Below are 112,080 nucleotides of genomic sequence, written 5' to 3'. Positions count from 1 at the left end.
TCTTCTTTCACAACATGAGCGATATGGAAATATGTTTTACATGATTGCACATGTATAACCTTTTTAAAAGTCTTCCCTTTTTTAGGAAGGGGGGAGGGAAGGGAAGGAGGGAGACAATTTGAAACTCAAAATTTTTTTAAAAAATGAATGTTAAAAACTGTCTTTACGTGTAATTGGAAAAAATACTATTTTTTTTAAAGGGGGGAGCAAGTGTTGCTAAAGCTTGTGAAGCCTTGGGCAAGAACATGAAGCCCTTAGTTTCACAGGTGGGTTTTTCATCACTGCTGCCCATCCAAGGCAAGGATTTCAGAAGTGTGAACTTTCCTCCAAAGGGAGGAGTAATGCAGGGTGAGTTAAGTGAATTGGGTGCAAATCTTAGCCCAACTACTTGCTGTGTGACCTTGGGCAAGTTATCATCCCTCTCTGGGCCTCAGTTTCTTATTTGCAAAATGAAGACTAGCCCCCTATGCCAGTGAAATCACAGGTGTGTACCAAAAAACTTCAAATACTCACGTGAGAAAATCCGGAGACCAAATGAGGGAAGAATGATAAAGGGCATTTGAACAAAGATCAATGGAGGCAGAAATAGAAGTGATATTGTCATGAGAGTATGCTATAGACCACCTGGTCAGAAAGATGAAATAGCTCCTAAGCCTGGCATGATATAGTAATAATGGGGTATTTCAATCATGGGGACATTTGCTGGAGTGTGCTTGCTCTCTCTCTCTCTCTCTTTCCCTCAAAGTCAGAGCAGTTGACAATTTCTCGACTTGTCTTAATGACAAGTTCATTCTTTAAAGTGTGGAGGAATAAATGAGGGGACCTGCTACTCTGGATCCAATTATCATGGTCAACAAGAGACAAACTGAGTTCTGGGGGTGGAATCCATGACAGCCTTGGAAAGAAGTGGCACTCGAGTGTAGAATTTGTACTGAGGGAGCTCTTGGGCCCATATGTACTCTGACAAGTAACCTATATTACAGGAACAGATTTCCAAGGCCTCCAAGAAAGGAGAAGTTGAATCCCATGGCCTAAAATTCACCAAGGGAAGTCAGCCTAGGAGGAATGGGAAGTTCTCAGGAAGGAAACTCTGAAGACACAAAGGGAAACAATTCCAAGCAGCAGCTAAAGGGAGCAGAGCGGCCAGCTAGAGACCCAAGTTACTTCCTTTGCCTGCTGGCTAGCGGAAGGAGTGCTTCCTATCTTGCCCTAGAATCCCCCTGCCAGGCCCCAGGAAAATAGAAGTAGCACAGCCCCACAAGGGACACATCCCCACATCTGTCTCTGCTTTGAATCATTAGTGCCATTTGAACTGGCTTCTGTTTCCCAGACAGTAGGATCCCTGGTTCCCCCAGTAACTGGGGGAGTCCTTGGGGAAGGTTCTGGGCAACATTCCATTCCTAGCATAACATCAAGGCTGGAGAAGCCTCCATGCCCAAGTCTAGGCCAACAGTTCTCAATACACATCCCACAGCACACAGGTCACATAGCTGAGCTCCCTCCTAAGGCCCCCTTTACCCTCAGCAGCCTCAGCTCAGGGGGTGGGAAGCTGGGCAGTGAAAGCTTGGCAGACTGGGAAAATTTTGCCCCAGATCAGCAGTTGGGAGAAATCCTGGTCCACATGTTCAGATCAGCAGGGGAAGGAAGTGAGGGGGTAAAGGCTTTTGATTCATGTGATGGTGGAACCCCTGCAAGTGCATTTCTGAGGCTGATCCTGGTTTCTTTCCTGCCACTCACGTAGTAGTTTTGAGAAACGCTTTAGCCCAGCCGGATGTACAGTGATTTTACTTACTGTCGTGAGTTCCAGTATATTCTTACTTAGCCGGTAGAGTTGGAAGTTCCCTTCTCTAGGTCTTTCACCACCCTAGTTATTTTCCTCTGGACCCTCTCCAGGTAATAATAATAATAAATAACAACAACAACAATAATAACATTTATATAGCACCTACTATGTGCCAGGCAGTGTGCTAAGTGCTTTACAAATATTATCTCATTTGATCCTCACAACAACTCTGGGCGGTAAATACTATTATTATCCCCGTTTTGCAGTTAATGAAACTGAGACAGAGGTTAAGTGACTTGCCCAGAGTCACACAGCTAGCAAGCAAGCATCTGAGGCTGGTTTTGAATTCAGGTCTTCCTGCCTCCAGGCCCAGCCACCTCATTGCCTCAACATCCGTCTTACGTGGTGGGGTTCAGAACTGAGTACAATACCTCAGGTGTGGTCTAACCAGGGCAGAGGACAGAGGGCCCATCCTCTCCTTATTCCAGGAATCCGAGTCTCTCTTAATGCAACAGGCAGCCTCATTCCTGACTCTTGACTCCGGCCCTGACCGCCAAGGCCACGCCCCTCTGAATTTCTAACAACTGTCCTTCTGCTAGGCATTTCTGTCTTTTTAAAGATACATTTTTATTGATATCTTTTGCATCTCTTTCCCTCCCCCTCTTCCCTCCCAGAGAGCCATTCCTTAAAACAAAGACTTTAAAAAAAAAAAGGAAGAAGTGAAACAAATTCAACACAATCACCACATTTAAAAGTTGGACATTAGGCACAATGCTCCATGACCATAGACGTGCCCTGCAAAGGAGGGGGCTGAGGGGGCTGCTCTAGTCTCTACTTCGGGGCCACATCTGTTCTCTGTAATTTTGTACCATTCACTTTCCATTGCTTGCTATCGGTGTTTTCAGTGACATTGTTTTATCAGTTCACAGAAATCTTCCCAGGCTTCTATGTACTCATCCCATTTGTAGTTTCTCATAGCACAGTAAAATTCCATGTCCAATATTTACGTACCATCATTTCTTTAGGTATTCCCCAATTGATGGGGATGTGCTTTGTTCCTTCCTTTTTTTAGTTTTTAAATCAATGACCTCGTTGGGGGATGTGCGTAGCAGAAGAATCTCTGGCTCCAAAGGTTTGGACCTTTTAACCACTTTCTTTGCCTAATTGCAAATGGCTTTGCGGAATGGTTATACTAATTTACGGTTCTCCCAACAAATGCCTTAGTACTAGCATTCTTGTCTTGATCAGACTAGAAAAAATGCATACCAATTCTTTCTTCAAATCTTTAAAGACTGACAAGAGACAATCTATAGAACTACAGAAATCTTGGCATGAAATCCAACTAGGCTCAATCATCCAAAAAGCAATTCCTAGATGAAATATGAGGAAGACAACACACACAAAAGGAATAGATCCGGCTGCATTTCTCTGATTTTGACGTCAGTGAAACCTTTCAGTTTGGACCACAAAACCCAAATCACGAACAGACGGAAGCAGTGAATATGGCAGTAGGGAAGAAGAAGTCAGGATGGCCTGTATTGCTGGGTGTTACCCACAAAAGAGGGCAGCTAGGGGGTGCTGCAGCAAAGAGAGTCAGGAAGACTCCAGTTCCAATCTGACCTCAGACCCTTACTAGCCTTGTGACCCTGGACAAGTCACTTCACCCTGTTTGCCTCAGTTTCCTCATTTGTCAAATGAGCTGGAGAAGGACATGGCAAACCACTCCAGTGTCTTTGCCAAGAAAACCCCAAATGGGGTCATGGAGAGTCAGATATGCCTGAAATCACTCAACATCAACACACACACAAGAAACCTATGTTAGCAGAGATGCTATTTTGTCAGCGTGGGAGATGTTTTCGAGATATCTGAAAGGGAGGAAGATACAAAAGGATTGGACCGAAAAAAAATCACAGTATTATTACCCAAAAGGGCACTGCAGATGACATCATTGACCTTTGTACCCTGTGCCTTTTCTCATAGCTCAGAGATCTAAGAATGTTGTACACCCACATAGAGGGCATCTTTGATGCCAGTATGAGAAGGGAACAGGTAGGTTTGGGGAATCATTTTGTACAGCAGCACACAGCTCCCATGGGGGTTAAGGTGAGGCTTCTGACCAGTCTGTCCTCTTGACTCTCAGATGACAATCATCTTTGAGAACAGCTCCTAATCACTGGGGAGCGCTCAGAAGGGAAACCTGGGGGTGTCCTGATTGCATTTGCCACACGAGACACATAGAAAGAAACTTGGGGGGAGAACTAAAAACTGAGAGGGATCTGGAGAGGCCTTGTGGGGGGGGGCACCAGAGGTGAGGAGGGAGGACATCCTTGGCATCATTGGCAGCGCATGGAGAATGGACTGTTCAACAGAGTGGAGAGACAGCAGGCTAAGTTCCAGGAAATACTAGGCTACTTTGGCTGTAATGTAGAGTCTATGAAGGGGAGTGATGTGGACACTCACAGCTGGGCTGAGGCAATGTTTTACCAAGAGGCACTAGGGAGCCACTAAAGCTGCTTGAGCAGGGGAGTGAAACACCTGGGGAACAGCTTGCTTAGCTGGCTGCCGATTTCCCTATCAAATTCCGTGTTGCTGAAGTGGGCATGCCACCTATGGCCCAGTGTGCTGGCCCCACCAGGGGCAGGGGCGCCGGTCTTCTGCCCCTACCTGGGTGCCTTGCCTCAGGAGCTCCCCCCTAGTGGCCACCCAAGTAGGGAAAGCTTAGGCCCCGCCCAGTCCGTCTGCAAAATGGCCGCGGGGGGGAGGTGCGCGCGTGCGCGCACGGGACCTGCGCCGGTTGAGCCTCGCGGGGGCGCGCGCAGGGGGCTCGCGGGGGCGCGCGGGGGGGCGGGAGCCCGCGGTGCGGCGGCGAGCTCGCCTTCCTGGCAGGCCGCGGCTGCGCCTGTCACATGAGGCGGCGGGCGGGCGGCCGGCAGCCCCGGAGCCCGAGGGAGCCGCGTGCCCCCTCCCCCTCCCCTCCCCCTTCTCCCCCCGCCCCCTCCCCTCCCCCTCCCCCTCCCCCTCCCTCCTCCTCCTCCGGGGAGGCCCGGGGTGGATGGAGTGCCGCCGCTGCCGGGGCCGGGGCCCGGGCTTGTCGCCGCCACGGCTCCGGGTCGGGAGGGCGAGCTGAAGCCGCCGCCGCCGCACTCAAGGTAACTCCCGGCGGAGTCCGGCCGTCCGGCCGCTGGCGTTGTCGGCGTCGCCTCCCTCCGAGCGCAGCAGCTGCAGTGGCCGCCCCCGGGGGCGCCGGGCGGGGGGCGGGGCGGGGGCTGCTCTGGTTGCCCGGCCTGGCGGGGTGCGCGGAGCGGGGGGGGGGGTGAGGCCTCCGGCTTCCTCCTCCGGCTCCTTGTGCTCCTGTGCCTCTTGCTCCCCACTTTGCTCCCGGCCGGCCCCCCGCTTCTCCTCCTCCTCTTCTTGGGGGGCCGGCGCGCTCACTGCTTCCCGGCCGGGGGGCGGGCGTCTCTTTGGGACGCTCTTGTAAATTCCCAGGCCGATCCCGTGGAATTAATTCTCCCGGGAGGAGTCCCAGACACAATTCCTGTTAATTTCCTTCCCTGGAAGCTGTGACTAATTAGGGGCAGCCGAGCCGGTGGGGGTGGGGGTGGGGGCGGGGGTGGGGGTGGGGTGAAAAGCCAGCGCTCCGAGTGGACCGACCGCCTAGCCTTCTTAGCGAGTTTCCATGTTTGAATGATTCCAGAAGCATTACATTGCGTTTCCCCACGGGCAAAGCCTGCTTAACTACGGCCTCACTTGGAAAAACCCCACGACACAGAGACACAGAGACTCAGAGAGAGACAGCCAAGAAGTTCTCAGAAATCAGCTCTTAGCTCCGGGTTTGCTTTTGCTCAACCGGGGAAATAGTTCCCTCTGGTCTCCTGTCTCTCTCCCCGTCTTGGTCTTGCTCTCTCTGTCTCTCTGTGTCTCTGTCTCTCTCAGTCTTTCTCTGTTTCTCTCTGTCTTTCTCTGTCTTTGTCTCTTTCTCCTCTTTTCTTCTCTGTCTCTGTCTCCCCCCTCCATCTTTCATTTTTCTTTTAGAAGGTAAATCTCCAAGAAAATTTCAGAATGGCAGTCCTCCCCCAGTTCTCCGAGGCTTAGCCATGCCCTTTGGAGAGAGAGATAACGTCTGAGCTCCAGACATGCCAACCCCAGTTTGGCGCCCAGGCTCCAGAGAGTGAGTTTTCCCTCTATAAAAGGCCGCCTGCGTATCTAGCCAGTTGCCCCACTGGTGCTGGTGGAGGGCAAAGCCCGGCTTGTTCCCTGGTGGCTTGCCCTCACTGTCAGAGAGCCTCGCTGTTAACAACTGGATTCTTGGAATCTTGGCAACCAGACTAAGCAAGCCTTCCTCCTTTTCTCTAGAGAAACATCGCCCTTGGTGCAGTTGGTAAGAGTAGCCTTAGAAGAAGCATTACTAAGTGCGGGAACTCCTGAGCCAGAGACATGAATAAGCCAGGGCCAGATGAGCTGAGCTCTGTACCAGCCAAAGGGAGTGCCCAGCTCCAGAGAAAGTCTACAGAGCAGAACACATTGTCTCAACAAACACGTTGACAGCCTTATTGAACTGGGGGGTTATTTACTTTCTATTCAATCGCTTGCAGGCACTCAGCCACATACAAGGTGAACAGAAATGAAAAAACCGAAGTCAGTTTGCCAGGCACCGTTTCTCTCCCTCATTATCCTTGGTCATGGAGGGCAGGCTGGGAGTCCCCGGCCACCCTCGGGAGCCCCTGAAAAGCAAGACTTGCCTCCCCATTGACTAAAGAGCAAGCAGAGTGACCAGGATTCCAGAGCGAAATCACTGGGACCCCCATCCGCATGCTTCTCGCTTGACTTAAGCAGCGAGATGAAGCTTCAAGTATTTGGGAGAAAAGATAGTTTGAGAGATGATTTGCAAGTGTTGAAAATAGTGTATTTACCTTTTTTTGAGTTTCTTGTTTGGAAGTTTCAGTTTTTCCACATCTGTCTTCCAGAGAAGAGGGACCAGGCAGACAGCTGCTCTCACACCAGCCAGTGCATATATCCAAGCTTTCCCCAAGACTAGAGGTGCATTTTTTTTTTGGAGGGGGAGGGGAGCAAAAGAACTGTAACCCCCAGCCCAGGGAAGGTAGGAGGGAGGATCTGGAGCTGGGGGGAGGGGGAGGGGGAGGGAGGGAGGGGACCGTAAGAGGAGTGACTGCTGACTAGCTCTCCTTCTTCCCCCCCCCCCCAGCCAGTGACAGGCAGCCAGCTGCTTCTTAAACTTAACCCTTTGACCATCTGGCAAGGACAAAGTATATTCCACATAGAGGAGCCTCTTCTAGCCTTGATCTTGTGCTGTTTCACAACAGGAACCCAAATTACACTTGGGGAATGAAATAGGGAAAACGGTTTTCTTGATTTTTTTCTTCTCAAAATCTGTGCGTGTGAAAATGTGAGTAATACTGTATTTTTTCTTTTCCTTTGTTTCGAACCCTTCATCGAAATCTCTAGATAGGAGATGTAAACTCTGAATAGGATTTTTAATTAATTTCAGCTCCTTTCCATCACTTCCCACTTTGGTGATTCTGTGTCGCTCTCTGGTCTTCTCCATTGAACTCTGCTTTGATCACTTGCCCAGAATGCAGAAAGATTTTTCACATTAACTTTTAGCTCATCGCACTCAACTTTGCTAATGCTTGAACTCAACAGAGGAAGGCTACTCTGTATAGCTTTCTGCCCTAGAGTGGGTAGAATGATGTGGTCTGCGTTCTGGTTAACACAGATATCTGACAGACAGGCTGATGGGGCTTACTTAAATACTGAGCTTGGGATCTGGTGGCTTTTCACCTTTTGCCAGTGGGAGAGCTCAGATTCAAACCCTGATTCTGGCGTTTTCAGCTTGGTGTGATTCCTATTCTAGAAATCCTCTGAAGAGGCTGTGCCGGGCATGCCTGGAGGTGGCGGGAAGCAGCTCAGGTGCCACCATTTCCACAGAGCCTTTCCTGATCCCGGCAGTGGTGAAGGCAGTCAGCATCCTCCTCTCCCTCTTCCGATGGTTCTGGGGCTGCTCTGCTGATCCCCAGTAGAACGGGAGCTCACAGGGTTTATGAAGTGGCTGTTCTTTTTTGGGCTTCCCAGCGCCTTGCACAGAGGAGGCACTAAATGTTTCTGACGTTAAATGATGTCCTTTATCTTACTCTTGTCCTATGTGGGGTACTTGGGCAGCAAAAAGAGGTTCTCTGGTTGTTGTATGAAACTCAAGAAGGTGGCTGGTTGAATAAGAAACTTAATTGTAATACTGTTTATTACAATGTGCTTTGACCCATGTGGTGGGAGTTCTTCAGGATGGCTTTTGATAACATTGCTTGAATTGTGAGGCACAAAGGCACCAGGGATTTTAGTTCTCTGTCTAGAATGGCTGCTCTTTGCCCTGTCTTGCTCTGTTTACCCAAGCTTGGCATTCATAGCTGGTGAGTTCTGATTTAAAATTCTCTCAATTTAGAAGCAGAAGGGTACTTCCAAGTCATCTAGCCCATCCCCTTTATCTTACCGACGAGGCGCCTGAGAGCCAGACACATGAAGTGGCTGGCCCCAAAGATGTCCCAGGCTTTTCCCTTCACCCCATGGCCTCTTTCAGTTTGTAGCTTCTAATCTGCTAGAAACTAGATAACCTAGTAACAGAACCTGGGGTAGAACCTGGATCTGGATTTCAAATCCAAGGTTCTTTCCACTGGTTGCAAGTTTAGGGCTAGTCCTTTTGGTGTGTGAGCCTCAGCTATTCCTTTGTGCGCCCATTCGGCTTCAGCACAGTTGTTTGGTGGTCACGTGGGCCACGAGAGCATCCCCCTTACCCTGTCTACCTGCCACCCTGGTCCGGCATCTGTTCCGGGGAAGAACTTTCCATGTAATTGAGGCTTTCCATGTAATTCCCTGCCTTCTTAAACAGAGTCCACACTGGTCACTGACCACCACTGACCCACTGACCCATTTGTGATGATTGCTGGTTATCAGAGCTGAGCGCGGCGCCAGGGCCTCCTTGGGTCAGGCCTCTGGTGGTGCTGCCCTTGCCTCCCACCTCCTGGGCACCTTGGATTCAATGCCTGTGTTTACACTTTCTTTTGCCACATCGTCATCATCATCATCATCAGCCATCTCTTTTGCCCTTGCACTCCGTGTGTGTCCCTGCTGTGTCTCCCCCCCCCCTGCCCTTTCCTGTCCAGCTTCTCTTCTATCAGGGAGTTAGGAAGGGCCGCCCAGCTTGTTCCAGTCGGTCTGTGGCAAGTTCTTTGGGAGGGCCTCTGTCACATCTGTTGGAGGGCCCCAGGGCTTTCTTCACTTTTCTGGACTGCTCAAGGCTCTTTCTCCTTCCCTCCAACTTGGGGCCTGCGTTCCACAGAGCTGAGGTTTCTGTGTTTGACTTCCAGATAAGGAATGTCACTGGACTTGAGATAGTGTTAATCCCTTTTGATTGGACTCACATTCTTCTCCTAGATTTGCTCTTGCAGCCTTCCTGAGAGGTGAAGGCCAAGTTTGTCCTGCCTTTCTGCCTGGACCTTCACTCAGTTCTCAGTCTTTTCTAGACAGACTCTCCCTTCTTTCTTCTTCTCAGGCATGATGTCTGCTCAGAATGATGGGGGATGGGGTGGACTACTTTCTGTGGGTGTCACTTTCTTTGCTGGGGGGGCCAGGAGCAGAAGAGGCCAGGTCATGTTATTATCTCCTGGCCTTAACCTTGAGCGAACTCCTCATTCCTCCTCCTCAAATGCTCCACAGAAGACATCAGAGCTGCTGGAGCCATCAGGCAGCACCCCCCCCCCCGGGGGGGAATAATGGAGTGGGGGGAGATCATACATACATTTCCTTAAAGTGGGAGGTGGGGATCTGTGTGTGTGTGTGTGTGTGTGTAGGGGCAGAAACAAGCCTGGCAGAATTGTAAGGGAACCAGATGTCAGAGAGAAAAATCACCCTGTTACAAGCATCCGACGTCTAGGCATCGAGTGTTTAGAACTGGCAGCTGTTTTTTTCACACATCATGATGCCTGTTGACAAAAGTAATGCTGATCTTGCTGAGCTGGTGGTACAGGAGGAGAGCAGGGACTCCAAGGAAAAGGCACAAAGCAGGCATTTGTGCTGGCGGCCTCGCTCGGGGTGACATCTGTGGGCGGCCAGTGGGTCCCCTCGTGGGCTGCCCTCGAAGAAAGAGAGCGATCTGGGAGCTCTGCCTGTTCGCACTCAGGCCACGTATGTCTGGCGAAACAAGGATTTAGCTAACAGTCTGCCTCCTCCCCCCAAAAAAGTGTGTGTACATATGTACGCGTGTGCATATGCATGTACATATGTGTGTGTGTATATGTGTGTGTATGTGTGTGTACTTGTTTTTCTCAATAGGATTAGATTCCGATGGATGAGAAGCTTCTTGGCAAAGAAATCTTTCATGCGGTTGTTCTTTTAGAAGCAAGTACCCTTTCCCAAGTCCACGTGACGGATTGTATTGGGGTTTGCGGCACTAGCAGAGAAAATAAAATCAGGCATGTTGTTAGCTAGGGGATGAGATCATAGCATTGGATTTGGAAGCTGGAAAGGGTCCTAGACATCTAGTCTAACCCTGTCATGCTGCAGATAAGGAAACTGAGGCCTGGAAGGGAGGGTGCCTCCCTGCATGTGGGGCCTTCCTCCTGTGCCCCATGGCTGCTTCCTTTGGGCTGGTGGCCCCTGACAAGGACCCACTGCAGCCTCTCCGTCGGGGCTGTGTTGCTGTCCCACAAGGGAGGCTCTCATTACTCCCAAAGCAAGCTTTAGCTGTTTTTCTAAAGAAAGTCTCCACTGAGGTTTCTAGGTTCTGTTTTTAACTTGTTACTGAGTATTTTACCATTAAAAAAATAAGCTATGGGATCTCAGGTTTTAACCAGAATTATGATTCAAAACTTCCGGTTTCTATTTTTTCTCCATCAGCAGTGCATGAAAATGTCCCTGTGGGTGGCAGAGCTGTCAGATTTTTCCTTGTTCTTCCTATCATATCTGAACACTCTGAAGTGTGTTAGCGTTGTGGTCATGGGGCAGTAGTTGTTACCGAGGTAAGGACAGGAGTTAACTTCCTTGGAAATCTCACAAGTCCTTGTATCCGTAACCCCACAACCATGGAAATAGCATATAGTGTTTCTCTTTTTACTTCCTTAGAATTTCCCTCCTCACTTCCAAAAGGATTTGAGGCCAGTGATGGGCTGAAATGAGTTGAAGTGGGATAGCTTTACTGAAAGACCTGGTCATTAGCTGTCAGGGAAGAAACGTAAGCTGACAAAGGCCATGAAAAGGGAACTGGCCCCGGGAGTTCCCAGGCACCTGAGATGAGCTGATTGGGTACCCAGTCTGGCCTGAGGTTTCCTGGCCACTGCAAGCCAAAAAGGGAAAGACACTGGATTATATAACGTTAACTTTCTGATCAAAGAAAGCATACATACTTGCTGGCAGACGCTAGCTTTTTCCTGGAACTTAGCTCAAGGAGAAATTCATCATATGGCTGGTTCCTTGTATAACTTGGTGGATAATCGCTTCAGCTGAGGTTTTGCAAAAGACTCAGAAATGTCGTTAGACCAGATTCTTGGATCAAGCCCCTCCAGCGTCAGAGGGTATAACATTAAATCCTAATTTAGTGAAGACATTTTTGTGGGGTCCTGGGGCCATTTGGTCCAGGGATTTTGCTTTCTGATGTTTTCACTTAGTGCATAGTTGGAGAAACTAGAAGAATGGGTGATCGACATGGCCATTAAACAGTCGCTCTTAAATATTAGGTGTTGGAAAGAAGCCGGGGCAAGTCCTGGGTTGCAGTAGAGTACTGACCTGAGTTCTGGGAGTACCTGGGCCTTGGAAAGTCTATTCTGTGATGTTGGGCCAAGTGAAAGCCACAGCTTTAGGTGTTAATCATGAACAGGGCAAGGTCTTGGAAAACCATGAGTGATCCCGGCATGCTCTCCTTGTCGTGGGCCACAGGGATACCTACAGGTGGCGTCCTGGTGGGATCTTTTCCCCCTGCCATGAAAACAAACTCTGGATTTTCTTAAGTGTTTGTATAAGTACTTGGTTGAGACCTCAGAGTTCTGAGCCATACAGTGTGGAAGAGATGACTTTAGCTTGAAAAATGTGTACGTAGGTGTTGCTGGCCTCATCTATAGCAAACTGAACCTCAGTCTGGCCCCACAGAGAGTGTCTGGTTTTCCAAAGTGTTACATGCTGATGGCCCCACCAGGGTGAGTTTGCCACAAAAGACCTTCCCAAAGAGCTGATTGGCTTAACTCTTTGGATTGGATGATTTGAAATGGTCTCTTGAGATACCATTGAGGGGGGCCTAGCATATCCTAGTTGTGTTTGTGGCGGGGATGCTGGGCAGCTTTTTCTTTTTAGCGCTTGCTGCTTTCTTCACAACTCTGCAGGTCAAAGGCTAAGAGCACACCATCAGCAGAAAGGCTCTGTTTGCAGGTTGCTGACCTGTTGTGCCTTTTCATGGCACCAGAATGGCAGTCGTCTGGCTTGTCAGATAGAAAGCTGGCATATGCTTTGGAAGGACTATCTAATAAGCCAACAGGTTTACCCTCCCTTTTCATTGACTGATGTCTGCTTTTCCCCCATAAAAATAAAGTGGAGAAAAACAGATACAAATCTAATGCTACTACTGGAGAATGTGAATGTGTATGTGGATATGTGTATGAATTTCCACATATAAGAACATACTAAATTGATAATCTTAGGACACTGAATCACATGGGAGCAGTGTGTTCTTATTTATAGGCATCAGGTGTCTCAGAGGCTAACGCTCTAACTGCTGACTAAAGTCAGAGTGGGTAGCCCACCCTGGAGTTTATATGGCCACCCAGCAAAGGAACTGTTTTTGGGCTGGTGTTATGGAGAGGGTTGGGGAGGGGGAAGTCTGGAAACCTCAGATATGAGGGAATTAAATATCTAATAACCAAGTCTGTGGTATGAATGGAAAAGCATTTAAGTGCATACTATGTTCCAGACACCATGCTGAGCACTTCAGATACAAAGGTGAAAGCAAAGACAATTCCTGCCTCATGCAGCTCACTTTCTCATCGAGGGGTGACAGTCTCTTTAGCAGGATTCAGCATCAGGGCAGATGGCAAGGCCCAGAGGTCCTTGGGGCTAAGCATCAGGGTGAATGGCAAGGCCAAATAAGAAGGTTAGAAGATTGATTCATTTACCAAGCGTTCATTAATTAAGCATCTTCCATTCCTGGTCCCTGACATGGTGGTTTGCAAAGACAAGACGAAAAGACAGTTTCTGCCCTAAGGGAGCTTATGTTCTATTGGGAAGGGATATGATATTTAACCAATAAATAGAATTTGAGGAGGTAGAAGTCACTAAGACTAAGGCGTTAGGAAAGGCTTCCCGTGGAGCTGCCATTTTATCTCGGTCTTGAAGGAAGCCGAGGCTTTTGAGAGGCAGAGGTGAGGAGGAAGTACGTTTCAGGCTTGGAGGACAGTCCGGGCAAAGGCTCAGACGGAGATGGATGATAGAATGCTGAATTTGAGGAAGACTTAGTTTGGTTGGAATGGAGAATGTGTGAAGGGGAAGAATGAGAAGTAAGTCTGGAAAGGTAGGTTGGAGCAATGCCGTGAAAGGTTGTCAATGCCAGTTTGCATTGGCTTCCCTATTGTGTTGCATTATGGGACAGCCTGGTTAGCCATTAGAAGATATGATTGAGATTTGCCTTGTATGCTTGTGATTACTCGATTCTCCAGTGAGTGGTTGCACCCAAGGCAGTTGAGCCCAGCTCATATTGGCCAGAGTGCAGGATGGCAGTACAATTCCTTGTGGGGGATCTGGGTCAGGGTGAGGGTTGGGCACATTCCATCCAAGAAGGAGTCAACTGGAGCCAAAGATTGCTTCTAGTCCTTGACTAGAGAGACTGAAATGAAAAAAGAACCAACGTCAGGAGCGGAGTACCTAACTGGGTGGGGAATTGCAGAGAGATCAGGATGCCTTGGGTTATTGGATGGCAGAAGGAATGTAGTTAGCTTATAACAGACAGGGCAAAATTGCCAATGGGACGGGTGGTCAGGGAAACATGGGTCAGAAGGACTGGTTGGGTAGAAGCTTTGGCAAGACTACGTTGTAAAGAGGGCCCAGGTAAGACTTGGGCCTTGTACCCCACCATGACCGGGGTTTCTGATAGGCCTCTCACCAGGTTCTTAACTGCCCCTTGAAGCCAGGTTCTTCTCCCTATTCTCTACCTCATTTTGCTCTTCTTTAGCTTAGAAGATTGTGTATGAGCATGTGTGAGTGTGGGTGTGGTTGGGGCTGTAACACTTGTCCTTCACGTGGTAGTTTTGAGGAGCCAGTTACTTTTCCTCATCTTGGATTCCAGGCTCTAGAGGGCTGGCCAGTCAGTGGAAGTCTCTTGGGGTTGCCTCCTTGCCCAAGGAGTGTACTTAGTGGTGGTACCAATGGAAGGGTGAAAGGCTTCTGTGTCCTTAGTGCTAGGAGGCCAGCTGCTGTTTGCAGGGTTTGGCACTGCCCAGGGCAGTACTGTAGCTTCCAGACACCTCAGGGGGAGGTATTGCTCCCCTGGGACCATCTGCTTCTGAGAGGAGGCTGAGGCCTCTTGACTACAAATACTGGCCTGGTGTAGACTCACACCTTGGGGAGAGGGGGGCGGTGTGTCCACCTTGCTTCATTCCTCTGCCCTTGGAGGCCAGGTCTCTATCTGGCCCAAGGCTTCTTCACCTTGTCTGTGCCATGGATCCGTTTGACAGTCTGGGTAAGCTTGGGGATCCCTTGTCAGAATAAAGCATTTAAACGTTTAAAATAAGATGCATTTGGTTACGAAGGAAGTCAGTTCTATTTAAATACTTATAAAAATATTAATATCCCAGCCCCCCCCCCAGGTTTAGGGAGTCACCTACTCAGTGCATTTTGAGGAGTGCCGGGAGACCTGTCTGACCTATGTTCTCCAGCCCAACCCCCTTCCCTTCTTTGGAGCCTGAAATTCTCATCTTTGGTTGTTCCTTTGGGCTAATAGATTGTCTCTGGAAGGCACCAAGTTAACTGTGCTTTTTACCTGGAGGCTCATTAATAGCAGCCTTTGAGCAGGGTGGGAGAGAGTAGATACATGATAGGTCAGTTTGGCTAGCGTAATGGGGAACTTGAGGTGATCAGGAGGGGGTGGTATGAGGCCATGGAGCAGCCCTGTAGGGGGCACAAGAAAGAAAGGGAGGTGAAGGGCCAGCTGCAGACAGCTGGCATTGCTGGGAAAGGCAGAGTTGGTTGTATTTCTTCTGTCTTTGCTTCCCAGATGTTTCTGAGGGCTCGTTGGGCCACAGCAAAAGCCTGACTTGGGGTGCTCACAATTATTAGGACATAAGATCTTGTCTAAATTTTTCATTGAATCGTTGGGGAGCTGAGGTCCTGAGAGGGGAAGTCATTTTCCCAAGGTCACATACTTACCTACTAAAGCTCTATTCCCTTGGTTTTCAAATAGAAATGAAATAATAGCTTAGGGTTGCCACTTGTATCAGCCAGGAAGCATCTATTAAGTGCCTACTGTGTACCAGACACTGTGCTAAGCATTGGGGACACAGAAAAAGGCAAAAGACAGTCCCTGCCCCCAAGGATCTTACAGTCTAATAGGAGAGACAGCATGCAACCAACTGTATACAGACAAGCTAGAGACAAGAGAAACAGGAAATAATCAGAGGGAAGGCACTAGAATTAAGAAAGATTGGAGAAAACTTCCTGTAGAAGATGAGATTTTAGAGGGGAAGTCAGGAGGCACAGAGGAGGAAAAGAGCAGTCCAGGCACGGAGACAAACTGTGAAAATGCCTAGAGTCACTAGATGGTAGTTCATGTCTGTGGCACAACCGGGAGGTCATTGGATAAAAGAGTCCGTGGTGGGGTGGTATATGGTGTAAGAAGACTAGAAGGGGGGGGCTGCCAGAGGATTTTGGAGTTTATTGACTAGAGGAAGGGTGACATAGACCGACACTTTAGGAAGGTCACTTGAGTGGAGGATGAATTGGAGTGAAGAGAGACTTGAGGCAGGCAGCCCCACCATCAGCTATTGCAGTAGTCCGGAGGGGAGGTGATGAAGGCCTGCAGCAGCGGGGTAGCAGTGTTAGAGGAGAGAAGGGGGTGTATTGGAAAGGTGCTGCAGAGGTGAACTGGACAGGCATTGGTGATAGCTTGGGTTTGGGTGGTAAGAGATAGTGAGGAATCCAGGCTGCCTTATAGGTGGGAGCCTGGGGGATGGAGAGGATGGTGTTGGCCTCTACAGTAATGGGGAAGGGAGGAGGGGGGAAGGTTTGGGGGGAAGAGAACAAGCTGTATCACTAACTTGTGTCAGGGGTTCCATTCAGATGTCCTTGGAGAGTCAGAGAAGAAATGATCCTTTAAATCTAGACACCTAACTGGGGGGCCAGGAACCTGTTTTTTTTTTTTAATACAGAAAGGTGATGCAGGCAGAGCTACAGCTCTACTTTTTTTTCCTATATTGATCTTTTTTTTTTAAAAAAAAATTATTTACTTTTAGTCTTCAGCATTCACTTTTATAAGATTTTGAGTTCTAAATTTTTCTCCTCTCCCCCCTCCTCAAGATGGCATGCAATCTCATACAGGCTCTACATGTACAATCATATCAAACATATTTCTACATTAGTCATGTTGTAAAAGAAGAATCAGAACAAAAGGGAAAAACCATGAGAAAGAAAAAACAAAAACAAAAATAAAAACAAGAAAGTAGTATGTTCCGATCTGCATTCATGCTCCATAGTTCTTTCTCTGGATGTGGATGGCATTTTCCTCATGAGTCTTTTGGAATTGTCTTAGATCTTTGCATTGCTGAGAAGAGGTAAGTCTGTCAAAGTTGGTCATCACACAATATGGCTGTTACTGTGTACAGTGTTCTCCTGGTTCTCCTCACTTCACTCAGCATCAGTTCATGTAAATCTTCCAGGTTTTTCTGAAGTCTGCCTGCTCATCATTTCTTACGGAACAATAGTATTCCATTACATTCATATACCACAACTTGTTCAGCCATTCGTCAATTGATGGGCATCCCTACACTTTCCAATTATTTGTCATCACAAGAGGAGCTGCTATAAATATTTTTGTACACATGGGTCTTTTTTTCCTTTTTTATGATCTCTTTGGGATACAGCCCTAGTAGTGGTATTGCTGGTCAAAGGGTATGCACAGTTTTACAGCCCTTTGGGCATAGTTCCAAATGGCTCTCCAGAATGGTTCAATCAGTTCACAGCTCCACCAACAGTGCATTAGTGTTCCATTTTCCCACCTTCTTCAACCTTCTCCATTTTCCTGTTTTGTCAGATTAGCCAATCTGATAGGTGTGATGTGATACCTCAGAGTTGTTTTAATTTGCATTTCTCTAATCAGTAGTGATTTAGAGTATTTTTTCATATGACTATAGATAGCTTTAATTTCTTCATCTGAAAACTGCCTATTCATATCCTTTGACCATTTATCAATTGGGGAATGACTTGCATTCTTATAAATTTGACTCAGTTCTCTAGATATTTTAAGAGATGAGGCCTTTATCAGAGACACTGGCTGGAAAAATCATTTCCCAGCTTTCTTTTTCTAATTTTGCCCTGCATTGGCTTTGTTTGTGTAAAAACTTTTTAATTTAATGTAACCAAAATTATCTGTTTTGCATTTCCTAATGTTCTCTGTCTCTTGTTTGGTCAGAAATTCTTCCCTTCTCCATAGATCTGACAAGTAAACTATTCCTTGCTCTCCTAATTTGCTTATTAAAAAAAAAACCAAACAAATTAAGAGAGCAAGGATCGCTGAATGGGTGCTGCCTCAGTCAAACTGAGACCTGTTGAAGACCTTAACTTGAAAAGGCCAAAGTCCCCCACTTCATTCTGGGCCATGTCCAAGTGCCCTCATCTGTGTCTGGCCATTGGACCCAGATGGCTGCAGAGGCGACAGTAAGGCTGGTGACTTTGCACAGCCCTCCCTCACTTAAATCCAATTCACTTGCGTGCCGTGGCGTCACCTTCCTGATGTTGTGGTCTTTGAGAACAAAGGACAAACAGCAGTTTGTTTACAGTATCAGCCTTCGTGTGTAAAGCATGTGCCCATTTCGACCTTATCTTGGTATATGGTGTGAGATGTTGCTCGATGCCGAATTTCTGCCGTACTCTTTTCCAGTTTTCCCAGCAGTTCTTGTCACATAGTGGGTTCTTCTCCCAGAAGCTGGGGTCTTGGGGTTTAACAAAAAGTAGATTCCTGTAGTCACTGACTGCTGTGTCTTGTGTCCTGACCTCTTCCACTGATCCACCACTGCATTTGGTGGCCAGTACCAAGCAGTTTGGATGATTGCGCAGCCCTGCTTTAAGCCGGGGGCTCTCTGGCTTCCTCTGGCAGTCTCTGAGGGTCTTGTTCTTTTGGTTTTTAGATACGAGTGAAATGATAGCATTCAGTCGGTCACCGAGCCCTGCTGATTTTTCTCTGCAAATCCCTCGTCTCCTTCCTTTCCCTGCCCAGCACCTTCATCCTGCTCCTTGCCTGTGGCCTCAGGTTCCCTGCTGTTTTCAGCCTCAATCCTGTTCCGCTGCCATCTAGCCTTCCCTCCTCTCACCCCTTCCCAAATCTCCCGGACGTGAGGCTTGCTCAGGTCAGCCTGCCAGTGGCTCTGTTCCTGAGCTCATCCTAGTACCCAGCCTTGCTCCCTCTTCCCTCTCCTTTTGGCAGGCTGGCTTTTTCATTGTTGATGCAGTTAAAATAGCATCAGAATCGGAGTCAGCAGGCCTGCGCTCAGTTCCTAGCTCCATACTCAGTAGCTGTGTGCCCGTGGGCAAGTCTCTTAACTATTCTGTGTCTCTCAGTTTCCTTCGCTATCAAATGAGGGATCTTGGCCTTGGAAGAGGAGGCCCTTCCAGCTGGAGATTGAGGTTTCTGCATGCTTTCCTTCCTTCTGTCTCTGCGCCTTCAGGGCCTTCTTCCTGTCCAGACGCTCCCTCCTTCTCTCACTTTCACAGTTCTCTGGCCCTCCTGTTTGCGGGGGTGCTGCCTGGTCAGTGGCAGGCATTGCCTGGTTGGCATTTGGGTGAGCAGGCAGTCACAGCCTCTCTGGGCACTCAGGAGAAACGACAGAGTTCACAAAGATAGTCCCTGCTCATGTGGAGCTTAGCCTAGCAGGAGATGTTATTATACTAATAATGACAAACAGCTAGCCTTTATGTAATGCCCATTGTGTATCAGACCCTGTACTGAGCATCTTACAAACACTACCTCATTTCATCCTCATAACAACCCTGCAAGGTAGGTGCTGCTGCAACTCCCATTTTACGGATGAGGAAACTGAGGCAAACAGGTGAATTGACTTGACCAGGGCCACACAGCTAGTTAGTGTCTGAGGTGAGATTTGAACTTGGGTCTTCCTGTGCAGTGCCCTATCCACTGTGGTGCCATCTATCTGCCCAAATTATGCCCATACCAGCAATGCCAACAGAGGATAGCACAGGTGTACTGCAGAGGGGCACAGAAAGTGCTTTGAGGGGGAGATGGCATACATGGGCTCTCAGGAGCTCTAGTCGTTTGACACACGGGAGGAAAGCAGGCTAGAAAGGCTCATTCAGTCACCAAGCATTTATTAGGCGTCTGCTCAGTGCCGGCTCCTGTGCTAAGTGCTGGGGTTGTACAGGTGGCTCAGAGGTGGGGTTTGAACCCATGTCTTTTTGGGCTCTAACATTCCGATGTTTTCTGCTATGCCCTGGTCTTGGATTGGGGCTTGAAAGGATGTGGAGGAAGTGAGCGGGCTGAGCCAGGGGTGGGCATGATACTCCACTTGGGGGGGAATAATGTGGTCAGTGGCAGGGAGACTGGAAAGTCAAGGGAACAGAGAGTAGGAATCTAGTTTGCCCCGGAGGCAGGGAGGGGGAGTAGCACCAGGTTGGAGAGGGCCTTGAATGACAGGCTCAGAAGCTTGACCTTGGCTCAGAGGCACAAGCAAAGATCTTTAAGTGGAGGAGGGAGGCCTCCAGATTGCTGTGTGTGCAGGGAAGATTGTCTGGGATGACATTCAGAAAGTCCTCTGTCCATGAAGAAGCTGCCCAAGTGTGGCCTTTGCGGGGAAGGGCTGGGCTTGGGGAGATGCTGAGCCTGTCAGTTCCTTTGGGGGCTTCTTCTTGCTTGGTAATGACTGATAGCCTTCATTGAGAAGAAACAGTGAACTGTAGATTTGGAATCCAAGGAGCTGGGTTCAAATTCCCGCACGAGGCTACCTACATGGCCATGGGCGAATCACTTTTCTCTGGACTTCCATTTCCTCATTTAGCCTGGATGTTCCCTGAGGTCCCTTCTAGCTCCACATTTATGATCCAGTCAATGTGACAGGGGCAGCTGGGTGAAGCCAGGATGACCTGAGTTCAGATCTGGCTTCAGACACTTACTGGCTGTGTGACCCAGGGCAAGTCCCTTCTTCACATTTGCCTCAGTTTCCTCATCTGTAAAATGAGCTGGAGAAGGAAAGGGCAGACCACTCCGATATGCCTGCCAAGAAAGCCCCAAACGAGGTCAGGAAGAGTTGGACGTGACTGAAACAACTGAACAATAGTAGGGCTGGTGTGTGCGGGGGATCCTGGGTGGGAAGCTGAGGAAGAGTCTCTGGGGTCACGAGGGCCGACAGCTTCCCTTTTCATTTTCTACCTTCAGCCGTCCTTACCACCTCCACTAGGAAATTGCATATGTTCTCCTGCCACCAATCAAGGCTCTGCAGTGGGCATGTCCATGGAGCCAGAGAGAGCTTAGTGTACTGCGGGGAGGGTCTGACCAGGGAGTCGGTGGTCCCGGTGTGCTGCTCTGACTTCTTGGGTGGCCATCACTCTAATGCCTCCCATTCTGGCCTGGAGTTTCGCTTGCGTGCGGATGGTGGGTTGGGCTGTGATCGCTCAAAGATTCCCTCCTCTGCTCTCCTTTTGAGGGGTCAAGGCATAAAGCCGTGGCTTTTTGCCTGCTTGGGCGTGGGCCATTTCATTTGCTCGCTCACTGTTGAGGGCCCTGTTCTGCTTTTCTCGTGCTACCAAACCTCCAGAATGAGGCCAGAGTTGTGACCACTGCAAGATCTTCCTTGGGACGGGGTTTGGCCTGTTCATCTGTTAATGTGAAAATCACATTTCTGACAAGAGTAGCAAGAGCTCCAGGGGGCCGAGAGCACTGGAGATGGGGTCTGCCCCAGAGCTGGGCCCCTGGCACAGGCAGGACACACTTAAGGATGCTTTTTCCCTTTTCTTTGGGAAAGAGACTTTGGGTGAGGGCCCTATGTGAATGTGCTTTACTGGTGGAAAGCTTTGGCTCGCCCACCGTCCTGTGGAATTTTCAGCTAATTACAACAACTTTTTATTATTAGAAACTTAGCTATCAACAATCAAATAAACATACAAAATAAGGAGTAGAGTCTTGCACTTAAGACGGCCCACCAGACAAATGGCCGCTCCCTTTTGGCAACCTTGCTGGCTGCGCTGGGGCCCAGGCTCTGCACCCTAGTGCTCTTTCCATATTTCTTGGCTTCCGATTTGCTGTCTTTGCACCACTGTAATATTCCATCCCATAACTTATTCAGCCATTCTCCAGTGGTTGCACATGGAGGTTTTCAGGTTTTTGCTCTTACAAATAGCTCTGCTGGGAACATTCTTTTACAGAGAGGTTCTTTTTTCCTTTTTATGATTTTTTAGGATGAAGTCCTAGCAATAGGCTTTCTGGGTCACAGTTTGTCTTTGACCCAGGGTCAGTCTGGCGACACTGCCCATTGTGGGTGATGATGTCCTTTCTCCCCTTTTCTCTCCTCTCTCCTCTTCTCTTTCCCTCCCTCTCCTTCTCCCTTCCTCTCCCTCTCTTTGTCTCTCACCAGTCTACAGTACCACTGACAGTGTAGACAGTACAGAATGCTTCCTTTGTGCCTGTTTCCCTATATCCCTCACCAGTGTTGAAGCCTATCTTCTGTTGCTTTTGGGTTTTTTTGGATGAGGCAATCGGGGTTAAGTGACTTGCTCAGGGTCGCACGGCTAATGAGTGTCATGTGTCAGGTCCTCCTGACTCCAGAGCCGATGCTCTATCCACTGAGCCGCCTAGCTGCCCCTAAAGCCCAGTCTAGTGGGTGCTCGGTGGTGTTCTGAAGATGGCTTCTTTTACAGCGCCGATTATTAGGAAGCAAACGAGATCTTTGGAGGCCTGGCCTGGAGGCATTGAGGAAGTAGACCGTAGATGGTCCCCAGGTGGAGCAGTAGGGGGCGCTAGCTTCTGACCCTTTGATTAGCCTAGGCCAATGAGGGAAGCCCTGACTCTATTCTTTTGTCTCTGGGCCTCGGGCCGTTTCTCTGGTGGGAAGTGTGGTTCCCTGCTCTGCTTGGTGAGATTGTAGACCAGCTACACTTAGGGAATGGATTTGACCCTACAGGAGCATGATGGAAAATGGAGAAGAGACCAGTGTCTGCTCCCAAACAGGCAGGTTTTCATCATGGGGCAATTCCCCTCCCTTTCCCTTCCCTCCCCTTTGGTGCCCAGGCCCCTCCATTACCTCCTGGTATATATAACTTGGTGTGTTGGGGGAAGGGACGATCTTTAGCTACCTGGGGACCCTCAGGGGCCCAAAGAGGTGCAACAGGCCCAGAGACACACTGATGCGCCTGTGCCGATTTTTGCAGCCTCTTTAAGCTAGGCCAGGGAGTTGAGTGGCAATTCTGGCCCAGTTATAGAACAGATGGTTTCCTTAGAGAAAGGCATCATCACTGTGAGCCAGCCCAGGTTCATGACAAGGAAAGTATACCAAGCTAGCTTTGCCCTTTTGGGGCTAGGGATGGGCTGGGTTTGAGTTGGACAGGCTTTCTCAGCAACAACAGCTAGTAACACAGTGGTGAGGCAGGGGTGAAACCATCTGAGAGATCTGACTCAGAGCGATTTGATGAGTGATGGGGAAGGGGCGATTGCCCAGGATAATGAAATTAGGTGGTATACTGGCTAAACCTGAGAGTGACACAGAGGTGCGCTGGCAGAAAGGCCACTGGATCTGGGGTTAGGAGGTGAGGGTTTGAATGCTGACTTGGCCGTTTTCCTGTATAACTTCAGAGAAGTCACTCAGTGCCTCTGATCCTCACTTTCCACTTCTATAAAAGGTCTGAGAATCACATAGAATGATGTACATCGATCACTTTGTAAATTGTAAAGGGCCAGGGCCACGGGAAGCTATTATTGACACATTGGAAGATTGTGACTAATAGGGTGAAAGGGTCTGGGGACAAATTGTGAAGCTATTGTTCTAAATTTGGGATCAGAAAAATTTGGTGTCCAAGTATTGCCCAAGGAGCCAGCCCATCTTTCGAAGAGGACTGGCTGCAAGGTCACTAAGTCACCAGCAGAGTTCATGCAGCCTTAGTCTCCAGGAACAATGATAGTGGATCCAGAATGAGGACAGTGACTGGCCTGCTGTCCTCTGTCCTGGTCAGGCCACATCTGGGGTATTGGGTCAAGTTTTAGACTTTGGACAGGCTGGAGCATGTCTGGAGGAAGGGAACAAGGATTGTGTGGGGCCGATAGAAGGGACCAGGGGATATGGAGACTGAAGCAAACAGGGCCTGGGAGGGGAGGGGGGTCATGATGATAGTCATAAAATATTTGCAAAAGGGATGAGAGTTATGTTGCTTGGCCCCTGGGGCCCATCAGTGGATGGAAGTTAGAGGCAGATTTTGGCTCATTATAAGGAAAATGTTCCTAACAATTAGAGCTGTCTAGCAATGGAATGGGCTGCCTGGGGAGGGAGACTTCCGTCCCTGGAAGTCTTCAAGAGTTGAGATGGCTGGCTGGCGGAGCACTTGTTGGGGCTTCAGGCATGGCTTGGCAGAGGGCCCTGGGTTAGAGGAAGGGTTCTGTAAGCAGGTGTGGGTGAAGTTTTCCTGATCACTGGTGGGTCAGTGAGCAGCAGTAGGGGACAAGCCTAATCTGGCCCATTTTGTCCAGTCCACAGGAACTTGGTGCCAGCTATTGGGGACACACTAGATCGTGTGTGTGTGTGTGTGTGTGTGTGTGAGAGTGAGAGAGAGAGAGAGAGAGAAGAGGCTGATATTCCCAAAGAAGTAGAAGGATCATAAGCAGAGGTAGTAACTTGAGGGGAATTTTTAGCCATGCCTCCACGTTTTTGCCGAGAGAATTAGGGGTGGGGAAGTGAATCTGTTTTAATTTGTTAAATGTTTAAAAAACATCCTTTCTCTTGTAACTAATTGGATTTTTTTCCCTTTCCTCATAGACCTTTGCTTCCATCTCAGTTGGCTCACACTTGCTTTGTATTGGGCCTCCTGATGGAAAATGGTCTTTGTGTGTTTGAGATGCTAGGGAGGAGCAGGCGGGAAAGATGTCTCCAGAAAGTGTCTGCCACAGCTGGGCAGATGGAGCTGAATTGCCAGCGATTTGCTTGTGCTCTATCATCCCTCCTATTTCCTTGGGGATGGTGGGGCTGGGAAGTTGGCTTTTGGGTCACGTTCTCCCAAGCTGTGTTCTGTACAGCCTTCCTGGAGTGCTAGAGAAAAGAGGGAGCTTTGGATGCTAATCCGAATTCCACATTTTATATTTGAGGGGAAAATAGGTATTCTCAAATCCTTCTGAATTACAGCTGTGGAAAGTGGCTTTTTTCTTTTTTGTTCCACAAATTGTCTACCCTTCTCCTCCCCCTTCCTTTATCTTGGGGTGCTTTGTGTATCCCCTAGACCAGGGGTGGGAAACCTGTGGCCTCAAGGCCACATGTGGCCCTCTAGGTCCTCGGGTACGGCCTTTTGACTAAGTCCAAGTTTGACAGAACAGATCTCTTTATTAAGGGATTTCTTCTGTGAAGTTGGGATTCAATCAAAGGGCCACACTTGCGGACCTAGAGGGCCACATGTGGCCTCAAGGCCACAGGTTCCCCACTCCTGCCCTACACCTTTCTAGGCCAGCCAGCTGATGGTTGTCTCAATATGTTACAAGTCTCAAAAGCTTGGGAACCCCTTATTAGGCCAATTCACCCAGATAGCCCATTGCCTAGGAGAAGCCTGTTGTCAGATTTAATAACCGAACTTTGGCTGCAAGAATATATCCTGGTCCCCTTTGACACTGACGTATGCAAGGTATAGCATCTAAAATTTTGTCATGTCGGCTGGGAATCTTAACACATTCTCAAAACAAGTGTTTGCTGAGGGGAGGCTTGGCTGGGCTAGACAGGGCCGGGCCAGGCCAGGCCAGGCCAGCCTCCTGGAAACTTGGTGTACTCAAATGAACTGAGGCTCCAAGGATGGAAAAACCTGTTGGGAGCCCATTCAGATGTGGACATTTCTAGTCCTTCTTGGCAGCCACATTTTCATTAGGAAAATGAGGCAGGCAATTAATAATGGTGATTCATGGCTTTTACTTGGAAATGGGAAAGAAAAACAGGATTCTGTTTTAATCTTTATTGCATATGTTAAGAAGTAGACATTTGCCATAGCTGTCTGTAATCTAGCATTCACCATTGGCCTGGCCTGTCTAGGGAGTGGGCCAGGGCCAGGGCAACAAGGATAAGGCCTCCTCAATTCTCTGACGGTGCCTTTGTCCAAGCAACAGCAAACGGGGGGGCTGTTCCCACCTGAAGAAAGATGGGGTGGTGGTTAGAGAGCTGGAATCCAGGAAGATCTGAGTTGGAGTCTTGCCTCTGACACATACTGACTGCGTCACCCTGGGCAAGTCACTTCACTTTTCTGTGCTCTCAACAGCTCTCTTAACATTGTCATTTGCCAAGGTGGTGCTGACTTGCCTTGGTACAGGGAGTTTCCACACCTGAAATTCCCTCTACCAGTGAACTCCCATATAAACAGAGCTTCTGACTGACATTGGATGCAAGGTTCCCCCCAGGGTGAGGAGTAGGTAGAAGTGATGAATGACTTGGGGCGATGGGGCTGGCAGAAGTCTCAGGGGTCTAATAGGTAGTGCCCCCCATTCCCATTCCTTTGAAGGACGGTGGCTTTCTTACTCTTTTTTGTACCATGATTCCCTTTGCCAGTCAGTCTGGTGAGTCCTCTGGGCCCCTGCTCAAAATCATGTTAAATAATTTAAGTTAGAAGCGAGTGAAAATTCCAATTAGTTCACAGATAGCCTGAAATCTGTCCGCAGACCCCTTAGGGGTCAGTAGACTCCAAGTTAAAAAACAATGTTCTAAAGCCTTGGTCTCCTCTTGGCTTTTGGTGGTGGGAAGGCCTGGCCTTCGGGCTGCAGTTGATTTGAGAGCCATGAGACTGGGCATTAGGTTCTCGTCATGGCTTTGCCCACTCTGTAGGCAAAGATGCCCAGATCCTTGGGTTTCCTTAAGAGAAGTACAGGTATGTGCTCTTGGGACCCTATGCATTGGGACCTAGCTCTGTGAGCCACCTAAGGTAAGGAAGTTGGTAGCTGCACGATGCCTCCCCTAGACAAGATGATGGTTAGGACCAAGCAGGCGTAGGTTTGAACCTCACCTCCACTGGCAAAACACTTCCACCTCCTAGTCTCAGTTTCTTCATCTGTGTAATAGAGATAATAAAACCCATAGCACTCAGAGCTCAGGGTTGTTTTGAAGCTCAAATTAGAGACTGTATGGAAAGTACTTCGCAGAGTCTCCAATGCTGGGCCAATGCCCCTCTCTCATCCTTGTTTGCCATTTCTCCCCTTGTAGCCTCAGCCCCACCTGACCCCTGGTGTATACTGCCTGTTGCTTGCTGGGCATAGTCATCCTCCACAGGTCTTCCCCCCAGCCCCGGTTCCCTCTTCCCGGTATCCCTCTTTCTGCTAAGGCTACCGACATCCTCCCGGTCACCCTGGTGGTTAATGCCAAGTCACCTAGGACTTCCTTCTCTCACACTTGTCTCAGGCTGGTCAGTTGCCAGGGCCATGAGCCCTATCAGGCCCCTTCCCTCCCACGCCTAGGCCTTTGTCCTAGGGGCAGCCTCTCCTGACATCTTGTCCAGATGAAGATGATAGCTCCCTAATTGATCTCCTTCCTTCCTGTTGCTCCCCTCTTTATCTTCCCTGAAGCTGCTAAAATAAGCTAACAAGATAAATAAGGTAGCTGGTGTATAGAATGGGTCAGATGTTGTCCATGGAGTCTGGAAGACCCGGGTTCAAATCCTGCCTCAGACACTGATTAGATTTGGAACCTTGGACGAGTCACTGAGCTGTTCTGTAAGCCATGTTCTTCCTATTCAGGGTTCCTTCCAGCTCAGGTTTCTTGTCCTAGTAGCTTTCCAAGGCACAGGCCTGATCATTGTCCCACAACTTGAACCCTCATGTTTCTTGAATTTCTGTGCACCTTGAGCCTTGCTTGGTTCCCTGCGTGCTCAGATCTGCCTAATCTGCCTTCTAATTATTTGCTCCTTCTGCCACTGAAGCCATATATCCTCGGGCCTATTTCTGCCAGGGCTGAACCTGAGTTCAAATCTTACCTCAGACACTTAATAGCTCTGTGACTCTGGGTAAGTCACTAGACCTCTCTTCCTCATCTCTTATGAGGCTCAAATAAGGCCATCATGTAAATGTTTTGCAAGTTTTGAAACACTTTTGAAATGTGAGCTGATATGTGTGTGTGTGTGTGTGTACATACGTGTGTACACACACACACATGTTAGCTACTCCCACCATTATTGTTGTTATTGTTATTATTGCTATCGTCCTCTAGGCTGTTTGACTGCTCACATGGTTTGGATGAGGTGGGGTCATCAATTCCATTCCTTTGGCCTTACCACCTGCCCCACCTGGCTGTGACCTAAGGCCACACATCCTTAGAACTTCCAGGGCTCGCCATTATCAATGTCTCTTCTTCCTCCACTGGATCATGAGCTCCTTGAAAGGAGGAACAATCTTGGTTTTTCTCTCTGTATCTCTGATGTGGCGCCTAGGAAGGATTTCGTAGATGCATTTTCTTTCATTCATTATTGAGAAAATATTGAGGAAAGGGCTACCTGGTACTTTCACGGTCTGCCTTGGCATCTCATTCTTTCTTGGGCCCCATAAGAGAATGGTGTCAGGCTTCCTGTCGCCCACCTGGCCGGCCTGGCCTGGAGTTCATTGGGTGGTTCTGTAATCCCCAGCTCACTCTCAGCCTATGGAGAAGCCTCCTGATTTCATGGCCAGTCTGGGACTGTTCTGTCCACATTCCTAGCTAATGCCTCGCCAGCTGCCCCCACCTTCTAAACTCCTTGACAAAGGGAAAGACAAGGAGACCCAGTGTTCCCAGTAGCCCTGAGCCCACCCCAGCATACCCCCCAGCTCAGCCTCTCTGTGCCTCTAGGACTGGGCCCCTGATCTTTCTCCCTAGGTCTTGCTATAAGCACACTCATAGTGTTGAAAGCCCTTTTTGTATGCCTTCGAAGGTTTTCCAGGCCTCAGGTCATGTACCTCTCAAGGCTGCCATTTGTTCACGGTCCTTTCCCCCTTTTGGGAGGCTGTGTCCTGTTACAAGCTCAGCTGTCTTCTGGCCTGGGTGGTGGAGGCTGGGGCCTGCTTTGGGTACCTCCCTTTCTTTCTCATTTGGTAATGGGGTGTAATTGTATTCTTAGAGTTTCCTTGGTACAACCTCATATTTTGCTTGGGCCAGCTCTCCCTTTTGGAGTCTCAGCCAGGGAATTGAACTTTGGTATTCAGTACTTGCCCTGTGTTCTAACAAACTTCTTTTCCTAAAGTCTAGAGCTTCTGGCGCAAGTGAGTGGGGTTTGGAGCTAAAGGCCCAGGGTTCAGATCCTGGCTCTGCCAGTTGCTGCCCTGTGACTGTAGGCTTGTTCTTTAACCTCTCAGGACCTTGGTTTCTTCATCTATAAAATGGCGGGGTTGGATGAAATCAGGGGTTCTTTTTTTTTTTTAATTTTTAATTTTTAGGCAATTGGGGTTAAGTGACTTGCCCAGGGTCACACAGCTAGTAAGTGGCAAGTGTTTGGTCTGAGGCCGGATTTGAACTCAGGTCCTCCTGACTTCAGGGCCGGTTCTCTATCCATTGTGCCACCCTGTGATCCTTTGTGCCTAGGTAAAGAGTGGCAGCTCTCCTTGTTGCTTCCTCTGCCTCCCCAGAGTTGAAATTCACACCAAGAGAAGTCAGGAATTTCCCAGGTGCTCAGATTCTAGTGGAATGAGCCCCTAACACACATCTGGATAATCAGAGTTCCCTTGTGCTGCTGTGCCTCACTTCCAGGCCAGTGTTATGTTCTCTTGGGAAGGCAGCATCCAGATCCTTTATTTGGCTGGTCTGTCTGTAGCGTACTCCTGTAACTGTTATTTTGGCTTCTCTTTCCTCTTTGGCATTAACCTAAATGTTCTTCACCATGATTCCACCTACTGGGTCAAGGATTTTTGTGTGGGCACCTACTTTCTTGACAGTATTATGCCTCTGACCCTTTGATTTGGGCCATTTCTTTTGAACAAAGTATGTCCTGTTCTCTTGTATTCTAGTGGTCCAATCTGACCAAGTCTTAGAGACACTGATGTTGTTAGTACGGCGGGGAAGCTGTCATCATGCTTTATTTGCTTGTGCTCTGTGGGTCAGTGCGACATCTGACACCAGAAGGCTGCTTCCTGCCCCTCACCGCTGTTTCTTTTTGCCCGAATGACTGAGTGACCCTTTACTTGGTGCACTTTCTGCCTACGGTATCTCATTTTACAGATTTTTGCAGACATTCTTCTCTCCTCCTCCAATTTCACCTTCAATCCCTCGATTAGTTCAGTCTTCCATCTCCTACCAAATGCACTCTGTGGCTTCTGGCCCTGCCAGGAGACCCCCTTCTCGCCTGTCAGTGATGGGGCAGGATCTGCCTGCAGAGTTAGCTGCTCAGTCCCTGTAGGCTCTTTTTACTTCTTGACCTTGAAGAAGAGAATCCTGTGCTTTCCTCCCCAGGGCTGTAGCCCCTCCCAAGAGCCGTCCTGGTGGTACTTATGATGACACACATGACATGATTCCTGCCCTCAGAGAGCTTACATTCTCTCGGTAAATCAACTTGTAAACATACAAGTAAGTGCACAATATATGCAAAGAAGGATAGGGATGGGACAGAACCTGGGATCTCGTTGGTCCTGGAAACTCCTGGGTGAAAAAACTCCCCTTGCTACCAGAGGTCAGCACTTTGGGGACTTGTCAAGGGTCACCCAAACCAGCATATGTCAGAGGCAGAATCGGAATCCATTATTTCACGTTGCGTGTGGAATGTGCATCCACTCAGCCATGCTAGAGTTCCAGGGAGAGGGAGGCGCTAAGAACTGAGGGGTTCGGGAACGGCCATGTGCAGGAAGGAGTGGTGCTCACTGAACTGTAAGAAGTCTAGAAAGGTAGGTTGGGAGCACATTGTGAAAGGCTTGAAATGCTCTTAAATGCTAAAGGTTTCCTACTGGAAACCACTAGTCTGGAGCGGACTGAGCAGGGGAGTGCCTTAGAGCTGTCACTTCGGTAGCTGGCTAGAGGATGGATTAGAGGTGACCAAAGAGGAGGCTGTTGCCTTAGTCCAGATCAGAGGTGATGTGTGCCTGCACCAAGCTGATGTAGTGGTGGCCATAGGGGTGGAGAGAAGGAAAGGGATGGAAGAGATCCTGCCAAGGTGAATCAGCCAGGCTTGGTAACTGGGTCTGTAGGGGGGCAGGGAGAGGCCGAATGAGGAGTTGTGAGCCTGGGTGACTGGGAGGATGATGGCAACCCTTGACAGGAAGTAGGGTGAGTCTGGGAGGAAAGGTGAGATTTGTTTTGGGCGTATTGACCTTGATATGTCTTACAGAAACATGGCAGTTGGTGATGTGGGGCTTGAGCTTAGGAGAGAGGCTAGGGTTGGATCTGTAGATCTAGGAGCCATCTGTATGGGGGAGATCACTGAATCCATGGGAGCTGAGAAGTTCACCAAGAGAAGAAAGAGAAGAGGGCCTAGGACAGAGCTTTCCATTTCAGTTCAGCTTTCCTGGCTCAGCCTTGAGGGATTAAAGTTGGGACAGTTTAGGGAGCCATAGGTAACGGGGGCCCTAAGCCAGTGCCCAAGCTTCTGTGGCTAAGGAAACCATTCAAGTGTGGTCCTGGCAGTGAAGTGCTAAGGGGTTGCCCTTCTGAGGAAACAGAGTTTTGCCAAAGGCTTTGAAGATAAAGAGGAAGCTGATTTGATTGGTGGGGAAGAATGAGCCAAATGTTCTGGGGAGTCTGGATGCCCATGGGAAAGAAACTGAGGCAGCGTCCTGGGGTGGGAGGAACAATGACTAGCCGGGGCAGACTTGTGCCACCTGCCTGCCTCCCGTGTAGCTTGTAGCCTGGCAGCTAGCTCACGTGGGCATCCTTGTAAACCAGGCCTAAGCAGCCTACCCCAGGAGCAAAAGGATGTTCCTTGGGCATATCTCTGCCCTTGGGGACAGTTAATAAAATCCCTGAAAGCCAGCTCACTTCCCTAAAAGAAGGCACCTGCTGACTCCTGCTTTGGGTGGGGTTGTTACTGAGACTATGAAGCTTAACCCCATATGTGCTGCACCCTTTCTTATCAGATAGTGACTCACCAGGCCCTTGCATCTCAAGTAACCATGTTGTGCTTCTGCGTACAGGGCTGGCTTTTAGTTGGTTTTCCTGCACTTGGCAGTATTTTAGAAGCAAGAACAAGGTGAGGCCCCTCTGGGGTGATAGGGTGATTGCATGGTGTTTGTAGTCTTTATTTGGCTGCTTTTGCCTCCATTTGGCAGCTGGTTTATCTTGGGTCAAATGCGTTGAAGTTGATGAACCGGTTAGGTGGCGCGGAGCTGGCAGAGCTCTTGGATCTGTTTTTTTGCTAGGCTGTGCGGCATGGGCAGGCTTTTCTTTTTTTTCTTTTTTTTTTTTTGTCAGCTCTAACTACTCAAGTCCTCAAAGCCTGAGGATGCCTAGCTTCCTGTTAAGTAGATGGTAAATTATTCCTTAAACTAAATGGGAATTCATTTAAGTAGACCATGCCTGGAGCAAGCAAGACGCTTCTCTTCAAATCAAATTAACTTTCTTTTTCTTTTAAGGCAGCTGACACTGGAGGCCTTATTGGGGAGGCTCACTTCTGACAGTGAAACCTCATTAGTTTCAGATCTGTGCTAGAAGAGGAGCACCTCTCTTTGAAATGGGCCTCTAGGACATGGTGCAGCCCTTTGAGTCCAAACTTGGTCAAAGGGCCTCACTTGAGGACCTTGAGGCCCCAGCTTCCCCACTCCTGCTCTAGAATAACCAGGCTCCCCTCCCTTAGTGCAGAGCTTTGATTGGGAGCGAGGACTAGTATTTGCCTCTTTTTGTTTCCCCAAGACTTAGCACATAGTAGGAGCTTAACAAATACTTAGTAACTGACTGCCCAGCAAAAGGCTTCCCAAGGGGGCGCTGGAGCTGAAAGACAGGAGTTCGGAGAGGCTGGGCTGAGGAGGGGGGGAAGGAAGGAGGGCCTGTCAGGCAACCAAGAGGAAGGTGATGGGTGCAGTGTGCAGAATGGCTACTAGTCCAATTTCAGTTCAGTGTGCCTTTATTAACTGCCCATGATGTGGCTGGAATGGAGAATGTATGAAGGGGAGTGCTGGGACGTGGGTCTGGATTGAGTTGAACTTGAGTGCCCCATGGGACATCCAGGAGAAGATGTTCAGCTGCCAGCTGGTGATAGAGGATTGGAGTTGAGGAGAGACACTAGGGCTGTATAGATAGGTCTGAACCCATGAGAGCTGACAAGTTCCCTAAGAGAGAAAGGAGGGCCCAGGCCAGAGCCATGCTAAGGAGGCAGGCAGGTCACGGATGATGATCAATTCAGCCATCAGCTATCAGCAAACTTGACCTTAGGCAATTAGCCTCTGGACCTCAGTTTCCCTAGATGTAAACTGAGAGCATTGAACTACTTGACCTCTAAGGTCCTGTCTAGCTCTAAAGCTATACTCCTAGGATCTTCTGAAGAAGCATTTAATTAAGCACTTGCTGTGTTCCAGGTGCTGGGGACACAAAAACAAAAAGCTGAGAGGTGATGATGGGAGGTGAAGATCTGGAAGGGCCCCTGAGGTTCTGAGAAGTGGAGGTGAGGAGGGAGGACATGCCAATGCAAAGGCAGGGAGATGGTTGTGCTAAAAGCAGCAGCTTCTTCTCTGAGGATCCGCCACACTCAGACCAGAGAGACTTAGTCCGAGTAGTTCAGCCACCCTGTAATTGTTTGATGTAGAGGCTTCTCAGTCCTGTGCTTCTGTTTCTGCAGCCGTGGTGACTGAGCGCTCTTTGGCTGCTTACGGGTGTTCACTTAACTGCTGGTAGCTTGTCTCATGACCAGTCAGGGAACATACCATGGCAGCAGTGAACCATAGCTATGCAACCTTCTCCAGATCCGTTCGATCCAGGGATGGATGAGGTTGTGACCAGGGAAGGAGGCACGGTTTGCAGGGTTGATGAATGAGCAGAGCGTCATGATGTGTAAGCTTCCTGAGACCCAGGACCGGTTCATTTTTGCCCTTATAGCTCCAGCATCTAGAAAGGGCCTGGCAAATTGTAGGCTCTTAAATGCTTGTTGAGTGTTCAGAGCTGGAAGGACCTTTAGGGGTCATCAAGTCGAACCCTTCATTTTACTGAAGATGAATTGAGGCCAAGAAGGGGAAAGGATTTCTCAAGATTTCAGCGAGATTTGAACTGGGGTGTTCTGCCCCCAAATCTAGTGCTTGTCACTATCACGTAAAGGAATTTTTTGATGAATTAAGGTATTCCAAACAAAGTTAGCGTGCACCTTCCTACTTAGAAACTAACACTTCATGAGCAAGGAGAGAACTGGGGAAACTATTGAAAATGATTGTTTGGGATCCAGAAATGTGAGCCAAGGGCTTAGAGACGGACTCCTTCGAAAACTCACATCTGCACACATCTGGACACATCCGTATGTCATAAATAGTTTCCTCAAGAAGTCTCTTGGTTGGCCCTCAGAGTAGGCGGGCAGGAGTTAGGTCTGGCTGAGAGAAGGTTCCCCCCAGTGTATAGACAGATGTTTGTAAGCTGCTTATGAATCACTTAAGCATAGTCATGTTGGATATTTCTTGGTCTTCAAGAGTAAACCATTATTGTTAGTACTGTTACATTCGGTCTCTTTGTGAGCTTGTGAGGTGATGAAGGCTGCAGGAATCTCTCTACCTCTTTCCACAGTGTACTTCAGTAACACTGGGGCTCAAAGAGCCTTTTGTGGGCTAGCCTGAGAACCTCTCCACAACAATATGGTGTTTGAGAGGAAATGCCTCGTTCCAATTGAACAAGCAATTGACTCACACATGAACTGCCATACATCTCATTGGGGAATTGGGAATTTCCTGTACATTTGAATTCTAACTTTCAAAATCCATTTTCATCATGAGAGTTTAATAATAAATTATCTGGGGCATTTATTTGCAACCTTTCTCCCCCAAATGAGCTGACATTGCATGTGGTGAAGAGTGAACAGCCTCATAAAAACTGAAATGAATTTGCTCTCAAGAGGCAGGAGATGCTGGGTTCTAGACATAGCAAAGAGAACAAGGAGAAGACATGACGTGTGATGATAGCTCCAACTTCCCCTTTGAAAAATGAGGACTGGACAAAAGGAAAAATTCAGAAATATCATGGTTTCCCAGAGAAGCGCCTACCAGTGCACACCAGCCTTCCCAGTGAAGAGGCCCAGAAACTGCCTTGGATCAGAACTAGCCTCCTTGGCTGCCCGCCCCCCCCCCCCAATCCCGACTCTGGCCTTGTGCTGGAGTGAGCCCTTTCCTAGGCCCCTCCTCCCCAGCTGCCGGGGCCTCCCATCTGTGCTGAATGTATCTTGTGTATATGACATCTTCCCACTGTGAGGGCAGAGGCTGCTGCACATCTCTATCCGCGAAAGCTTAGAGCACATGCTGACTTCGTGCTTTTTACAAAGCACAGTTAGTAGCTTAGGGCAGTACCTGTTCAGAGACCCCTTCCATGACGCACTTTCCTGAGGAGGATGGATGGCAGCCAGTCGGGAGGGAGCACTGGGGAGACCCTCAAAGATCCTCCTCTTGACACAGATTAAGATTCTTCTCTCCACCCCCACCCCCCAAATACTTCTGGTCTTTTACGGGAAACTTTATTTTTCTTTATAGCCTGGAGCTGAGAGGGCTTCCTTCAGCCTTCTTACCTCCTCTGGATTAGGCTATCTGTACTTTATGAATGTGTGCGCGTGCGTGCATGTCTGCTCGTGGGCATCTGTGTACGTGTGTGTGGCAGGGTCATAAGTGTAGTCCACTGTCTCTGGGTCATTGCGGAATTCCCCTTCGGCCCGCTCCTCTGGCACTCTTGTGGGGGGCTTTGTTCAACGCCACGTCGGTTTAGTCATCTGGGGCAGGCTTATTCCCTTTCCCTGAGCTCTGTCTGCACTCCGTAATGAACCAGATTCCTGCAGGAGCCTTAATGCATCTCTTGGCTGGGGAGGGTCTCCAGTGGAAATCTATACCCCACCAAACCCCCCCCCCCAGTCCCTGGGTGCGGGAGCTGTCTTCTTTCTGAGCCAATTTCGGATCCCTCCTCCCTCCCCTCTGGCCCTTAGTTAGGGCATGGCCCTAGTCCCTTTTGTGTGCACTAGAGGATACCTAAGCCCTCAGGAGGGTTATTATGAGGGAATCCTTCATGATAAAGACTTCTCCCTGGGAGGGGGAGGCACAGAAAGGTTGGGCTTGGAAGGTTCACATCCATAGGTAGTGTTATGCTTAAAAACTTTTTAAGTTGGAGACTTCAAACATGAATGGAAAAGCCCAGTATTCTTTTGCTGTGGTAACCTAGGTAATTGTAGTAAGCTTCCTGGTGTTGTCCCTTCTTGCTGCTGTGGGGGAGGGATGGGGGAGGAGACTGTTAGCCCCCTGGAAGGGCACTTTGGATTGGGCTATTTGTTGACCTTTGGGGGAGGGGGGGCCAAACATAGCTAAAATAGCTCCCTCTCTAGGTAATCTCTGCTTCTCTGAGAGAGGACGATGTTGATAACTCCTGCTAAGAGGAGAGGGAGGGAGATACCTGGAGGGAAGAGAGCTAATGCCTTGGATTGTTGAAACTCTGGCCCTGGGATGCCCGGATTGCCTTTAGCTTCATTCTAAGGCCCAAACAAATCCCTTGAACAGAGCCCTAAAGGGATGGGGGTTGGGAGTTGGGCTTCAGGTGAAAGGGGCCTCCTGGGGCTGGAGAAGGGGAAAGAGCGAAAGCTAAGCCAGAGCTTTGGTTGCATTCTGTTGAAGGTCTGGCTAGTCGGGGAAGGGACAGGGGATCCAGGACAGACCCCAGAAGGGAAATGGCTCCTGGTCTCCAGTGATCTCCAAGGGCCACTTCTGCTCCCAAAGTCGGTCATTCTGCACCTTTTGAAGGGCTTTGTTTTCCCATACCTCTTTAGAAATGTTGAAAAAAAATGTTGAAAAAAGCCAAGCTGATCTTGGGCCTTTTGACCTCACTGTGCTGCTAGGCCTCAGATCCAGCCAAGCACCTTCTAACAGCCTTCCCCTTCTTTCCAGGAGTTCGGTGTCCTCATGCTACCCACTGATCATTCAGAGACGAGCCAGGACTGCTGACTCCCGAGGTGAGTGGATGGAGAGGCCAGTGAATTGTAGTTTGCAGACTGTGGGTTGGCCAGGGACAACAGGCCTGGTGGGCAGCAAAGCTGGTGGGAGATCATGGGAAATGCTGCTCACCGCCATTGCAATAGTGCTGAGGCCACGGCCCCTGCCCCGTGCTCAGGGGATCCTGACACTGCTGAAGCTTTGGTGTTTTTCATGAGAATTTCGGTATGTAATGGGGACAAGGACTGGCTTTGGGATTTCCTAGGCCTAGGGAACTCCCAGGGGAAGACGCTCCCTTCACCAATCCCTTCACCAACACAAGTGGTCACCTTCATTGCCTGGAGCACTGCTCAGGGTTAATCTCCACACACAGTGGGGTCCTTTACTCTCCCAGTATAATTGGGCACAGCTCATTGTCTGCCCATGCACGTAGAGGCTGATGTCAGGACAAGTCAGCAAACATTTATTAGGTACTTACTGTGTGCCAAAGGAAGGCAGGAGGCGCCTACTCTAAGTTTAAAGGGGGAGACAACAGGCAAACAGCTGAGGACATATAAGCGAGAGACAGGATGTGTTGGGGGAGCCCTCGGAAGGAAAACATTGAAGGAGACTTAGCCAGGCTTCCGATGGAAGGTGTGGGGTTTGGGCTGAGGCCTGGAGAAAGCCTGGGAGTTAGGGGGTGGGACTAGGAGGAGAGCATTCTAGGCATAGGCAATAGCCAGTGAAAAGTTCCTGAGTCATTAGATGAGAAAGATCACCTGGAGGGCAGTGTCCCTGGGTCTCTAAGTACATGGAGGGGAGTAAGGTGTAAGAAGGTGTAGGAAGGGACCAGGTTGTTAAGGGCTTTAGAAGCCAAACAGGGGAGTTTGCATTTGGGCCTGGAGGTGCTAGGGACCCATGGGAGGTTATTGAGTAGAGGAGTGAATGATCTGGTCAACCCTGTGCTTTAAGAAGGTCGATTTGACAGCTGAGTGGGAGAGACTGGAGGCAGACAGACACTCCTCCTCCCGCCATGCAGCAGCTTTTGCAGTAGTCCAGGTGTGAGGTGCTGGGGGGAGGGGGGGCTACACTCAGGTGGTAGCAGTGTCAAAGGAAAGAAGGAGGTGGATTTGGGGGATGTAATTTATGATGATTGGTAGGTTGGGGGGTGTCTGGGCTAGGACAGGGGTGGGGAACCTGCAGCCTTGAGGCCACCTTTGGTCTTCTAGAACCTTAAGTTCAGCCTTCTGACTGAATCCAAATTTTATAGAACAAATCTGCAGCCTTGAGGCCACAGGCTTCCCTACCCCTGGGCTAAGATCTGGTCTGGGAGGTCTTCATTTTTATGTACTTAGGAAGCTGGGAGAAGTCCTTTAAGGAGGGTGGAGGAGATGTTGATTGGATTAGCACTCTGTCCAGGACTCATGAGTGTGACCTCAGTGGTGCCCAATGATGTTTAGGCTTATCAGGTATAAATGGGGGGGGGGAGGGCGGGCGGGCCAGGCCTTGGGGGTGGAATTCCACCTTTGTCTTTTTTTCTTTACTACCTGTCAATAACTCAATAACTTTTGTCTGGGGCTTGGGTTCCTCAACTGGAAAAAGGTCGGGTGGGTTGTGTTAGAACCCCCATTTTTAGCCTGGGGCCTTGTTTGAAAAATTAGATATTCGGCTAACTTCCAATAGGATTTGCTTCCTTTGTAATCTTCTGTATCTTATTTTGTGCATATAAGATGATTCTGAACAGGCTGCCACCGGGTGCCATGGTGACCCCAGAGTGAAGAAGCCCTCCCCTTGAGAGCATTTGGAGTCTGTGGTTGCTTGTTTCATGGATTTCTCATAAGTGAGCCTCAGGGGCAGAGGCCATCTTGCTTTTCTGTCCTCCTTCCACCTCCTCTTGCCTGCACAGAGTAGATGCTTTGTAAAGACTATGTGATTTCCAAAATCATTGCTCATATTCCTCTAACACTTGGGAGGTGTTCGAGCCCTTTGACCGCAGCAGAGCTGGGCTTCCTTGTTCCCTCTTCGCTTCCGGGGACTAGATTATTCAAGAGGCATTGGAGCCAGTGGAGAGAAAATGTGCCTTGTGGTCAATTTAAAAGGCAACGAGTGGAGCCTTTTGGAGGCTTATACTGAGCTCTGAGTGGAGGTGCAGTGGTTACTCTGGCCACTTTCTGGACAGAGAACAGGCCAGGGGACAGACAGCTTCCTGCCCCTTGACCTCTTGGGAGTTCTTCCCTTTGGCTGTTCCTGCCATGTTGGAGCTCTGCCCCGGTCATCTCCTTCCCTGCCTAAATTTCCTTACCTCGTGCTAGCTGATCTGTCCATGATGCAGCTGATCACATCGAGTATACTACCTGTAGCCCATAGAGAGTGGCTTGGTTTTCCCCTTCCTCGGCCACAGTGTTTTTTGAGTCCAGGTATTCCAAAAGCCAGTCTGTAGTCCCAGAATTAAGAAACCCTTTTCTGTTCTTAGTGGCCACAGTAGGAGCTAGGAGCCTTTGAGGAAAGAGGGGGAAATGTGTTGGGTGACATGAAACAAGGACTGCTGAAAACTTTCTCAAGATTTGAATTTGAGTTGACTAAAAAGGGTCTGGGCAAGTCACTTAACCTGTGAACCTCTGAGAGTTCCAGGCAGCTCTCCAAAACTGGAAATTTCCAAAAAGGTGCCCCCTTTGCTTGGAAGAGCGTCTTCTGCCTGTGAAGTCACGGGCCTTGACACCGCCACCCCAGTTGTTATCATTGGAATTCATTTGGCAGTCAGATTGTTGTTCAAAAATCAGCTGGGCTCCTTTGTAACCAAATGAATTCCTTGGGACTCACAGTGTGCCAGCAGAGGCCAACAGTGCTACCTATTACTGTAGGAAGCTGTCTGCCCTCTGAGATGCTGTGGCTCCCTATCCCTGTCAGCATCACACCGTTCACCTGCAGCTTATAAAAGGCTCATATTCCCAAACTATGATTTGAAGAAGGTTGTTTGGGAAGCTTTTGTCTGAATGTCCAGTGTCATTGTATGTGTCATTAGCTGCCCTGGCCACACATCTCCTCAAAGCATCTTTTGTACCCTCCAACAGCCATGGTTGAGAATGGGCACATCCTGTGGCTTTTCCATCTCCCCAAACCTGGACCCTCAATTTTAGAATCCCATTTGCCTACCGTTGCCCAGCAATCTTCCTGAACACATTCTCTGCCCTCATCGTGCCTCCCCCCCCCTCCCCCTAGTGCTATGAACCCCTCTCTTACACCCTGGCTTATCTGCCCTCCACACCTGATTTTGACTACACAAGACGTGACTTCCACCTGTGATGACCCTCAGGACTATTGCTTCTTCCCACCTTTCAGCATTTTGCCAACTGAGCCTTACTCTTGAGTAACTTCTACTAGCAATTTTTTTTGCTTCTGTTCCTAAGCTGCTAAGAATAGATTTTTAAAGTTTTACTGAGGCCTTTTGTTTTGATGCCACCATCATTTGCTCATATTCTCTCTGTTATAACTAACATCCCTTATAACTAAAGGCTGCAATGGCTGAGACTGGCGTGTGCTGAAGCCTTCTTCCGAAAGAGTTAAGAGGACAAGGACCTTTTCATTATCTCATTCTCTAGGCCTGAAGTTAGTCATCACAGAATTCGACTTCCCCTTGTGATTATATTTGGATTCATTATTGTAGTTATTTCAATCAATCAATAAACATGTTTTAGGAATGTATGATGTGCCAGGCACTGTGCTAAGCACTGGGGATACAAAAAGAGGCAGAAGACAGCCCCTACCCTCAAGGAGCTTACAGTCTAATGGAAGGGACAACACACAGACCAATATATACAAAACAAGCTCTAGACTGGAGAAATAGGAAATGATTAACAAAGGGAAGGTACTGGAATGAAGAGGGGCTGGGGAAGGCTTCCTGTAGGAGGTAGGATTTTAGTTGGATCTTAAAGGAAGTCAGAGAGGTCAGTAGTGGAGTGGAGGAGGGAGAACATGCCAGGCCTGGGGGACAGCCAGAGAGAATGCCAGGAGCTGAGATGGGCGTCTTGTTCATTGAATGTCCCTGAGGTCAGTGTCACTGGATCAAAGGGTAGGAGGGGGCGAGGTCATGAAGGGTTTTGAATGCTAAACAGGGAGCAATTTTGTATTTGATCCTGGAGGGAATAGAGAGCCACTAGAGTTTCTTGAGGAAGAGTGGTGACATGAACAGACTTATGCTTTAGTACCAAGGCAAAGCTGGTGCCACCATGAATGGCAGTGGACCAAATTCACTTGGAGAATAAAAGTTCTTCCCTTTATAATTATATTTGGATCCATTACTGTAGTTATGGTAATCAATAAACATTAAACACTTGCCATGTGCCAGGCACAGGTAGGAGCCGGATTGGGGGGAGGGGGTTTGGGGAAATATACTTTGGTACATTTTCTTGGCTCTGCATCAGTTAGTATGAGTCTTCTCATGGTTCTCTGAAAGTTCTCAGTTGTCATTTCTTATAGTGTAAGAGTAACCCATTACATTCAGATTCCACAAATTATTTAGATGCTCCCAAGGTGATGGGCACCCCCATTGTTTCCAGCTACCGTGAAAAGTCCTACTCTGAATTTTGGGGTAGCCCGAGTGGGCTTTTTCTGACTTGGACCCCCTTGTGCTAGCTATTTGTCCAGTAATAGTGAGATCACTGCACCAAACATCATTGGACCAATTCACTGATCCTGCTGCAGTACAGGAAGATTGCTATCTGCTTTACCTTTTGCCAATTCAAGATGAAATCTCAGAGTTGTTAGGATTTGCATTTTACAAGGACTCTTCTTCCGAGCCCTTGGAAGCTTTCTTTCCTATGGTTAATGATAGTTCATTATTACAGACTATTGATTCTTTGATTTACCTGTTGGGGAATGATTCTTGGTCAGATTTGTATCAATTTCCTATCTCTCTGGTATGTCAGGCTTGTATTAAGGGTATTTCATGCAAAGGTTATTTCCCCACCACTGTGTAATTTCCCATTTTATCCTAGCCACATTGATTTTGTTGGGGAAAAGCTTTTTAAAAATTTTTACGTAATCAAAATAGTTTCTTTTGCCTTTGTGATCACCCCTATCCTTGGTTAAAAATTTTCTACCTAAGCCATAGTGGTAAAAGGTACCTCTTTTCAATATCCTCTAATTTTAAAAATTTTCTTTTGGTCATTTGGTGCTTATTTTATGGTATAGAGTATAAGATACTGGTCTAACCCCGTTTTCTGCCAACCTGCTTTGTGACAGTTCTCATTTCGAAGGGAGCCCTTCCCCCATGAGTTTGTGTCATGCTGTTCTGCCTATAGAGATTTCTGGTTTTTAACCAGAATCAAAAAATTTTGCTGATTCTTGCCATATAGGATCATTTGAGTATTGGTGTGGCTAAGCTGCCTTCCTTCCTGCTTCTCTGCTCCCCCATGATTTCCCTTTTAATTTCTAAGATTGTACATTTAGATTTCCAAGCAATGTTAGAGGTTACCTAGCCCAGCCTCCTCATTTTGCAGAGGGACAAACTGAGGGCCAAAGCGAGTAAAATGCCTTGACCCCGGTCACAGTCTGCAGGATTCAAACCAAGGCTCCCTGATTCCAAAGCCACTTGTCTTTCCAGTGCTACAGGTGCTTCTAGACCTTTTGTTTCCCAGGTGAATTTGGCCCACTGCTGTTCATGGTGGCACAGGCTTTGCCTTGGTACTGTAATATTGCTAGACGTAGCCTGTTAAGGAAGCCACTCATTCCTCGCCTTGTTTTTATGATGTGCCAGGGTGTTGCTGGTGAGCTTAAGGTAGGATATATGTTTCACAAGAGAAAACTTTCTCTCTCTCACTTTAATCATTTTAAAGCATACCCAGAACCTCCCTTTAGGGGGTACAACTGGGGAAGTGAGAGTGGAATTGAAGTTCCGGATTCTGTGGTATAGTGGAAAGTACTGGACTCAGGGTCAGGAGATGTGGCCTGGTGCCCTAGGTCTGCTACCTGCTAGCTGTGTGACCCTGCCCAAGGTAGCTCTGTTTCCTTATGTGTACAGTGGTGGCCTTGATGGTTGCATCACTGTTTCCCACAGGGCAAAATGCCATGAAATCATAAGCCACTATTCTGCTCTCATCTTCTGACAGCTCCCCTCGGACCATGCTGCTGGAGCCTGAGCTTGTTTGGGGGCTTATTCTGGGCCCTTGTCATCAGAGGACCTCTTGAGACAGGTTGGGAGAAGCCAGTTGCCGGGATGGCCCACCGGTGTGCTGGGTGGGGTTTTTGGCCACAGTCACCCTGGCCAGAGAAGGGTGGGGATTGCCAACACTGATAAGACTCTGGCTCTTTGTTGGGAATCGCTGACTTGGACCCAGTCCACAAGATGTTCACTCTGGCAATAGGACATTTGCTTGTAGGTGCCTAGGATTCCAATCTAGAGCTGGAAGGGACTTTGGAGGCCATCCAGCTGAACCCCCTCATTGGACAGATGAGGAAACTGAGTGTTTGGTTTCAGTAATGGCTCTTCTTGCAAGGCATGAGTTTGCCAACTGGCTGCCAGCAGTCCCATTTACTCATCCAAACCTGCAAGGCCAGTCCCCATGCTAATCATGCCTTAATGTCATCTAAACACATAGGCAGCACGAGCTGGGGCCCTCTTCTCCTAAGTAACCTCGTTTTCTTTGAGACCTGAAGGATGGTGTGTCACTTGCTGGGGAATTTCCTTGACTTTCTTGCACAACCTCAAGAGTAGTTCCTTGACAATCTGGCATTTGTGGGCATGTGTGCTGGGAAGTGTAAATAATAACCCATTTGCAAAAGAGGTGTTTGAGCGGATGAATTAAGCCTTTGACTTGTCTTGTTTGCTTGAGGGCCCTGCCTTCATCTGCCTGGCAGCAGGAATTCTGAAAACTCTTGAAATCTATAGGGTCTTTCAATTCATTAAAAAAAAAAAAACCAGCCCAACCATCCCAGGCATTTTAGAACTACATTTAGCCATGATTAGCAGTCAAGTTCTGAACCACCTTGGTACAGCTTGCTAATTGTGCTGCCATAGAAGCTGCACAGGGCCGGTTCCCCCCCAACACATTTTTTCCTGCCTCCCAACTTCATCTTGGAAAAATTACAGCCATTTTCCCATCTCCTCACTTTTTCTCCTGTTCCTGTTTTCTTTAAACTTTCAGAAGATGAATTCAGACTGCACATTTTTATATGTGGTCCTGCCCTAGGATTAGGCAAAAACCTCGTAAAATGAGGTTGGGAAACATGCCCATTTTCTTCTTAAAGGCACTGTGTGGTTTGCAAAGTTGGCATTTTTAATCAGTGCTGAAGTAAGTTTCTCAACAGAATCTGTTCTCCAGGTGAGCAGCATTAGGATAATGTCTGAGACCTCGGGGGAAATGCTGAATGAAAAGCTCTTCTAGCCTGTATGGGTCCTGTCCAGTAATAGGGTGGCAGTGGGGCTATGGGCCCCATTGACTCGACCCAAAAGGGATTCTTGACCAAGTGCATCCATCTTTGGTGTCTGTGCCAGTGATTCAGGGACTGGCTGGAAGACCTAACGATCCAGAGAGGTCCTCAGCTGGCTTAGCCTGCAGGACCCTGGTTTCTTTATTTGTAGATTGATTTTTAGCTATTTGCTTGTTTATAAAGTGCTTCATTTCATTTGAGCCTGCCAACAGTCCTGTGAGGAGGTGACTACCAGGCATTATATTGTTGTTCCCATTTTGCAGATAAAAAACTGAGGTAAAAAGAAGTTAAGTGACTTGCCCAAGATCACAGAGCTACTAAGTGTCAGTGGAGGCATTTGAACCAGGTCTTCATGGACTCAAACAGCCTTGATCAGCAGAAACCTGAGTCATTCAGATCATTGCAGAGCATCCCAGGATGTCAGCTAGAAGGGAGGCTATCATTTGACAAGTTTGACATTCATTTTCCAAATGAGGAAACTGAGGCCCTCTCCAAAGGTTGGGCACAGAATCAGACGGTAATTAAGTGGCCCTAAATCCAGCCCTCTTTGCACTGCACCACAGCTACCTGGTCCAACCCCTTTGTCTTACAGATGAGGAAACTGAGGCCCATGCCTAGGTCACAAAGGTAGGCAATAACTGAGCTAGAATTCAAACCCTGTCCCTCTCTCTGAGTCCACATGGAATGCTCTTTCCACTGCATCAAAGCTTTTCTAAAGTCTAAGATGGCAAACAAAGTGATTGTTAATTAAATGTTTAATTCATGCTTATTAGCATAGGCTGTTTAGCTTGAGGCTTAATTGCTTACTGGCAGCCCTGACTTTCAGGCTACATCCTCCACCTAAGTATTAATTCATTGGAACTCTTTCCCCATTTCTTTGGATTGTGCATTTTCTTCATTCCTTACGGCACAGGAATATTCCATTACATTTATATACCATGATTGAGTCAGCTATTCCCCAGACATTGGCCACATGGTTTTCTAGCGCGGGAACATTTTCTATACCTACAAGTATTTTTGTTTATTGATGGTGTCCTGGGAGCTAGGCTTCACTCAGGGCTCACTGGGCCAGAGGGGCCAGCCGTTTTTAGCGTTCTTATTTTCTTGTTGTTTTTATGTAAGTCTTGTCTGTGTGTAACTCTCAGATTGTTGAATATATTTGGTTATTTCATATCAATTTTTTTTTTTGAAAAAAGGAATATATCATCATGCTGATGATTTTTATGGGTTGATAATTGTATCAGGCACCAAAAAATGATTTTAGCCTCCACTTTGCCACTGCCTCTTCCCTTCCCTTTTCCTTCTCCTGAATGTAGAAATGTTGGCCCCGGCAGTCTGTCCCGGAATAATGCCGCTGGTTATGGCATCCTGGCTTCACCCCTGTTTTTATTGGAAAAGCTTCTAATGTTTCTCAATTACAAGTAACATGAGCTCCTGGTTTCAGTTACATTTTTCCTTCACCGAGTGAGAGAGGGTTCTATTTCTTGGCTATAGTGTTTTTAACATAAATGAACATTTGTATTTTATCGGGGGCTTTTTCTGCAACCATTGATACAAGCATGTGTTTTTAATTGCTTTTGTTACTGCTGTGATTTAGTATATTCATTGTTTTCCTGTTAAACTCCCCTTACATGCCTGGTAGAAATTCTGCTTGGCCATAATGAATGCGTTTGGCGGGAAGGGAGGAGGAAGGGCTGTGAGGGAGTGCACGGCTGAAGTCTATTTTCGGGCATTTTGCTTACTATTTTTTGCATCTATATTCCTTACTGATACAGGATTGGAATTTTTTTTCTATGCCTTATTCTTCCCGGGTTTGATCTTGGGGGACTGTATTTGTCTTGTAGAATAAATGAGTAGAAGGCTTTCTTTGCCTGTTTTCCAAAACAGTTTCTATAGCATAGGGATTCTTTGTTCTTTAAATTTTTGATAGAATTCACTTGTGAAATATCTTATTCCGGGGGGTTCATTTGTAGCCTCATGAGTTTCTCTTTCTGAAGTTCCCTATTTCCTGTTGGACTGAGTTGAATATTTTATATTACTGTAGATATTCATCCGTTACACTGACATTTTCAGTTTTGCTGATAACTAAGTGTGCATAATAGTTTTGGATCATTTTCTTTCTTTCCTCTCCCTTGTGATAGCTCCCTTCGAATTTTCCCTTTTGCTAATATGCTTTGCTCTTTGGTGATTCAGTTAGTGAGCTGAAGGGTTAGCAACTTATTCATCGGTCCTGCTCTTTGTTAGTTATATTTTGTTGTTTTCAGTTTTGTTTATTTCGTCTTTTCAATTTTTATTCTTTTTCATCCTTGTTTTGGGTTCATCTGTTTTCAAATTGCCCTCACCACTCAGTAATCTTTGCTTTTTTTCTCTTTGGTTAATATCAACATGAATATAGAGATGCCTTCTGGATTGCTGCTTCTGCTGTGTCCTGTACATTTTGATATGTTATAGCATTCTTTGTGTAGATATACATATGTGTGTATGTATGTCGACATATTCTATAACACATCACATGTCATTGTATCACATTATATATGATGATCTGTAATGTATCCAAACGTCTTTTTTTGGTCGTCACAGTGCTTGTTTCTCTCACGTTATTCAGCAAGTTGTCTTTGGTCTCTTTTGGTCAGTATCTTTTAATCAGCTTTCCCTGATTATCTTCATCACATCGGCATCTAGAAAGCACATGTTTGACATTCCTGCTTCTCTGCATTTATGGCTCTGTTCTTTATGTCCTAGAGCGTCACCAACGTTTGTGACAGTCCTGGGAGCGGTTGAAAAATCAATGTGCTCGGGAACACAGCAGGGCCATGTTTCTCCCTGAATTCACCAAGTCCAGTTCTGTCTGCATCCCCATCCCCTTTAGGTCTCTAACTATTTTATTTATCTTTCTGTTTGACTTGTAAATTTTCTGAGAGTGGAATACTAGTCTCCTCTGGTTGATTTCTTACTGCCTGGCTTTTTTACCCCTCAGGAAAATTTTCCTTTACATATTTATTTGCTAGGTTGTTTGTTGTATACATATTTAATGCTGATTGCATTTTACCAGGGATAGGGTGGGCATGGAAAGCAGACTGCATTTAATGGAGTCTGTGGACTCACTCCTGCTCCAGACCCTGCTGTCACTGAGTGACCCAGGCCTGTCACTTAACCTCTTCAGTCCTCAGTTTCCCTTTTTAGAAAATGCAAATAATACAGATGGAAATAATTTAGAAAATACAGATGCTTCTGCTCCCTATGGCCAATGAACCTGTGGGAAGGAGCACATTAGCCTTCGAGGATATGGAGGCAAAAATGAAAAGACCTTTTTCCTCAAGGAGCTCATGTTTTGTGACAGCAGGAGCCTGTCCCCTTCCCTGGGTCACGGATCCTTCCTTTGGCAGTCTGTCTGCTGAAGTAGCCTGTGGCTAGACCTCTGCTCAAAACCGAGTTTCTAAATGAAGCATGAAAGAAAATAGTCTGGCCATAAACATTTATTAAGCACCTACTGTATGTCAGCACTGTGCTAAACACTGGGAATCCAGAGAAAGGGCACAACATAGTTCTGCTCTCAGGGAGTTCACAGTCTAATGGGACAGACAGAATATAAACAACAGTGGACAAATAAGCTGGAGACAGGCTACACTGGAGATAGTCAACAGAGGGAAGGAAGAGAGACTGGGAAAGGCTTCCTGTAAAAGGTGGCATTTTAGCCGGGACTTGAAGAAAGCCAAGGGGGCCAGGAAACTATATAAGATTACGAAGAAAAAGAATTATATTGAAATAAAGATGTAACTTTTTCCCCATCCCAGTTTACAGACACCTCCCCCCAGAGTCTATCCATAGACCCCAGGTTAAGCTCTCCTGTATTAGGGTAAATTGTGTCTGTGTGTCTCTGTGTGTCTGTGTGTTTATAAAAGATGTGTACAAAATATTCCCATTTAAGGTGGGGAAGTGGTGGGGAGGGGAGGGAGGAGAGACCCTACTGGGCAGTGATCAGGAACAACCTCTCAGAGGACAGACATAGTGCTTAAATTGAGCCTTGAAGGAAGCCAAGGATTCTAAGAGGTAGAGAGGAGGAGGCATTGGCATTGGGAGAGGGTAGGGGGCGAAGGGGGAGGCGAGGTGGGACAGTTGATGCAAAGAGAGATGGGGGATGGGTCTCTCTATGTATAGATAGAGTGGACGAAGGGGAGTGATCTGTGATCAGCCTGGAAAGGGAGGCTGTGGCCAGCTTGTGAAGAGCCTTAATTGTCAAAGAGAGGAGTTCGTATTTGGCCCATATGTCAGGAAGAAGCCCCCGAACTTACTGAGCAGGAGAGTGACGTGGTCAGGTCCGTGCTTACGGCCCATCCCTTTGGCAGCTGTGTGGAAGATGGACTAAAGAGAGAGAGTGGAGACAGGGAGGCGGCAATAGTCCAGGCAAGAGGTGACAAGGGACCGAGCTAGGGGGGTGATAGTATTGTTGTGAGGACAGCATGTCTTAAATGTTCAAATATTATTTGGGGGGAGAGTTCTTATGGAAATTTTTATGGACAGAAAAATGAAACTTTTATATTCAGCCCAATATGGTCACAGGCTTCTTTGGTAATACAAGTCACTGCTTTTGGACTGAAGATGTTGTCACCTTACTGACCAGGAGTCTCATCATATCTGTCATAATAGTTGGTCCTAATGGCTTAATCAGCTTATCCAGGACTCCTTTGTCCTCAGAGTCAAGACTTGTTTGGGACTTTTGGTGAACTAGATGGTCCAGCTTGGGTGTTTTGTCGTCATTCAGTCATGTCCAACTCTCCATGACCCCATTTGTTTAGTCGTGTTGGACTCTCTATGACCCCATTGGGGGTTTTCTTGGCAAAGATCCTGGAGTGGTTTGCCATTGCCTTCTTCAGCTCATTTTACAGAGAAGGAAACTGAGGTAAACAGAGTTAAGGGACTTGCCCAGGGTCACCCAGCTAGTAAGTGTCTGAGGCCAGATTTGAACTTAGGAAGCTGAATCTTCCTGACGCCAGGCCCACCACTCTACCTACTGTGCCATCTGGCTGCCAGCCTGAGTTTACCCTTAGTGATATTTAACTATGAGATGCAATTATTGTTATGGAGTCTTTAAGCTAAGATATAGTTTTCCTGTTTCTCTTAATGTTTTCTACTGTGACTTTAGCTTTGGCTTTGGCTAAAGCAAGGTACATTATGTTCCAGCCTCTTGCTCCAAATTTGTTTGTTTTCTTACATTTGGATGTGTTTTTTATTGGCTATATATTATTGGGGCTTGGTTTTTTAAATATGTACTGAAACTATTTTCCTTTTTTATGGGGAAAGTTTAATCTAGTTAAATTCAGGGTCATAATTAAGTCTAGTTTTTCATCAGTCATGTATCTTGTTATATAGTTTTCTCAGCACGTTACAATCCATTTTAATTCATTCTAAGAGTTTGTAAACTCAAACTCAAACACAAGCACACGTACACCCTCACCCATATCACTAAAAACAGTTCCTGAAATTCTACTTTTACTTATGTAAATTTTCTCACACTTCCCATCCTTCCTCCAATCTCAGATATGAGTATTATTTGGTATCCTCTGCTCTACCCTCTTCAAGATTCCCTGTTTCCCTTCTCTGGATTTTGCCAATCAGGTATTAGTCATTATTTCCTTAATGTTTCTTTGATATCCCATTTTGCCAAGGAAGTAAATACTTTGAGTCATCATTTATTCACTCATCATTTACAGTTGCTTTACCCTACTTCTTCCTTCTGGTAGATTTGAATATCAATGGCCTTGCCTGGGCCTATTTCCTTCAGTAGGAGTGCCTCTAAGGCCTTTGAGTTAAAAACAAAAACACAAAGCTTTTCTTAGAAAAAAGTCTGCTCTGCTTTGCTCAGTAGCTACTTTGGGGATGAAGGTTCACTTTGCTTACTTTTTATTATATTGCATTCCAGTTTCTTCTGTGTTTTCTTATCTGGATAATAAATCTTGTACATTTTGAAATGGTGTTTTGGGGCATATGATTTGTGTCTTTCTGACTATTTGTGATATCTTTCTCTTGCTGAAATTTTGGAGTTTGCTGATATTTCTGAATGACTTGAACTTGGGATTCATTTCCATCAGTGTCTTGTGAATCCTATTGATTTGTACTCTGTCTCTTTTCAGTACCTCTGAGAAGTATTTCTTTCATGTGTAAAATTCTCCAAAGGGGAAACAAAGAGGAACATGTGTGAGGTACGGGAACATATAACTCAGCTGTCCTGTAGACTGTAGAAATATGCTAGTACTGTGGTTTGTCAGAAGTCAGGGATAGAGTGATTGATCTAGAAGCTATATGTGCATTGAGATGATAGTTGGACCCAAGGGAAAAGATGAAGTTTCTGAGGGAGAAAGTATGTAGAGAGAAGACCCAGTGACCAAGGACTGAGTCTTCTGGTACATCCAGAGTTAAAAGTTGGGGAGTGTAGAGAGGAGGAAGAGGTGCAGACAAGGATACAAAGAAGGAATTAGGGGTAGAGAAGTAAGAGGAGTGTCCAGACTGCGTGGTGGCATGGAAACCAAGAAAGGAGAGAGTGTCACAAAATAGGAGGTGGTCAGTAGGTCAGAAAGGATTGGAATTGTTTTCCCAGACTCCATGACCTCTAGAAGCAGTGCATTGGAGCCGTGCTATAACACTACCTACGGATGTTGTATAATGTAATATAGTGCGGAAGCTGTGGAAGTACCCTCTTGTCCATTGGGTAGTACTGAATCATAGTGCAGCAAGGAAGGTGGGTGAGGCTTAGGTGTAACTCTCGCTAAGTATTGCTCCCAGACAGAGCTTATACATGGTGGTGATGCTTCATCTTAGTAACAATCCATCCACCCCAAAGGATCCGTAGGGTTGTGGTTTGGTTTTCTTCCCCTTTTCCACTTCTGTTCACTTGGGCAGCAGCTAAGACGTAAAGATCTTTTTTTCCTTTGCTCTTCATTCCCCTCCTTGCTTTGCTGGTGCTGTGGCAAGCCTTGAATTTACACCCACCATCCCTCACCTCCCTTTTGTTTTTGCCTTCCCTCTAATGCAGGGCTTTGCTGTCAGTCCCCATTAGCCTCCACCAGAGCTAGTCTATCAGACCCTGGTTCGGAAGGAAGGAAGAAGGTGTTGGTGGCATTTGTCATGCTTGGTAGTCGCCGTGGCACCAGACTGAAGGACGAGGCTGCCTCATTCAACACAACACACCCTAAAATGGCTCCCTGAATTATTCAATGGCCCCATTCATGTTTCTTTGCCAAGTAAAGGGGGAGGAGACATTTTTAGTGGTTGTTTTGATTCCCCTTAAAATGACCTTGCCTTATAAAAAGAGAATGAAAATAGTGTACTTTACTTGCAAGCCATTATATGTTCAGCAAATATTTCTTAAGCACCCACTGTGTACTAGGTGCTCTGCCTGATGAACAGACCCCTGAGCAGCTTAGACTAGGGGAGAGAAAAGGCAGGGCCACAAAGAAGTCAAACGTGAGGCAAGGCAGCGGTCTGGGCAGTCGGAGAAAGGGTGATTAGAAGAAATTCAGAATGCAGAGGCTCTGCCTACACTTGGACAAACTAGTCTGTCCCGGGTGAGATGAAGATTTGAGACAGAAACTTGTTCATTCAAAGTGAGGGGGCCTGACTTACGTCCCAAGATGTGGCTTTGGTTCAAGTATTCCTTTTCACTTAAATGTTTGGAGCCAAGGAAAAAATCATTCGTGGCCTGGCTCTGGAGCTTGGGCAGTTGGGAAATTCAGGAAGCTGTTAGAGAGTTTCATGTTTGCCAGTAAAGTTCCCAGGCCTCAGTTTCCTCATCCGTAACAGGAGGTCGTTGGACCAGATTAGTGTTTCCCACACTGCTTTGGAGGACCTCAGTGTGTAATGGGTGGGGGGGGTGAATGGGAGTTCTGTGAGAGTTTAGGGGCTAGCTACATTTTCCCCTTGAAAAATTAAATATAGAATTATGCAAGTATCAAAAATATTTGTCTGGAAATTTTTTGGTATGGAAATAGGCTTGTTTTCTTCCAACGTTTCTCTGAGTGCCTCTCCCTGTTATGCCAGAGAGGTATTCTAGAATGATCCCCAGCTTCTCCTGCCTCTAGCATTTTTACAGACTCCATCCGTATATTTCAGGCTCTGAAATGTTGCCAGGTCAACTTAGTTTGATGATCCCGAAGCTTTGATATTTCGCCTGCCCAGGACAGGGAGGGTCCTTGGAATGGGTACCTTGTCATATGGTGGGTAGCACAGGCATCTCAGGGAGGGCAAAAAAAAAAAATCAGAACTCTCTGGGGGGAAAAACAGAGAAAAGTAGTTTTCATTCTAACATTAAGAAACACCAACTAAAACAAGCACTTCCATACACTCAGGAGGACAGAGAAAGGCAGAATTCTGCATGGCCGTGTGACTCTCCAGGCTCTGCTAGGGACTGCTTGTGGGCCTTTGCAAGCTGATCTGCTTGTCTGGGATTCCTTCTGGCTTTCTTTTCTCTTCGGTACATTTTTTAAAAATGCTTCAACGACCCTCTTTTCTTTTACTTTTTCCCCTTTCCTCTCCTCTCCTTTCTCCTGTTTTTGCAGTCCTAGCCCTAGACCTCCTCTCCCCTTTTAGCTTCCTCTACCCCATTAAAAAAGCAAAAAAGAAAAGAAAAACATGGCCCCCGTAACACTGAGTACACATTGTTCCTGCCCCGGCGCCCCTCACCTTTCACTACATCAAGCAGAGCTCTTGTGTTTCCAGTGGCGATGTTATTGAAATTGCTCTCCTGGTTCTGCTCACTTCACTCATGTTAATTCCTCAAGCTTGCCCCAGCTTCTCGGAAAGCAGCCCTTTCATCATCTTATGTTGCAATAATATTCCATTACATTCATGTGCCAGCTATTCCTCAATTGATGGGCATCCCCCCCCACAAAAAAAGAAGTGCTCTAACTGCCTTTGTACATCTGGGGCCTTTTTCTGTATGTACAGCTTAGTACTTGGATGGCGATCAGAACTGGCCATGGTGTGCCAGGCGTGATCTGGCCAGCAGAGTTCAGGGATTATCATCTTCATTTTCCTGGACACTGTATTCCAATTAATGAAATACTAATGAAGGCTAAAATATTTGTTAGCTGATTATTGCTGAAATTGCGGGATTCCCTGGGCCAGATATTCTGGTGCTTCTTTCCCGTTCACACCACCTCCGTGTAATCGGAAGGATTGCGTACTGCGCAGATTCAATTTAGGTTCGGATCTCAAGATATAATGACACGTACTCAGGATAAGCTTAACCAATAATCACATTTAATTACAATGATTAATAATGATTAAAAACCACATGGGCAATAAAGGTAAGAATAACATTCAATGCAATAAGTAATAATCAACATAAAGGAAAGTAGGAGTAAGAAAAGAAAGGATACGTACTCACTGACCAGGTGAGCTCAAATATCTAATAGACTGGGGAGACTGGAGAATGGCCAAAAGGTCTGGGCAGGGAGGCAATGGGGAGCGTCCTACCCTGAAACACAACGAAAGCCGGGCGTGCCATCCGCTTCCGGCAATGAATCGGTGTCCCTATCTCTGCAACCAAAGTCTCCAAAATCTCCCTTTCCAGTGACCCTTTTTATATCCATGTAAACCAGGGAAAGACAATCTTGATATTTCGTTTTGTGTACATCTCTTGGTGAGTACTCAGATACAGGGTACGTACACATTCTAACAATGGTTGGAGCTCGATCAGAGCTCCAGCCACCTGTTTGTTGTGTGATTGTCCAAGGAGCGATCAATTCCTTGGACAATCACGTGCTTTTCTCAAGAAAAAAAAATGTTCCTTGAGATGGATTGTTTTCCCAGGTAACATTGTTTAGTTGTTATTTAATGTTCCAGTCTCCTTGATCCTGGCCACGCTTTGATGACTCCATTTTACCTTTATGTCAGGATGAGGCAGTCACACCATTAGGTCATAAGATGGTTACACAGGGGGCTGGGGAGGATCTATCCTCCTCAGTTTCCCCTTACACTCTACCACCCTCATTCAGGCCTCTTTCCCTCACAACTGAATTCCCATAATAGCTTCCTAAGGGTCTCTCCTCTCTGTCATCTGTCATCCTTACCATTGCCAGATTAATCCTCCTCACACATTTTCATCTTGCTGCTCCCTTGTTCAGTCAGTCCTCCGTTGGCTTTCCACTGGGCTCCTTGTCCCCAGAGAAGGGCCTCTGCTCATCCCCTTCTGTCTCGCTTCCTGGAATGCCCTTCCCCCCTCCTCTTCCTCTCTGCCACTTCAGGTCTCTTTCAGCTCAGATCTTTCCTCCATAGAGCTTCCCGACCCCCCCTGCTGCCTCCGGAAGCTCAGAGCATACTGCCTGGTGGAGTTCCTCAGAGATCAGGTTGGATTTGTGGACAGCCATGCCTGCTTGTCAGTGGCAGAGTACTTCGATTGCTTGTTTTTGAGGACCGTGCTATTGGATTATTCTTCCTTTTGCTCTTGTAGCTCTCACAAATGAGATCATCATGTGTAAAGCGCTTTCTTTGCAATCATATAGCTCATCAAGCCTCTCACATCTGACTACTCACTGTGCCCACCCCCTGCCTCATTATTATTATGATGATGATTATTTTTGGCAAGGCAATTGGGGTTAAGTGACTTGCCCAGGGTCACACAGCTACCCCTGCCTTAGTGAAGAGACCAGCTAAGTGTAGTCAACCTTCCTTCCCCAAACCTCAAAAGGAGGAGATAGCTTGGTACAGAAACAAGCCACAGTCACCAAAAAATCTCCGCCACGGCTGGTTTCTGACCTTTGCTTGGGGCTGCCCCTTCAACTCTGGGGACAGCTTTCATTGTTAGGAAGCTTTGCCAACCACCAGACCTCTATGTGCACAGCAAGCCAAATCCCCCTACCACATGACAGCTCTTCCTTCCGATACTTGAAGTTGGCCTGAGGCTGAACATCCTCGCTTCCTTCTTGAGATACTCGTATGGTATGATTTTGAGACATTTCAGTTACCTTCTGCTGGCTATTCATTATTGGCCTTCCTAAAAATGTGGTGCCTGGAACGGAATACAGTTCTCCAGATGTGGTCTGGCTGTAGGGCAGAATGCAGATTACAGCCTCCCTAATTTTGGATAACCTGTCTTTTGCTGCAGCCTTACCTTCTTGGATTGCCATGTTACACTGAGCTTGCAGGCCACTAAGACCTCCAGACCTTTTTCACAACTATATTTGCTCCCATTGTATTTGGCCCAGTGTTCTAGCCTGTCAAGACTTTGGCATCCCAACCCGGTCATCCACTGTGTTAACTTCTAATTTTCTGTCTTCTACAAATTTTTAAGAATGTCGTTGATGCCTTTAAACCATTGATTAGAAAAAAAAAACATGTTAGCCCTGGGCAGATCCTGGAGCACTCTACTGACCATTAAGGCTTATTTGTTGGGTCTGCCCATCCCACCGTTCTGAAACTACTTAATTATCCTCTTATTTAGTCCACAGGAACAACATGAGAGATTTTATTCATATTTTGAAATCTAGGTGAATTGTATGTATAGCATTACCCTAACCTACTAGTTTTAATCTCTCTGTCAAAAAAAAAATGAGATTAGTCTGACATGTCCTTTTCTGGAGGAGGCCATGCTGGCTCTTCATGATCAGCACCTCCTTTTCTGGATGCTCACTAGCTGTCCCTCTAATGATGCATTCTAGAACTTTGCCAGAATTCAAAGTCGAACTCACTGTCTTGAGCTTGCAGACTAGATTCTCTTCCATCAAAACAAAATGAAGACATCATTTCCCCCACTTGAATCCTAAAGCGACACTCCTGTTCCCTCTGATCATTTTGTGACCACAGAGAGTGACTCAGCAACCTAAGGCTCCAGTACCTTTAGGCCCCAGGAATGGAGCTTATGTAGGCCTACTGACTTGAACACATTCACAGATAGCTTGTTATCTTAGTCACCTCCTATTAGCTATTTTTGTTCCATCCTTTCCAGTACAAAGGTAATTTTTCCTTAGCAGGGAAAGCAGAAGCAAAACCATTAAGGAGGTTAATTATGATGGTTTAGGCCAGGCAAGTTATGACCATTGGGCTCTATCTCTCCTGTTGACTCTTTTTGTACAGCCTGAGCTAAGAATGGTTCTTACATTTGTGAATATTGTATTTCAAAGTGTAAAAACCGTTCTTAGCTCATAGGCTGTATAGAAACAGGGAGCCGGCCATGATTTGCTGACGCCTGGTCTAGGCAAGTAACGATGTTGGCCTGAACTAAGATTGTGACTACATGAGTGAAGGGGACAGCTGAGAGACACTGTTGTGGAGAAATGAGCCCCAAACCTTGGCAACTGATGTGAAATGGGAGGGGAGGGAGAGGAAGAGCACCAAGTAGGTGACTGAGGTTGTGAATCTGGATGACTGGAGGATGGGGCACCTTTGGCAGAAAGAACGAAGTTCCAAGAAGGCTGGGTTTGGGGGGAAATGTGGGTTCTGCTTTGGACGTGATGAGTGTGAGATATCTGTGGTTCATCCAAGTGGAGAATGTCCAGTAGGCAGTTGTTAATATGAGATGGGGGGAGAATGTAAACAAAAGAGACAGAGTGAGTCTAGAAGTCGACCTTGCTGTAGTGAGCGATGGTGTACACTATTGGTTTAAGCCAGTTCTCCCCCAAACTGTTTTCCACCTTGCCCAGTAGCTCTTGTTGAATAAGAAATCCCTCACTCCATAGTTATGCTCTCAGGTTTCTTGAACCCTGGGTTGCCATGTTCATCAGCTGTTATTCTAATCTTGCTTCTCTGGCCTTTTCTCCTGGTACCAAACAGTTTGGATGACTTTTGCTTTATAATAAGCTTTGAGAGCTGGTGATGCCAGGCCTCCTTCATTCCATTTTTCCAAAGCGTTTTTTCTTCCTTGAAATTCTTGCCTTTTTGTTCCTCTCCATGTAAATGGTTCACTCGATGGATCTTGTGAAGCCTCTACTCAGTGTCAGGCTGCCTTCCCTTTGCCCCCCAGCACGCTAGCTTGAGCTCACCAAATGCAAGCTGACTGCCTAGAATAGAAATAGAGAGGGCGGTCTTGGGTTCCCCCCCCCCCCCCGCCAACCACCTAGTGCATGAGAAGCTCCTTAGCAATGGCTTGGTGCTACCAGATGGGGCAGCTCTATGACATTGCTGGCCCTTTCTGACTCTGGCTGATTTGTTGGGCCTCCATTTCCTGGGCATTGTGCTTGGGGCTTGTAAGTTGCAATCTGACCATGATGTTTTTCAGGAGCAAAAGTTAGACCTTGACCAGAAACAAACCTGGCCCAAATTAGTTTCCCAGATTATTACATGTCAGTTTTGTTTGACTAGAGAAAATGCAGACCTTTGCATGTGTAGAGCTTAGCAGTTCCCCAGAAACCCCATGTGGACCTCGAAGTCCAGAAGGGAGAGCCTGCCTTGCTTCATGCTTCGGCCAGATAGAATTTTGTGGTCAGTTGCCAGTCACACACTTTCTGAGTTGGAAGGGTCCTCCATGGTCATCTAGGAGTGAAAGGTTAACTCCATTTCTTCCTTCTTGGTGGGAGTCATGGGCAGAGGGCCTGACTTCAAACCTGTGTGACTTTGAGTAAGTCACTTGCCCTCTCTGGGCCTCATTTTCCTCTCAGGTTTCCCCCCTTCTCCCCACTCTAGATCCAATGGGAGCAGTCTTTGGGGACTAGACAGAACAAAGATCTTCTGGGCACTCGAGAAGCATCCTGTACATTTTACAAATTCAGATATGAATTTCCTTCCCCACTTCGATCAGGGGAGGGTTCTGCTTCTTTCATCTTAAAGGAACTCTCCCCCTCCCCACCTCCCCCACCCCCAAATATAGAAGTGTCAAGCTTTTTGAAATTAAATATTGCTAGAAGGCAGTCAGGCTGGTCATCTCATTCCAAGCCAAGATATATGTTGGTGAAATCTTCTAAGTAGAAGCAGAATCCATTTGTAATGAGCTTGAAGGGAAATCACGTGTTGTAGCCAAACCTCATTAAGAAGGGAGCTTCTGTGCTCCGCTGTCCAGAGGAAGAACACTGCAGCATTCAGTAATTTACTGCTTTGCCAATTTTTGAGAAGAATTTGGTGACAGTGGATTAGAGAAACATCAGCCCTGAGTTGAAAGAGTTCTCTGGGGATCCCTGTGTAGGGCAACGCACCCATGACCAGAAGTCCCTCCACAGCCACTGCTGGGAGGCTCGTGGCAGTCCTGACCGTTTTGGGGCCCCCTTAATGCACAGGGTGTTTGGGACCCAATCAGCAAACAAAATGGCATCCCTTCCCCCTAGAGCTCATTTGGCAGGCTACCCTAGGGCTTAGAGAGCAACAGCAGCTGCTTTTTTTTTAAAATTTATTTATTTTTAAAAATTTATTTTTATTAAAAAATTTTTTTTTTTGGAGCTGCTTTTTTAGCAGCCTTTTTTTCCCCCTTTCCTTGACATCGCAAAAAATTCATTTGGTTCTTAAATTTGGGGGCTGGCTCAGACATCCAAAGTCACTTTTTCAGGCTCTATGCAAATCACTCAAATGAGGCCGAATATAATGAGGATCCAGGAGTTGCTATCTGGACTCTGCACAGGGAAAGATCGCATCAGCCTAGGAGAAGCCTGGAAGGCTCCATGGAGGAGGTGGCATTGGCGCTGGGCCTTGAAAGATGGCAGGATTACTTTTATTTTTCTTTCTCTTGGGGAAAGGGCGGGGAGTTAGGGTTAGGATTTCTAGTGGTCTGTATGGCTCAGTGTGGGGGTCTGTATAAAATATGCTTCCTGCCATCACAGAGTATATAATTTGTTGAAGATGATAAGACCTAAATAATTGAAAATTATAGTTACCAAGTAATGTAACTTCCTCTTTGGGGAGGTTTGACGTGGGCCACTAGTGATCAGCAATGGAGGCCTTGAGAGTTCAGTCAGTAGAGAGAGGAGGATGGATAGCAGCCTAGGCCTGGAGAATGATGTGAATTAAGGCGTCGAGACAGGAGACAGGAAGCCTGGCTGGCTCAGAGTTCACGGAGCAGCGTAGTGGGACAGAAGGCTAGAAACATGTGCTGGGGATGGGTTTGGAGCGGGGCAGCGAGAGACAATCTCCATAACGGTTTAAGAAAGGTTATGCTAGTCTGGGGGAAGAGAATGAAGGTCACAAAGAGGCAGCTGCACTGGTCTAGGCATGAGCTAATTAGAGTCTGTGCCAAGGAGACTCACGTTCGAACTTGGCTGTTTTCTGGTGCTGAAGCTTTCTAGATATGTGACTTTTTCAGTCTTCATAATTTGACTGTTAAAATTGTGGGGGTTGCAAAGCACCCAGGCAGACAGGGCACTGCTTCTACAAAGGGCCCTTACACCAACATGAATTGGCCTCTGTTGTCTTAATGATCTGGAGGAGAAAATAGGAGCCAAGGCTCCCGCCTGCTTTATTTCGGCCTCCCGAGTTAGGTGTTCAGTGTGTCCAGTGTCCAGTAGGGGGCACAGAAGGGAGGGGGGGGCGAGAGTGTGAGTGCAGCAAGCAAACAGAGCTCTCCATAAAGAATATTATGAACCTTCCCTGAGGATCTGGACGGTCCTCTTACAGGAAATCCTCTCGGCCTCCCTGTGCCCAGACAGTGCTCTTTGCATGATCATCCTAAGGTACTGGATCGATGGGCAGGTTTCAGGCTGGGAGAGACCTTAGAGATCACATGGTCTAACCCTCACATTTGACAGGGGGGAAACTGAGGCTCTGAAAGTGTCTGAGATTGGAACCAGGACCTCAGGGGAAGGTGTTCAGTTAGACTCCCTTTGAAAGTCTGGGGACATTCTGCTGAATTTCTCTATTGGAGACAAGCGACCTTCACAAAAGCTGTTGTGCAGTGTGTGTGTGACCTTCTGATTGTTAGCCAGCAAGCAGCATCAGGAAAAGCTCTACAAACAGGACATGTTCTGGGGCCTGCCCATCCTTTGGCATCCCGCAGGAGGCACAGTGACTGTTGGAAGCTTTGGGGTTTGATTTGGTATTTGAGTGGGTGGGCGCCCTCACCCAGGAGGGACTGGAAACAGTGTCAGGAGCTCAAAAGTAGCCGGGGCCCTTGCTTTGTTGATAGTTTAGATTCAGGCAGAGGGTCTGAGCAGATGTGCTGTGGGGCCTCGTCTGTGCGAGATCGCCTCCCACAAGTGCACTGGCAGACTCCTTGGCTTCAGGGCCATTCATCCTTGAATTCAGCCCTCAAGCCACCCTAGGGCTGAGGGAAATGCCAAGAAACAGCCTTGCCCTCGCAAAGTTTCTGTTCTTTGTGCCTAATGTGGTCATTTCTCCAAAACATCTCTTGAATATACCCCCTTGGTACAGGCCCTCATCTTCTCATGCCTAGACTATTGCAATGACTAGTGGGGGAGGAGGTTTCCCTGCCTCCAGTCTCTCCCCGCTTCAGTCTGTCCTCTATTCAGTCATCAAGGTGGTTTTCCTAAAGTTCCATCAGGTCACCCCACCCCGCTCAGTAAACTCTAGTGGCTCGCTGTGGCTTCCAGGAACAAATGTAAACACTTCTGGTTGGTATTTGCAGCTCATTCGTGCCTCCCTGGTCTTCTGCTTTCCTTGCGTTCACCTACTCTGTGGCCCAGCCATACCAGCCTTCATGCCCTTGCCCTGGCTGCTTGCCGTGCCTGGAGTTCTGCTCTTCCTGCTTACTTTGGTCCCTCTCAATCCCTGGCTTCCTTCAAAGCTCAGCCCCCGTCCCACCATCTGCAGAATCTGTTCTTCAGTCCTCTGGAGAGGTGCTTGTGCCTTCCTCTCTGACCTTCCTGTCTGTCGACTCTGTGTGGATCTTGTGTGGGCAGAATCATTTCCAGCTGGTCTCCCCCATTAGAAGGATCCCCCGTGATCATATGTCGTAGTCAGCCCTTCATTCCATCCTTGCTCCATTGATATCCTTTCTCTTTCCCTAATTTTCAGTCTCTCCCTGTCCATTGGCTCCTTCTATTCCCCCATCCAAAAAAACCAAAGAACCCTTCACTTGATCCTACTGTTCTCTCTGGTTGTCATTCTGTATCTGTCTTCCCTTTCACATCCCAGTTCCTTGGAAAAGTTCTTCAGGCTTCTTACTCCCACTTTTTCAAACACCTGCTCACTTCTCAGCCCCCCCCCCCATCTGGTTTCTACTCAGCTGCCACTAAAATCACTCTCTCCAAGGTCACCAGTGGTCACTTTGTTGCCAAAGCCAATTTTTCTCAGCCCTCATTTTTCTTGGCTTCTGTGAGGCCTTGAATACTGCCTCTATGAAGCCTTGAACACTACCTCCCTGGGATCCCTGAGGTCCCATGTGGACTACTCCCTCTTCCCTGCATTTTCCTGACACTGCTCTCTCCTGGTCCTCCTACCTATTCTTCTCTATCTCTCTTGCAGGATCACTGCCATGTTCTTCTCCACTCCCCAACATGGGGCTTTAGGAGGTGGGAAACAGTGGCCTGGGCCCTCTGCTTGTGCGCGCTCTCTCTCTCTCTCTCTCTCTCTCTCTCTCTCTCTCTCTCTCTCTCTCTCTCTCTCTCTCTCTCTCTCTCTCTCTCTCTCTCTCTCCCTCTCTCTCCCCTTCCCCCTGCCTCTCCCTCCCTCCACCCCTAAGCTCTTGGTGAACTCATCAGCTCCCATGCTAAGTTACTGTCTCTGGATTACAACCATGTCCAGGAGGCATCCCCAGTTTCCTCGTGTTAGAACAGCTCATGAGAAAGAAGTAGCCCTTTTGCAAGTTTGGTTTGCAAGATGAGCCACTTGCTCCTGAAACGGGGAGAAACACTGAAGGCCTTTACAAGCAATGTGGGTGGGCAAATGTGTGCCCTTCTTTAGAGACTGCCCAGAGGATCATGTTCAAACTCCATAACCCTGGTATTTAAGGCAGGAGGAAAGAAAGAGAAGAAAGAAAGAGAGGGAGACAGGGGGACAGAAACAGAGCGAGAGGATGAGAATGCTACTGTTGGCTAACCTGGTTCCTGGGTCCTCCTGAGTCAAGCTTTCACTGCCTACCTTCATCATTTTGTTTGAAGGGAGTTTCTAGACTAGCACAGAGAGCTACCTCACGTATAGCATTAAAGACACATTCCAGAGCCAAATGGCCATGATTTGGGGATTATCAAAGTTTCGACTTTCCCTTGATTCCCACGGATAATATGACCCAGGCTGTCCGGAATGATTCCCTGAAGGGAACACATGGCCAGTGGGTTTCTGGCTTCTTGCACAAAACTGAGATTAAGGCCTTTCCATTTATTTGCCCTTGGAAAAAATCCTCTGTTTTGACCTTGACCGATATCAACAAATAGGAGCATTTCCTTACACAGAGAACAAGGAAAACAGAATTGATTGCTCATAAACCCAGGAATGTCTTTTATGTCCAGCTTGGTTTTTTGAAGTTCTGGGCAGACTGAGCCGGCAGCAGGTCCCAGTGCCACCCTGCCCAGGGCATCATCTTCTGCTCTCTCCTGGGTGCTTGGGCTGCTCTTCTAGCAGGCTGCTGCTACTTTCTGAATTGATCTGTACTGGGCTGTGGCAGCAGACCCTATATTCTCTGAAGGCAAATCTGCACATGCCCAGATAAGTCAGTACAGGAGGAAGGGAGTATTAACAAGTGGGGGCATTCTGTCCTGGAGGAGGTGGCACATGAGGAAGAAGCTGAGGTAAGAGAGGGTACGTTGGAGGAATGAGGAGCAGCATGTGGAAGGGAGGCTGGGGGAATGGGGGGGGGATGGAGCTCTATTGAAGAAGGCCTTAAAAGCAGCTAGAGACCTTTATATTTTATCTTAGAGGCCCTACGGAGTCAGTGGAGATTTTTGAGCATGGAATGAGAGGGGCAAGACGATGATTTTTAGGTGTTTTCTTGATTTTGGTCCAGTCATCAACAAACATTGGTTGAGAGAGAGAGTGAGAGAGTGGGGGGAGGGATGGGGGTGGGGTAACTGGTCACAACCTGCTCAAACCCACCCTCCCTAGTAACAGAAGGCCTGTTCTGCTAGAGAGGCCCTGGCCACCTTCTTCTGGCTCCTCCAGATCCCAGCTGGGCCGTTCAGTGCACTTTCCCCAAAAGCTGATGTTCTACATGTGCTCACTTCCATCCGTAGTCATGGCGCACTCTGGCCAGCTTCTGCTTTCGTACTCAGCTCATCAAAGTCCTCCTTCCCTGCTCTCTGTTCATTGCCTTCATAAGCCACGGCTTGTTCCCTCCTCTCTCCCACTGGTTGATCTGGATGTGAGCAGTGCGAATGGCCTTCCTTCTCTTTTTGGTTGGGAGATAGCATGCTTGTTAAGTGCCCGGCTCCTGCCCAATGTGCTGGGCTGACTTGGGGCTTCTTTGGGGGGCCCAGGTTCTCTTTTCCAGTGTCCCTGATTGTCCCTGGTTCTCTTTGAAAAGTGACTGCTCATTGGCCAGTAGTGTCTGGGTGTTCTTGTGGCAGTCGGTACAGGGTTTGGGGCTTGGCTCTGGAACCTCCAAGCTGGATTAGGATGGGCTGAGGTGTGTTCAGCGTTTTTCATCAGGGCCTTTGGGGGCCTTTCTCTTGCTGCCTATTTGTTCCAACTCTGGGAAGTTTTCTTTTTCTAGTTTATCTGGGATGTCTGAAGGAATCCAGAGATTGTTGGATATAGATCTTTCACTGGAATCTACTTGTTTTCTAGCTAGGGGATGCCACAGCAGAGAGAACACTGGGCCTGAAGTCAGGAGTGGAACTATCATAATGACTAGCTTTGAGAACTTGAGCAAATCACTTTCCCACTGTCTGCCTCAGTTTCCTGAGCTGTAAAATGGGAATCATAATAGTACCAGGTGCTCCCAGGGTTGTTGTGAGGATTAAATGAGATCATATTTGTAAAGTGCTTAGCCCAGTGCCTGGCACATAGTAGGTGCTTAATCAATACTTGTCCCCTCCCTTCCAGTTATTTTGATAACTCCGTGATTGGGGGAAGAGGCATATCGTTTTAGTTCTTGCTATGCACAAATCTGTTTTCTGTTCTGCTTGCTTCTTTGGATTTGTGTGTGTGTGGGGGGGGTTTCAGTTGTCTTTTCTCCTTTATTTCCTTTTGATCTTTTGGTGGCTTCCTGCAGCAGCACAGATTGCACCCCCTGTATGTTTGCCCCATGGGTATACCTCTTCTTATCAATGTCTTCTCTGCCCGGGCCATACGAGCCCACCCCAAGTGTTGGGAGCCTTGCTCTACTCATTTCTCCATTGTGCAGGTACGTTGGGTGTCTGCTGGCTGGCTGTGGGGATCTCTCATTCTTTATAACATGACTGCATGACCAACCCATTGGAGAGGGCCTCGATTTGGCACGTCTTGCAGCCAGCTCCCATCCACCATGTGCCTCTACATTGCCCACTGGGCAGTCTTCACCTACAGTTCTACAGAGACTGGTATAGCCGCAACATTGCCAGAAGAGTATTGGTGTTAAAAAACCAGCCTTTGTTTCCTGGAAAATCTTGGGGTCTTTGAAAAAATTATGTCCTTTTGCCAAGACAGTTTGTTCAACCTCGTCTTCCTCATCCTGTCCAATTCTGAGCCCAGTTCATGGTCATTTTTCCGTGTGCTCAAAGCTGTCTGAGGTGTCCATCCAACTGCCTCGAGCCTGGACAATCGAGGTTCTTCATCCGCGTGAATGGTGAGGCTGAGCTGTGCAGTGTTTGTGGATGTCACTTAGGAAACTCCTAGCTGCCCTGCTCCTGGCACCGTGCCCTCTGTAGCCTGACCTTTGGGTATTCTCGTTTTGAGTCCCTTCCTCCACTTCTCCCCCCATGATTTTTTTACTCCCTTCAGACTCTTCTTTGGTTCGCCATGCTCATTATTGCTCAATTTCTCCTGGTGTGCCAGCCACTTCTCCATTGCCAGTTTTCCCGGACATGTCCCCGCTGTTTTGTTTTCCGTCCCTGTTGTTTGGGAGCATTTTCAGCCTTGCTTCTTCTCAGCCCTATCTGCACCACTCACTCCATCTTGACTCTGCCTTCTGCCTTTGAGGCTGGTCCGTGGCTACCTGGCTTCCCCAACATTTTTAACTGCGGCTTCCTTCCAATCTCTCTCCACACGTTCCTGTGTCATGGCAGTGAGTATTGGCATCTGCAAGGAGCAATGCCGTTTCTAGAGTATGGCCTCGGTGTTTATCTTAGATGAGTGCTTTGCTCTGGTGACGCTGTCTTTCAGCCTCTCCTCATTCGATCCTGCTGTCAGGACTGTCCGCTAAGGCCAGAGTCCACGTAGGGGAAAGTGGTGTGGGGCAGCAGCCAGGCAGTTTTCTCTCAGACCCCATGGTGGTTTTCCAGGAAAGGTGGAGGCATGGGGCTGCCCACTCCTGTTCTTGAGGTCTGTCCATCTACCCGGACTTGTGTTTTTTGTTCTAGGCAGATGTATCATTTGGGGCCATCCATGTGATTTGCCTGCTGGAGGCCCTACCTTGTCCTCATCGTCGTTGTGCTAAGACACTCAGTAGACCCACCAAGAAGGGGGAGGGTGGTACTGGAGGCCCTCCCTATCAGTCATCATCCTGTCTCGTCTCTGCCACCTTTCAGATTCTGAGAGCGACACCATGGACAACCCAGGCTTTCGGAGAGGGAGCTTCCACAGCAGCACCAGTGATGAAGATCTGGTGGAGATCTCGGGGGCCACCTTGGACTTCTCCATGACAGATGATGTCCCTCCACTTGACAGAGACCTGGGAGGTATGCCCAGTTCCAGATCCCTCTTCTTGCTTGTTTGCGTATCTTCCCTTCTCCCCCCCCCCCCCAGTAGACTGGGGACTCCTTGGGAGGACAGCCTTCTGTTGTTTTTTTCCTTTCTTTTTATCTCTGGCACTTAGTATGGTACCTGGCGCATAGTAGGGACTTAATGTTTATTGAGTAGCTACTGGGAACATCAAGGAGCTCCCATTCTGCCAGGACCAGAAGGGGCCTCCTTTGGGAGCAGCACCCTCTTGGAACCGTGAGATGACTCGTTGGAAAATGCCGATTTCCTTTTCTTTCCTGCTCCCAATGCTAGCTGGGCCCTGAGCTCCTTTCCAAATCTGGCTAATCACTTGCTTGACTGCTCCTTCCCATTCCCCAAGTATGCATGTGTCCACCAAGGCTCTGGCCTGAGCCCGCTTTGCTCTTCCTTCTTCTCTAGAGGCAGCTAGGGGGCGCCACAGTGCACAGAGCACTGGGCCTGGAGTCAGGGCAACCTGAGTTCAAATGTGGCCTCAGGCACTTACTGGCTGTGTGGCCCTGGGCAAGTCCCATTCTTTCTGTCTGCCTCCGTTTCCTCATCTGTAAAGTGGGGATAAGAATAGCACCTACCTTCCAGGGTTGTTGTGAGAATCAAACAAGAGAATTTTTCTAAAGTGCTGAGCACACAGTAGGTAGGTGCCTGAGAACTGTTTATTTCCTTGCCCTTCGCCCTTTCTTGACTCCCTGTCTTAGTGATCTCATCTGTTCCCATGGATTCAGTCGTCACTAAACTCTGTGTGACTCCCAGATGCATCTATCCAGGCCTTTTCCTCCAGTACAGTTCCGGCCATCAGTACACCTGCCTGCTGTCTGCTTCCACCTGGAATGAGCATGTTCTCTGACTCCCTCTTGCTCCCCCAAGCTTCCTTGTTTTTGATGAGCACATGCCCACTCACTCAGGCCCAAGGGAATCTCTGAATCCTGCTTGGCTCTTCCTTCTGCACCTCCCCAGCCCCCCACATTTTATCACCTACCAAACCAGTGGCTTCTGCCCTCCTGGTACCTCTGACTTCCATCCGCTTGTCTCCTTTACACAGCCACTGTGCTAGTGCAGGCCTTTCCCCACTTCTCCCTTGGTATGTCGTGTCAGCCTCCTGACTGACTTCCCTGCCTTCATGTTCCTTCCTCTTTACAACCCTTTCTCCATCTAGTTGCTGAAGTCACCTTTCTAAGGCCCAGGGATGGGGCGTTTCCTCCCCTTGGCTCAGATGCCTTCTGGGGCTCCCTAGGGCCCCTGGGGAAAAGCCCAGATTCCTTACCCACTTAACCTTTCCTGCCTTGCTGCACACTGGCCCCCTTCGCAAACTCTCCACCAGCCAAATTGCACTGCTAGCTCTGCTCAGACCTCACGATTCCTGCCTCCGTGCATTCACACAGTCTGTCTCCCTCCCAGGGCTGGCATGCATGCCCTCCCTATTCATCTGTGCTTCTTAGTATCCTCATCTCTCTTAATGGCTCAGCTCAGATGCTGCCTCCTACATGAGGCCTTCCTCGATCTCACCCCTTAGCCTCCCACTCTGTTAACCAGGGTTCTCTTCCTCCTAAGTGGCCTCATCTTTGTACATATTGTAACACCCCCAGTGAAATGTAAAATCCTTCAGCTCAGGGACGATTTGCTTCCTGTCCTTGCGTCCCCAGAACCTTCTATGCAGTAGGTGCTTAATAAAGTGTTTATTGAGGAGACAGTTTGAAAGGTAAAAGACAGAGTCCTATTAGGACATGTCGAGGAGGGCAGAAGAGGCACCATATTGCAAAATGCTGTTCTGCTGGCTGTTAGCAGCGGGGTTGGGAGGCAGGACACTCACTGCTTGGATGATACATCATGCACATGTGGCAGAAGTAAATGATTTGTTCTTGACAGAAACAATAATGTCGACAGTGTTCTATTGGAAGTGGCCGGCCCCAGGGGCCTCCAGATCCATCGGACAACCATTTGGTGGGATCGTTGCCAAAAAGATGATGTTAGAGGCCAGCGGGGCAGATTAGGGGACAGACCTTCTAAGTAGAGGCAGCCTTGGAGTCTCTCGGTTCAGGGGGACCTTGAGAGTCAGGGACAAAGAACAAGAAAAAGGCAAGGTCGGGGTGGGGGTGGTGAGCTCGGCAGGCTTTGGAGGAAGCCAAGATGATATGGTGAAAATGAGAGCAGAGAGGGCAAACTCTGCAGGGTTTGGCCTTCAATGATGCACTCATGTCCTTTTCTTTGCCTGGGACAGTGTCATATTAATATATGGTTTAATAGCTTGAGTGAATCAGTCATAACCATTCACTGTTCCTTGTCAAAGGCATTTATTGAAGCCCCACACCAGCAAGCCTGGAGCCTCTCCTAGTGACTTCTGGCTCGAGGCCACAGGAATTTGACCTGGGTGGGAAGCTGCTACACCTTAGCTGCTCATTTCCAGTAATCTTTTGGAGAAAGATTGGGACAGGTGGGAATTATCCACCTTTCAGTGCCTGGAGGGAGGACCACGTGCACCTAGAGATTGTGTTGTTGCTCGACTTCCTGCTTCTGGCAGGATTTCCTCCCGCTAACAGAGCCCCCAGTCTTTGGACCTGTCGGGACCTCCAGTACCAGACCAGGTAGCAGAGCACATACGGGCAATATGGCCCCACATTACACAGAGCCAGAGGAGCAATAAAGCGTCCCTTGTTTGCTGGCTGGCCCGGCGAGGTTGGCTTACGGAGAAGGAATAAATCTATCACCTAGAACCTGATTGGAAATGCATCGGAGGTGGTAGGATCAGAGTCTCCAGACTGGAAAGAATATAAGCAAAAAGAGCTGGGAAGAGGGGAAAAAAAGTAGGCAAGCAGCCCTGGAACTTAGCTGGGCTGTGTGTGAAGGGAAGCAGGAAGGTGTTTTTCAAAGCAGTTCAATATTTGGTGTCAAACCTGGAGTGTTTTGGTTACCATCCTCAGTCTATCACTTAGGTGTGGAACACCGTTGTTGTAAAAAGATTGCCGGATCCTCTTAGCCTCCAAAACAAGCTGGCTTATTCTTACAGGAACGAGGAAGAGGGGAGAGCTGGTTGGTTCTGCCTGGTTCAGTCTAGTCAGGGCCTAATGAAAGAGAAAATGGAAACTATGCCGGGCGGCCTCTGACGGAGACACCTTGGGACAGGGAGAAAAGGGATGCTGGCCCCTCTTCATCCCTGCTCCTCCCTGAGCTGAGCACTAGAGGGCGCCGCTGCCTCTAGCTACTGTTCCAGCTAGAAAGCCCTGGTAGCCCCGAGACCACTAAAGTTCTCCCAGCTGACAGCTGTCATGGTTTCCCATGAAATCAGGAAAACCATGGGCTTCGAGCCCACCGACAAGAGATCAGAATGGGTCACTGTCCAGTCTGATGTTTCCAGTGGCCATCCTATAAACGTCCCCTTGGCTTTTCAGTTACTGAAACCATTCTTGGGGCCCTTGGCCAGAGGAGAGCAAGATTTGGGTCTCTCAGGCCACGTCCTTGCTTATCTTCCACATCCAGTTCACATTAGAGCGCGGTCCCCTTGAGCGAAGGGACTGTCGTCCTCCATCTCTGCGTCCCTGCCTGGTGCAAGGTCTAGGTGCTTAATGACTGTTAGGCCTCCCAATGGCCCTGGTATGTGCATTGAGAGGAGCCCACATGAGCACTGTACTAGTTTGCCCCTGGGCCATTTCCCAGAGGATGCGCAAGGCAGGGTGGGGGTGTGGAGGAGGAGAGTGCCAGTTTGTCATCCCCTACCCCCACCCCCAACCCTGCTGCCAAAGGATCACCTCTAAGATGAGCCCTTCTTTCACGGAGGGAGGGAGAGCAGATTAGCCTGCTTCTGTCCCCAAACCTTCCAGATTCCTTGGGCTGTAGATCTCCAGGCATGGCTCCATAGCGGAAACCATTTTAGGTGGTAGCTGGCAGAGGGAAGACAGCTGATGCCTTTCAGGTGACAGTGACCCTGCAGCTAACCCAGAGAAGCTCCCAAGCCTAGGGCCTTGCTAGCTGATTGGACGGCTTTGTTGATGCATCATGTCTCACTTGCCTCTTACTCCATTATTTCATTGAAGCCCAGCTCAGAGAATCGCTACTCTTTCAAGTAAAGCCCCTTTAGTTTGAACCTTCTCAGGGAACTGGGCGCTGATGTTTACTGAACTGGACTCCATTGCTAGTGGAATGCTTCCGGGATTTCTTAAGGCAAAGTCCTCTCTGAATGACCGTGCCCCGCCTGGGTACCGCCTGCTTGACACTTGCTGCTCACTGACCTTGGTCACGATGTGGGTATGTTGTTTTTCCAGGACTTTTCCCTAGAATCAAAATCCCCTCGACCCCCCAGCTTGCTCCAATCACTTTGCATAGATGGCAGTGGCGAGTACAGAACTGACCCCATTGGGGTGATAGTTCAGGGGTTCCAAGATATTTCCCAGCTGAGTAATTGAGCTCCCTTGGAATATGGCTGAGAAGAAGCAATAGAAGCTGGCAACGAGGAAGGCCTGGGATGTTGCCTTTTATTTTGTGTTTTTTTGTTTTGTCTTGTTTTGTTTTTGGCTAGGCAGTGGGGTTAAGTGACTTGCCCAGGGTCACACAGCTAGTAAGTGTTATGTGTCTGAGGCTGGATTTGAACTCGGGTCCTCCTGAATTCAGGGCCGGTGCTCTATCCACTGTGCCACCTAGCTGCCCCGATGTTTCCTTTTCTGAAGAACTGAGTGTGATAGTTCTAAGGAATGTACAGCGTACCTCAGAAGCAGAGATGCCTTCTTTGGGAGGCACATGAGTGAAGATGGAAATGAGGGATAGGCAGCATTTCTTTTGTCAGAGTTTGAGAGCTCCTAGCTGTAAGAGCTTGAAGGGGAGGGGAGCAGGATGAAAGGATTGAACAAATCACCCCAGGAATTCATTCACTGACACAACTATGGCTCCCAAGTGGGGGTCTACACGGCTGTCTCCTTTTACAGGAGGGGAAACTGAGATGCTGAGATTTGAAAGGATTTGCTCAAGCTCACGTGCCTTGTGATCTGCCGGCTGGTTTTAGGAGGGACTGTTCCTTTGGGAGGCCAAGGCCAAATGCAGAATCCTGAATGTCCTACCTGAGGCATTGGTCCATCAGACTCTCTGAGACAGGGAGGCTTGCGCTGCAGTTTGCTCATCTGTCAAATGAAGAGATTGGAACAGAGAATCCTGGGGGCCTCTTTCAGGTCTGCATGGCCATGTGGTGCCAAGCCCAACCCCAACACCAGCTCTGCCTCTGCCCAGTTTGTTGCTGTGGGCCCCTTGGGCAGTCTTAGGAAGAAGCCTAGGGACAATACCCTCTGCTCAGAAGAAGCACATTTTTAAGTCATTGAAATAAACGCTAAGTTTCAATTAGAAGTTAGTGAAAATCAAGATGTAAATGTTTTTCCCCATCTAAGTTCATGGACTCTCAGAAATCTACCCGTGGACCCCAGGTTAAAAACCTCAGTTCTGTAGTAAAGCCAGGAAACCTTCCGTATGTCAAGTGAGGAACTTATCAACAGAAATAAGTGTGAGTAGGACCCTGGTAAGGGCAGCTACGTGACACAGTGGATAAAGTACCAGCCATGAAGTCAGGAGGACCTGAGTTCAAACTTGGGCTCAGACACGTCCTAGCTGTGTGACCCTGGGCAAGTCACTTAGCCCTGCTTGCCTCAGTTTCCTCCTCTGTAAAATGAGCTGGAGAAGGCAATGGCAAACCACTCCAGTATCTCTGCCAAGGAAACCCCGAATGGGGTCACAGAGAGTCAGACATGACCGAAAAACAACTTAACTTGGCAGCAGCAAGCCCCCTGATAAATAAGCGTCTTTATTGGTCTGTGCTCGGAATTATAGATGAATTGAGAAGTGCATGGGTGACTCTGGTGACTGGGTGAGAGGGGCTTGGGGTGCTGGATAGCAGCTAAGGAGAGTTATTAGACCTTGAGGCAGTGCAGTACAGTGGCCTGCTTTTGCTCTTTGATCTTTCTGAGCCTCAGTTGTCTCCCCTGTAAAAATGAGGGGCTTGGCAGAGGCAGTCTTTCAGGGCCTTGCCTGTCTGGCATTCAGGGTTCCCAGATCTGCTGGGGTCTAAGCTGAGCCTGGTGCCACTGGGCACAGGAGACCCCCACTTGGTAGCCATAGATGTGTCAGTGAATGAATTCCTGGGGTGATTTGTTCAATCCTTTCATCCTGCTCCCCTCCCCTGTCATCGCTTGTCTTGCAGGCCTCCAGGCTGATCTCCCAGAGTTTGGGCGGGGGGCAGGGTGGGGGACGACTGAGGTGAGCCTTCCCTTCCAGTCTCATGCACCCTTCAGTCTAGTCTGCTGCAAGGATTTGATGTGTTAGCATAATGAGAAATGGGTTAAATGCCTTTACTAGCTTCTGGGCCTTGTCATTTGAGCAGTTAGCTTCTAAAGAGCCATTGTGAAGTCTTTGGACTAGAATGGAACTTTCTGGTCAAGTTGCTCCAATATTGATTTTTCCTGGCCCCTTCACCGTATATTTTTCCTGGACTCAGCAAATGCAAATGAGCCTTTTCTGGTTTTTATTCCATCCTTCAGACCAAGATCCAAAGTTTCTGAAATGAAAGCATCTTTCTCTTAAGAACTTCAAGTCATTTCATATGCAAGCCCATGAAAGCTTTGCAGGTCCCCCCTCCAGGTTCCTTCCCCCTGTCCTACCACAAACACTTTTCCCCTTTTAATGGAGACACAGTGAGGAGCTCCTGCAAGCTTTTACCACAGCAGAGCTGCCTCAGCACTGGTAGGCGGGCAGACCATGTCCCCACTGGGGTCCTTAGCTGGGCTTTGGAGTGCTGAGAGCCAGGAGGAGGAGAGGGGGCTGCGTCCTGCTTTGTGTCTTGCCCCCTTGAGAGCACTGATGTGGCTAAGTCCGGGGAGGGGCACTGTCTTGGCTTTTCAGTGGGTTCCTGCCCTAGGAGAAGCCCAGCCTCCCCCAAGGCCCTTCAGTGAGGGAGGTGGCTGCCCCGCATGCTCCCGGGCGGCCTCTGGGACCACAATGGCAGCTGCTTGTGCCTGAGCTGTGTGTGCTGTGCTCCTCTATTAACTGATGAAAAGAAAACAGAATTCTTGGTTTATTCTTGGCAGAAGGGGTTATATTTTAGACATACATCTCCAAGCATTTACCACATAGCATGGGCTGTAAGCCGGCCCATTTGGGTTTTTTTTTTCCTTCATGAAAATTCTGGCTCTACCCTATATTCCCTGTATGGGCTGCCTGTCTTCCCACAGTTGTTCTCGGCAGCTGCTGATGGGTGGAGGTCAGCCCAGCCTCCTGGGACTGCTTCTCTGCCTCCCCGCGCACCACAGTAGATGCTAGCATCCTGCTTTAATGAGCTCCAGGGGCCCTGGTTGAGCTGGAAGCAGTAAGAAATTAGAGGGGGAGCAAAAAGGAGGAGTCATAGTGCCGAAGGTGTGGGGATTGCATTTGCTAGAAGCATATTTCAGTCTGATAGCAAATATTCTTAAAATTGGACGTTCCTGGTGCTGTGAGGGGGAGGGGCGAGGTGACTTTCGGGTTTGGCTTTGGCCTTGGTTGGTTTTGTGCGTCTGTTTGGGGCACCTCGAGAGGTGGTTGGGACTCCTCTTTCTGGGCCTGATCCTGGTCCAGTTAGGGAGCTGCCCCTGCAGCTGGAGGCTGCCTGCTCAGAGCATACACTCAGGGAGGCAGGCATCAGAGCAGCTGGTGTTGGCACAGAGACTTAGCCCTGTTGATGGCCGTTTGTGAGAGAAGGGGCTAAAAGAGGGCCCAGAAGCACCTGGGCTTTAGAGACAGACGAGTGTCCAGAAGGAACGAGTGATCTGGCCCAGCAGCTGGTAGATGGCCTTCCTTGTGGGCTTGTCCCTGGGCCCCACTCCTCCGAATGCCTCAGGCATCTGCCCGGGCCTCAGAGGGCCACACAACAGCCCTGAACAGCCCAGAGATCTGCTTTCTCCCCCTTGAGTGGTTACCTTTTCTCATCCATCTCTTGGGTGGTCTCATTTTCTCCTCCCTCCTTAGACTCTGTGACCTCCCAGATCCCAGGACACTCTCCGAAATCACACGGCTGTCTTTGCATCCCCAGCATACTGCCTGGCACACAGTAGGTGCTTAAGAAATGTTTGTTGAAAGGGTCTCTTCAGGGGGCAGCTGGGTGGCACAGTGGATAGAGCACCGGCCCTGGATTCAGGAGGACCTGAGTTCAAATCCGGCCTCAGACACATAGCACTTACTAGCTGTGTGACCCTGGGCAGGTCACTTAACCCCATTGCCTAAAATATCAACAACAACAAAAAAAGAAAGGGTCTCTTCTGCCTGACGACATGAATCAAGTTACCCTTCTTAAATGCCCGAGCCCAGTGAGAGCAGTTTCATTTGACTGCTGAGGGTGTCTGTGAAGTAGGGTTCCTGTGGCTGGTCAGCCCACTGTCTGTAGGGGTGGGGGGAACACACTTGTTATCTACACGTGGCTGATGCAGCGATTTCCATTAAGAGGAACATCGGCCTGGAGGATCGGAAGAGCGATTTTAAGGGAGGGTTTCCAGATTGGTGCAGGAGAATACAGACAATATTCTCAAATACTCATCCTGTCCCAGGAAGCCCACTTGGGTCCTGAAGGGATCTAGCTCTGTCCAGGATTGAAACCCAATGACACCAAAGATGAAGTGGCCCCTAGTGCCATGAATCAGCTCGTTAGTGACCTAGATTATCTTACTGAAGGGGCCAGAATTAGGTTAATGCTCATGTGCCAATGTCCCTGCCACATTTAGCTGGTAGATGATCAGACTGGGATGATTTTGGTAAGTTGACATTGATAGTTCTCAGTACACACAGTATTCTTTCTTCTTAAGAGCAAAGCTACGAACTAGCTGGGCAACCTTGACTAAGTCACTTCCCTTTTTGAGCCTCAGTTTCCCCACCTGTAAAATGAAAGGGTTGAATCAGGATCATCTCAGAGGGCCCCAAAGTTCCCTGCATCTGGGAGTGCCAGTTTTGGAATGATAATAAATACATGCACTGTGGTGCCCCCTCACCCCAGCCCCCAACCCTCCCAATGCTTCAGTGAACTGATTTGGGCCAGTGAGGGACAAGGCTCTGTCCTGCTTCCTCCTCACTGTGAGGCAATGAGCCTAAACATTAGAACAAGCTGTGAACAGGTTAATATGTGACTGTGGCTCCTGCTGATGCCGTCAGAGAAGGGGGAGTGGTCTTTGCAGGCCTGACCTTAAGTCATGCAGAACAAGTTGGGACAGATGGGTAACTGGGTCCAGTCACAGGGTATAGAGGGTTCTGCTCTTGCTGGGGTTGATAAAAGGGCCAGGGGGACCCAATCAGCCTGGGTTTTGACTCGTTTGAAATGAAATGGTTTGACAAGGCCCTTCCTTGCCCCTCTCCATCCCCTGCCGTAGACCAGGCTCTATGTCCTTTCACATTGTAGGACTGGTTCTCAGGAACGTTGCCCTTTATGGTGTCAAAGCTTTGGAAAAGCCAGTGAGATTCCCAAGCTCTGTGGGAACAGAACCTTGGCTCTGAGTTTGGGAAGTGGCCACAGGGCACTGAGAGCCAAGGCTGGTGAACAAGGGAGGCAGATATGTGTTCCTAGGAGGTCACCATATTTTGCATAAAAAAAAACGAGGAGTCCATAGTGAAAGCAAGCTGATTGTTTGGGGCTTGGGGATGACCGAGGCAGACCCCAGAGAGTCTGAAGGTGTTGGAGCCATCAAGTTATCATTAAGGGATTCAGAAAACTCTCCCCCAGCCCTCTTACAAAGGCCTCATCCAGAGGTGAGCCTGGATTTGGCTGGCCAAGTCCAGGTCTCCTGGTTCAAAACCATCTCATTACTTTGTAGTCAGATCTCGTATTTGCTCTTTTACACAGACTTGAATTTCCCCCTGGGTTTATACAGAAGGCCACACTCCGTCCCTTCTCCCCTGTGGGCCTCAGTTTCCTCATCTGGACTTGATGACCTTGAAGACCCCCTGGAGTGTGAAATCCTGGAACCTTTGAAATCTAGAGCTCTGTTTTCAGTGGGTGCTTGTGTTTTCATTTTTGCCCTGCTGTGGTAGGAGGGACGGTCCCTAATGCTCTGAAAGTTAATATGTAAACCTGTCCCTTTAGGGGACTTGAGGTCACATTCCAGCTTAAGCCAGTTAGAAGAAAATCTGCTTTGTTGCCTGTCCCTAGTTTTCTCCCATAAATACGGCCTGTGGTTTCACCAATGACATTATCATGTCTGCCTCTCTCCAGGGCTTGGCCCCCAGCCTGGGTGACCACTTAGTCTGCCCATGTGACATTAGCAAACTCTGAGAAGTCCTATGTGACCCAAATCCCCAAAGGGGGCCCTCTGGGGATCAGCTGAGAAGCTGGCCTTTGGTCTTGGGGAAGTGCTTATATTCGTAGGGATGGATGGTCATTCGAGAGAGCCCACTGGTGAGGGCTGCTTGCCTTCAGGAGGCTCTGGTCTCTTTTTCCTCCCCCCTCCAGGGAGTTGATCCTGGCCTCTTTTTTCCCTCTGAGTGCCGGAGGATGATTTTCTGCCCATCCCTTCGGAGGCGCTCACATCTCAGTCCAAAAGTCTCTGAGAGTTGAGGCCTGCTGAGCTGTCCTTTCCCTAAAATGACTTGGTCCGTCTCCATCCCTGGGACTGAGTCTAAGAACGGTCCCTGCACTGCAGCCCCGACCTCTCTGTGGCTTCAGAAAGGGAAGCTGCTTTTTTTTTTATTAAGTTTTTTTTTAAATTTTATTAATTTATTTTGTTTTATCAACAATCACTTCCATACGCTTTTGAGTTGAAAATTTTTCTCCACCTTCCTCCCCCCCACCCTCCCCAAGACGGCACACAATCTGATATAGGCTTTACGTTTACATTCGTATTAAACATATTTTCACATTAGTGAAGTTGTAAGTAAAAATTAAAACCAATAGGAGGAACCATCAGAAAGATGAAACAAAACTCAACAGAAGGTAAAAATAAGTGTTAGCTATTCGACTTCCATGGTTCTTTCTTTGGATATGGGCAGCATTTTCCATCCCGAGGCCTCTGGAGATGTCTTGGATCCTCGTAATGCTGAGAAGGGTTCAGTTTAACAATCTCAGTCATTGCATAATGTGGCTGTTATTGTGTACAAAGCCCTCTTGGTTCTGCTCACTTCACTCAGCATCAGACCATATAAGTCTTTCCAGGTTTTTCTGAAGTTACCCTGTTCTTCATTTCTTACAGCACAATAATATTCCATTACATTCATATACCACAACTTGCTCAGCCATTCCCCAATGGATGGGCATCCTCTCAATTTCCAATTCTTTGCCACCACAAAAAGAGCTGCTATGAATATTTTTGTACATGTGGGTCCTTTTAAGGGAAGCTGTTGTTAAGAATATTGTCAGTTCAAATACGGGTTCAGCAGAAAAATCCTCTCGTATACACTCTTCTGTGAGCCTTAAAACCCTTCTTTTGCATGAGCCCATTGGGAACGGTGAGGTAAAGGAGTAACACAAGCCTACATTCTGCAGGACCAGCTGGCAGCTGGCTTCCTGCCATTTCAGGTCCAACCAAGCACTGGTGGGATCTTGTCAGTCCTGCCTCCATGGGCCCCCTGGGTTTGGACTGACTTGGAGAGAGCAGTGAGCTCAACCTCTCCTTCCTTCTCTCCCTGGTTTTCCACAGAGAGGCCTCCCAGCGTGCTGGCGCCCTTCCTCAGTGTTGTAGCCATCAGGGAACATGGCGGCTGCCTCCCTCTTCTCCCTGGCTCTGGCTTTGTGACTGGCCCACCATCTTGTCTAGACATCTGTGGCCTGGGTTATTTATTCTTTCTCCTCCTGAAGTCATGGGTAATATTCTGCTGCCCACTTATACCCACCATATGCCTTTGTTGTTGCTTCTGGTTGAATGAAATAACAATTTAGATGAAAATGGAGGAGTTAGGAATGGCCGTCTAAGTGGAACGCTAGCTACACTCCGTACGGCTTTCATTCCCAGTTTCAGCACCTGGACGTTTTTGTAGCTTACAAAATCCTTCTTGAACTGATGGATTTGCAGAACTAAAGTTCAGGTCAGCTCACCCGATCGAAGGCAGCCTGCTTTTGTCATCGGCTGCTGCTTTCTCCAGTAGTGAACATTGGCTCTCCTCTTTACGAGCTCGCCTGTAGCTCATGTTACTTCCCTGCCTGGTTTCTTGGGGCCTTCTGTTTCAACGAGACTCAGCAGCCTGAGGTAGTTGGAAACTGCTGCTCGAGTGCCTTGGGGCTCCAGGTTTGCTGGCATCTAATCGAGACTACATCTTTAAGGTTTCCTTCCTCGGTAACAAGCCTCCTTTTCCCCAGGCTGGTCCAAAGGGGTCTGTTCACGTGAGCCAGCCAGTGACATCACGTTGGAGTGCTGGTGGCTGGGGCTCCGGAGGGTGGCTGGCTCCTGAGAGACAGGGCTGATTGTAAGTGTTCTTCTCCCCGATCCGCCCTGGGCGGCGGCGGGCAGGCAGGCGTTCTGCTGTGACTGCCTGCCTGCCCGCCCGCCCGGCCGGCCCAGCTGCCACATGCAGCCCGCAGTGCTGGGCTCCTGCTTGGAGCAGAATCAGCGAAGGTAAGCAGACACTGCGGCCCCCAGCACCCAGCATGGGGTGGGGGCCTGAGGGGCTGCGTGGCCGGTACTCAGCAGGAGCTCAGACTAGGGGCTCGGGCACTGGGAGCAAACTGTCCGAATTGGTTTTTCTGACCAGAGAATGCCCGGAGGGATGATGTTACTGAATGAAGTCATCTGGTCTGGGGCTTCTTTGGGGTGGGGGGGCTGCTTCGCTATCAGGAAGGCGGCGAGGGGGGCACCCTTCGTTTCAGCTTGAGTCATTCAGAGCTTAGATGTCTGGTACATCATGGGGATCATAGGAGAGAGCTGGCTGATGCTTTTAAAAACAATCGATTTCTCAGGATCCTTTGCCTCAGATGAAATGAGAAATTTGAAACCCATGGGAATCTAAACAGAGCCTTGTTTTTTTTTTTTCTTGTGGATTTCTGGGTGTGAGTAGTTTGCATTGGGCTGCATGTGAATGGAGAGCTGGAGTCCTTGGAGCCTTCCTCCTGCCCCCCCCACCCCCACCCCCACCCCGCCCCAGGCCTTTGTTTTTATCTCTCAGAAACAAGCTTATCACTATCTCTCGGGCCTGACAGGACTGCAGTTCTCCTGGGCCTTGCTCTTTGCAGTCAGGTGCTCTGGAAGACGCTACAAGGACTTTGCTTTGGGGATTTAAGATTAACTTCTCCTCTGCTGGCTGTATGTGATCTGGCCTTTGGCCTTTTCCTCTCAGATGTGTGCTGGTTTTCATTGGAAAGACTGAGCCAGTAGAGAGCAGGTATGGCTTTGGCTTTTGCGCTTCTTCCAGGAGAATGAGGGCCCAGAGCTGGGAGTGAGCTCAGCTGTCCTTCATGCCTGCATCTGCAGAGTAACCACAGTGCCAGGGCCAGTGCTGCATCGGGCTAGGAGCAGAGTGTGGTGTCTGCCAGGCTGGCACCTCCACTGCTCAGGGAGCCAGCCCCCCTCCTTCTGGACCCGGAGGGGCTTCTCTAGCCCCTCCCCCCACTGCCTGCCCTTGACTCGAATGTTACTCTGCTCCAACTCATTGCAACCACCACCAAACTGAGACAAGGGAACGCTTTGGCATTTGAACTGGGCCCAGCCTGGGACCAGGCACCAACTCCCACATCTCTTGCTTTCAGGACTTGAACTAAGGCTGCCTTCTGCCGTCACGGGACTTTTGAGGGTGGGAGGCCCAGTCAAAAGGTACTACATCCCTGTCCTAAAAGCTAGCAAACCCCTACCTCTTCCTCTCATAATTCCAGTGTTACAGCTGGTCAGCACCCCCTCCCTGTTCTCTCATTCCGTTCACCTCTAGTTGCCACCACTGCTGTCCGCACCTCTCCCCCCCCCATCCAGCTCTGTTGTGCTCCTTCTCCTTAGCCCCCTTTCTCTTCTGCTCTCTCTTTCATTTTTTGGCTCCTCCCAGAAGACTGTTTTCCTGGCTACCCTTTCTAGTGATGGTGGAACTTTCTCTTTTGGTGCCCAACACATTGGACCAGGGAAAGGAGCAGGGTTACTCCTCAAGCATCCGGTGCCACCTGCAAGCCCTCCTCCTATCATCACTTAGCAACCTCTGCCTTTGCCACAGTTATCTCCTGGGCCCCTGGTCATGCTCCCTCCTCTCTCCAGGGGTTCAGGCCCTGGCTCACATCCTTTCTCTACAGTCCTTTGTCCCCTTGACCTATGACCACCCATGCCTTGCCAACCCCCAATTCTGGATTCAGCCCCCGCCTTGTATACTAAGTGGTACTACTAGTGCCTGAAGGTTTGCAAAGTGCTTTACAAATCTCAGCCCTGGGTGGTCCCTGCTGTTCTTATTCCCATTCAACAGTGGAGGAGACTGAAGCAGATAGAAGCTAAGTGACTTGCCCAGGGTCACTCAGCTGTTAAGGAGCTGAACTCAGAGCTTCCTGCCTCCAGGCCCAGGGCTCCGCCCACCCCAAGTCTTCTTGTTGTCCTGCACAGGCCTGGCCCACCTCAGCTCAGGCCAGCTTTAGAGCTCTAAGAGGTTCTTGCAGGTCTCTGCCATGATTTGACACTCCTCCTGTTACCTGACCTGGCTTCTACCTTTGGTGTCTTATCTGCTAAGAATTAGGTGTGGCTAGAGTCATGGGACTGGTAGGTGATACAGTAGATAGAGCCTTGATACTGGAGTCAGGAAGACTCATTTTTCTGAGTTCAGATCCAGCCTCAGATACTTCCTAGCTGTGTGACCTTGGACAAGTCACTTAATCTGGTTTGCCTCGATTTCCTCCTCTGTAAAATGAACTGGAGAAGGAAATGGCAAACCACTGTAGTATCTCTGTCAGGAAAACCCCAAATGGGGTCACAAAGAGATAGACATGACTGAAAATGACTGACCACCACCAGCAGTTGATTGCCCTACACTCCTGGTAACTTCCAAACCTGGCCTTCAGTGGGCAGCAGCCCACTATGGCCAAAGCCTTCAGTTTCTCACACAGAGCCTTGTTCCCCTGAACACTTTCTTGATTCCTGATGGCCGTGGTATCATTTGTTCCCGTTTGGATCACCAGTAATGGGTAGCTAGTAAGCATCAGACTTGCCAAGCTTTGGAAGGCTCTTCAGCCCATCTTGGACACATGCCCCTCCTCCTTGGCTATCACTGTTCTTCTCCTCTCGCTCCACCTGTGGCTCCATGTCACCAGTCCTTGGGTGACAAGCAAAAGGGTTGCACTGTCTCCTGCCTCTTTGGAAGAAGCCTCGTAGCTGTGTGCGAGAAGGTAGGGCAGACCATGCCAGGAATATTGGATTTGGTTCTGGGAGATACGTTTGAGAAAATGACGGAGGACTCATTGAAGGAGGGGGCGGGAATTCGGTAGGTGGAAGCAAGTGAGGGCATTGTAGGCATGGGAAAGCCTGTCATGAAGAGCAGGCTATGTCCTGGGGTGGGGGCAAGGTAATGGTCAGAGAGTAGTCCAGTTTGGCCAGGCCATAGAGAGATGAGGGGGAGTAATAAGGAAGGGGGCTAGAGAGGTGGGGGGTCTCAAATACCAGGCCAAAGAATTTGAAGTTGGTAGACAATAGGGAGTCACCAAAGATAATTTTAGTGGAAGAATCCCTTGAAAAAAGACTTTCTTAGGCATAAGAGTGATTCTTTTGGTGGCCTTATGAAGAATGAATTAGAAAGACAGGTAGGAGTGGGTGGAGAAGGAACATCCAGGTAGGCAGGCACGATGCTAAACACTTTACAGATATCTCATGTGATCCTGAGGAATGGGGCTCCTAAAACCCATTTTACAGGTGAGGAAACGGAGGCAAATAGGTGAAGCAACTTGCCCAGGGTCACCTAGCTAGCAAGTATCTTAGGCCCAGGGCTTTATCTGCCCCAGGTGACTCAAGGCCTCTATTTAAGGCTGGTGGTAACGAGGCATCAAGGGGAGAGGACAGATGTGTTGCAAAGGGCCAGTCAGTAAGGCCAGTCGTCGGGCTACATTTGCTTCTCCTTCCTCTCTCATAGTCAGAGAGGACCTTGAGGGCACAAGCATGGGAGAGCAGAGGCAGAGCTAGGGATGTTAAAAAGAGGAGCAAGCCAGAACGACTTCACCGAACCCAGGGCTACTGCTCTTGTCTTTTAGCTAATGGGCTCAATCGCTGGCTCCTGTTGGATTTGAGGTGCCAGGTGGAGCTGACCTACCGTGCGTGGACAGGTAGTGCTGCAGGCTTGGAGCTGGGGGGGAGGGGCAGGGAGTCAGAAGTGAAGATGGAAGTAGTGGATTCATCAACTTTAAAGCTGTGGGAGAGAAGATAAGGAAGAACCAGTGTTTCTTTAGTATGGGAAGGTTTGCAAAGAGCCTCATCTCTGTTCTTAATCAAGTTTTACGATAACCCTGAGAGGTAGGCATTACATTTTACAGATGAGGAAACTGAGGCTCAGATAAGTGATGTTGCTTGCCCAGATCGTGCAGCTGGGAAGTGTCAGGAGTGGAATTTAAATGCAGGTCTTCCTGATCCCTGCTTCCTGGGGCAGCTGGGTGGCTCTGTTGTAGATGTAACTCTGGGCCTGGAGTTCAGGAAGATGCGTGGCCTCGGATACTTGCTAGCTGTGTGACCGTGGGCAAGTCACTTCACCCTGTTTGCCTTGCAATGGGCTGGAGAAGGAAATAGCAAACCAAGAAAACCCCAAATGGGGTCACAAAGAGTTGGGCACAACTAAAACAACTCGACAGCAATTTCCTGATTCCAAGTCCATTTACTGTCATGTCCCTTCTCCATGAAGACAATTAAGGGAAATGCCCTCATTAAAGGATCAGGAAAAAGATGAGACATCAAGGGAGACTTGAGCTTTTGTTAAAGGAAAAGGAAGGAAAAGCAGGACAGTTTGATGTCAGTGGTTAGCAGGGTCAGAAGCTTCCAGAAGGTCCAGGAAATGAAGATGGAAAGGAAAACCATTGGGTTTGGTGGCTTAGGAAGCTGGTGACTTTGACAGGGTCATTTCACAGGAAGCCTGAAGGCAAGGATGGTGGGGAAACAGAGGCCTTGGACAGAGACCACTTTTTCAGGACATTTAGTAGTAAGAGGGTATGACGAGAGAGATGGGATCAGGTCTAGCTGGGCCAGAAAGGTCGAGGGGAAGCTTTTTTTCTTAAGAAAATGTTTATGAACAGATGGGAAGGAGCCAGTGGTGAGGGAGAGATTCTAAAAGATGCAAGGTGGAGAGTTGCTGCCTGCTGGAGTGAGGCCCTGAAGGACATGGGAGGGGATGGGATGGGCATTAATGGTTACTGCTTCTATGCCCAGAGTGAGAGAGACAAGGATGAGGGGAGGAATGACGAAAAATTAGGGACACTTGAGCCAGAGCTGAGAAAGCTTGGTCAGATGGCCTCCGCCTCTCAATGAAGTAGAACGAAGCTGGGCACGTGCTCTGAGTGCTGCGAGAACGGTGAGAGGAGTGGGATGAAGCAACGATTTGGAGCAGTTGCTGGCAGTGATGGAAGAGGGCAGGCACTAAGAAGGCTTGAGGAGTGTTGATCTAATAGCAAGAACCCAACTGAGTTGTCAGACCATGAATTCCTAGTGGGTGGATTCCTTTCTTTTTTGTCACTTTTCCCAGGGATGATCTGATGTAGGCCAGTGGCCCAGGGCTGAGGATTTGCAGGGTGGGTCCTAGGAAAGGTTGAGGGAGTGGAGTGAGCCAAGGAGTCTGGGATAGTAGAGCGTGACAGGCCATGTGGTGCCAGTATTGGGTGGTGAAAGCAAATGAGGCCAGGGTCAGGAGATGGACTGGAAAAGTCAGGAGGGGGTCATGCATCAGCAATAGCAGTGAAAGGCAGGAGTGACAATGAAAGAGCTTGTGGTCAGTGGGAAATTCCCAAGAATCTCTTGCTCTTGGAAGAGCGTGACCCTCTTCTGAGATACCATAGTGATGATGAAGGTGTGGCCGTGTCAGTGTCAGGGCCTTGGAGAGCGCTTGGTGATCCAGTGGTTCCACTGAAAGGTCCTGCGTCTCAACAAAAATATTCACAAAGTGGCCTATTTCTGATAGTCCCAAATTGGGAACACTTATGGTCAGCACTCGGAGACTAGCTGAAGACAGTAGTCTTCCAAGGTAATGGAATATTGTGGTGCCACCAAATGATGACAAATGAAGCCTCCAAGGTAATACTGAACGTCTTCTCTGTGCCAGGACCGAGTGGAACCCACAGGGCCAGAGGCAGCAAGACAGTGAGTGGGATGTGACTTTTTATAAAGAAAGAAGACAAAGACAGGGGTAGTAGCAGAACTTCCAGATTACTTGGGCTGGAGGAGGTTTGGAACCTTCTTGACTTCATTGTGTTCCAAGGGTTTGTGTAAAATGTTACCCCTTATTTTGTACATTTGGTTTTTTGTTGCTGGTTCCCAGTAAAACAATTAAGATCCAAACGTGTGCACCCCTCCTGATTTTCCTTCCTCCCTTTACGCCTCATAATCACTCAGTTGTCAGATCTCCTTTTAAGTGTAACATGTCTCTGGTAGCCGAGTTTAAGCTCTTCTCACCCCCCTGACTCAGATTATGGAACTAATTTCACACCTCATTTCCCCAGTAGCACGACTTAGTCTGTGTAGATTTCTTCTCATTTGCTGGGTGATGCAGGCTTCTCCTGAGTCGAATTTGTTTTCCTCTTTGCACTTGTCTCCTCAGTGCCTGGTGCGGTGCTGGGGACATAGGAGCTACATAACAAATACTTGGTGATTAATTGAGAAACCAACTGGTGTGCCCGTGTATGTTTCCTCCCTTTCTGCAGAATTCATGTCATACAATGGAGGAGGGCTGAGTGTTCCAAATAAGATGATGGACTTCTTAGAGGAGCCTATCCCTGGAGTGGGGACCTATGAAGATTTCAATACCATTGACTGGGTGAGGGAGAAATCCAGAGACCGAGACAGACACCGAGAGGTGAGGCAAGGGTGGCGGGTCATGGCCAAGGCTGTCTGATGGGGAGTGTGTGCAAATAAATGCAGGTTTGATCTCCTTGGATTTGAGGGCTCTGGCCTTCCTTAGCCTCTTGTAACCTCTAGAGGAGAGGCCATGAAGAGTGTGCTACTGTGATACCCTACAAGTTTGGTTCTGGATTCGCATGTTTTCTTCATCGTGGGGAGTGGGGTGGGATGTGGGTGTGGGGGGTGTGTTTCTCTGAATCGTTCATATTTGATGATGCCTCTTTTGCCTGTCGAAGGATTTTGGCAAAAAGCGTGGAGGAAAACATCCATTTTTCGAGAGCTGCCTGACATCCTTTGGCATACTGCAGGTTGTGCGGGGGGCCTACCCTGGGGCATATCTGGCTGACCTGGATGCCTGAAAGGCTTTGGGAATGTAAGCGTATGACAGTGCAATGTGTGGAGTGGAGGCACCTTTGAAAGCACCCGTCCCTCCTGTCTCGGGTGTTACCTCGGGTACTTCTGAGTACTTTGGGTGACTTTCAGGCTTTGCTTCAGTCTCTTCAGGGGTTAAAAATGTTATGTTTTTCAGAGAGCTTCCTAATGAATGGGAAATAGTACTTTGTCGCTGTGATACTAGCAATCCGCTGTGAAGACACCAGAAAATATTTTGCTACTAAAAGAATGCTATATTAAATTGGAATTAAGTATGTTCTCTGAACATTTTTTGAAATTAGACATTTTTCTAGAGCATGTCACTTATATCAGGTGGATAACTTTTTTTTTAGAATTTCCTTGAATTGGTGGAAGGGACCTCAGATGTCCTCCTAATGAAACCCATGTCACAGGCCTGCCTCCATTCTCCTCGACTCCCACAATGACAGTGTTCTTCCCTATTGAACCCTTTTGAAATAGCGCTTGCTAATTATGCATAGATGTGTCCCTTCGATGAGTTCCCTCTCCTGGTCCTCTGCCCATTGGGGGTGCTTAGGAAATGTCTGTTGTGTATATATACCTAAACGGGCATGGCCATCCCAATGTCCACCCACCATCTAGCAAGTGGAGCTTTCCTCTGGATGATTTTCTATTCACATGTTTGTCTATTGATCAGAGGACAACAGAGTGACTTTACAAGCAGAAAAGACCATTGGAGGGCCCGAGTCCCCATTTTAGTGTTGGCTTTGTCACTGGCAAGTGGTATCAACAATTTATCATTCCAAATTATTATGCCAGGCCTGGTTTTGAAAGCTGCTGATTTTCCAAATTATTGGAAATAATTGGTGTGTGTTTGTAGTGGTCTGCAAAGTCTTAAACAGTTTTAAGTGCCTGGGATTACAGATCAACTCAAGCAAGAGGAAATCTTGCACAAATTTGCCAAATTGTTTTTTTTTTATTGTTATTTATTTTTAACATTCTTTCCTTTTTAAATTTTGAGTTCCAAATTGTCTCCCTCTCCCACCCCTGCCCCACCCACTGAGAAGGCAAGCATTATCAATTATACATGTGAAATCATAGAAAACAGATTTCCATATTAGCCATATTTCCAAAAAAGCAAGACAGAAAATCCTACTTCAGTTTGTACTCAGAGTTCATCAGTTCTCTCCCTCTCTGAAGGTGGATGGTATTTTTTCATCATAAGTCCTTTAGAGATGTCTTAGATCATTGTGTTGATCAGAGTAGTCAAGTCTTTCACAGGTGGTCATCATTACAACATTGCTGTTACCTGCATATATGATCTCCTGGTTCTTTTCACTTCACTTTGCATCAGTTCATGTAGGTCTCGCCATGTTTTTCTGAAACCAGCCCCCCTCACCATTTCTTATGGCCCAATAGTACTCTTTCATGATCATCTACCACAGCTCATTCAGTCACCCCCCCAATTGATGAGCATCCCCTCACTTTCCAATTATTTACTACTATTAATATTTTTGTACATATAGGTCCTTTTCCTTTTTACTTTGATCTTTTTGGGCTATGTACCTAGTAGTGATATTACTGGTCAAAGGGTATGCACCACTTTATAGCCCTCTGGGCATAGTTCCAGATTGTTCTCCAGAATGGTTGGACCAGTTCACTACTCTACCAACAGTACATTATTGTATCTATTTTCCCTCATCCCCTCCAGCATGTATCATTTCTCATAGGTGTGAGGTGGTACCTCAGAGTTGTTTTAATTTGCATTTCTCTAATCAATAGTGATTTAAAGCATTTTTTTCTTGTGACTCTAGACAGCTTTGATTTATCAGTTGGGGAATGGCTCTTATTTTTATAAATTTGACACAGTTCTATAGTCAATATATATTTGAGAAATGAGGCCTTTTCAGAGAAATTTGGTTTAAAAAAATTGGGGGGAGGGCTGGGCAGTGGGGTTAAGTGACTTGACCAGGGTCACACAGCTAGTAAGTGTTATGTGTCTGAGGCCGAATTTGAACTCAGGTCCTCCTGAATCCAGGGCTGGTTCTCTATCCACTGTGCCACCTAGCTGCCCCAAGGTTTAAAATTTTTTGATGTTACTTCCATTGTCTATGGTACCTTTTAGTTGTCCAGCCTTCAGTTGAAGCATAATAGGTTCTTCTCTGGCCCTTTATTTTAACTCTGTGTGTGACTTTCTGTTTCAAGTGTGTCTCTTGTAAACAATATATTGTTGGATTCTGGTTTCTAATCCATTTTGCTCTCTACTTCTGTCTTATGGCTGAGCTCCTCCTATTCACATTCACAGCTATGATTACTAACTGAATATTTGTCTCCATCCCATTTTCTTCTGTTTCTTCTCTCTCTCTTTTTATCCTGTCCTTCCTCAAAAGTCTATTTGGCTTCTAACCACTGCTTCCCATAATCTGTCTTCCCTTTTATCATTTCTTCTCCTGCCCATCCTTTTTCACTATTGGGGAAGTTGTACTTCTGTACACAACTGCACGTGTGCATGTGTGTGTGCATATATATATACTAATCCCAATTAAAGTGAGCTTCAGGCATTGCCTGTCACGCCCACCACCACCATTTTCCCTTCTATTCTAAAAGCTCTTCCTTGCATGCCTCTTTTATGTGAGAAAATTCTCCCCATTCTACCTCTCCCTTCCTCCTTCTCCCAGTGCATCTCTTTCTCACCTCTTAATTTTTTTTTCTATCATTATAGTATAATCAAGTCACACCCATGTCCTCTATTTAAACTCCTTTTAACTACCCTAATAATGAGAATTCTTAGAAGTGAAATGTATCATCTTCCCACATATGGATGTAAACAGTTTAACTTTATTGAGTCCCTTATGATTACTCTTTCATGTTTGCCCTTTTCTGTTTCTCTCGAGTCTTCTGTTTGAATGCCAGATTTTCTATTCCACTCTGGTCTTTTCATGATGAATGCATGAAAGTCATCTGTTTCATTAAATATCTGTTCCCCCCCCAAGGATTATGCTCAGTTTTGCTGAGTAGGTTATTCTGGGTTGTAATCTTACCTCCTTTGCATTCAGAATATCATATTCTAAGTCCTCTACTCTAATGTGGAAGCACTAAATCTTGTGTGAATTCTAAGCGTGTCTACATGATATTTGAATTTTTTCTTTCTGGCTGCTTGTAATATGTTCTCCTTGACATGGGACCACTAGAATTTGGCTATAATATTCCTAGGACTTTTCATTTTGGGATGTATTTCAGGAGGTGATCAGTGGATTCTTTCAATTTCTATTTTACCCTCTGGATCTAAGATATCAGGGCAGTTTTCATTGATAATTTCTTGAAATATGATGTCTGTCTAGGCTCTTTCTTTGGTCGTGGCTTTCAGTCCAATAATTCTTAAATTATCTCTCCTTGATCTGTCTTCTAGGTCAGTTGTTTTTCTAATGAGATAGTTCACATTTTCTTCTGTTTTTTCATTGTTTTGACTTTGTTTTATTGTTTCATGATGTCTCCTGGAATCACTAGTTTACACTTGCCCAATTCTGCTTTTTAAGGAATTCTTTTCTTCAGTGAATGTTTGTGCCTCTTTTACCATTATATCAATTCTGTTTTTTAAGATGTTATTTTCTTCAGGTTTTTTGTCCCTCGTTTTTATTTATTATTTTTAGTTTTCAACATTCACTTCCATATGCTTTTGAGTTTTAAATTTTTCTCCCCCTCCCTCCCCACCTCTCTCCCCAAGACGGCACGCAATCTGATAGAGGCTCTACATATACATTCCTGTTAAACATATTTTCACATTAGTCATGTTGTAAGGAAGAATTAGAACCAATAGGAGGAACCACAAGAAAGAAGAAACAAAACAAAACAGAAGTAAAAAAAAAGAGCAAATAGTGTGCTTCGATCTGCATTCAAACTCCATAGTTCTTTCTCTGGATAATATTTTTCATCACAAGGCCTCTGAGGATGTCTTAGATCCTTGTATTGCTGAGAAGGGTTGTTTATCAATATTAGTCATCGCACAATGTGGCTGTTATTGTGTACAACGTTCTCTTGGTTCTGCTCACTTTACTCAGCATCAGACCATACAAGTCCTTCCAGGTTTTTCTGAAGTCTGCCTGCTCATCATTTCTTATAGCACAATGGTATTCTATTACATTCACATACCACAACTTGTTCAGTCATTCCCCCAATTGATGGACATCCCCTCAATTTCCAATTCTTGGCCACCACAAAAAGAGCTGCTATAAATATTTTTGTACATGTGGGTCCTTTTTCCATTTTTATAATCTCTTTGGGATACATACCTAGAAGTGGTATTGCTGGGTCAAAGGGTATGCACGTTTTTATAGCCCTTTGGGCATAGTTCCAAACCGCTCTCCAAAATGATTGGATCCATTCACAACTCCACCAACAATGTATTAATGTTCTAATTTTCCCACATCTCCAACATTTATCATTTTCCTGTTTTATCATATTAGCCAACCTGATAGGTGTTGTCCCTCTTTTACCAAGTTGTTAATTCTGTTTTCATTTTTTTCTCTTTTTCTTTTTAATTTTAATCTTTCTTTCTTTCGTTCGTTCGTTCTCAAATGAGGCCATCTTTTGCTTCATTTCTTACCTAACGTTAAATCATTGAATGGATGTTGCCTCAGACAAACTGAGACCTGGGAAAGATCTTACAAGGAATATAAATTTCTTGAACCTGAGACCTGGGAAAGACCTTAGCTTAAAAAGGCCAAAGTCTCCCATTGCATCCAGGGCCATCTCCAGTCATTCTGATCTGTGTCTTGACACTGGACCCAGATGACTCTGGAGGAGAGAGTGAGGCTGGTGACTTTGCATAGCCTTACCTCACTTAAATCTAGTTCACTTGCAAGTCAAGACATCGCCTTCCATGGAGCAGCTAGGTGGCCGAGTGGGTAGAGCACTGGCCCTGAAGTCAGGAGGACCTGAGTTCAAATCTGGTCTCAGACCAGATATTTGACACTTACTAGCTGTGTGACCCTGGGCAAGTCACTTAACCCCAATTGCCTTGGGAAAAAAAATAGTATTAAGAAAAAAAAAAGACATCACCTTCCTGGTGTCATTGATCCTCTTCAAGAACAAAAGATAAACAGCAATTCTCTTTTCATAATTTTCTTGCATCACTCTCCTTTCTTTTCCCAATTTTTCTTCTACCACATCTCTTTCTTTAACTCTTGCAGGAATTCTTGTTGGGCTTGGAGTCAATTAGCATTTTTCTTTGAGGCTTTGCTTGTAGCTGTTTTTATATCATTTTCGTCTGAGTTTATGTCTTGATCTTCCCTGCTACTATAGTAGCTTTTTATGGTCAAGTTCTTTTTTTGTTGTTGTTTGCTCATTTTCTTAGCCTATTTCTTGACTTTGAATTTTATGTTGAAGTTGGGCTCTATTCACCTGTGTGTGGGGAGGTACTGTCCCAACTTTCAGGCTGTTTTGTGCTGTAATTTCCAGAGCTAGTGCTAGGGGTCAACAAGTTATTGGTGCTTCCAAGGTGGTGTGTTCTTAATGATCCTCGAAACAGTGTTTTTGATGCTATTGCTTATTTATGTTGCCACTTTGGGACTTAGGTTGGTTTTTGTAAAAGAGAGACCACTGAGTGCTTAAAGCCACACAGACCTTTACTATGGCTCATTTCTGAATTCTCAAGAGAAAACTTAAGGCCTAATGTGAGCCCCCTCAGGACTGGCTAACAAAGGATGTAACTAGGGAAGGCATTTCTTGGTATGTGAGATTCCAGAAAAGGGAAGAAGAAGAAGTGGACTCTGGGTAGGAAGAAGGGGCATGTCGAGAGCAGAGAGAGCCTGCTGCCAAATCCAGAGGTTTGGAGCTTTAATTGCTAAAAAAGGCAGGTGGGAAGTTGGAGATGGGGAGAGAAGTGCCAACTAGCATTGAGGAATTGGGATTGGTCTTGGCAGAGGCGAGAGACTTCAGAAAGTGGGAATGCTCTACCTGATCTTTACTTGGCAGGTGTTTTGGAGATGCTTCTGATGGTGCAGCCTCCAACTTCTGGAGAAAATTGGGGGATTTCCGAGGTGACTTTTGTGTTAAGTCCAACTCTGTCTGCCTTTCCAGGAGACAGTGAGGTTGCTTTGTTTTTGAGCAAATGGGACGTGTGTGACAGAAAGGCAAGCGAGTGAGCGTGTCAGAGCCACCCAGTGTGTAATCTGTGCTGTGGGTTGTTTCTCTCCAGATCACCAATAAAAGCAAAGAGTCCACCTGGGCCCTCATTCACCGTGTGAGCGATGCTTTTTCGGGCTGGCTGCTGATGCTGCTCATTGGGCTCTTGGCAGGTATGGTCAGTCTTCCCATTGTGCACAGGCATGGTTGTCTTGGATGAAGGCCTGAATGCAGTTAAAATGGCCGCTGAGTTCACTGGCTGCCCAGGCAGGGCCTCTCCTGCTGGGGAAGGGGGAGCAGCCCTGGCAGTGCCCCTCAGTGCCACAGCCATACGGCAGAGACACCTTAGCAGAACAAACTTAGGATTGTGTCCCAGGCGGTGAGACTCTTACCAAACCCACAGCAGATTGAGCATTGAGCCACATTTACAAGAGCAGATAAGGATGGCACACTCCAGAACACCTGAGTTCATATATGGTCAATATGGGCTAGAGTTCAAGGGCAGTGCAGGCAGCTTAGGGTGAGGAATTGGAAAGTCGCAGTTGGGCGGGTTCAAGATGGGTGTGGACGTTAGTGAGGGTGATAGAAGGAAACAGGTTAAGGAGGGTGATGGTGACCCAGGTGCAAAAGGAACCCCAGGCAAGCAGAAGTGAGCAGGGGATGGGGGGAGGTCAGCAACGTTTTCAGGAAGGTAAAGAAGCAGACAGAGAACACCGAGTCCTCACGTAAAGTCGGTCACCTCTGGCATCAGTTTTGTGTATTGGAATAGTGTTGGTATGAATAAAGTACCAAGAGGATGACGGTAGCAATAGCTCATCTTTTTGAAGGAACAAAGGTCAGGAAAGGTCAGAATGAGGGCCGAAGGAAACACAGAGAAATAGGATGGCTTTGGAATTTAGTGTACAGGGTGCACTAAGGCTTTTGGGACATTCTGTATGTTTTAGAGAAAAAAGGGCCAAACTGTATGTGGTAAAAGAATCATGATGTCAGGTATATTTGTCAAGTTCAGAGTGTAAGAGAAATTACAGTTTTAAAAAATAAAGTGAGATATATCTATGTTTAGACTTTTGGTCTTCTGTAAATAAGTGGTCTAATTACCAAGGAAGACACTGTAGATCTGAACTTTGCCTTTCCCCCTCCATCAGGCTCCCTAGCTGGCTTGATAGACATCTCTGCTCACTGGATGACTGACTTGAAGGAAGGAGTCTGCCTGAGGGGCTTCTGGTTTAACCATGAACATTGCTGTTGGAACTCAGAACAAGTCACCTTTGAGGACAGAGACAAGTGCCTCGAGTGGAATACCTGGTCTCAGCTGCTCATCAGCAAGTCTGAGGTAGCTAACGCCCAGCAGAACCTGCTGGAGCAGGTCTTTGTCAATGACGCCAGATGGCGTGGTCAGCATGGGGAGCTGGGGAATCTCTAGCCGAGATTTCACCTGCGTTTTAGTACTCAGTGCTGCTGTCTCTGTTTCCCTCAGGTAATTTCAGGAGAACTTGCCCATGGCAGCCAGCAGGTGAAGGGGTCACAGTGGACCCCAGCCATCCCATTGGCAAGCTTTATGAAGGAGAGGATTGACTCTCTCTTCTCCCTCAGCTCTTTAGCTTTCTTTTCCCACTTCAAATGAGATCATATTTCTAGAGTGCTTAGCACAGTGCCTGGCACGTAGTAGGTGCTTATGAAATGCTTGTTCCCTCTCCCTCCCTCCTAGTGTGAGCCTGAATACCCTCACACCTGGATTGCAGCAGCTTCCTAAGCCATCTCCTTGACCTAAAACCAGCTTCAGCACTAACCAATTCACAGGTCTGGGCCAAAAAAAAAAAAAAGAAATCATCCCAGCAGCCATCTAGGTTTCCCAGGATTTCAAATTGCTTCTGTCATGGTATAAATTCCTTTTCTACCCCTTTGCGATGGTGGCAGCTGCTGACAAGTGGCTGAGATTAGCTCTCCTCCCCACACGCTCCACTAAAGCAGGGATGCTCTCTTTCCTCTCTGTGCCCCCAGCCCATGCTCTTAAGTGGAAACACCCGAAGGGGCCCTCCAAGGCTCTCGAGCCTGCTTAGCTCTTGCTCACTGACAACCCAAGTTGTTTTTACTGTAATAAATGAGCTGACAGTGTGTTTCTGCACTCATGTCTCAAGCTCTGGAAGGGGTGAGAGTTCTCCTGAGAATTCATGTAGATCCTGTCTCCTTCATGACCTTTCCCGAAAACCATTTTTCTAAGTAGTTTCATGCCGGATTGGGACAACCTTGTCCAAGTCTAAGCCTTCTCTCTCTCTCATTCTCTGTCTCTCTCTTTCTCACTCTCTTGCTCTCTGTCTCTTTCTTGTTCTCTCAGTCTCTCTGTCTCTCTCTCACTCTCTCGTTCTCTCTCATTCTGTCTCACGTGTGTTTGTGTTCCAGGGAGCCTTTGCCTACATCCTCAATTATTTCATGTATGTCCTCTGGGCCCTCCTGTTCGCCCTTCTGGCTGTCTCCCTTGTCAGGGTGTTTGCACCCTATGCCTGCGGCTCTGGAATCCCTGAGGTGAGTTGCTTCTGAGACACGTGAGAAATTGTCCATCATCTTCTTTTCCACTGGAAAACAGTCCCCAACACCTGGAACACACTGGGAGTCCCCAACCCTGGAAACAGCCAAAACCCTTTTCTCAGTGAAGCCGTGGCTCAGTTCCCAGGCCAGCTCCTGGGAGCCCGTGTAATCCAAAGTATGTACAATCCAGTGTGTACAGCCCTTGACTAGGATCCTTAGAGGGGAGAGTGTGGAGCTGCCAGAGACCTCGGCAGGCCCTTTCTCCAAGCCCCTCATTTATTAGAGAAGGAAGGGAGGGAAGGGATGGAGGCCCAGAGAGGGCAGGGGGCAGACTCCAGCTCTTTCTGATGCACTTATGAGAGTCTGGCAAACTTCACAATGTCCAGAGGCCTAAAAAATTGGAATCGATTGTTCTTTAAGATACAAGAATTTTATTAGAGTCTTCATTCCCTTTGTATAATATATCATCAGCCCTCCATCACCTCTGTTCACGGAGTGGGTAGTATATACCAGTAGGCCATCCCTAACCTGTAGGAAGATTTTCCAGCTTTTTGCCCCAGTAGCTTGGCCCTCTGGATTTTGTTTTGCTCAGACTAATGAGGCTACTTTCCCTAACTGAGCCCAAACCAATAGACTTCTCTGGCCCCAAGAAGGCCAGAGGAAACCAGAGTCGGCCTGAGCCATTTGCTTTTGGGACTCTGCGTGTAGTTAATCTGACAGTTGGCTTTTGTATACAACTGATGTCATCGAGAACCAATTCCCATTAAAATGTGTTCATCATTCTCCTGTTCAGGATGCCCCATTTCAGTAATTCCAGTGGGATTGGGGTAACAAAGCTTGTTTAAAAACAGCCTCCACCCACTGCAGAAAAATACAGTTGGGCCCCACCTTACAGGCTGATACTGTTCTCCCAGTGTTGGCTGCCTAGAATGACCACTGAGAAGGGTTTACTGCAGCAGAGGACTGGCCCTTAACTATCTGCTTCCCTAGTTCCTTGAGGATGGGGAAAGGTATAGTCACATTAATAGGTTTTTTGCCCCACCCTGTTGGCTGGCCACTATGCAACAAGAGGAGTGTGGGAGCCTGGGAATTTGTTGGAGGAGCGTTTGGGGAGTGTAAAGGGATGCTGCTAAGTTAGGGAGTGCTTCAAGGTTGACATTGCTTATCCAAAGGTAGCCCAGAGGATACATGAACTTTCTTGTGCTTGGACTTACAGATCAAGACGATTCTGAGCGGTTTCATTATTCGAGGCTATTTGGGAAAGTGGACGCTGATCATTAAAACCATCACTCTGGTGCTGGCGGTATCATCTGGCCTGAGCCTGGGCAAAGAAGGTCCCCTCGTACATGTTGCATGCTGCTGCGGAAACATCCTGTGCCACTGTTTCACCAAGTACAGGAAAAATGAGGCCAAGCGACGAGAGGTAAAGAAACAATAAGGGCCAGATATCAAGGGGCTTTCACGGCATTCACCAATGAGCAAGTCTGTGGGCCTGCTTGCTGGCCTTGGAAGGCCTTGTACAGAAGAGGTCCACCTAGGACCAGGCCTGGCGTCAGATCAGCACCCAGCAAATGCTTCTTGAAATGAATTTAATTTGGATAGAGCACCAGCCCTGAAGCCAGGAGGACCTGAGTTCAAATCTGGCCTCAGACCAAACGCTTGACACTTACTAGCTGTGTGACCCTGGCCAAGTCACTTAACCCCAATTGCCTTAAAAAAAAGAACCCCCCCCCAAAAAAAAAAAACAAGACCTGGGGGCAGCTAGGTGGTGCAGCGGATAGCGCACCAGCCCTGGATTCAGGAGGACCTGAGTTCAAATTTGGCCTCAGACACATAACACTTACTAGCTGTGTGACCCTGGGCAAGTCACTTAACCCCATTGCCTAGCCAAATTAAAACAAAACAAAACAAACAAAAACAAAAAAACAAAAGCTGGTAAATGGGCTGCCCGCGGAGGTAGCAGTGTCCTTCAGGTCACTGGCGATGTTTGAGGTGATCATCTGTTGGGTGGGATTCCCACAGGAGGCACAAATTTGGGCCAGAGGAGTTTGTTTTCAGGGCCCTCCCAGCCAAGTTGGAGATGTGATGATGCCTGACCCAGTTTGAGTCACCCCAACTTAGCACATGTCCATAGCTTTTCTCCAGGGTGGGTAGTGATTGGGACGTACTGTGATCAAATACAGGGGGGGTTTCAAGGCATTGCTCAGTTCCTGCCGTGCAGTGGTTCTCTGGACCATAGAAAGGAAATGACCTAAAAGCAAGAAGGGCTGGGAGAGGGAAGGGGCACATTGGCCCTCCCCTAAGTATGGGGCCACAGGGGAAGACCAGACTAGTGAAGAGTTGGGTTGGGCTGGGTAATCCTTCTCTGTAGTCTCAGAGCCAGCTAGGGATACTTCAACAAGCTATGTGAGTGACAGCCGTGAAATTAGGGGGAAGGAGGGTGTGGGAGAGGCAGAGACTCCAGTTTCCCTAATTCTGTCTTCTGGGGCCAAACAGAAAAGTCTCCTCAGTGTTGCGTGTGTCAGCCCTTCCAGAACTCGAAGGTAGCCACCTCCTGTCCCCCCAGCATGCCTCTTGTCTCTCATCCAAGTTCACATCATTGCCTGGGATGGTCTGAAGGCCTTTCTCTCTGCTTTTTCTTTTTTCCTTTGTTTATTATGAATTTAAACAGCACCAAACATGGAAATTTCAGTATATAAAGGAGAACAGAAACAGAGGATTGCATATGAAATTGAGAACTACTTTTAATAGTTCTTTTTTTTAAATGTGTATTACATTTAACCTGATAGAAACAAAGCAGCCCTGCTTGTCTGCAGCCCCACTTGCACTTCCTTCTGCTCTCTTTGGTGCATTTTTAAAAAACGTTTCCTTGATACTTTTTTCGTTCCTTCTCTGTTTTGTTTTCCTTTGTGCTCGCTGCCCACCAGCTCCCCTTCCCTCCCCTACACGCTTCTTTCCTGTCTGCTGTCAAAGCCTCCCCACAGTGCACCTCCTGGCCAAGAGAAGATCCTTGTAGCCTTTTCTCTCTAGACACCCTGTCAGTGTCTTTCATGAAATGGCGTGCCCAGCACCAAACACAAGATTCTCAGTGTAACCTGACAGGCTCGGTCAGTGCAGGGTGACACAGCGGGTAGGGCATCGGAATTGAGAGGCAGGAAGAGCTAAACTCGAAGCTCGCCTCTGACGCTTATCAGCTGTGTGACCCTGGGCAAGTCACTACACCTTCGGGAAACCAGAGATAATAATACTTGTACTTGTACCTACTTCATGGAATCGTCATGAGACTCGAAAGAGATGATACTGTATGTAAAGTGCTCCGTCTACTTTTTGTTACTACTGTAGCCAAAGATCACGTGGGGTTTGGGGGCCACCATTTAATACTCTGCTTGCAGAACAGGGCTACCCCCAGAGAGTTTTTTCTTTAAAAATTGTTTTTCTTTATTAGCTCTCCTTCCCACTGCCGTTGCGTTGAATGGTTTTTTAAAAATGAAAACGAAAACCCTCATAAAAATATGGAGAGTCCAGACAAATAAGTCCACCCCCCCCGGCCACATGTGAAAATGTATGTCTCTACTTTCTGCCTTTTCAACTCCTTACTGCTCCAGTAGGAAGTGAGGAGCACCCTTCATCTCCTGGGGTTTCTTGTTACATTGATCACAGTTCTGAAATCTCTCAAAGTTGGCTTTCTCTATAATGTTAGTATAATTGTAGAAATTGCTCTCATTTTGTTCATTTCACTCTGCATCAGTTCATGGAAGTCTTCTCGGTTTCCTCTAAAGTAGTCCATTTCATCATTCCTTATGATATGATAATATTCTATTACATTCATATGCCACAGTTTGTTCAGCCGTTCTCCAGTAGGTAGGCACTCCTTTTTTGTTGTTCAGTTGTTTTTTCAGTTGTTTCCGACTCTTTGTGACCCTATTTGGGGTTTCCTTGGCAAACATACTGAAGTGGTTTGCCGTTTCTCCAGCTCATTTTACAGATGAGGAAACTGAGGCAGACAGGCTGAAGTGACTTGCCCAGGGTCACACAGCTAGTAAATGTCTGACACCACATTTGAACTCGGGAAGATGAGTCTTTCTGACTCCAGGTCTGGTACTCTAACCACTGCAGCACCACCTACCTGACCCAGACACTCCTTTAGTCTCCAGTTTTTTACTTCTGTAAACAGTGTTGTATATATGGGTCCTTTTCTTCTTTCTTTGATCTCTTTGGAATATAGGCCTAGTATTCACTGAGTCAAAGAGTATGCACAGTTTAATAGCTTTGGGGGTCTAGTCCAGATTTCTTTTCAGAATGGCTGGACTGGTTCACAACTCTACCAACAGCATATTAAAGTACCCTCCAGCATTTGTCACTTTCCTCTTTTGTCATCTTAGTCAATCTGAGGGGTGTAAGGTGGAACCTCAGAGTTATTTTAATTTACATTTCTTTAATTCTTAATGATTTGAAGAATTTTTTCATCTGCTTATTGGTAGCTTGGATTTCTTCCTTTGAAAACTGCCTGTTTGTGACAACCTTTGGCCATTTATCTATTGGGAAATGGCTCTTAGTCTTATAAATTTGAATCAGTTCCTTATATATCTTGGAAATGAGAACTTTATTAGAGAAATTTGTTGCCAAGGTTTTTTTTTTTACCCGTTACCTGCTTTCCTTCTAATCTTAACTGCATTAGAGTTGTGCCAAACTTTTTCAATTTTACATAATCAAAAGGAGCTCATTTTATCTCGTGTGACCATCTCTACCATTTATTTGGTCATGAACTTCCCCCTCTTCATACACCCAACAGGTAGTTTATTCCTTGGTGCTCTAATTTGTTTACAGCATCACCCTTTGTATCCTTTGTATCTTAGGTCATGTGTCCATTTGAAGCTCATCTGTCCCCGATGTTTTTCAGATGAACTTCTCTCTATGATCTAGAATTTATGTAATTGATTTTTTGAAAGCAAGTATAACACTTTAAAGTGAATAGAAATAAATGTAATCTTAGGATACTCGGCCCAATATTTGAGTCGGCCAAGATCATTTTGGATCGTGATTCTGTTATCTGGTGTGCTAACTCTTCCTCCCAGTTTTGGGGTATCTGGAAATTTGTTAAGCCTGCCATCCGTGCCTTTATTACAAGTCATAGATAGAAATGTTTTCTACCAGACAGCCAAACTGAGAGCTCCGGGGCCCCTAACTGGAGCCTTCCTTTCAAGTTGACATGGAAGCCTGGTTCCCTGTACTCGGTAGAGAAAGAGATGCTTCTGTGTCTCCTTTCATTTTCAGGGTGTTTTTTCAAAAAGAATCAAATGGCTGTGACATCACTGGGATGTTTTGAGGTTTGCCAAAGCCTCATACGCGCGTTGTCTTGTTTGCACCTCCTAAGCTACCCTGTGAGGAAGGCTCTGAAACATTACTGTCCTTTCCCAGTTTTACAGATCAGGAAGGTAAGGCTAAAGTGGTGAAGTGATGTACCCATGGTCACATAGCTAAGAAGTGTTCGGGATGGGATTCTGAAAATGGACCCCACAGCGTCAAGCTTGGTTGGCACTGTTAACCAGAACAACATCTTGCTGTTTCTTCACATTATATTGTACTTGGATCATAGATAGGTTTGAAACTTTTTGTGGGACTTGGTGTAGCACGATGATCTGATCTGTTCCCCTCTTCCACCCAGCCCCCATCCTATTTTTCCAGCACCTTGGGCTTATCAAACACTAGACTGTTATATGCATTTGGTTTGAAAGGTGGCTTTCATTGATCTCTACTTTTCAGGGTTTTTATCCAGTGTCCTGGCAGTTCTGACCATTCCTACTTTAGAGTTTTATTTTATTTTATTTTATTTTATTTTTTATTTTTAAGGCAATTGGGGTTAAGTGACTTGCCCAGGGTCACATAGCTAGTAAGTGTCAAGTGTTTGGTCTGAGGCCACATTTGAACTCAGGTCCTCCTGACTTCAGGGCCGGTGCTCTATCCACTGTGCCACTTAGGTGCCCCTTAGAGTATAATTTTATATCAGGCCATACCCTTCCCTCATCCTTATTATTTTTCATTCCTTTCATTGCTATTCTTTACCTTAGGCTTTTCCATATGAATTGTATTAAATTGTCTGAAGCATATCCCATTGGTATTGCTTTTAATCTCTAAATTAATTTGGATAGAACTGTCCACTTTACTATGTTAGTGCCCCCTAAGCATGACTATTAAGTGTTTCTCCAATTATTTAGTTCTTTCTTTATTTCCATAAAAATTGTTTATAGCTGTAGTTATCGAAGTCCTGTATGTGGCATGGAACATTAATTTTCAGATACTTACTACATTGCCTCATCTTCAATGGGTTTTTGTATCCGTTTTCCTCCTCTGTGTTCTATCTGGAAGGACTGACTATTTTATGGGTCATTTTATATCCCACTGTTTTGTAGAAGTGATATATTTTCTTGATTGATTTTTTTTTTTTTGCAGATTTTTGAAATAAACCATTGCGTTGTCCATGAGTAGAGATATGTTAGCCTTTTCTGATCCACCGCTTATTCTTTCATTTCTTTTTACTTCCTTGCCGCTGTAGCTGGCATCCCTGGAACCATGTTGAGTGATCATGGTGAGAAGAGCAGGCATCCTCCTTCACCCTGGTGTTAGTGGGAGAATTTTCTCCAGGCTGAACACCCCCAGTCTTTCCAACTAACGTCCCCTCCCTGTGTGGCATGATCTCAAGGCCCCTTCCCCTCTTTGGCTGATCTCCAGCTTATCAAAGTCCTTCCTCAAATATGGCACTCAGACCTAAATACCAATGCTCTTCTCAATGTGGCCTGACTGGGACGGAGAACATACGCATAGATTCCTCTTGATGCAACTGAAGATCGCATTAGCTTTCTTGGCTGCTTCCTCACTCTGTTGACTCATGTTGAGCTTGCAGGTTACTAAGACTCCTAGATCCTTTTCCAACAAACAGCTTTCTTGCCGTGCCTCTGCCATCTTATTCTTGTTTCCTCTGTGAGGGCTGGGGGTGACCATGATCCTGTGACATGCAGCAGGTGCTTGTGGATTGATCAGCTGGATGCCCTGACAGCCTGGTGGGGCCCCATGCTCAGTTTCCTCCCCATGTCAATCACCATTTCTGAGCTATTGTATATTCTTAACCTTCCTATAGAATATATATTATCCTCAGGAGTCATCATATGTAATAGCTCCTAAAATGGAGTACCACAGAAGGTCAGTAGATTGACTGAGGAAGACTCCAGGTATTGGCATGTCCTCTGAGCTAGCATGGACACGTTGTTGGTGTCGGTGATGACCACTCAGCTCGGTCACCTCCTTTTTTTATTGGAGGGAGGTCTCACCTAAAAATGCTTTTGACTGACAAATGAAATCCCCCACGTAAATGCCTCAGGCTCCATCTAAGGGAGGGCCGCCTCACCCCAGCAGCCAGATTCATGGGAACAATTACGGTGTCTGCCTTCCTTACAAAAGAGAGACCCTCTAGGTGCTTCAAGCTCTTAGATTAATAGGTTGTCAGCAGTCAAACAGTTTATAATGTTTACGATTGTAACAAATCACGGTTAAGCCTCACTTCTTGCAGTGCCTGCACAGATCAAATTAAACTGAATTGAATTTTGGGCAACAGGAAATGGGAGATGCATCTGATGGTGGTCATAGTAACAGTCTTAATCTTAATGAAACAGTAGCAAGCTTTTAAATCAGATGTCAGAGTAAGGAAGTAGACTAATCGCCCAGCTGATGCCGAGGGTTTGGTTTTGCAGGTTTTGTCGGCAGCGGCAGCGGCAGGTGTTTCTGTGGCTTTTGGAGCTCCCATTGGCGGGGTGCTATTCAGCCTGGAAGAGGTAACGCTGGTCCCTAGCAAAATCTCTACGGTCCCTCTGCCTTCTGGTGGCCTCGTGCTTAGAGGCCTCTCTGGAGGGACTGGAGGGGGGGGCATTGGAACCATGAGGCCCCCGACTGTTTGGGCTCTTCCCAGAAACACTTGCTGCCTGGGGGCCTGATTCGGCTTTCTCCTCTTCTCCCTTGCAGGTCAGTTATTATTTCCCTCTCAAAACCCTGTGGCGCTCTTTCTTTGCCGCTCTGGTGGCAGCATTTACTCTGCGTTCCATCAACCCTTTTGGAACAGCCGGCTGGTTCTGTTTTATGTGGAGTTTCACACTCCGTGGCACCTTGTGGAGCTTGTGCCATTTGTGTTCCTGGGGATCTTTGGGGGCCTCTGGGGAGCCTTCTTCATCCGAGGCAACATCGCCTGGTGCCGCAAACGCAGGAACACCCAGCTGGGCAAGTACCCGGTACTGGAAGTCCTCGCCGTGACAGCCATTACGGGCATCCTGGCTTTCCCCAACGAGTACACACGCATGAGCACCAGCGAGCTGATTTCCGAGCTCTTCAATGACTGCGGCCTCCTGGACTCCTCCCAGCTCTGTGACTATGTGAACAACTTCAATGCCAGCAAAGGGGCCAAGCTGCCAGACCGGCCTGCCGGTGCGGGAGTCTACACAGCTATGTGGCAGCTCTCTCTGGCCCTTGCCATGAAGATTCTCATCACCATCTTCACCTTTGGGATGAAGGTGAGGGATCCTTGTTTGCACAAGCTCTGCCCAGGTGCCCTCTCAACACACTTCGGGGATCTGCTAGGGCACTTGGCAAACATGGCTCTCCGTTGCCCTCCCACAACCCTTTTTCCTGTGTTCTGGAGCTTGCTGGAAAATTTCCTGTCTCCACCATATGTTCCGTGCCTTGAGTTCTTGTGAAAGGTGAAGCTCTTCTTGTCTCTGTGCCCCTCATAAAGGGCAGGAGACAGTACCAGATGGTGGAAGGAATGGGGTGGGGGGGGCTTCCTCTGTATTTTTTGTAAGTACATTTTGTAGCTAAGCAGCTTTGGAGCGATAGTGCGGACCCTTCCAAGGTGACCTGATATCTTCCCCAAGGATTCATGGGCACGCTTCAAGTTTGTTTTTATAGCTGATAACCAGGACCAAGTCTGTGCCTGGACAGATATTGAGACTTTTACCAGCAGAAGTCAGTGTACTGTGCTTTTGTTTTCTCTTCCTTTGAAAATAGCCTCACCTCTTTTTTTGACTCACACTCCAAAAGAAACAAAAAGAGAAAAATTTCAACGATCTTTCCCTTCTTAAGCCTAGCCATCAGCAAAGGCCTTTCTTGCTGCGCCCCTGAATTATGTCTGCACCCCACCCCCCGGGAAAATGGGAGCCAGGCAAAATAGTAAGACTCGAGAGAGAAGCTCTGTTCGGTCCAAAATGTCGTCTGAGATGATATAATTCATCTCCACCATGGCTGGTTTTTATAATGTGGCTCCATTATTTAGTTTGAAATGAAGCCCAGCCATAGTCAGATGGAAGGACCAGAAGAGATTCCAAAGCCAGACACAAATTATTCTGTAATTTTCTATTGACCACAAACTCTCTGAGCTAGAAGAGACCTCAGTGGCCATTTCTATCATGGCCATCCCTACCTGCCACGGATGTGGTAGATGGGGTACCTGGTCAGGGCTGGGTTGGGCCACATGGCCTCTGAGGACTCTTCCATCTCTGAAAGTTTGAGCAGCCTCATGTGAGCAGTGGGGATACATGCAGCCGTCATAGCTCATCTGTCTGAGCACAAAGAATCGGGTACAAAAAAAATATCTGCATAGGAGAGCAGTTCCCTATTTTTCCTTTCCTTTGCCATACATGGTTTTAGCCTCTAGCTCTCTGGTATGGAGAGCTCAGGCTCTTGCCCCACATGGCTCCCAGTTCAAGGCAGGTTCTAGCCCGGAGATCCAGTGGTATTGGACTTTGGTGAAAATTCCTTTCTGGGAGCACACAGATAAAATAACTGTCAGTGCTCAATTCTGTCCCTGAATGGGATACAGTCTGGGTTTTTTGGAAAGTCATTCCTTATGAATCCCACACTCCTTCTTTTGCAGGTCCCCTCCGGTCTCTTCATTCCAAGCATGGCTGTTGGCGCCATAGCAGGAAGACTCCTGGGTGTGGGAGTGGAACAGCTAGCTTACTATCACCATGACTGGCCCATCTTCAGTGGTTGGTGCAGCCAAGGAGCTGATTGTATCACACCTGGCCTTTATGCGATGGTTGGCGCGGCGGCCTGTTTAGGTAAAATCTCTGTGTTGGTTGGAGCCAACTGCTGGGTATTCCATGTTACCTGCAGGTAGCAGTAGGCGGGAGCTCGGTATAGTGTACAGGCCACTACATTTGGGCCGAGTTTGCTGCCTATGGTGGAATCTGGAACAGCTTAGGTCTGCTCTCTGGGCCAGTTTCCCCCTCCAGGCCTCGATTGCTGCTAAGCTCTAAATCTTTGATGTCACGAAAATGAAGGTGGTAAGCCAGAGTGAGGGATTTTGAACAAACATCAACACCCTTTGTGAGTTTACGGTTTTAAAGTGCTTTCAGAAAGAATGCTTTAGATGTGTAGACATTGCTTTAGGGAGTCAGTCAGATTCACAGAATTACAAGGGGTCTGAGGGGCCATCTAGTCCCACTCCCTCCACCCCCCTCTCCCCGCATGCTTTGATCGCTATGTTAGAACCTCAGGCACCCATCCCACTAGACGCCGCTTCATCACGCTGGACTTCCTGGGGCTGAGCTCGCACGTGTGTCATCATATTGGCGCTCTTCTAGCCCTTATTGCTAGGTGCTCACTAAAGAGATTTTCCTGACCAAGTCACCCTCCTACTCAAGAAACTCCGATGGCTCCCTGTTGCCACCAGGATCAGCTATCAAATCCTGGGTGTGTAAAGACGTGGAAAGTCCTTGCCAGGCTGGCCCCTTCCTGCCTTTCCAGTCTCCTTCCACTTCACTCTGCAGTCCTGTCACCGTGCCTTTGGACTGGCTGTGTCCCCTCGGCCTGGAGTACTCCCCCTTCTCACCTCCATCTCTTGGCTTTCCTGGCTTCCTTTGAGACTCAGCTGACATCTTACCCTCTGAGATGATGTCCCATTGACACTGTCTGTATCTTGTGTGTAGATTGTTACTTGCATGTTGTCTCTCCCATTTATACTTTTCTTCATAGCTCCAGTGGTTAGCACAGTGCCTGGCTCGAAGTAGGTGTTTAATAGATGTTTGTTGATTGACTAAATTGATTTTTCCTAATGAAGCCCTAATGTTTATACATTATATTTATACAAATAATGTACTTTTCAGGTGGAGTGACTCGTATGACTGTGTCCTTAGTTGTCATCATGTTTGAACTCACGGGTGGCCTGGAGTACATCGTGCCCCTAATGGCTGCAGCTATGACCAGCAAGTGGGTGGCAGATGCCATTGGGCGGGAGGGCATTTATGATGCCCACATTCGCCTCAACGGATACCCGTTCTTAGAAGCGAAAGAAGAGTTCACCCATAAGACTCTGGCGATGGACGTGATGAGACCCCGTCGAAGTGACCCAACGCTCATGGTCCTCACACAGGACAGCATGACCGTGGAGGATGTAGAGACACTAATCAGTGAGACCACGTACAGTGGCTACCCTGTGGTTGTGTCACGAGAGTCTCAGAGGCTGGTGGGGTTTGTCCTCAGGAGAGACCTCATCATCTCAATTGGTAAGGGGTGAGAGGGCTGAATGTTCTCATTGGAAAATGTGGTTTCTCATAAGTAGGCATGTCTTTGTTGAGTGATAATGTTGGTGACTGTGATGTGATGAGTGTTTGAGAATACACTGTTTGGGGCATATTCTGAGCAACTGAACCCTGTTCAGGTCCCCAGCAGCATCCTAAGATACCGCCTTGAGGTATGGAGCATGGTTAGCCACAGATAACTCAAGGACTGAAGTGGCCATGTGCCCTTCCTAGCAAATTGGAACCCAGGACACAGTGAAGACACTATGCTCTCTGTTACCCTGTTACCGCAGCCTTCAGCTTCACTTCATTCAGATTTGGAAGAGCTGGGCTTGAGTCCTGGCTCTGATGCTTCCTCGCTGTGTGAACATTGGCCTGGTCATTTTCCCTCTCTGAGCCTCCGCTTTCTCATTTATAAAATGGGTTAATTGCCCTCATATGCCTCCCTCAAGGGGTGGTTGTGTAAATATTAAAGCCCATAGAAATGTGAGTTCTGATTGGATCTCTCCTCTCAAAAAAATCTCAGGAGCTCCCATCACATCCTGAGGTACATATTCCTCAGCCTGCCTTTCGGCCTCACTCCAACCTCCTTTTCCATCCTCATTGTCCTCTTCCCCTTCGTGTGGTCAGATACAAAGTAGGGTATGTTCTGGGCACATTTCCTGATCATTTGTGCAGCTCTTGCCACCAGGAGTGCCCTTCCCCACCTCCGCTCTGTTCTTCTGATTCCTGCCCCTTTACCCACGTGGCCTTTATACCACATGCCATCTCCTTTGTGAAACCACCTAGACTCTCTCCCTCCGGTGAGCCCAGGCAGCCCTGGAGACAGTTAAAGGCCTTTACAGGACCTGAACCCTGTGCCTTATATCCCTCACATCACAGTTATCTCTGTATGTGGCTTCTCTTTCTCCTGCTGGGAGCAGAGGCCATGTCTTAACCAAGATCTTTCTGTCTCTCTTAGCACCAGGATACAATAAATGCCGAATAAGTGTTGAATGACTCCATTTCAGTCTGAGTTAGTGGCTCTCAGCAGTACGGTCCAGGGGAAGGAGGCTTCGAATCCTGGTTCTCCTCTTTTGTACCTATGTGACATTGGACTAGTTGTTTGACACCTCCGACCCCTGAGGACATTTCTTACCAAAGAAATGATAGAAGTGTTGGAGAGAAGCCAGTTGCGTGAGGCCATGTTGATGGACCTTTGTGCTTCCAACACTTTATTCCATGTGTGGTTTTTTTGTTTTCATTTTTCCAATAGAAAATGCTCGGAAGAAGCAGGATGGCATTGTGAGCACATCCATCATTCACTTCACGGATCACTCACCTCCACTGCCCCCACATGCTCCCCCGTCACTCAAACTTCGCAACATCCTGGACCTCAGCCCTTTCACAGTGACAGACCAAACCCCCATGGAGATTGTGGTGGACATATTCCGAAAACTGGGACTTCGCCAGTGTCTGGTCACACACAATGGGTGAGCGTGTCTGTGTAAGGTCAGAGATTTGAATCTGGGCAACCACGTTGGGGGTGAGAGGAATCCCACAAGGGTAACGACGTTCATTGGCTGAAGAGACGGGCTTCACGTAGTCCCGCAAAATGGTGGTAGTGGAGATGCAGCTCCTTGTTACCTATTCAGTGGTCCTGCTCGAGACTGTGAGGAATGAATGCACAGAGAGAGAGAAACGGAAAGCAACATTTGCTCCCTAAATTACCTTTAGGAGTGCAAGTCATTGTCTTTAAGGATTGGGAGTGGGTGGGGCAGCTAGGTGGCGCAGTGGATAGAGTGCCGGCTCTGGAGTCAGGACGACCTGAGTTCAAATCTGGCCTCAGACACATGATACTCACTAGCTGTGTGACCCTGGGTAAGTCACTTGACCCTGACTGCTACAAAACAAAACAACAACAAAAAAACCCCAAGAATTGGAAGTCGGAGCAGTGGGCATTACTGTCCTGTTTGCTGCTTGTGCCCACGTGGCTTTCTCCCCCCTCTCCAATGCTCAAGGGCGTGTTTGGGCCTTTAAAAAATAGGATTCTAGCCCATAGTAGCCTTCTTAGGCCTTCTGCTAATAGCATGTACCCCAGAACCAGGGACAAGGAGGGGCTGACTGCTGATGGAGCACAGGTGGGGATAGTATTTTGTCTTGACTTTTTTATTTACATTGTAGGAGGCTCCTAGGAATTATTACCAAAAAGGATGTATTGAAGCACATAGCCCAGATGGCGAACCAAGATCCCGATTCCATACTTTTCAACTGAAGTCCCGACCTGCGCTGGGAATGCAGATGTGACCTAGAAGATGTGACACCACCGCTATTGTTTAGAAAACCTGAGTACCCAGCGCAGTGACTGGAGCATTTCCCATTTGGGAAGGAGGCTGACAATCGCATGTTGTTTGGGACTTCCCTCTCAGCTCACCCGTTGCACTACAGAATCTTTGCTTTAGGAGAGCATGCTCCCACAATGCAAAGATTTCATGAAGGAGTAAAAGAAAATTGCCATAGGAGAATGCTCTTCCTTTCCCTTGTGCTCCTGACCCACTCTTTCCCCTTCCCCCTTCTCTTCCCCTCCCCCTCCTCTCCGCTTCCTTTTCCTTCCCTCCCCTTTCCTCCCCTTCTCTCTCTTTCCCTTCCCTCCCCTGCCCCTCTCTCCCTAGCCCCCTTCCCTTTTCTCCCCTCCACTTCCCTTCCTATCCCTTCTCTCTCCTTCTCTTCCCTTCTGTCCCCTTCCCTTCCCTCTCCTCTCCTGTCCTTTCCTTCTTTTTTTTTTTAATAAGATCTTTATTTTTTTAACTTTGGTAACTAATGATTAGCCAGCTCAGTCATCACTAAAACCTCTGCAAGGAACCTCTTGGCCTACCTGGCCCCCTCCACTGTCTTCTGGACTTTTTGGAGGTCTAGACCTACAAACTCGGGCTTTACTTGGTTTACTGACAGACAGGAAAACCAAAAAGTCCCATAGGATTCTCCCTAACTTAGGGGAGAGGGGGGAGGGGGGGCTTCATCTCCCAGCAGGTGGCCTTGTGCCTGTTAAACTATTTAGTGGGATTCCAGATTTTTGCTGTCCCCATATATAGGGTGTAGGCGGGGGAAGGGAAACTCGCCAGCCTTTCTTTGTATGAAATTCCCAGATCCTCCCAGAATGCTGCTTGATTCGACCTCTCACTGTACACAGGGAGGCCTGCTTCTGTGGCGTGCTTGTTTACGTGTTGCTTATGTCAAGAGCAGAAATGGTATACTGCTTTCTCTTTGCCTGCAAAAAGGTGCGCTATTAATCAGCTAGATTTGTAAACAGTAACAAAGAGTTATTTCTAACGTATTCCTGAAACAAATGCTATGTGAGAATTGATTCATTAAAGGAAGTAGGGAAAAGAAAAGCCTTAGCGGAGATGTGATAGGCATCTTCAGGTGTTTGAAGGTCTTGTCATGCGGAAAAGGGATGGAGCTTTCCCATTAATGGGTGGAAATCACAGACAGGCAGTTTTAGGGTTGATGTGTTTGGAAAAACCTCTTAACTGTGGGAGCTAGGCTTAAATGAAATGGATTGGCCCAAGAAATGATGGCTTCTGCCTTATTAGTGCCCACTTATGGGGTCCTTGGTCAGGCATGGACTAGTGTGGTTGGACAAGATAGTCTGTGATTTGGGGTCGCAGCTCTAAGGCCAATTATAACCACACAGGGTATGTGATACAAGTCACGAGGACTGCGTCACTTGATCCTCTCACCTGTGTCCACTGGGCTTTCCAAAACTCCAGATATGTTCAAGCATTTGGACTGGGCCTGTCATAGACTCTTCAGGGAAATTATGGGTCCTCTAAGATTCCTGATGATCCAAGTTGGAACCCCCCCCTCCCCCGGCAATCCCATAAACCCCCAAAGCTCTGCTGGGCTCCATGAGGGTGGCACCCAAAGGTGGTACGGTAAAAATCAGTAGTCCTTTAGAATCCTCTGGGGATCAGGTGCTGAGCAGTAGAGTTACAGAGCCCCCAATCATATCGTTTACTGTTCTGGGGATTTTTCTTCTCTTCATTTTATCCCCATGCAGCTCTCCCATCTGCTCCCCTTCAAACAACTTGAGACTGAACCCTGTGGGATTCAATACTATGACTGACAGAAAGCACTCCCAAAAATCCCTCCTGGGATTATGCACAGGTACCAAAGATGGCACACACTTTGTTTCTCCTTAGTACACTGACTGATTCCTCCCACGTTGGCAGGAAGATGATGGCCGCCACGTTCCCATTTTCCTTCTCAGAAGTTGTCCTATGTGACTGGAGTTCATTTCCAAACATGTACATGTACACCCCCCTGCCCCAAACACATGTATATGTGTACGTACACACACACACACACACACACACACAACACACACACACACACACTCTCTCTCTCTCTGTCTCTCTCTCTCTCTCTCTTCTCTCTCTCTCTCTCTCTTCTGTCTCTCTCTGTCTCTGTCCTCTCTCTCTCTGTCTCTCTCTGTCTCTCTCTGTCTCTGTCTCTCTCTCTCTCTCTCTCTCTCTCTCTCTTCTCTCTCTGTCTCTCTCTGTCTCTCTCTGTCTCTCTGTCTCTCTCTCTCTCTCTCTCTCTCTCTCTCTCTCTCTCTCTCTCTCTCTCTCTCTCTCTCTCTCTCTCTCTCTCTCTCCCCCCTCTCCCTCCACTGAATGATGGGTAGATCCTGGATGCCATTCCATTTCCCCAGCATACCAGAAGAAAAAGGGAAGATCCACCACTGTACCAAACCCTTCTTAGGGCTGTTACTTAGGATTTTCTAGCTTTTGGAAGTTCTTTTGTTGCATATGATTATTTTATAAATGTCAGACAGTCACAAGGCAGCATAGCCTCTCTTTGAAAATGTCGATCTGATGTTTTCCAGTAGCAGCCCAGAAAGCCCTTGCCCAGGTGCAATAGCAGCAGGCTTCAGTAACACTTTTGCCCGTTTCTTTGACGTGGCCAGTCCATCTGAAAGGCAGCTGACTGTGCGCTGAACTCACCATCTGGTGCCAGACAGCCTGTGGGACACAGGGAAGGTGAAGCTCTTGGCAGTGTTTCTTCTTTGCCTAAAGGCTCTGTCCCTACTGAGTTTGCAAAGATGACAAGTCGGGGTTTCTGTCTCTCACTAGCTGAGTAGTGAGGCTCCCCTTAATTATAAGTTTGCTCTTGTTTCTCATGTCTCCCTGAAATCTTTGATGGTTGAGGCATCCCAGAGATGCCCCTTCCAAGCCCACGTTGAAGCCTGGTCCTGCCAGCGTTATCTGTGCTGGGGGCAGTTGTGTGGCTCCCATTTCTGAATACACCCCCTTGCATTACCCTTCCTGGCAACAAGGAAGTGAAATTAAGCAAACCAGACACATCAATACCCGTGCCTCAAAAGCCTGTGGATGTGTCTCCTTCCAGACCTGGTTCACCATTGGTCCTCTAGAGGCCAGCTGGGTCACTGCTTTGATCCGAGTTTGGCTCTTTTGAGGGTTGGTTTACTTTTCGTTTTTATTGTCATTGTGACTTTTCTTTCTTTGCTATGTATCAGTTCATTGTGATCTTCCCATACTTCTCTGAGTTGCTTGAAGAGCACAGTGGTATTCCGTGACTGTCATGAGTCACAACTGCTTTCCACCATTCCCCGCTTGTTTTCTGGTGTTTTGCTACCTCTGAATCTCTTGGGTCAGGTGGCACCTTGCTTCCTGGCATCAACCTCTTTGGAGACTGTGCCCAGGCATGGGCCTCTCAGCTTGGGAAGACTTTCCCCACTCACCATCCAGACTTAGTTGTGGCCTATGCAGTGTATCCATCATGACACACTTACAACCCTGAGGAGTTGGAATTTGCTCTGATTGTGGCTAAAGCTTCCTATCAACTTGCTAGTTCAGCACATTCACAGAGCCTCTTTTCTTGGCCTAAAGGAAAATGTGGCCTATATTTAACTGTTAAGCCAAACAGATGCAGGGAGCTCTGACAGCCCAGGCCAGTGGCCACATGGCCCCAACTAGGGAATTCTGTGACCCACAGATTAATGAGCTAAGACTCATCTGTTTAGTGTAAAAGCAGTAAACTTGTTCTGTATGAGAGAGGAGGCTCGTGCTGGAATGCAATTGATTACTTCTGCAGAGTTCTGGCTTTCTAGTGAAGAATATCTCTGGTAGACAGCCAGCCCTGAAAGGGATGAGAGACCATCAGTTATTCTTTTAAAAGAGGACCTCCTTGTTCATCTGTGTTTGCACATTTTCATAGATTCTAAGTAGGGAAGATAGTTAACTCCCATTTATCTGAAGTGACAGTATGTTGGTCCAGGAGTATGGAGAGTAGAGAAGAGGGACAAATTCCATCAAAGAGTGAATACGTGGAAAAAAACCAAAAAACAAAAGCCATTTGTTTGGCCTAATCATAGTGAAACACCCTTTTCTGCCTGGCCTCAACTTCCCCCTGGCTTCACTCTACTGTCAGCAGCCTGGGACCCAGCTGCACGGTGGGAAAGAGGCAGCCATCTCATGGCTTCCGTGGATAATGCTCTGGTGAGATCATCTCAAGTCGTTGATCCAGCAGCAAAGCAGTTCAATTGTTTTGGCACCAAACAGCTGTATCTGAGCAACTCTTGGCAGGAAGAGCCGAGAACAGGATTAAAATCTCCAATGAATCCTCAATTCTGTTCGAACATGAGCATGAGAAAGTAATGGTGAATTAGTCCACTTTGAGACCCTGAAGAACTTTGAAGCAAAGCCCTGTGAGCTCGTTAAAAGGAAAGAAAAAGGTTTTTTAAGTTATTGCTGAAGAGTTCATTATGAGATGTCGCTGTTGCTCTTCTGTGCTGTATGGATCTAAATTGCTTCATTGAGGGGCATCTGTGTGCCCCACAATGATTTCTGTACTATGAAAGGCAGTTTTTGAAACTGAATTATTGTTAATGAACAGGGACTTAGCTGCCCACAAGTCTAATTTCTAAATGCTCGGGATTGGAAATGCCCAGTGTTTGCAGTTTTCTAAAAGTGCTAAGTGCCCAGTCCAGCAATGAGAGAAGGAAGCTGTTTTGTCTCTCCTTACCTTGGACCCCTGTCGTGTAAGAGGGAGCATGTCAGGAGGCTCATGTGGGGAGAGTCTCTGAAAGGACATGTTCAAGGGACCCTTGACTCTTTTAAGAACTAGTGTGTTTCAGGCATAGGAAGGACCCCCAAACCTTCTATTTGGAGCACCTTGGTGAGGAGTTGGGATCCCTTTGAAGTGTGAAAGAAATGGAGTGCCAGTGGGTACCACTGGCAGCGCTTGGCCTGGAAA

The 112,080-nt window shown here is 47.6% G+C and overlaps 1 protein-coding gene across 1 annotated transcript; it reads left to right on the top strand.

The window, feature by feature from the left end:
* Positions 1-4,788: 4,788 nt before the first annotated feature.
* On the top strand, positions 4,789-108,194 carry CLCN5 (chloride voltage-gated channel 5). The gene is given in 15 exon segments (XM_020978935.2): positions 4,789-4,932; positions 36,201-36,265; positions 65,123-65,272; positions 84,067-84,218; positions 90,810-90,909; positions 91,882-92,069; positions 93,137-93,259; positions 94,479-94,685; positions 101,008-101,088; positions 101,276-101,363; positions 101,366-101,817; positions 103,176-103,362; positions 104,410-104,808; positions 106,079-106,295; positions 106,987-108,194. Coding segments are annotated over 13 exon segments (2,418 nt in total). The 5' UTR covers positions 4,789-4,932; positions 36,201-36,265; positions 65,123-65,139; the 3' UTR covers positions 107,078-108,194.
* The last annotated feature ends 3,886 nt before the right edge of the window (positions 108,195-112,080 follow it).

The sequence above is a fragment of the Phascolarctos cinereus genome, unplaced genomic scaffold, assembly GCF_003287225.1.
Source record: "Phascolarctos cinereus isolate Bilbo 61053 unplaced genomic scaffold, phaCin_HiC Scaffold_8;HRSCAF=390, whole genome shotgun sequence".
Classification (NCBI taxonomy): domain Eukaryota; kingdom Metazoa; phylum Chordata; class Mammalia; order Diprotodontia; family Phascolarctidae; genus Phascolarctos; species Phascolarctos cinereus.
The sequence above is the reverse complement of the archived record's forward strand: the minus strand, read 5'-3'. Positions and strand labels throughout refer to the sequence as shown.